This window comes from Podarcis bocagei, assembly GCF_964188305.1.
Source record: "Podarcis bocagei genome assembly, chromosome: 8".
Lineage (NCBI taxonomy): Eukaryota > Metazoa > Chordata > Lepidosauria > Squamata > Lacertidae > Podarcis > Podarcis bocagei.
The window spans coordinates 69,270,734-69,413,249 of record NC_138133.1 but is presented as its reverse complement, the minus strand read 5'-3'; the positions used below and the strand labels follow the sequence as shown (position 1 = coordinate 69,413,249).

Genomic DNA, 142,516 nt, shown 5'->3' with positions numbered 1-142,516 from the left:
CGAGATTTTTTTCATCAAACAAGTGTGCCTTTGCCCAAAAAAGGTTGGGAAACACTGCTATAGATGTCTACTCAGAAGCATGGGTGTAGCCTGGATTTATGTTAGGTGGGGACGAGACTCCCTTCCGTTCTCATCCTCTGGCTCTATTGCTCACTCAGGTTGCCACTTGTGTCATTAGAATGCGCCACAACATCATCCAAGTGATGTCAGCGAGCATGTCAATTTCAAATATTCTGATTATTTCTACTTTTGGTTAAGTATTTTTGCTTACTTGATTGGGGGGGGGGGGAGAGACACTACACACCCTCTACACCCATGCACAAAGTAAATCTCCATGAAGTTGAAAGGCAACCACCTAATTCTGATGAATTCAGAGAGGCATGATCCTTTCAATGGCTTCATATTTCATCAAGCACCTTTCTTTGGTGAGTGCTATTCTGTTCCCAGGACAGCCTTTGCCAAACTGGTGGTCTTTCGATGTGTTTGGACTACAGCTCCCATCAGTCAGCACACCTGAGGACAGTGGTTTACTCCACAGAGCTTCAGTTCTCAGCACACTTAACAAACTACCATGTCCAGTATTCTTTGGAGGACGGTGAAGCCATGACTTTTAAAGTGGAATAAGAGTATTTTAAATGCATGGCGTGGATGTGACCTTAGATTTCAGAACCCTAAGGTAAATATTATGAATTAAATCTCCCATGGCTAAGGCAAAATTTGGGTGCAGATCAAGGCCAACGTAAGTGACTGCAATTTCTGGTGCATCTTATTATAGCCAAGATATCTTTTGAGTTCTCACAGGTGTCACATTATCTCACATTATTTTTTCCCAGTCTGCAATTCACTGTTTGTTTGTTTGTTTTCAGCATGTTATTGATGATGATTTCCCACCACCAACAGAAAAGAATAGCGTGGAATCACTTAACAATAATGCAGTTAATTAAGTTGTTTGATTTGGGCACAACTAACAGCCAGTTCAATAAAGTTGTTTTTGCAGAATCTGAACTGCAGTAGAATGGAAACGGCACGGCTTGTAGCAGATACAGGGCAGAATGGGAAATGATGTCTTTAGAAATCCGTATCAAGGATTACTTTGTGTTGCAATTTTATGTAGAGGCTGCATTTAAATTATATCTGATTACATCACATATGGTTGTGAGGGCACAAGTAGTGGTGATAAGTCACTGTAACTCCAAGCTAGCTTCAGCAAAAATAGCCAACTGTTCTTTAAGCCTTCTAGCTTCCTTGGGATCAACTATCTGCTCTGAACCTTGGTCTTTGCCCTGGGCTTAGCTCTGTTACATTGTTACCTGCAAAAATTGCTTGTATTTGTATATGTGCCATGCTATTTGCTATGAACCATTAGGCAAACCCTTTGGTGTGAGCCACAACAGCTCCTCCACATACTTCAGACACTTCTCAATTATCGTCTGACAGCGTGAGGAGGATAATTCATGGTAACATCGATACCATGTTTTCTGGTCCCATTGTCTGCTGTGTGTGTGCTACTACTCTTATCAGCAGAAGTGCATATATGTTAATTATCAATCTGTACGCTAATGATCATAGCTAGAATCCTGGCAGATTTATCAAGATTTTGGAACAATAAAATAAGTATAAATGTTTAACCAGCAAGTGAAACATTAACCATTTGATGGACGATAACTTTCGTTGCCACTTTTGGCCAAATTCCAGAACATGGGTGCCTTGAGAACAGTTTGTTTCAGTGGGATTTAAGTGTCCGCAAGTGTGCAATGGACTACTGCATTTTCTAAAGACTGTTTTAATCCTCCCCTTTTAAAAAATTGGGGCAAGAGTTAAAAAGCAAATGTTTTCTTTTACCAAACTCCTGGTTTTGTGCCTTAGGCCTGTCTCATACCCTTTGTTTTGTCTTCTGAGGCCAATGTCCACCTTAGCCAATGGTGATATATTATAATAGAGTAAAGATAAAAGTTTTCTGTTTCTGGAGATAGGCAGCTCCTGCTTTACTTTGGAGCACAATGCTGGCCCAACATTTCATCAATGAAAGCAGATTTTAATTTTTGCTTTCTTGGAGGAGTGCTACACTCACCATTTTCCTTCTTCCCCCTCCTCAACACACAAATACGAGAGATGGAGAGATAACTTCAGCTGGATATAAGAGGCAGAAGAGATTCAGTTAGTAAGCCAGTCTAGGGAACTTCTACTAATTTATTAATTCTTTTTGGATTTGCTCACTAAACTCCTCTCCTAGTCAGGTTTTTCCAAGTGACCAGACTGTCCATAGGCCTGGACTGAGTCTGAAACAGACCATCTAGAAACCCTCTGAAAAGCTTCACTGGTTGGCAACTTGATTCTGCAGACAATACAAAATACTCTGGCAGAAGGAACTGAGAAGACCATCCTGTTGATTGCAAAGCATATTGTGAGGAACCCTTTTATTATTGATGTTCAGTCCTTGCCAGAGCTTCCCCAAGAGGAGTTTTTGGAGCTCAAATATGATTCAAATTGCCAAAGATGAGATCAACCAATTCACTCTGGTAAAGTTTTGGTTGAAATATCTCCCCGTATACTCCAGAACAGGAGAGTAGGCTCTGGACATCATTATGCCATTTTCCTCCATATCCCTTTGCGAAACTGGTTTTTCTGCTATTCTGGCTATTCAAACAAAGCAGTGCAACAGACTGGGTATTAAAAGTGACCTAAGATTTCTTTAGTGATGCCCAGCATCCAAAATCTTGTGACAAGCACGCAACATCAATGCTCACATTCAAAATGACTGAAGTAGACTCTTAGAATGTTTAAATTCAATGTAGATTTTTTGAAGATCTGAATAAACTATATATATTTAAAATTATAAATACATTGATTCATTTTGATCATTAAGCAAGTCACAATATCATTAAAAGTCACAATATTTCAAACCTGTTGAAAATCCAAATAAAATAATTAGAGGGGCCAGGTTTGAAAGGGGACGTGGGAATTTTACATCAGTTGAAATGGGTTTAAAAGATCAAGAAACACTGGCCTGATGTATGGGACAAGATTTCAGCATCCTTTCTTGTCTTGTAAGAATCAGTGGAGGAAGTGCACTCCATTGACTTGAACAAGACAAGGGTAAAACAATTTGCTAGTGGCATCAGAAATCCCAAGAGGCCTCAAGCAGGTACTATGTGACCATAGGTTGTGTTATGTCTTCAACCTTGGAGGTAAAGAAAAACACCACAATCCTATACATGACAATAGGACTTACTCCCAGGTGGGTATAGAATTGCATCTAAAAATGCTTATCCCTTCCTGCAAGTGTAATGCAGAAGCTCTAGGAGACATGATGCTATTTTTGGTGGAGAATTGTCTGCATTAGTTCATTGACCATGCTACCCACTAGATGACTGGCTATAGTTGGCAAATAGCTACTTACTGCTTTTTAACTGGGGACGTGTGAGGAGAGGAAGTTCAAGGACAGGACATTGCACACAGGGAGCCCTAGGTCCAATCCCTGGCTTCTCCAGTTTAAAACAATCAGATAATAAGAAATGGGGGGCAATTCTGCCTGAGCTCTTGCCAGTCAGAGTACATAATACTGGGCTGGGTGGACAAATAGCCTGGCCTCATATAAGGCTCCTATGGTCCTAACTTAGGCACACCTCCAAACTGAACAGTTCCTATGCTACATTTTAGGAGCCTTGGAGAAGTGTTGCAGGAGTCATCCATCACTCTGCCCTCCCCAGCAACTACCTTAAAGATAGTTTACTGCGTGGAAAAATATATTTAAGATATTGCTAGAATTTCTCTCTCTTGATGAAGCTGGCATGTTGTGCAGTAAAGAAAATAAGGATTTTTTAAAATATTGGAAGAAATGGTGGAGATAAGACAAGAGGTAAAATTTACTTATAGTATATTTATTAAGTTTGTTAGTCACTTTATCTTGCCTAAGGCAGCCCAAAAGCAACACACAGCCAACCGAAAGATTGCTGGCCCTTTCTAGTGGGAGCCAGAATCAAAATGGCAGTCAGTGAATGAATGGTGCTATTTCTTGGGGGAATCAGTATTTCCCATAAATTCAACAATGTGCACTGGGACCCAGGAAACCACCAAATGGAAAAGAGTACACACACAAAAAGAAACTCACAGCATAGCAGAATTAAGGAATTCTTTCTTCAAAAAATTAAGGAAACAGGAAACCCCAAGTCGATTCAAGGAAGTGGTGAATTTGAAGAGTGTCCACGGTTTTTCAACCACTGATGCTCTCTGGAGGCAATGAGCCTCATTTCCAACATATTTCAAAAGTATATTCTTGCCTTAGGTGCTTTTGCTATACCAGAACAAGAAACATGCATGAAATCCCTGTCTCTGAGGAAGGCATATGGTTGGGCACTCTTTAAAAAGGCTGTATACGCTTCCAACAATTAAAGCACATCTCCCACTTCACTGCAAGACTCCTGTGAACTGTAGTTTAACCCAACAGAGCTACAACACCCAGCACCACCCTTAACAAACTACACTTCCCAGAATTATTGTACGTGGGAAATGCACTTTAAATGTATGGTGTACATGCAGTACAGATAAACTAGAGCTTTCTAGCACCAGCTTACAGCCTGCCTCTTCCTTTGCTTTGCTAGAAAATACAAGATCCCGTAACAGAAGCACTTTCCCTGGCAAATACGTCTCAATTCCCTGCAACAAAGAACCACTGTGTGTTTCTCATGCAAAACAAACAAACAAGAGAAAAGTCTGGAAAGCCTTAAGCGAAATATCATTTTGATGCTACCTACCTACTGCCAAGCAAACTGTTTTGAGAAATTCAGCCTTAGCGATCTGGTCCCAAATCTGCCACAAACAAACACACACTTCCAAATAATTTGTTTAGGATTGAAGTGTAAATCGAGGAATCTGTGATCATTACGTTCCCAAGGATCATCTAGTTCAACCCCCTGCAATGCAGGAATCTCAACTAAAGCATCCAAGACAGATGCCCATCCAAACTCTGCTTGAAAACCTCCAAGGAAGAAGAGTCCACCACCTTCCGAGGGAGTCTGTTTGTTCCACTGTCAAACAGCTCTTATTGTAAGGTGGCTCTTCCTGGTGTTTAGTTGGAATCTCCTTTCTTGTAACTTGAACCCGTTGGTTAGGGTCCTGCGCTGCAGAGCAGGAAAAAACAAGCTTTCTCCATCCTCTATGTGACAGCCCTTAAGATATTTGAATATGGCTATTATATCTCCTCTCTACCAGGCTAAACATACCCTGTTCCCTCAACTGTTCATCATAAGGCTTGGAAATAGCTATGAAATACAACTTCTTATGTTAGGATTTAAGGTGCAGCTATTTATAGACACGTGTTGGATCCAGCCCTTAAATAGGTGACAGAACCTTGTCTTCCATAGGATGGTGGGCATACTTGGATGGATCAAGACGTTGCCTGCTATCTGATACTCACTTAACTGGGAGCAAACACCATTGAGCTTCATGGGACTTATTTCTAAGTAGACATATATAGGATTACACTGCAAGTTAGTTGCATTTAGGCCTCATTGAAATCAATGTGAAAAACTATTCAGGACTTAACAAGACCCACTGGGAACTAACCACAACTCATTTGCAGTGCAGTCTTATGCATGTTTACTCAGAATATGTACCCCATATTTCTGGAATTTGTGACTACTTTGGTTTTCAAGAGATACCATCCCCATTCACTGGTAGAAGAGAACACATTAAGTGCATTTATCTACCCAATCCCCAAAGATGGTCACTGTTCAGTGCTATATAAGTTTTTTAAAGCCTAACCAATCACTGAAGAACAGTTTGCATAAAACAAAGTCAGTTGGGACAATGAGTTGGATTCAAATACGGCCCTCCATTCACAGAAAAGCCGCTTCCATGAACAAAAGGAGCTTGAGACCAATAAACAGGAGGTTTTGCTTATCTATTCCCCTTGCAACTCATACCACCTACCATACTTTTCCAGGCCCGCTACAACCCTCTGGAGGTTTTTGGAATATGCAAAAAGGGTGAGTCAAAACCTGAGAGCGGAATTCTACTTATGGAATTCTGAATCCAATGCAACACCTACAAGGTATTGACATTGTATCTGTTCATGAGATATCTACTAATATTGGTGCACATACTATGAACACCTTGGAGGCAAGCTATTTCTGTGTGCTCTTTTACCTTGAGATAATTTGTGGGTCATAGTATTCTTTCTGTATTTGTTGACCATTCAGAAAAAGTAGATTCTTTTGTAAATGCTGGACTGCAAAAAAATAAAATTTAAAAAATCATCAACATGCCCATTCATTGGTGGTTGATTGATCAGTAGCGTAATACTGATCTTTCAACATCAGAAAATCCAGATGTTGCTTATAATAGTATGGATATGATAGGGCTATAGAACATGGAAGAAACCTTTGTCCCACTTGATTTATGGTCAATATTGTCATACACAAACAGTCAGGGTCATTTCACTAGATAATTTCTTCCTTCTGAGTTTTCACACTGGCACAGATGAGATTTCCAAAACACACATTGATTACCGGTATATTGACAGGCAAAGGTTATGTAACGTCCCCACAATTTATTTCTGTTTTTCCATATATTGGAAGTCCCAAGTACACAGAGATTCCCTGCAGATCTCACTATACTTTCAGTTGGCTTATGACTGGTGTTTGCTCCCCCCCCCAAACACCCAATAAACTGTGGTATGATAATCCATCATTTTTGACACAACTCGTAATCATTTTCACTGCAACAAGCAGTGCTTGGGGTAAAGATTTTATCTGACAATTCTTCTCAAACAGCCAATTAAAAGTGCTGATAAGGCCCACTATTTCATGTCCAATCTTTCTTGCAAACTGATGCATCTTCATCCTAATCTTCTCTAAAAGCTTGTTTGTCATAAACCAATAAACACTGCCTTCCTCAAAATGTCACCACCATCAATGGAAAGTATACAATTCCTTCACAGTCTGGAAATGTGTATATACAATATCCAATTCAGTAGTTGTATAAACCACGCTTTATTATTATTTTACATTTTTATCCCACACTTCCTCCAATGAGGCTACATAATTCTTCTCCCTCACCCATTTTCCCCCACAACCCTGTGATGTAGATAAAGTGTGAGATTATGACTAGTCCATAATCATCAAATGATCATGACAGAATGGTGTTTTGAACCTGGGTCTCTGGGTTTTAGTCCAGTGTTTGAACCACTACACCTCCTGTAAGCCTCCCACTTTGAATACAGTGGTACCTAGAAATACAGTGGCTAGGTCGGGATAGCATGGGGATGAGGGACCAACTCCCTTCTCTTGCGGGGGCCCAATTAGTGCCATTGCCTTCCGTTAAGAGTTTGGGTGTAATCCTTGACGCCTCCCTTTCCATGGAGGCGCAAGTCACAGCAACAGCCAAGGCGACATTTTTCCACCTTCGCCGCATCAAGCAGTTGGTCCCTTACCTTTCCCGCCCCGACCTGGCCACAGTGATCCATGCGACAGTCATCTCCAGGCTTGACTACTGTAACTCGCTCTACGCGGGGCTGCCCTTGAAGCTGTCCCAGAAACTCCAGCGGGTACAGAATGCTGCAGCGAGGCTCCTCACAGCGTCTCTGCCATGGGAGCATATTCATCCAGTGCTTTTCAAGCTGCACTGGCTCCCGGTGGAGTACAGGGTCAGATTTAAGGTGCTGCTTTTGACCTTTAAAGCCCTTCACGGCCTAGGACCCTCGTACCTACGGGACCGCCTCGCCTGGTATGCCCCACGGAGAGCCTCAAGGTCCATAAATAACAACACCCTAGTGGTCCCAGGCCCTAAGGAAGTTAGATTGGCTTCAACCAGAGCCAGGGCCTTTTCAGCACTGGCCCCAACTTGGTGGAACGCTCTGTCTCATGAGACCAGGGCCCTGCAGGATCTGATCTCTTTCCGCAGGGCCTGTAAGACAGAGTTGTTCCGCCTGGCCTTTGGATTGGAGCCAATTTGATTCCCTCCGCCCCCTTTTTCTTTTTTCTTTTCCTTCTCCTGCAATGAGGCTCCATTTTAATATTTTAATGTTCCATTATTTTAATGTTGTATTTTATTTTTGTTTTTAAGTTGTAATCACTCATCTTGTTTTTATTATTGCTTGTAAGCCGCTCTGAGCCTGGCCTTGGCTGGGGAGGGCGGGGTATAAATAAAAAATTATTATTATTATTATTACCTCAGGTTGAGAACTTAATTCGTTCTGTACTAAGTGTATTTCCCCCTTTCTTTTAAAAATGTATTCTATATATTAATTCAACAAAACCTATCACCATGCAAAGCTGAACAATGCTAATTTTCTTACCAAGCTTACTTTTGTAATGTCAAACAAAAAAATGTTGCTTAGTTTCTAGTGCTATTATGTCACCAGAACTTAGCTTGGAAAGTTACCTGCACCATGCTTGACATCATATGTGACTTTACTATATAACCAGAATTTAGCTTGCTGCTTTGTTGTTCAATTAAACATACATTGCAACATTAAATAATGAATCATGAGGTAGAACGTTTGCAGAACAAATAGGCAATTTCTTTATTGTGTGTAGATTTCACTAAGGGTGGCTTGTTGAAATCAACTGTTTGAACTTCCTCTTTTGCCCTGTTTCCTTTTCTCTTACTGTTCCATTGTGGACTTTGCTACGGATAGCACTTAAGACTTTTGCATTTTCTGAGATTGTTGGCAAAAGTTACATGGCCTGCATTATGTGATCTCTCATTAGTGTGATTTGAAAAACAGCTCACATCACTATTACTTGAATCTTGACACAAGATGAACAGTAACCAGATGCTAAATTCTTTCTCAAGAGTTCTCCTCCAGAATTGATTTACTAACAAGTTTAGGACAGCATTCTTTCCCTCCAGTTTCCAGGACTATGCCATCCCCATCACATCGGAAAAAACATGAAACTTGCATGTTAAGAATATACATTTCACAAAGCTGAAGCATTTTTGTTTTTAAAACACCTCACTTTTACCTTCACAAAGGCTTCCTTCGACCTGAAAATGTACCACAGAAGCAATACCAAAGACATGATAGAAAGGAATACTGTACTGTATACACCTTTTTTGTGCGGTCAGCACCTTACAGTGGCCTCTCTGCTTTTTTCCAAGATGGCTCCACGGCTGAAATTGAACGTGAAACCGACAGTTAGGCTTGTGGGGGCGGGGGACGACGACACGTGTGTCCCTAATAAAATAAAATTAAAAAAGCACTAGAAAATCGACCAAAGGAACCCGAAACAAGATCTACCCTCTGTGTGGCCTTGAATGACGGAGAGGCCGAGGGCTGGGAACCGGAAAGGCGATTCGAATTGTGGGCATGTGTCTGTGTGGGAGCGGGGGGGGGGGAGGGCGTTACTTCGGCCCGCTCCGTCTGAAGAGATCTGTTGGAGCGGTGGGCTTGCCTGTTGGCGTGTCTCACCCCCCTTGTCCCCACTCACCCGCCCACCCCGGTCGAGAAAAGGCTGCATAGATGGGGGAAGGAGCAGCGGCCGGGCGCGCGCGCGCCGCCCTCCTCTTCCTCAGTCCCTTATGAGGATGTGGGGCAGAGGAACGGAAGCGTCGGGGTGGCGCGCAGCCTCACCCTGCGCTGCTCCCAACAGCCGAGCCGCTGGCTGCGCGCCGCCAAGGAGAGAGGCGCGGCTCTCCCGCATGCGCGAGCGAACATGCTCTGCAGTAGTGGGAGGGCGGCAAGGCGGCGCGCGTGCCCGTCGTCGGAAGGAGAGGGAGGGGGGACGCAGGGTGTAACAGCGGGGCTAAGGCGTGTCCGCTGCCGCCGCGCGGAGGCAGGAAGGGCAGCCGGGCGCGCGCTTGAGGCGGTTGTTGCAGCCACCGGGTTGGTAAGGCTGAGAGAGAGACTGACTGAGGGGAGACGGGGCGGGGGAAGGAGGGGAGGGAAAGTGTAGGCGCAAGCGCGTGCTCGCGCGCGGTTGCCATGGCGCCGCTTGACGTCACGGGCTCTGTGTTGCCCGTGCGTTGCGACGCGGTGATTGGCGGAGACCCCGTGTGTGGCGCTGGGAGAGCGAGAGCGAGGCTGCAGCGGAGCGAGCCGCGATATAGGCACAGTCCGCGCCGGTCACCCGCCTAGAGACTCCCGTCCCGTCGAGCCCGCAGGTAACGGCCTCGCTAGGCTTCGCCTCGCCGCCTCCCCCCCCCCCGCACCTTCCCCTTCCTTTCCGGGTAGGCGCTCCGGCGGTGGGACCCGCTGCGGTTCAGGGGCGGCGGCGGCAGAAGAGACGGGTGGGGGGGTGGGGTGCGGCGGCGGCTGAAAGGGGAAGAGGAGCGGGCGAGGCGGCGGCAGCAGCGGCGGGTTAGCGGCCCCCTTCTTCTCCGCACAGAAGGGCGGCTCCTCCTTGCCGCGGTGCTGGGCGACACCCACTGCCGCGGCCTGGTGGAGGGGAAGCCATTCATTCCCTCCCTGCGGCGGCGGCGGGTGTCTCTCCTCCTCTCCCCCCCCATCTCTGCGCGCGCTTCAGACCCCCCCCCCACAGGTGCGGCGGCCGCCCCACCTGCTTCCCGCGCCTCGCCCTGCGAAAGGGGGCGAGAATGGAGGGCAGAGGAGGAGGGCTGAGCTGGGCGGCGGCGCCCCTTTCTCTGCCTCGGCTACGGCAGGTGAAGGTCCGGGGCGGTGTCCCTTGGCTACTCGGACGGGGGGGGGAGCTGATTCCCCCCCCCCATTCTTGGGAGGCGAGCGCCTCTACCTGTGAGGCAGAAATGATGAAGGGGAAGGGTCGCCGCCGACCTCCAGCCTCCCTTCTCTCTCCGCCACCCATATTCATATTATCTTTGTTGGGGTGGGAGCTGCTGCTGCTGCTGCTCCTCGAAATGCGGGGTGCCATGTGAGCGAGGGAAGGAGGAAGGAGGGGCGCCATGTTGGGGAGTAGGATGGCTTCCTTCCCTCTCTCTCCTTTCTCTCCCCCCCCCTCCCCATTCGCTCTCGCTCCTTTCCCTTCTTCCATCTCTCCGCCTCCCTCCCTTCCCGCGGCGGCCTTCTCTCTCTCTCTCGGCGGGCGGCTGGTTAGGGTGTGGCCTCCTGCCGGGAGCGGCACATCCAGCCGGTGCGATCTGCCGCCGCATCGGAGGGGGCCGCCTTGAAAAGGAGCGGCGGGCGGGCGATCGAGGCGGAGGAAGGGAGCGGGAGAGGAGGAAGCGAAGAAAGAAAAGGCGAGGGGGCGAGTGTGGGCTGCGGCCGCGGAGGCTCCCTCGGGGCGGGGACGGCGGCGCCGCAGGGCGAGGGGAGAGGCGGCGGCAGCAGCAGCGGAGGGGCAGGTGGGCGGGCGTGTCTCTTCTTCCTTCCCTCGGCGAGGCGCCGCCTGGGCTTCCCCTTTTTTCCTCCTTCTCCGGCCTGGGTCTGGGCGGAGGAGATGCAGCAATCTCCCCTCCCGGCGCGGGGCGGAGGTGGAGGGGGATCAGCGCGCACACAAGTGGGCTGGGCTCTGACTCGGATCCGCCATGACAAAGAGCCCAGACAAGGCGCTTCATGTCTCGGAGCCGGGCGGTTGCGGCGCTGGGAGGGGCGGCGGCGGCAGCCTGGCCTGACTTGTCCTCGTCCCTCGCCCCGCCATCCCTTTCGCCCACACCTTTCGCTTTTTGTACCCGCCCCAGCCATGTTTCTAAGCCGTGCCAGCTGCAGCGGCATACTCTCGGCCGCCTGTGCCAGGGAGTGCACCCAGCAGCACCATTTTAGACAGCCGAGTCCTACCTACACTGTGTACAGGAAATCACCACACGAATCTTTCCTTTCGAGTCAAAAAGCAAGGTTCCTTCTCCTCCGCAGTCTTCCCAGATGCCACCAGGTTTGCAAGGGGAGAGGTTGGGTTGCTAAGCAGCTAACGTTCCCTGGCTTTATTTCCATATATTAAATTGCCATTCCTGAGTAGCGTCATAGTTGCATTAAATTGCCATTCCTGAGTAGCAAAATGGTTCTTGACCAAGATGTTTCTCGGTCTTTATGAGGGTAAGGTCACCAAAGTAGACAACATAGTGCAAAACCTTCACGCCTCGGCTGCTTCAATAAAGTAGCTTGACAGTTGCAGCTTGGCATCCTGATTCTAAACTAAGTTCTGTTATAGTAAGTGACTTGCATCATGACCTTAACAGATGCACTTTGAATTAAGTTTCATTGATTAAGCTACGCAAGAGTTATTTGCTTCCAACCCTAATATTGATTGAGCTGTGTAGTAGCTAAATTCATTTGCTTTTGGGCCCAATGGCCCTGATACTAATCAGGATTTTTTTAACCATGTACAAGAATGTAGTTTGAGAAAAGAGGGTACGGAGGTATACTTGAGTAACTTTTGAGAAAGTAAGGAATGGCTCTCACAACACATTGTGGTGAAATTCCTAAGATTGCAAACCTTCCAAAGGGTTTGGTGTTTCTCAAAATAGCAATGTGCTGATAGTAGCCCCTTCAAACAAAAGGCTAAGATCATCTAGGGGACAGATAGCAGAGGCATCTGAGGGAATAGTTCACATTCCATGCTTGAAAGGTTTTATTTTTTTAAGATTGCAGAGGCCATATCCTTCCCAAGATTTCATGAATTTAATAGAAATGAAGATTGATTTGACCCATATCTCAACAATAATATACAACAGGCATGTCCAACCAGTAGTTTGCGATCTACTGGTAGATCCCCAGCTGATCCTGGTAGATCGCGGGGCTCTTATCAATCGTGGGATTAAATAAAGTTTATCAAAAGTTAACAAATAAAAGCTGAAGAACTCTAGACAATCCTACCCCAAAAACGCTCAGCAGCTCTGGGCAATCCACCCACTCCATGAACGCTCCTCCAATGACAATGGGTAGATCACTGCCAGTTTTTTTATACTGGGAGTAGATCGCAGTCTCTTGGGAGTTGGACGTGCCTGATATAGAACTTTGGAATGGGCCATTGAAATCAGTGGTTTTTGCATCCAATAAATGTGTGTCAGTTGCAATGTGCTCTTTACATTGCTAAGAGATAGCTGAGTTGCAAATGATTTTGCCTGATAGATGTCTAAATAATTATTTGATATTTTTCATTCTCCAGAGAAATCAGCATGGATAAAAACGAGCTGGTGCAGAAGGCCAAACTGGCTGAGCAGGCTGAGAGATATGATGACATGGCAGCCTGCATGAAGTCTGTGACTGAGCAAGGAGCAGAATTGTCAAATGAGGAGAGGAATCTTCTCTCTGTCGCTTACAAAAATGTTGTAGGAGCACGTAGGTCATCTTGGAGGGTTGTGTCAAGCATTGAACAAAAGACGGAAGGTGCTGAGAAAAAGCAGCAAATGGCCCGAGAATACAGAGAGAAAATTGAGACTGAACTAAGGGACATCTGCAATGATGTGCTGGTGAGAATTAAGGCTCTAACTACTTCCCCCCCACCCTAAGTAAACACTTCAAGGGCAGATAACCCTCTAGTAACACTCAGTATTGTTTAATCAAAGTATAAAGCTGTTTATATAAAAAGCTTCTAAATATCTTCCCCTGCCACCTATAGAAAACGAAACAGTGGTCTTAACTTGCTTCTTCCTAAAACTTTGCAGCTGGATGCTTGTAGCAAAACACTTGTGACACAATCTGCCCTATTGACACTTTCCATTAAGTTGTCACATAGATCCCACTTACCAGTTAGAAACTGGGAGGAGTAAAGGACTTTTCAGCCTAGTTTAATTAAAATAAGTGTGCTTTCTTCATAACCTAGAGGGTGCTGTGTGTGCTTTCTATGAGAAGTTGTAATTCTCACTATAGAAATCAGGCCCCTCCCTGAATAAGATGATGTAATGTTAGCTATGACTCACCCATGCAGAACACTCTGCAAGAGGGAGGAGGAGGTAGCAACAGTGCTATGGGCCTACCTTAAGCAAAGCCATAGCAACTTCAAAGCAAGCTGATTCTATACTTGTGCTGTTGGCAACAATTTTTTTTACCTCATAAAATCTTTTAAATGAAGAAAACACAGTTGTGTACTCCCCCCCCCCTTGGTAGCATTACTATTTTATTGATGTGCCACTCAACTAATTGTTAGTATTTGTTTTTGCTAAAGATGAAGACAATTTCATTTCAACAAGAACTTGAGAAAAAAATACTTTGATGCACTGAGTCAAGTCATATGAGCATAATTGCTATGGTTTTTCCATCTATTTTGTAAAACCAGCTGTACAAATACCTTGGTGAGTTCAAAGGCCATCATGTATAGTTGAGCTCAAATTTTAGATACACTTACTTGAAGGTCATTCGTTTAGCTTGGATTCTTGCCATATAAAAGCACTGAGGAAAGTAGAGGGATAATCAGATGCATGTTGTATATGAAATGCAGTTTTTGCTGATAACTACCTTCATTTCAGACTAGTCAAACACCATTCTGTCTGAAGCATGGGTGTGGGAAAGGAGCCCATACCTTATCTGTCACATCTTTCATTAATTTTTTTAAATATATGTATTATGTGTAAGAGACGTGATAAATCAGATGTTTAAGTCCATTAATTTCATCAGATAAAAATCTGATACTTACCTGACATTCTCAGTTGACATTGACCCCTTACAATATCAAATAGTTGGCTCCATTATCTTCACAGTGTGTTTAACTAGGTTTTTCCCATCCAGAAAAGTTTCAAAGAACTCTGGTTAATGTTAGCAATATTTTCTTTAAAGCCCATATCCAATGCATGTCTGAATTCTTTTTTAAAAGCCTCATTGCATTTGTTACTGAAAGCTAAATATTTAAATCACTTGGTTTCAATTTCTGTCTATATTGGATAAAAGACCCGTTTGATTTATACTAGTTGACGCCTGTACTTCAGGAGATTAAATCTGTAGCTCTATTTGTAAAACTTGAAAAAGTACTCATTTGGAGCTTTATATGTTGCTATGGTAAAGGGAAATACTCTATAAAATTAGGAAACCTAGAAAAGTACCTTGTAACACAATGCTAAAAAATTCCTTGCTCCCTCGTGTTCTCTAATAGCATACTAAAAAGAATCTCAAGCCAGAGGAGCTCCTATATTTTAAGAGACTGGTGGACTAGTGGAGCCTTTCTAATGATGGAACGGAGGCAGGATTTGCCTTTACCTGAGTGGTGTGTCCAAATCAGACCTTTCTATTATATTCCTGTAGGTGGGAGCACTGGCTGTTGGATAGAAACTGTTAGGTATTGGGGGAAGATAAAAAGTGATACATAAAAACTTACTGGGTTAGAAAGCTACATTTCAATCTGGGTGGCTAGCATGGTGGCATCCAGATGCTGCTAAACTACAACTCCCATCATCCCTGACCATTGGGTATGCTGGCTGAGGTGGAGTGGAGTTGGGAGTTCAACTTCCAGAGGTTGTAACGTTGGCTACCCCTCATCTAGAATATTGCAACCCATTTACTTCCTCATTGACAAAGTAGCTTTTTCTGGTTTCTTTATTGGACTTAACATGACAAACAGAAGCCAGGAACGGGCTTTTTAATATAGTGCAAACTTTGGGCTTGGAAAATTGAGAGGGGGGAAGAGAGTTTTAGCCCTTTTCCTCCAAGCCGTTGTGCATTCTCTACCATTCCCCACTGAGCCCTTTGCTCAGAAGTATTTTCCAAGCCTAGTTCTGCTCTCTCTTCATCCAAGTCAAGCACAATTTCTAGGCTCAGAGTAAGGTGTAAAAGTCTTGTCAAGCTTCAGTGTTTTGTTTTGTGTTTAAAGGATAAGGTGTCAACATACTGCCCCTTTCTATAGGAATGGGGGACAGACAGGCAGTGTTGTCTCCAAGCATGGCACATTACTTTCTCATAAATGAATTACTGTCACCTAAAGGGAAAAATAAAATGTGCAGTCAAGTACATTGAGTGATGTGGATGAAGTCTGCTCCTCGTGTGTGTGTTTTAAATTTGTTGTATTAATATCCTGCTGTTTCTGCAATACATACTTTTGGCTTAAACAGTTGGACCATATCATGTGCCCTAATGCTATTATCTGGTCCAGGGTTTCCTCCTCCTTGCCCTAGCTTGCAGCCTGTTTGCAGTAGCAAAAATTCATACCCCATGTGTAAGCAGGCAGCTCTTATGCATGCCCATAGAGAAGCAGGTAATATTTGGGCAGCCTCTGACTTGTGTGAATGTTTCATTCCCTTTGGAAATGGGAAGAGCGGAAAATCCCTTGTGCATGCATGGAACATAGCACTTGGGATCTCATCCTTGTATCACCCATGTTCAGAAGAGAAGCCATGTGATTGCAGAAATGGTACTTTGCCTGTGTTTGAAGTTGCATTTTTATTATTTAAATTTTGCTCTGTAAATTTTTCTTTGTAAACTTCTCTTGGATCCGCTGGGTACTGGGTAGTTTAGAAGTTAAATAAAGTTTGTGACAGTTGCACGTATGGGCCTTGCACGCTGGCACTAGCGCAGGGGTTCAGTTTTCCACCGACCACCTTTGTCATAGCAAGGGCAGTGAGGCACTTGAACCTTTTTCTCTTATTTGGACACAGGGAGAGCAGGGATCATCCTTGCAGTTATACAGAGTTTGGGTGGTTCAGTGCAAGAATAGGAAAGGCGCCCCCTCCCCAAGTCTTACCTCTATGCTAGCCAGGACCAAAGTAATTAAGTCCTTATTTTCTCTCGACTTTATAAATTTGGAGCTGAGCAGAGGGCTGTCTTGCTCAGGGTAATTGCATTCCATTGACATCATGGAAATAAGCCCCCTTGTGTTTAAATGAAGCACAAATGGGGTGCCTTTATGGGGGCAAGATCTTGGTGGCCACGAATTTTGACCTGGCTATCAAGGCACAGCTATAAAATGCAAATTTCACTAAAATCCTCCTGAAGAGATGGCAGAGGAAAGTAGTTGGGTAGATGGATTTTCCACACTGGGTGATTTAATCAATTTTAAATTGACATAAAATCTAATTTCTATTTTGATTCCTGAGCAAGCATAAATAATGTGTTTTACCTGTTATGGCAACCTATCAGTTTGCAGTGGAAATAAACCTTTATACCTACTATATTGGCCAATAATTCAGAACCTTTGGCCCTGTAGGCCACATTGCTTTGGATTATAAATTGTAAGTATACTTAGGAATTGGAGCTGGTTGTGCAAGAATGGGTTTCTGTTGGGCTGGGTTGGTGTATTTGAAAGGACATTTTTAGTTTCTATATCCTGCCCAGTGAAATAATAAGTTTTAATATCTTTCTGAACTCGCTTGTGGAGCAGGGGCTGATAATTACTGGGCAGAAGTGTTTTGGTCATGAGATGGAATGTGTTCAGGTTCAGTGGTTTAGGAACCAGAAGTAGTTATAATTTACCAGGATAAATTTGTGGTCTACAGAGACATACTGTACCTGTAATTCTGTATTCATTAATCTTTTACATAGCAAAGTAGGCTCAAATCTGGTGTGTGTATTAAAGTATTGGATGGTATTTAAATAGATACATTTTATTCTAAATCTGCATATTTCACTTACTAAAATATATTTTAGTTATATAGGAAACTTTAATTCTGCTATTTATAAAATAAATCCCAGGTCTCTTCACTTTTTAAAAAAATACAAGCAGCATAAAAGCAAACAAAATGACAACCTGAAATACAGCTTTTTAAGTTTATTTTTTATATATATCCATCTGAGAATAGTTATTTTCTGGGATTGTGAGAACAAGCAAGTGCATTCAAATGAAATATTAAATGTAGGTTTTTCACCATGCTTGCTTCCCCCCCCCCCTTCATATATATTGGGGTTTTAGATGAACTACTAATTGGATAGAAGACTATAGTAGTAAAGCATGTTAGTATGCATGTATTCTTCTGTTAAGTGAAACATAAGCCTGTTGAAATAAAATTGCCTCAGTTTCATACTTGGCCAACTTAATATGTCTTTTTCTGGGTAATGTTTTAATAGGTTTGGGTCAGGATTCTAAACCCAAACTTCAAAATGGTTCTTTTTGGATAAAGGAATGTTTTTACTGTTCACTGGTAGGTTTGTTCTATTCATCAATTAAAATGTATCCAAAAAATTCTATACTTATTTTAGGTGAGAACAAATTGCCTGCCTGTGTTGCTTTCATCTCTTGGGAAGGGTTGAGATCTAGCCACTTAGCTTTGAGTACCATTGTGCCAGGTTGCTTAAGTTGAGGTCAGGTTCTTTCCTTGAAAGTCATAAAGTCTATAAGGTTTAGACTCTCTGCATGGAGCCACTTTGGAATTTCTTGCACCTGCCCTTATGCTTATACTTTTGTTGCTTGCAGGCTACTTACTATTTGCAAGGGAATTCATGTGAGTGAGTACTAAGGCAGTGGTGGGGAACCGCTAGCCTCAGACCTAATTAGACCCATGGGGCCATTTCCCCCAAACTCTGCCCATCTGCCAAACACCTGAGTGTCTCGGATCAGGTGCACTTCTTGCGGGGGTTCCCATTGGGAATTCCATGGTGCCTCCAGTGTGGCTGCTCTCAAGTGTTCATCTGCTGATAAGCACTGAGAGGAGCTTCTTTGAAGATGCAGTACCAATCAGCTGAGAGCAAGCTCCTGTCAGCACCATTGATTGGTGCTGACAGCACACCTTCAAAGGGGCTACTCACAGCACCCATCAGCTGGTTGGCACCAAGCAGAGGAGCTCTTTTGATGACTTGTCAGCTCACTGGTGCTGTTAGCACACCTTCAAAGGAGCTGACTCTTGGTGCCGATCAGCTGATAAGCGTTAAGAGGGAGTCCCTTTGAAGTAGTCACCTGATGTCATAATGATGTCAGATTTGGCCGAGGGGGGGGGGAGAGAGATGCCAAGTGTAATTTATACTAAAACTAATGTACCAAGGCATTTGGGCTTTTTTTTATTTGAGGCACACTGGTGTGGCTGTTGACACAGAGAATTAGTGCTAGAAACAGCTTAAAAATCTTTTGGTAAGCTGCAATTTTGCCAAACTGTATGATAACTATAGATTCTGTTTCTTGATATACTACAGGTGTGCTGCCTTATATAGACGGTCTGTAAAATTAGTTATTCAAATCCCAATACACTTGGATTTTTTTTATTTTTTTTCACACTACTGGCGTTTCTTGTAATATAACATGTAATTGCTAGCATGGTAAACCCGTATTGTGAACCAGAGAAAAAAATTGCTTTTTGAAAAATATAGCAGGTTTTTTACTAAGAGAAGATTTTCCTGACTACTAAAGGCAGTTAGTTTTACGTAAAATAAAGTGATTTTGCATGGGTTCCAGACTGCACAGATATGCTACATCTCTTTAGAATGCTCCTCATTTTGTGAGTATATTCATACTCCTCAATTCATGCTCCTCATTTTGTTGGCAGTAGGAAAGCATTACCTTGGCTATAGAAGGAATATTCTGTATCAGTTATTGATTGAGAAGTAATTGGCTGACACTCAATATTTTGTGATGGCCTTGCAGTTTCAAAACAACATACAAACTGGAATAAAATGCCAAAAAAAAAAAAATAATCGTCTGCTGTGGCAGGATGTGACTACAGGCTATGTGGCAACTACTGTAGGTTCTAGCATTAGTTTTGTATAGTTCTGAGAAAAACATGTTCAGACATAATTGTGGCATTACCATGAGCTTTTGATGTGCTCGGTACACTTGTAAAGCCCAGCGTAACTGCAGAGGCAAGCCACCTGCGATTTAGCACAATGAATAGGAGCTGCTTCTTATGCCAAGGTTTAGAAGGCAGCAAGATGTGTCTAGAAAAGGTCAGTGGCTCTTGCCAAAACAAAGTGGTGAGCTCTCAAACATGTTTATGAACTCTTAACTGCACATTTATAGGAACTGTAGATAACCATAGATGTTATACTTTCCCATCTGTTAACTTCCTGGCAGAAAAAAATTGTAAACGCTTCTGTTTATCTCATTCAAAACTAATTCAGGTCAAGTGGAGCCCCCTCTTTTTCAGCATATGAAGAAATTAAAATATTTCAGCCAATTTACTGAATTATTGTTTTGGTGTATTTGGAAGGAGCAATAGCCTTTAAAGAACAAACCCATGCATTTTTATTTTGGGCTGTATTGCTGTTAATGAGCATCTGATCTCTTGTGGGACAAGTGAACTGTTCCACTTTGTCAGAAGGGAAATAGAACATTAATACTGCAATTCACCAATAGTATAATTAACTGAAATCCCCAGGTAACTTCTCTTAATGCATTATCAGCATCTGCATTTGGGAAACTGAATTCTGAATAGATTTTCATGTAGCTCCCATCATTCTAACAGGCCAGTTAGTTTGGATACCCCTTACAGAAAGTTAGCTTGTTAGAAAAGGCTGTTTTCAACTGTATCTACAGTATATAGAGCTCTAGACTTGTAGCCCTATGATGAGCTACTGAGCTACAGTATCTCAAATTTTGAATACCCATCTAAAGTCAAGGATGCAACATAGTACATTGTGATTGGGCAACACTTCTGTCTCTCTGCCTTTATGTTCTGTCTTTTCAGAATCCAGACCACTTAGTTATTGAGGGGAAACCATGAAGTCACTGACTGCAGTGACTGAGGAGTTATTTATGGTGTAGTTAGCATGAAGTTTAGGAGCTGAGAGTTCACACCTGCTACAACACTAAAGAGACTAGGGTGTAAAAGCTTAGGGCTGTGAACCAAGATCCTTGGCTGTTCTAAAATTCCAAGTGTGCCAACAGATTGGATGTCAGGGGTAGACTGCCCCTAGAAAGGCACTCCATTTCTCCATTATACTGATGTGCCACCTTTTAAAAGATGTGAAAGGGAGATGGTTCACTTCTGTAGTTGTCATGTTTCCATGATTTTAGACTTCTTGGTGAGCTGGTCTGTAGTTCTTAAAACAAACGTGTATAGTGGTACCTCGGGTTACAGACGCTTCAGGTTACAGACTCCGCTAACCAAGAAATAGTACCTTGGGTTAAGAACTTTGTTTCAGGATGAGAACAGAAATCGTGCTCCGGCAGCGGGAGGCCCCATTAGCTAAAATGGTGCTTCAGGTTAAGAACGGACCTCCGGAATGAATTAAGTTCTTAACCAAAGGTACCACTGTATAAGGAGAAAACTGCTATAAAGCCTTTACAGTGGTACCTCTGGTTACGAACTTAATTTGTTCCGGAGGTCCGTTCTTAAACTGCAACTGTTCTTATCCTGAGGTGGGGTATCCCGTTGCACGCGCCTACAGCACACAATTTGTTTGCATCCTGGGACAAAGTTGGCAACCAGGAGCAGCTACTTCTGGGTTAGTGGAGCTCGTAACCTAACCTGATGCATTCATAACCAGAAGCATTCATAACCAGAGGTACTACTGTATTTCTAGAAGGGAAATACCATGTTGCAGACATACACTCTTTCATAGTTTGTTTCAGACCTAAGTTGGAGAATACTGGAAAATTACTGAGCTGCTGTCATAAATAAAAAGGCCAGGATTCAGTCTGGCTTATTTGACAATCGTGAACAACCTATGCTGCTTGCTTCTTGGAAATGTGGCTCATCAGCTGAATCCACCCTGCAAGTGCATGTGTGCTTGCGTAGACTCATAAGAATGTAACTTAGGCAAGAGCTGAGTATCTGGCAAGAGGAATTTCAAGCATGCAGGTCTAGGAGAGGGAGAGAAATACCCCTCCCAATCCTACCACTTGCCTCTGCAACTGCTCTCCTTAGCTGCTATGCCTCAGCCAGGGTTTGAGGCATGTTCACCTGTCATGTTAAAGGAAGCTGGCTCAAGAAGGGGTCGTAGAATAAAAGTGACATGCAAGCAAGAGGAGGGTTAATGTGTGCACAGCCAAGCTCCTTCCTTTACAAATGCTGCTGCTGTTTCATATATTAGTAACAAACATGGATGGGAATTTGATGCCTGCTGTGTAGTTCTTAGTCTTGTCTTGTGGCTAGGCAAAAAAACTGGTGTGACACTTTATTTGCAGTGGCAGCAAGCAGCATGGAGTGCTGTCCTCTAGTAGTTGGTGCTGATCCACTTAAATCTAGAAGCTCATCTACATAACAACTTCATGAGTTGTGATGCTGTGACTAGGGTAACTAGGAAAAGCCTGTAGAACTGCTGTTGCTGATAATAATAGAGAGCGTACCTGTGCAATGCTTTGTCAGTGGTATGCATGCTGGGTTTCATTGTCAGTTCAATTACATAGCCCAGACTTTTCTGTCACTTTTACCTTTTGCTTGTTACTGATACAGAACTAATTGCATCATTTATGTCATCTGTCCCTACTGAACACTTCCACTTTATTCTGCTACGTTCTGGTGTTAGAGAACCATGCAGTCAAAAATAGGTTGAATATATAATTATATTAAATTGGCTTAAATCAGAAACCCGAATGAATGTGAATCACAAGTGGTGTGGTATTTTGCATTTTGCATCATCCACAGCTTTACTTAACTGAACAATTGTTTGATTGCTTTTGGTACCCACTTATGAATTTGGCACAAGTTGTCAGAACACGGTTGCATGTATATTGAGTGGTTTGCTATTCTGCTTTTTCATATCCTTGCTTTCAAATTTCTCTGTTTCATTAGGCTTGCTTGATTTTTGTCTAATGTCACTTGCTCTTCAAGTCGCTGAAGAGGTTTTATTTTTAAGGCCACATATTTTATAAGATGTCGCATACACAGTTAACCCTAGCTTCTCATCTGTGTAGTATTGAAGTAGTATCTAATAATAGGGACCATGGTCATCCTGGCAAATTACAAATACAGCTGGCTAAGAACAAAAGTTGCAATTACTTGTCTTGGGAGGGAATGCAAGTTGAATAGGATTAGATTGCCTCACCTTAAAAGTGTGGCTGTCTCTTGAATGGAAGGTTGGTGATCGTATTAAAAGGATTAATGGGTGTTACCAGACCAGACTTCATATAGAGAAACAGCTTGATTATCTGCTCCTCCTGCACCAGCAGCAGTTTCCCTTTCAGCAGTTTCTCCTGTTACAGCCCCTCAAACAGTTTGGAAGTTCCTCAGAGTAACTACTGAAATAAGCTCCTGGTTTAAGTGAAAATGCATTGGATTGCAGTTAGTAATAACTACACATCACATAATTTAGGATTGGACAGCCTCCTCTTACAACCACTGCATTATTCTGCCTTAATTAAATAAAGTAGTACAGAAGTGTGAGAGAGGGTATTCTCTGTGGCAGCCCCTAAGCTTTGTAATTCCCTCCCCACAGAGGTGTATCTTGTCACCTTTATAGTGTAGTTCAGTGTTTCCCAAACGTTTTTGGGCAACGGCACACCTGTTTACTGAAAAAAAATCTCGCGGCACACCACCATTAAAGCCCCGCCCCGTGACGTCAGCGCGCAGCGTCACGCCGGGAGGGACGCACAAAAGTGAAAGTTTTTCCCCTCCCCCTTGCCGGGGAACCTCCAAGCTTTGGGCAGGCAGGCAGGCAGAGCTGGGAAGGGGGTTTCCAGGGGACACGGCAGCTCCTCGAAAGGCTTCTCTCAGCTGCGCTCAATCCTCCTCGGAGAGGATTTCCCCTCCGGTCCCATGCCTTCGTTTGGGGCATCGCTCCGGCTGCTCCCTCTCCCGCCGCGCAGGAGCGATGCCTCTCTCTGGCTCTCCCTCCGCGCAGGCTGAGGGAGGGAGGGAGGTGCGCGTGTGACCCGTCTCTGCTGGGAGACCAAACCCAGCGAGGCAGAGTCGCACGGAGGCGCCCAGGCAGCGCTGCCGGCTGCGAGGAGGAGCGCCAGGCAGCAGCAGGAGGCGCGGCCTCTCCTCGCCGCCGCCGCCCCGCCTCTCGCCGCCCAACTCGCCCGCCTCCCTCCAGGCATCTCGCGGCACACCAGCCGATGTCTCACGGCACACTCGTGTGCCGCGGAACACCGGTTGGGAAACACTGGTGTAGTTCTCCTTATATGCTGAAGATAAACCTCTTTTACACCTGAAGTGTACATATTAGGATCTAGCCTATTCTCTTGATTATAGTTAATTGTAACTGGTTTTAATTTTGTGGTTTTAAATTGCACCTCACCCCGGGACCTCATGGTGAATTTTAAGTTTCATATCTTAAGGGGAAATGCTCCTGGCGTCACATGTTAAAAGCTGGCAATATGCATACTAGTTTTGACTCTTGATAGGCACTCATGAGATCTTAACTCAGTTCAGTTAAGGTAAAACATCTTCAAACATCATTATTGCAGTTTGTCATTGATGCTATAGTAACAAATTTAAATGTGAATTAGGTGAATATTTTAGTGCTTCCCGAATTTTTATCTTGGCTAGTAGGGCATTTCAAGGCCTTCTCAGGAACAAATAGCTATCTACTTTTCCATGAGCAGCTCTCATGTGATTGGGCACTTAAATATTAGCCATTCATGTGGGAACCAGTTGTGGAAAAGTAAATTAGGGCAGTCTTAAAGGACCCCCAAGTGGCTTCCTTCAGGGGGTGAAATTTTCCTTATCCCAAACAGTAGGATTGAGAGGAGACTTGGAGAAGTAGCCCATGGGCTATCACCAGGTTATGAGTACAGTGGTACCTCGGGTTACATACGCTTCAGGTTACAGACTCCGCTAACCCAGAAATAGTACCTTGGGTTAAGAACTTTGCTTCAGGATGAGAACAGAAATCATGCTCCGGCGGCAGCTGGAGGCCCCATTAGTTAAAGCGGTGCTTCAGGTTAAGAACAGTTTCAGGTTAAGAACGGACCTCCAGAACGAATTAAGTACTTTACCCGAGGTACCACTGTAGAATAAAGCATTGCATGCACATGTGCAATAATACTTAGTCTTCTTGATTCTTTAACACAAAGGGAGTGGTGGGCTTTTTCTTGTGTACTAACCCAGTTGGGTAAAAGCTTTTTAGGCCCACCAAAATGCATAATACCATGATTCTCCTTTCAGAATACTTTCAGATTCTCTAGTGCAGTGATAAACTGTTAAAGAATGTAGTAAATGCTGGTCATCTGTGGCATTAAAATCAGTTGAAGCCAAGGTCCTCCTTACGTGCACATCTGGCTGACACTAGCAGCTAAAGCAGCAGCATAGGATCAGACTGGCATGAGTTGCTGCCCATTCTGTTACTTCAAAAACTTGTGAAAGATAGACTTCCGCTTGTCTGTAGAGCTTGGGGTGTGGCACAACACCTGTGTAAAAACCTACTTTACTTCCTTATCTCCAGAGTAAGAATTGCCTCTGGGCAATCCAGCAGGGAAGCATTACAGATAAGATTTCATTTTTTTAGATTTAGGTGCATATGGTTGACCAGATAGTAAAAAGACAACTGGGGGCTAGTAATTTTTTTGGGCTTATTATCAATGATACAGTAATAGACCATTTACAGTGGCTTGATTTCTGATATTACCACTAGTGGGGAAACTTCAATGGCCACAGGCCAACCGGTGTGTACAATTTTCTAGTTGTCAATGTGTATAGCCTTCTGATTATTCTTTGTTTTCAATTGCAGTCTCTGTTGGAAAAGTTCTTGATTCCTAATGCTTCGCAAGCGGAAAGCAAAGTTTTCTATTTGAAAATGAAAGGCGACTACTACCGTTATTTGGCTGAAGTTGCTGCTGGTGATGACAAGAAAGGTACAGTGTGTTGGCTTCTTAGTGTCAAAAGTTCCCATGAAATTTTCCAACAGTCTGGTATTTACTGCTGGAATGTTACACGTCAATAAAGGAAACAAGTTTTGAGTGTTGCAGTATTGTAATATTTTAAAGATGTTGATCTAAAGAATTGACTTTCAGAGTGACACGTGAGTAAACATAATCAGCAGTTTAAAAGTAAGTGACTATTAATGTTAATCAACAGGGTCTCAAAATACGTGCATTGGCCATTTTTGCTATTGTATGCATTCATGGCTGACTGCAGGAGAGCTCTTTTGACATTCTCTGTGTCCTCTGCCCAATAAGTATACTCTAGCGTTAAAGTAGATGTTGCAAGGTGGAATTGTAGAATTGAAGTTCTTAGCAGTAGTGAAAAAATGCAGCATTAGTAGTTTACTCAAAGTGTGTCAGAACAGTTGGCATCTAATATTTCATGGCTGTCTGCTGTTGGTGTTTAGCATGGTTGTCCCCTCCTGAAGGGACACGGTAGGGTCAGCTACAGGCTCTACTGCTCACTTATTGAGGATCTGCAAGCCAGTCTTAGGAATGAGCAGTGATGAACAACTCTCCAGCAAGGGTGAGGAAACACAGCTACAAAGTGGCTCATTATTAAAGACCAGGTGTTAGGAGGGTGGGGTCTGGTGAGAAGGCAGGATAAGAGGCAAGCTGGTCAGGAGAGTCAGAGAGGTACAACACAGAGAAGGGAAAGACCTAATGTTGAGCTGGAATGAACAAAGCTAGAGCACTGTTATCAGTGCAGGGAGGAAGCTATAACTGAGAATGACTGGAAGTAGAAAGAAGAGCATATCAGAAGATTCTGGCAGAAGGCCAAATTAGAGGATAATAGGTAAATAAGCCATGCTTGGGAACCTCTGGTTGGAAGCAGGAGCGAGATACTACACTGGGGTTGGGGGAACTGCCCCATATGGAAGGAATACTCCAGTGCATTGAGGTGGGCAGGTGAGGATTCCAGACTCAGCCAAGTTAGTAAAAAAAAAGCCTCTTACAAAACCCTTAACTGAATGGGAGCGAAGGTCACTTCCCCCTTGGGTACCAGGCAAAGGAGCTCCCTGCTATAAGCCAGAATTTAAGCAGGTGCACACAAATACATCTGAGTCATGGGTGTAATAAACCATTGGATTTCAGTTTCTCCATTTCTGCAGGGATGAAACATTGGGAGTTTGAGGTGCCATTCTTGGCTCAGCCAATAGCACATGCTTAGAAAGTAAAGAATAGCCTATGCAACACCTTTTTTTAAAAAAATAATAATTCTTGTTTATGGTGTGACAAAAAGTGTACAGTGGTACCTTGGTTTAAGAACAGCTTAGTTTATGAACAACAGATAAAGAAAGCTGCAAACCCAGAAGTAGCTGTTTTGGTTTGTGAACTTTGCCTTGGAATAAGAACATGTTTCACTTCCTGTTGAGTGTGTTCCATTTGTAATTTGAGTCCCTCTCTGCTATGGGAAAGCACGCCTTGGTTTAAGAATGCTTTGGTTTAAGAACGGACTTGCAGAATGGATTACGTTCGTCAACCAAGGTACCACTGTACTCTTAATACTACTGTAGGTAATTGTCCTTTAAAATAAAAATCTGCACTGTTGCTATTTTGTTCTGATACCTTTTATGGCATAATGTTCAGGCATTTCTAGATTTCCACAAGTAATGTTGTTACTCAAATAAAGATTTTGAATTTTGAAAACCACTATTCTCTGCATGCTGCATGTAAAAGTGAGAGACTTTTAATTGCAGTCTTAATGTGTTGGAAATTTTAACCAGTCAATCCCTTACTCAATGACAGAATGCCTTATACTTAAAACATCCCTGAAAGGTTGCCAATCAAATCCTCACCTGAAAACCTCAAATTTTCCAAAACTAATACAGTGGTGCCTCGCAAGACGAAATTAATTCGTTCCGCAAGTTTTTTCTTCTTGTGAGTTTTTCGTCTTGCGAAGCACGGTTTCCCATAGGAATGCATTGAAAATCAATTAATGCGTTCCTATGGAAACCGCTTGCCAGGCTGGCGGTGCGGAGAAGGGCTTTTCTCCGCACCGCAAGCCTTCAGGACAGGTACGGGAACAGAGGGGAAGGGGTGCAGCACTTCTCCTCTGTTCCCGGGGCTTGCGGTGGGAGGAGGGTTTTTCCTCCCCACCGCCAACATTCAGAACAGCATTCTGAATGTTGGCGGTGGGAAGGAAAACCCTCCTCCCACCGCAAGTCTTCAGGACAGCCATCCGAAGGCTGGCGTGGGGAGAAGGGCTTTCCGCCCCACCGCCAGCCTTCGGAGCAGCCTTCCGAAGACTGGCGTGGGGAGAAGGGCTTTCCGCCCCACCGCCAGCCTTCGGAGGAGCCTTCCGAAGGCTGGCGTGGGGAGAAGGGCTTTTCTCCCCACCGCCAGCCTTCGGAGGAGCCTTCCGAAGGCTGGCGCGGGGAGAAGGGCTTTCCGCCCCACCGCCAGCCTTCGGAGGAGCCTTCCGAAGGCTGGCGCGGGGAGAAGGGCTTTCCGCCCCACCGCCAGCCTTCGGAGGAGCCTTCCGAAGGCTGGCGCGGGGAGAAGGGCTTTCCGCCCCACCGCCAGCCTTCGGAGGAGGTCCGAGGACAGTGGGGAAGAAGCGCTGCACTTCCCCGCTGTCCCGGAGATTTCCCTATGGGCTTTCGTCTTGCAAAGGAAGCCCATAGGGAAATTCGTTTTGCAAAGCGCCTCCAAAACGGAAAACCCTTTCGTCTAGCGGGTTTTCTGTCTTGCGAGGCGTTCGTCTTGCGGGGCACGACTGTATGCAGCTTGTTTACTGAGCTACCATAATAGATGTATGGAAAGCTTTCAAACTATCCTTTATCTCCCTGTAGCTTTTTTAAAATTTGAAGACTGTATCACCACTCCTCAGCTCTAGTTGTCTTCCATTTAGGATAGTTGTCTTCAATTTAGGATAAAAACACCCAGGATTACCCTTTGTATCCTCACTACAGCTGGCTTCTGAATCTCTTCAAGTTTTGTAAAATGTGTGGAGTTGAAAAGTAGGTACTTCAAAGTAAACCAGTCTAGTACAATCTTAGGTTCCCTCAAAGGTGTTCGGAAGCTTTTACTTCCTTTTTGATTAACCACAGCTTGCAGTGTCATTGAACCCAGACAAACTTGGTAACTTAATGCTTGTAATGTTCACTCCCTTATTCTAGTCATTCATTTAAAAAACTCCACTGGATGCTTCCTTACAGCAGTGGCCTCTGTAGTAATAAACAGATTTCGCTATTGTGTAAAAACCTGGTGCAGTTTCTAATGGCTTTTTATCTAGCTATCGGCTAAACTTGCTCTTGTATCAGAAAACAGGTAGTCTGGTGGATTATAAAGCAGTGATAACTTTGTAGTACAGGTGAAAACCATTTTAGGCGCGTCTAGTTGACATGTAATCACTGATGCGTGGGTTCTTTTGGACCCAGGAGAGGGCGGGGGGGCACTTATACAAGCTCTGTCGATACGCACATTACGCCAGAAATAGAAACACCATGTGAAATGGTTGCTGTCTGTATTCATTTTTCTTCTAGGTCAGGGGTGGCCAACTCCCAAGAGACTGCGATCTACTCACAGACTTAGTTCAGGACAAAGTTGTTGAGCTTTTTTTAGGGAGGAAAGCCCCGTTTTAAAGGTTCAGGGCGATGTTGACCTTTTTTGGGGGGAGCCTGTGATCTACCACAGGCGTCCAGCAATCTACCTGCTGGACATGGTGGTTGCACTGCATATTTGTAACAGTCACTTTCCCATAAAAAAACCTGCAAATCTCTAGCTCATAGAATCAATCCAGGCTGCTTATTTCCTCCCTGACTGTCTCATAGACTCTCAGTCCTATGCTCCAGCTAAGATAGTTATTGCTACACCTATTACATGAGCATAAGGAGCTGGGATCCTGGGTCAAAAGCACAATTGCAGTGGAGAAAAGAAGCAGCATTGCAACAGTCCCAGTGGCTCCCACAGAGTGCCTAATAACTGCCATTCACCAATCCCAGTGATTGCCTCCACAGTTTTTTAGTATTTAATTATGTAGAATACTTATCCTACTTTATAGCTCCAAGAAGCTCTCAAAACAGCTTACAAAAAATCACATTCAAGTCATGTTTGGTGTAAAGAACAGAAATTGAATGATGTCTGTATGGTGCCAGGATCATGCCAGTAGCATTTTCTGGCCTTTGCCTCGCTACCCTTTGCTGTTTCCCTCTGTGAGCCTGGCAAAAAGCCTACTGTTTGGACTGTCAAGAGAACTGAACTGAGCAGACCTCTGAAGTTGACTGATTCCAGATACAGGGTGTTGCCCTCTTAATTACTGAGCTATGGAATTAGTTTTGCTGGAGATTATTTTCCAGGCTGTGTGCTTATGCCATGTATGGGAGGAGTATGTAAGATAAGCCAGTGATTTCAGATTAAATGATTTGATTATGTCTCTGTGCCAAACAGTACAGTACAGTATTGTCCATGCATGAGTTGTCTCAATCATAGGTTGAGCAAATTCCAGCTACTTAGCCCCTTTTCTTTGCCTTGGAGGACCTTGGTAGGCTCTTCTGCCTACTAAGGCAGAGGTCAAAGGGTAGAAATGAAATCTTTTGCTTTCAGGACAGCACACTGCTATCCTTTAGACAGAGCTGCATATGGCTCCATTTGTAGTTGAATTGTTCCAGTGCATATCTTCTGGCTCTTTTTTTGCCTGGAATAATATGTCTTAGTTCTCATTGAAGTGGTAAGCTTCTTCCAGGCTGTGCCATGGTGGAATATTTCTCAGTCCAACAAATAGGAAACTAACATGTCAAAAAGGGAAGGGTTTAGCAGGCAGGCATGTCCAAAGTCCATTTCGGGGGCCTAATCTGGCCCGCCAATTGGTTTAATCCGACCCCTGTGGCAGTTTATTTCCTGGGGTAAAAGCCTAAAAAACCCTCAACAACTTCAATCCTAAAAGAAGCTCAACAATTCCAACCCTTAAAAAAGGCCAACAACTTTGGTTCGCCCCCATGGCCCTTCAAATCTGGCCCTTTTCTCTGACTTAATATTTATGTCTAGACATCCTTTTATTCACAAGGAGTACTCAAAAACAAACGAAAGTGCTCTGTTGCCAATTATGTGCCCCATTCTCTCTAAAACAGGGCAAAGAAATGTAGTTACAGATATTTGGGGTCTCTGTTCCCTTGCCAGGGATTATATACTCCTGGTATTGTGTCCTGATTTGGTTACAGAGTAAGTTGGCATCTCATTCTCTTTCGTGGCAGATGTGGCAGGGCAGCTGTCATGGGCTCTACACTTACTCTTTTGAGGGAATTGACCACTTTGCTGCTGCCAAGACATGTAGGAGATCCAAATAAACTGGGCACGTGTATGGTTACCTCCCAACACTGTCCACTCTCTTATACTTTCATAGCTAAATCTAGTGTTGTAGATGCAATAAACAGCTTACAATGATATAATGTCAGGTTCTGCTGACTAAAGGGGATTGAGGGCAATCTTATGCTCCAGCTAAGCATAATTCAAGGGTAGAGTTTCCAATATATATATATATATATATATATTCTAAGGCCTCTGTGTATGGATGTTCCTCCTTCAGAAATGCTGTTACATGCTTTCACTGATGATGTTTTCATCATAATTCATAAGATCTCCAAAAAGGGATAGCTTAGTTGCTCTTCTTTGTACCTGTTCCACTTCTAAGTCCTCTGAATTGGTGGCAGGAAAGTCTGCACATTATTTGAATTGACCCCAGTGCTTTTGTACAGCATACCAATTATATCTGCCACTTCTGGAAACACCTCACTGTATTTCCCCAAAGTAAACTTGCCCTTTTTGCAAAAAGGAGTCATGAACGAAACAGTAATACTAATAGCAAGATTATGCATTTAGAATTCTCTGTAGCTAAGGCATTCAACTTTTTGCAAAACGACTATTACTCTAGTTCATGAGGTTGGTCTGTCATTCCCAAATTAAACTTTGCTCAGCGCTCTCTTTATTTCTGCTAGTATCAGTTGGGGTTTGTGCACTTTCAGGAAATGAAAGAAAATACCCATCATTCTGGTTTTTGTTCTGAGTATTGCAGGTTTTTGTAATGCCGTGAGTGGTTCTCCCAATGCTTTTGGTTTCTTTGCTTTAAATGATAAGGGCAGGTTTGGAGATTAGTGCTGGGTGTAGGCAGGAAGGGAAGTATCACTTCTGTGAGCAGCAAACAGAGACTGTTCTGAATGTTTGCAGTATTAGTATTTGAATTAATAGCATTGGTAATAGCATCTTCTTAGGGCCTCTTAAATAAAGGTGGTTGTATATATAGGTAGTCCATTCCAACTATGCCCAGGATCAATTGTAGATAAATATGTAGCAAATGTGGCACATTTTTAGTGTCTAGTCCACATACATCTTCTGTTGCCTGTGGCAGAAGGCTATTGCCGCTTTAGTTTTCTGTACAAAGAGAGTTTCACTTTTTAAAATTTATCCTTTGTTTCCCCACCATTATGCCATCCTCTGAAATACTGAATTACTATTGCCAGCTCTCTCTGACTTAGGCTAGATATGCCTGTTTTGAAAAGGGGTGTTTAAACGCCTTACTAACCTTGCTGCAGGTTATCCAAACACATTCTCATATCAGTGGGCATCTTTCTTTAGCTAATGGGCAGAAGCATTAGCACTTCTTGTGGTTTGGATGCTATCTTCCTCTTGATGAATTACAGTATAGTGTTCCACTTCTTTGCAGTAGTGTGGTTGTCATTCAAATCCTCTTCAGCAGTACTGTTGCCGGCCAATTTACCTTTATGTACTTCAGTGTTACAGGTCACATTTGTCTTAAATTTTGTAAACTAAATGCAATGCTTAACATTATCCATGTTGCTTAAAAACATTGCTGTTGTGAAGGCAAGAACCAGCTACTAGGAGATCTTTTACTAGTCAGAATTTGTGGGAGAGTGGGATTTTTAGCATTCTACAGTTTGGCTAGCATTGTTGTTACTCTGAAATCTGCTCATCAGTCAGTTGGATAGCTAGCATAGCTCTTTCTGGCCAAGATTTGAACCTGAAAACTGTGATATGCTAGAAATCTTAATTGAATCTAGAGTGTATAGAAAGACAAAACCCCATCAAATTGGCCTTTAATTTGTTTGTATAACAGTGCAATCCTGGGAGTAAACCACACTGAATTCAGTGGAATTTACTTCTGAGTATTCATGGCCAGGACTGAGTAGACATGGTTAGGATTGAGTATAAGGTTTTATAGAACAGGGTCTACTGGATACCTGGATTCAGTACACATGGGCATATACTTCCTTATTTCTAATTATTCTTTATGGATTTTATTAACAGCTTCAAAAATGCTACCTTCTGAAACTGTACAATTCTTGTCCTATATATTAAGGCATCTAGTCTATGTTTGTTTTAACATACTCCAAAGTGCAATTGCTAACTTTGTGTTTACTTCTTTGGTTTTAAAGGGATAGTGGAGCAGTCGCAACAGGCATATCAGGAAGCTTTCGAAATCAGCAAAAAAGAGATGCAGCCAACACATCCTATCAGATTAGGTCTGGCTCTAAACTTCTCCGTGTTCTATTATGAGATCCTGAATTCTCCGGAGAAAGCCTGTTCCCTTGCAAAGACTGTGAGTTAATAGTCTAATTACTGCACTAAATAAAATATTTTTGCCAGTGTTGCATGTACAAATGTACTTTTTCCCTTTCTTACATAGGCTTTTGATGAAGCCATTGCTGAACTTGATACGTTAAGCGAAGAATCATACAAAGACAGCACACTAATAATGCAGTTACTGAGAGACAATTTGACAGTAAGTACTTGTACAGCTTTTATTAAGCCAAGTTATGTACAAACAAGCAGAAAACAATCTTGTGGGTCTCCTAAATCACCAGGTAGCCAAGGGTTAAATAAAAAAATCTAATTATGGAATGAAATGCATAATACGAATGCTTTGCTCAGTTGTGCGGCTCTTGGAAAGAGTGCCTTTTTAAAGATGAGGAATAGCTTTCTTGGAGATTATCCTGATGAGTGCTTTCTTATTCACACTACTGATGCTTTAATCGGTAACACATGACTGCATTTTTCTTAAACAGTTGTGGACATCGGATACCCAAGGAGATGAAGCTGAAGCAGGAGAAGGAGGGGAGAATTAACCAGCCTTCCAATTTTTGTCTGCCTCATTCTAAAATTTACACAGTAGACCATTTGTCATCCATGCTGTCCCACAAATAGTTTTTGTTTACGATTTATGACAGGTTTATGTTACTTCTATTTGGATTTCTATATTTCCCATGTGGTTTTATGTTTAATATTAGGGGAATAGAGCCAGTTAACATTTGGGGAATTTTTGTTCATCCAAGGTGGCCAATATAGGGATGTGGAATTTTTATAAAAGTTTTACATGTTTGGCATAGTACTCTTGGTACTTTGTGGCTTCCCACAAAAGCCAATGTTAAACAGCTTTCCTATGTTGAGCAAAGAAAAAACTGCTTGCATATTGGTCTGTCACAGTGGTAAAAAAGGGATGATTGGTTGCAACCACGCAGGTATAGAGAATGTGGGTACTTCAAAGGTGGAACACATAGCCGAGGAAAATTAATGTCCCATGGATATTACATGTCAATCATGTGAATCTGTGGAATCTACAGTCCAAGTATACATCTCTGATTGCATCTGAAAAGTGTTCCTTAAGGTGGTTTGCTAACCCAATGAACTTTCTCTAGGGAAGGGCAGAAACGGTTCACATTCCATTACTTGTAAAGTTACCTGCTGTTGCTTTCATTATTTTTGCTACACAATTTATTTGTATTTAAATGGTTTAGGCAACCTAAGAACAAATGTACAAGTAAAGATGCAGTAAAAATGAAATGCTTGATATCCATAATTACACTGTATATCGAGCACAGCAGTAAAACAAAAACCCATGTATTTAACTTTTTTAGGGTTTTGCTTTTGTGATTTTTTTTTGATACTTTGCCTAACATGCATGTGCTGTAAAAATAGTTAACAGGGAAATAACTTGAGATGATGGCTAGCTTTGTTTAATGTCTCCTGAAAATTTTCATGAACAATCTAAGCATAACTGTTAAGAACATGTGTATTAAGTTGATGTAAGTGGAATAAAAGTTTTATGAATGGACTTTTCAACTACCTTCTCTGTAGCTTTCCTGTACATCTGGACTCCTTTTCAAAATATCTTGCTGTATTAGAATCCATAGTGTAAGATTATTTCTGAAGTTGTCTGTATCCAGTGTCTCCCCCCTCCAAAAAAAAAAAAAAATCTAATGTCCCACATGCCTGAGAGGCTGCTGCCTTCTAAATTGTTTTGCTGGCACATGTTGAGGGAGATAGAGAGACAAAGTTAAATACAGTGTAGAGTGTGCAACTTTTCATTGCCACACACATGCACTGTGCTTTGTATGCATTAGCCACCATGCTAAATGTAGATCTCTTTGCATGCCTTAGCAACCCACATGCCTTACACTGGGGAAAGGAGCACAGATTGCCACATTTATGAGGCTTGGAAGTAAATGAGTCAAGAGTGAATCCAAGAATACAGAAGCAAGCAACAACCAGACAAACTGGCCCATGCACATTCCTTCCATTGGGTGTGCATTTTTCTGGGCAATCGCTGATTAGCATAATTCTTAAAATAGTTCCTTTTTAGCGACTACAATTATTTGAACAATAAACTCATAAGAAGTATAGAGTACTGACCTGAAATGCAATAGGATTTAATAGGTATTAAATAGATGAAACAGCTGTCCGCTTCCCCTTTTCCTTGGAGCCACCCAGAAGGGCATGAAGCATATTGAGAAGGAGACAGAATATAGCCATTTCCATCTGTAAGGCAGCAGTGGCCAGCTTTGACTAGGGAGTGAGGTAGCCTCTTTTCACCTTTTCCTGAGCAAATTAGCTTGAAAATGCTAGCCCTGTTCTCCAAGCAGTTGCCATCCAATCCAAATCAGTGCACGAATACACTGCTTTTCTCCAGCCAGCAGTATCTCTTTCAGTTTTTTGGTTGTAGGGCCATCAGCTAGTTGGCTGAAAGTAGCATACTGCCCTGGCAACTGTCAGCACTGCCTCTTAAGCAACTGTGTTTGACTAGGGCTTGCCCAGTGCCAAGATTTGCATGCACACTGTGCCATTCCTTACCCACAATACATGCTTCCCCATGGGAAATGAGAGATCACAATCTATAGTGACCTCTCATTCCCCCTTGGGTGGTTTCCTGTGAGATGAGAAGAGCAAAATGCATGTGCAAAGCCTATCTATTTGCCAAATTAGCAATAGTGATAAGTGTCGTTCCCCTCACCCCCCGGAATTGTCATGTTTCTTTGTAATTAGAAATTGCTCTGGCACTGAATATTATAGAATAAGAGAGGCACTAAATGTGTCACCTTTGTCAACATTTTTTGAATTTTGCACATCTGATTGTGATTGGAGATGCCATTAAACCCCTAGGCAATATGTTCTGCACCTCCACTGTTAGAATGCCTAACCTCTAACCCAAATACTTCCAGCTGCAATTTGAGCCTGTTCACATTTAAACTGTAAGAGAGCAAGCAGCAAAGGTTAATTCTGGACGGAAGCCGCTCAAGGGTCAAAGATTTGATAACCTGGCTGGAGGTGAACTCTCCAGAGTTGCCAGTTCTGACACTGCTTTTGGAAAGAGAATGGGGTCTATTGTACTCCCTCTTTTCTTTTTTTCTTTTTTGCCTGCAAGCCTTAAAAGAAGTAACTCCCACCCCTTTGCTTTTTACCTCTCCCTACCCATGTCATCCTTTCCTAGTGATACTAGATGGGAAAGCGATAAGTTAGAGGAATTTACCTCCATGCCCATCTGCCACCTTGGTCCTTGATACCTTTTTATAATCTTTCAGGTGTAAGGCCCAATAATGTTGCTGTCTGTTTTCTCCTTGGTACAAATCCCTCCTATGAGCTCACTTCAGATCCAGTGAAGGAAGGGTGTAGTACTCATTCTTTTGCCACTTCTGAAGCCAAGATCCACAATCCACAACTTCCTAGTTTGCGGTAAGGCCATTGGGCTAGCTGTTCAAGATGTGCCTCCAGGTCTGCTCTGAAGGTCTGGGAGAATCAGGTCACACTTAAGGCTCAAGGATTCACTGTTTCTAGCCTGAGCAAATGAGATTTTGCTTTCTATCGCCTAGTCAAGTGGACTGGCTTAGCTGCTTGAAAGTTAAGATTAAGGAGAGTAGGCTTTCCACTCTGAAGTTTTCAACATGATTGTGAACAGACTCTCTTCATGATTATGGGAGTGACTGGTCACTGACCTTGTGCATCTTTGAACACCTGCATCAAGAACCAAAGACCAGCAGTGCTTTTTTCTGGGGGGACGCATACCCCTAAACATTTTGTGAATCTTTGTACTTTTGTCCATTTACTGTTATTTATTTTTCCCAATTTGAACTATAAAATGGTGATTTTCTTGAATCAAAATTGAGAGTACTCCTAAATATTTTTTTTGGGGGGGGGGGAGCACTGGAGACCAGCAACCAATTCCACCAGTTCAATGGTAAGAAAAAAATGTTCTTTCTCCTCTGGGTCTTGTGCAAGGTGAGGTAATTTGAGATGGAGATGATTGTAACGGCTTGATGCTAGCCGCAGAGATAGTACTTCCCCAGTTTTACAGAGCTTGGTGTCAACAAATGCTGGCCTCTTCTTCCCGGAGTTGACCTGTTACTCATCCAAATCCATCATAGCTACAGCTGCATGCCTGGAAATTGAACAGCAACTGGTGGAAACAGGCTTGTTTCTCTGCAGTGCTCCAGATCGTTTTGACCCTCTGTCATGCCTCCACAAACAGGATTTATGAGACCATGCGGAAAGATTTCCCACAATGGAACAAAAGAAATGTGTCTCCTTCCTTGGTCTCAAAGGTTCCGACACACTGCTCTTGGCTCAGCCCTGAGCAACATCCTGAAGGATACTTCCAAAAAGTCTTTGGGCTGTATTCAACTTAAGTTCTACTCAGACCCTTTGATGAACCTAAGTTAGTCATAACCATTAATATAAATGGGTCTACTCTTGAGTAGAGCTAACATTGTATGCATCTAATCTGAATTTTCACATTTATCCCTTCCTCCTCACTGGCAAATATAGTATGTTTCTGCAAAGGAATCTGTTGGCATAAAGTCTCAGGCACCACCTTTAAGGAACCTGAAGTGTCTCAAATACTTTGTAGAGAGAAAATGACATGTAGACACAGGGCTTGCTGCGCACTTTAAAAGGGGAAATAATTACATACTTTAAAAGAGTAAAATCGTGCTTCAAGAAGGAGGGGCAAGCAAGACACACTTGCAGGCCACTTGTAAAATCAGCTGAACAAAGGCCCAAAGGTGATCTGCTACACTTTTGGAGTCGGGAGAGGGTGGAGATGGGGAATGGTGTGGTGAGCATTCTATTGTTGGCTTAAGGAAAGGCTTACCTTTGAGTGTATCTCAGAAACATTTTTGTAAACTTAACAGTGATGCTTCATTTGTAGCAGAGCCTACAAGCTCAAGGAAAATCTGATCAAATGTGCAAGTGTCTGTCAAAGAAAAAACACATTACTTCCAACTTAAGACGTTACAGCATGCATCTAGGTCAAATAGTCTCAAGGGAGTGAAAATCACATGGGTGCACATCTTGGATGCGGGTAAGTATACATTTTAAGAAGGGTGATGGCATATTTTTTTTAACCCAGTTAGAACAGTACAGCTACCTTTCAAACAAAGTGTTTTGTATAGTAAGCCCACGATTTATGCACATTTAATTCAGCTTTACATACTTGGCAGAAAAAAAATAAAAAAGAGCAGAAAGAGAATGAGCGTCGGGGAGGGGGGGAATACTTGGGCAATCCCACCTGCCGTTGCACCAAGTGTGTTTTTAGCTAAATGGAATTTTGGCTTTTAGGCACGATCCCTGGAACTTAACCCTGCATAAGTTGCAGTCTTGCTGTATAAAAGGCAATGGGATAGGTCCTGCATGTTAAGTAGCCTCTGCGGCCAAGAAAAGTTCCCATGATAGGTTTGACTATGTGGCATTTACTCTGTGCTCTTGGCCGGAAGAGCTGATAAAAGGCAGGTTGTGGCCCTATGTTTGCTTAGTCCCTTCTGTACTGCCTCATGTGGCATTTCGTGATCATGCAAGTAGGAATAAGTTTGCATGTAAATCCAGATTAGCGGTAGCAGACTGCATTGTGGGGGGGTGCCGCTCCCCTAACCTCCAGCTGATCATGGCGCTGCTGCTTACTGAGAGTAGAGGGGGAGGGACAAGGCAAAAGAAGGTCAACACGGTTCAAATGCATTTGTGAAGCCAATATAACATTCCCATTGGTGCATTTGCATAGCGCCAACCTGTCACGTCCCCCATCTACCCATAAGCAACAGCAATGCAACCAGCCAGAGGTCAGCTGAGCGCGGCCACCCCACAATACCATCCGCTGCTGATCTGATGCTACTTTGTACAGGATTCCTGTTCTTAGGGCCTTTCAAAGCTGCGTTTGTTACGCAGCAGTTTTCCAGTTACAGTAATTTCTCTTTAATGAGAGCTCTAAATGCCGTTTACGATGTCAAATCCTGGGGAAATACAGTATTTCCGGGCAAGCAGCAATAGTTTTGCAACTGCAAAAATGCATTTGCTTGCCAGCTGTCCCATCCACTGCAGTGGCCTGCTATTTAGGCACCTATGACTTGGCAAGTGTTGAGTGATACAATCTGCCCACCATACTGTTTATAAACATTTACATTTCATAAACTTTACAAAAAAGACTGCTACCTTGTACCAACGTCCTTGCAATCTATTTATACCATTTTCTCTCCTCCCACCCCCACCCCCCAGCAGTGAAACAGCCATTTGCCGCCAGCAAGGCACGTTTCCAACTCCCTTACACGGGAGGAATATAAAATGCTAACAAAATGTGAAATCTCCAAGCCAATTACTCATAATTTCCCCCTTGGTTTTGCACTCTGGTTTGATCATCGTAAGGAGATGGGGGAAGAAAATATGGTGACCTAATTGGCCTTGTTAAGAGGCTAATAAAAGATGTAAGGAAACAGGATGGAGTTGAGCGTAACAGTCCTGGGGTTGGCGCAGTTACACCAAAGCTAGTGGCCAAGGAAGGGGGATCATCTGAAAAGGCTTTACACCTGCTCTTGGCTCCCCTGTTGCATCTTCTTCCATCACTACGCAACGGTGGGAGAAGCTTCATGTGCCAAGATTTCTCTACCGAACATAGAAAATCACACCTGTCCTGGCCACAGTGGGTTTCGACACCAAGGGTGGCCCAGTTGTGAAGTAGGCTTCAGGTTCCAGCTGTGGCAATTAATTTGGAGCTCATTTTAAGAAGCAGCAGATTTTGGACAAGCCTGGGCTGCCAGCATCATTCATACTATCTAGACTGATGTGAATTTCCTGTGTTGCTGTTTGAAAGTCATTTCGGACAAGACAAAGGCAGAATGCTGGACTAGATGGGTCCCAGGCTTGATTCATGTGGATGGAAGTCTACTTGTGGCTTTTTCCTTGCACATATCTCGTCTTTGATACACATGCAATCTATCTTTGCCATTACATTGTCAGATCTGGATGCCACAGTCACTGCCATGTCTTTAAAAGAGATGAGGCAATCCTACTCTTAGGTCAGTTCACATAAGCACTCTGCATGTGTGCTTCTCCATCTGCCCCCAGTCCAGATTACTTCATTAATGTGACAAGCCATCTGCAGATGTCCAGGGAATTACTTTAATGTGGGGGCAAGGGCTATTAAAAAGTGCAATAACCTATCTATAGTCTGCTGTAGAGAAAGGACAGTATCATCTACTCTTGCATTTCTGAAGTGGTTCTAAGCATTCTTCACAAGTAATGCTTTGAAAATGGGGAGGTTGAGATGTAGTTTAATTTTCTTGTTCCTAATATAATGTTAAGGGGCATTTTAAATCTGTTGTTGGCTGTCTCGGGAGGGTTGAAAATATAAATCTCTAACTTCAGCTTGTATCCCCCATGCAGCTTCATACAACCCAGTTTACCCTTACTGCTCTCACAGACCATTGGATGAAAGAAATGGTACTGTATTTGCAACAAGCCCTGCTTGGAGCTAATGTTTAGGGAAAACTAAGGCTGCAGTTCTACCAGAGAGTGAGCCCCAATTAAAATGAGACTTACTTCTGAGTAGACATGTACAGGATTGCATTTTTACTCCACTGAAAGTCTGCATAATTGTTTGGTTCAAAAGGCAAATATTCACTTCTATATTCATACTGAAAATAGTAGCTGGTGTTCAGTTCCTTCCAGCAATTAAGAGTTACATAATTGTCCCTCAATAGCTCTGAGCAATACTATGTTTTGTTATTTCCATCAAGCCTCACAAATGTTTCATTAGGTAATTTGACAAGGCTTGTACAGTCCTTATATGCACGCTGGAAACTATTAGCCATAAGTGAAGCTGGATTTGAGAGGGAAGGAGTGGAAGAAATCTGCTTTTGCGTGGTTAGGTTATTGTGAATTCCATGGCATCCATTAATCTTCTGACAGATTCTGAGAATTTGAAGTGGGTACCTCCACCCTAAGAGCTAGTCTATATAAACAGTAGCTCACACAGGAAAAGCTATTCCTGGTCTGTACCACTTTAGACTGCTGTGGGAATCACATGATTGAATGCTCCCTCCCTATTAAAAGCATACCTGCACATGGAAAGTTTGCGTGTCAGGCAATAAGAATTCTACCGTCTTCTTTCTGACATGCTGGTTGTCTGTGCGTAGGGAGATTTTGAGTGGAGCATTCAAGTGAGCGAAATAAAACTCCCTCCTGGAGTGGTATAATCTAGGAACAATTCAGGGCACCTACTGGGTGGGGAAAGGCTTTGTCCCATTCCACAGTATGTCCACTCTTTTGCTGAAAGAAATGAAACTGCTCGCCTCCTGCAGTCCAAAGTGGTGAGGTCTATTCTACCTCCAGGAAGCCAGGAAAATAATAAGCAAACCACGGCTGATACTTGCAGCTCATGGTGATCTAGAAGCCCCTCATTCTGCCCAAACCATGAACAATGATCTCATGAGAATAAACCAATTCTCCATCTGTATCCAGATCAAGGCTCCCACAGCTTGAAATGAGAATTTAAATACATTTTCTGCTTTGACCCTACAATCCAGATAGGAACAGTTTTCTCTCTGCCTGTGTCCATCAATTTAAAATTCCAAATTTGCTTTGTGCGTGCATTCACATGCACACATCCAGCAGCACTCTACTGGTCTGAGAGACCCCACTCTGCAAAACTCCGCCACAACTATTAAGGAAAATTGGCAGCCTTTTGCCAAAAGGCTCAGACTACTCCATCCACAACATCACACCAGCAAAATTCCTGACAGTGGTTGATCATACACAGTACCATTGAAATCAATGAACACAATAAGTCTGACTTAACTCAATCGTTTCAATTGACCTTGAGTATGACTTGGATACCACTCAGTAGGCAAGATGGGCAGTATCCGCCTAGAGTGGCAAAGCAGCGTGAAAAGTTCAGTACAAATTCTTGCATAAATATGGGAAGGTTGGCGCAAAGTAAGCGGTGTCAAAAGCACACATACCTCTGTGCCTTCTGCACAGAACATGCTTGGTGTGAAGACATCCTGGAATTGGCAACCATGCCCTGCTGGACCAGACCAAAGACCTACCAAGGCCAATCTCCTGTTTCCCAGAGTGGTCCACCTGATGCCAAAGGAATGCCTACAAGAGCCTACACTAGTTCAAAAGCATTCTCAGCATCTGGTTAACTGTAAAGCCCTCTTAGGCTTAAAGCTCTAATTGTTTCTTCCTCCTCCCAGCCACATGGCTTTCTGCGTAAAATCCCACACATAGCCACACACCCAAAGTGATTTGCCCTCAAATCTATGAGGGGGCAGGCTTACGCTGCCTTTCATAGATAGCGTATTTGCTTTTTGCTGTGCTCTACTTGGATATGTGTAAGCAGATATTGCAAAGGTCTCTTATCTCAAGGAAACGGGTCATCTGATTGTGTAGCTCAAATCCACATGGCCAAGTGGAAACTGGACTGGTTCTTGTGAGGAAAGAGGTTTTGTAACAGAATTCGCAAGAACCCTGAACACTTCAGGAGGCAAAACAATGGCATAAAGTGGATTGTGAATGGTAAGGATGAAAATATAAGCAAAGTATTTATTTAGTAGGTGTGTCCTACAAGCACCCACCACGCACATACAATGTCACCCCTCTCCTTTTTATCCCAACTCCTAGCGTAGAGATCAGTGCTATTTTTCTAGAAAAAGGGGAATTCACCATGGAATTCACCATGAATGCCTCCCTTGTTCTCTTATAATGGCAATGGCGTCCACTTGAGAGGTGCCAGAACTGAGTTCCGGTGAGTTCCGGATGGAAAAAAAGTCCTGGTTGGTGTGCAGTTGCACCCATCCCTTTTCAGACTTCCTAAATGAAAAGGCCTCCATGAGTCATGTTTGAACTAAATCCAGCATGCTACTGCTAACACTTTTATGTAAGTTACCTCCTTTGAAAGAAGCAAGAGAGGGATATGTCCTTGACAGTTGCAGCTAATTGTTAGAACAATTTCACCCAAAATTCTGGCTAGCACCCAAGAGCTATTACAATTACCATTGCTTAGCCTGTTCCTGATACTAAGAGAGCTTTCAGATTCGGGAAGCAAATTGCGGTCTCTCTTCGTTTATTCTACAGCCTTTACACCTTTTTGCAGCTTCCCACACATAATTTTAAAAAAGTTAGGAAAAGAAACCTTCCAGATTTATTGAACATGTTTTCTGTACCCCCTCCCCCTGACAAAAAAGGAAAAGCTGCTCTCTTTTTTTGCCCTTTTTTTTTTTGGCTTTGCATGTCACACCCAAACTCCAGTGCTAAATTACAGCTGTTAGAAAGGAATCTTTGTTATTCAGCTTTGCCCCCATACTGTGCCTGAACTATTAGCATTTCCATTTCTGTACCCTGACGTGTGCCATGCCGCAGTCTGCAGCCTCCCCACTCCCAAATTTTCAAAGGCACCGCACAGCTTTGGGCTCATGGCTTCCATTAAAGAAAATCAGCAGGAGACAGAAAAATAAAATTCCAGGCTCCTCCGCCCCTCACTGCCTACAAGAAGCCCACGGGGAAATAACAGGAAATTCTCCTGTTAGAGATGCCCTGACACTCTTTCACTGCTGAGTCAGATACTTGATTCCCTTTCCACTAAGATGCTCCTATCTTCTGCCATGACCACCAGAAAAGGGACATAATACTAAGAAGGGCCCAAGTGACTCTCAGAGGGTTGTAGCTGATGCCGGTCCTTCTCAGAGCAGACCCACTAAAACTAATGACCATCGTGACCTTGGGTTCATTCATTTCAATGGGTCTACTCTGAGTAGGACCAGCATTGGCTAGTCCCAACTCTAGGCCACATGCACACCACACATTTAAAGTGTGTGTGCAAACCCTAATTATTATTTTTTAAATCATGGGAACTGTAGCTTATCCCTCAGAGCTACAATTCCCAGCACTGTTAGCAAACTAAAGCTCCCAGGGTTTTTTTATTTGGGAGGGCTGCTTTAAATGTATGGTGTGTACAGCTCTCATCTCCTTCCCCCCGGCAATCAAGTTAGAACCCCAAATCTGTTTTTTAATGGAGGGTTTCCTTGTCCTTTACTTGCACCTTATCTGCCCCCCACCCTGGTCCCTTTAGGCTGAGGTCTAGTCTGAGGCCACACAACACTGAAAGTTGGTTTGAGTGGACTCTACGACTTCAGGCTGCAGTTGTGTGTGAGGTTATATTTTTGAACGCTTCCCCATATATAAGCTCTCTCAACAAGCAGAAATCTGCCACATCAAGGAGGAAGTCTCTGGCCCAGCCCTCTCCTCAGGGTGCTGCTTGTTGTTTAAACTGACAGGAAGTTGTTAGGTTTTTTAAGAGAGCCCTCAGAAATTGCATTTGCAGCCCCACCCACAATCTGAAGTGGTGCAGTTAGAGCCTTAGGAACCTGCGGTGTGTTTTTGCCCCACATGAGCAAGCAATCTGGCTCCACCACTGCCTTTTCATTTCATTTCATTTCATTTTTAACTTCTCCAATCACTCGATTCTGAGGCCCTGGCTCTCCGAGCCAAATGATAGTTTAATTGCACTCGATTGCACCCACTCATTTTACCACCACCGTCTGGAGCAGAGTGCCAGCACACATTTTAGTGGTGGAGAAGAACGAATACCACTATGCGTTAACATGCTTTAAAAATTTCAGAACCCTTTTTTTAGGAGAGGACTGTGTTCTCAGAATGCGGTCAGTGGAGGTGGGAACAATACTCACATTTTTCAGAAAGAGACAGCCACCATTAGGGCAGCTCTTCACTGAGGAAAATAAACAAGAGGACCCAAAACCACCTAAACCCTCCAAGTGTCTATTAAATAAGACACCCCTATTTTCATCAGAGAAATATTGGAGGGTATGCATGACAAGGCTGGCTGAACATATTTTGAAGGGACATAAGGCAATTACCATCTGAAGCAGAGGCAGGGAGATCTTACGCCATTAATTCCAGAGTTTGGAGAAGGTAGGGGGAAGCTCTGGCCCTCCAGTTGCTGCTGAACTGTTGGGTCCCATCAGCCCCAGCAATTCCAGCTGGTGGCTAGAATGGATGGGAGTTGGAGGAAAAACCTGGTCCACACCTGGTCTAAAGTTACCTCGCTGCACAACCAACCCAACTGTGACATCTGCACAGAAAGCTAAATTCCAGAAATGTGTTGGCAAAAGCTTCCGTTCCTCACTGACAAGAGGAAAGCACTCACTGTATGTTCTCACTGGTACTATTTTTATTTGATGGCCATATCTTTAAAAGAAGAGGTGAGGTCATAGAAATGAGTGATGAAGCTAAATGGCCGTGGTCAAAAGTGTGTGTGTGTGTGACATTTATTTATTTGTTTTTACAGACTGATCAGCCAAAAGCTATCGAAGCAGTGTGCCATAAGGTAAAGCACGAAAGATACAGACACTCAGAATTGTAAAACTACTTGTACAATTACATAGTCAACATTCCATAAAATAACTGGGTCATGCTTCAGGAAAAGCCTGAAACAAAAACTTATTTAGCAGCTGCCTAAATATCAAGATATGAGGTGCTTGTCTCATTTGTGCTGGCGACTGATTCCAGAGCGCTGGAGCCCTCTGTTTTTAGAAAGACCAGACAATACCTACAGGAGATTCCCTCTCCCAACTTTATGCCACATGCAGCAGTACTACATTATAGCTTACAGCTATATTTTTTCATGAGGCTATGGGTTAGGGAGCTGATCCTCTCTGGTGCTCCCGTTCCATTACTCGCTTGTGCTTCTCTATCCAATCAGCATCTTCTTTTCCTCCCCTCAAGTCATGCATACTCCCACCTGAAGCTGAGTGACCAGCATCTCAGGAAGGATGTGATGGTTGGTGACATCCTGTCAGCTCTATAGCCATGCTTTCGCATCAAAACCAGCAGCAATAATCTTCAGCCTCAGTCGCTGTGCATCTATTGCCTTCATCATTCATATATATGTGTAGATATGTATGCTGGATGGTTTACAATCTTATTTTAAAAATTAAAAATGCAATCATTTTTTTTTAATAGTATAAATCAAAGCAGCACAAAATATCTCATTCTAAAAGCCAGAATAAGGACCAGCAGTATACACTCACTATAAAAACCAGCAAGAGGGAAAGAAATTCATGCAAGAATTGATAAAAGCGCACACACAAATATTTGTTATAAAAAGTAAAAGGGCTGGTGTATACAAAGACACACAACCCAGCAAAAAACCCAGTGGAGCTGCTCTTTAATTCTGAATTAAATGTCAGTCTGACCCTGCTCCAGGGTCACAGTCACAACTTGTGACCCACCAAGCCAAACATGGTCCCGCTATGGTCCTCTAGGGGTTGATGTTTTGGGGTTTTTTTGCCTGCCAGGAATTGCAATAGTGGGTCCCATCAAACATCTAGCAAGCTAGAATATTTGACTGTCAGGCTGTATTGGGCTTGATGGATCACAAGTTATTTCAGCACAACAACTTGCCTGCCTAATATTTTTTTTGTGAGAGAGTTTTCCCTTTTGGCAGATACATCTGCGGAATGCCTAAACTGCTTTAAATTCTCCTAGGTCTATCTGTCTATAACACTCGCTTCTTGCATTTCCTCCAAAGGAGGCTCAAAGAGGCCTGGGTGAGGTTTTTGTTTATCTTCACAGCAAACTTGTGAGGCAGGGCGGACTGAGCTACAGGGGTGTGCTGAAAATCGCCAAGGAAGTTTCATAGTGAAGATTTTGTACCCTCATTTCCTTGAGTGGAAATCTGTCCATTACACCCAGAAGAGGTTCAGGAGGTAGTAATGAGAGCTGTTGGAAGAGGATGTTAAGGATGTGGACTACTACTAATGTATAATTTTTTAAAAGCCAAAAAAGTTCCTACATATCTACTTCAGTCTAAGGCACAGATGCAGAACCTGGCTACTGAACTGGTTTGCACGTCTCTTCCCTCACTTGCTGGGCACAACATCCAATGAAGGTTTGCATGTGTGAAAATACCACAGGCAGAATTGCTTTTCAGAAGAGTCATTTCAATTCACACATTTGGCTGTGAATCATCAGTTTATGTGAAACTGAATGGTACAAGTGAACCCGCACTTTGAGTGTCAAGGTGCCCACTGGAATCGCTAAGCACAAGACTGACACTCTGTTGGGTGACAGCCACATAATTGCTGGTTACGATGAGATACACAGTCATACCTCATGTTATGTCCGCTTCATGTTATGTTCTTTCAGGTTACATCCCGTGGCGACCCAGAAGTACCGAAAAGGGTTACTTCTAGGTTTCGCCGCTCACGCATGCGCAGAAGCGCAAAATGATGTCACACGCTTATGCAGAAGCGATGAATCACAACCCACATGTGCGTAGACACACCTCTGTGGGTTGCGCTCATTTCATGTTGCGAATGGGCCTCCGGAACGGATCCCGTTCACAACCAGAGGTACCACTGTATAGGGACTAGGGATAGAATAATCTGTCAGTTTTGGTTATCTCAGTTTCTTCTTCTTCCAATCTTAAATTCAGCTCTCCACCTTTCTGCAGCAATTTGCAATTTTTGATCTATAATGAAATGAAAAAGGTACTTAAATGTACATTTTCCAAAAAACCAGAGGCCTTTCTCTTGGGCATTGTCGGCCAATTGGTGACAAAGAAAGATAGAAATTTCTTTATGTATGCCACAACAGCAGCAAGAATACTCATCGCAAAGCATTGGAAGACACAAGATTTACCTACTCTGGAAGAATGGCAGATGAAAGTGATGGACTATATGACACTGGCTGAGATGACAGGCAGAATCCGTGACCAACGTAAAGAGATGGTGGAAGAAGAATGGAAAAAATTTAAGAGCTATCTTAAGGACTACTACAAACTCAACGAATGTTAAAATGTTGTGGTTGCTAGAAGTAACAGGGTACAGGGATACAAGGTTAGATGATAAAGGAGGACTAAGATGACAGAGATTAGAAAGTAACAACTGGGAGTTGCTAGTTCAAATATGGATACTGGGATGCAGAGAGGGGGGGTATGGGGAAGTCCAAGAAAAGAGGTTTATGAAAATATCTTTGAAAGTATTTTGTATGTTTGTTTTGTTTTGTGTTTGTTTGTTCTTTTTAAAAAATGCTGTAAAACCAATAAAAATTTATTAAAAAAAAAAAAAATTTGCAATTTTTAAAAAATCCAAATTAAATTGATTGGCAATGAGAATTTCTCCAAGTAAACACATGTGTGTATGCAGTTTTGACCAAAGTACACATTTTTGCAAGAAATTTCCCCTAACATAATGTGCTTTTGTATGCTATTTTCACTAAAATACTCGTTTTTACGCACACTTTCCGCTAATATGTGCATTTTTGTAAACACTGGTTGGTTGGTGAAGTGCATCGCAAAATTCAGATAAGAGCAAAGTTCAAACGATGGCTGCGTTTCAGCTCTCACATTGTTTCAGAAACCACAAACTTGATAAATTTGCCTTTAAATGTGAACCGAATCGAATTTCTCACCCATCACTAATTGGGACTAACAGGGTTGTATCAAATGCTGCCACTGTGCAATTCTGCTTGCTCAGTGGGGCTTCCCTTTTCTCCCCCTCCCCAAGTGTTATGGGGGGCTTCTGGAACAGGTGGGGGGGCACAGAGAACAGGGGAGGAGAGGGAGGGGATTCCTGTTGTCTGAGCAGAATGCCTCTTGCATTGCACTGCATACAACCCAACGTGCAACTGCAGTTGCTCTCTAGTTCACTTAGAAAAATTTCCCACTTAACAACCTAACTCACAATCCTTTCCTAGCCATAACCTCCTTTTGTTATATAACTAAAGTTTTTTTAAAAAAAGAAAGAAAGAAATGAATACATGTTAATGATTTATTTGTTTTACATTTGCACACTGCCCACATAACTCAGGTCTCTGGACAGTTTACAGACAGTTAAAAATACAAAAACCCAATCCAAAATTTAAGCAATTAAAAACCCCCACTAAAGCCAATTAAATTGGGAAACAATTACCACACAGCAGAAGAGGGGGAGGAGGGATATTAGCTTTGCATAGCCAAACAGCAATGCTATTATCTCATCAGCATAGCACAGGCTGAGGCAGAATTATAAATAGCAGCAGCAGTAATGCTTGGGAGTTGCAACTTGGCAGTGCCGCTGCCGGCCACTTCGCTCTGGCTCTTGTTCAAGGAGCTGTAAAAAAGGGCTGGGATCACACCAGCCAGCCGGCCGGCCAGCCAGCCAGCAACGGAAAATATCCATCAGTTCATTGATTCTCTTGCTCCTGTCGCATGGGATGCAGACTGGCGAGCATCACACCTAAAACGAACAATCCGATTGACTGGGGATCAGCTAATATATTTGTTCTATTGCATTGCTTTCTAAAGAAAGCATAAGGAAGATGGGGACAGGGAACACAAACTGCCAAGGGCAAGAGCAGGAGTGGGGAACCTGTAGCCTTCCAGATGCAGTTGAACTCCAACTCCCATCAGCCCCAGCCAGCAGAGACATTTGTTGTGGGTGATGGGATTCGAAGTCCAAAGACGTCTGAGAGGCCACAGGTCCCCCACCTCTGGGTTAGATAAATCTGTCTGCAGATCCATGAAAGGACTCCCTGGGCAGAATGAGACCTTTTACCATCAGCTGGCCTCTCAGTCTATCTGCAGCTCCTATCCTATCCTGGAGGCAAGAGCCAGAAACCAAAGCTGGGCCGCCAATGTACTTTGTACATTGTTCCATTTTGTCTGCACTTTGATTCTTGTAAGCTGGTTTCAAACTGAAAAGGGAGGGGATCAACATAAGAAGGGCCCATGTACCCTAAACAATACATACAGGAGGCGAAAGGTATATATCATTGTCAAATTGATTAGTCCCTAAAGCTCCATCTCATTTGCCCAAAGTTATTGAACTCTTTTTTCCCAAAATCTCCAACAAAAAAGAATTTTTTTGAGCTTTTTTTAAGGAAAATTGCCAAGAAATCAACACTTCCAATATGGGCTTCCACTTTCGATATGGGCTTTCCTAAACATTTTAACCAGTTAAAGGAATTTCCGCCCAGACACTGTTTTCAACAGATGAATCCCAGATATATCTGCGAAATTCCAGACGTATGGTAGCCTAGACCATGGGTAGGCAAACTAAGGCCCGGGGGCCGGATCCGTCCCAATCGCCTTTTAAATCTGGCCCACAGACGGTCCAGGAATCAGCGTGTTTTTACATAAGTAGAATGTGTTCTTTTATTTAAAATGCATCTCTGGGTTATTTTGGGGGCATAGGAATTCGTTCATTTTTTTTTCTTCTTCAAAATATAGTCCGGCCCCACACAAGGTCTGAAGGACAGTGGACCGGCCCCCTGCTGAAAAGTTTGCTGACCCCTGCCCTAGACTCTATTCCTGCGCTAGTGTGTCAGGAATAAGACTGCAGAGATTCCTATTCAGCCATGAAGCTCACTGGGTAACCTTGGGCCGGTCACATTCTCTCAGCCTAACCTACCTCACAAGGCTGTTGCAAGAATATGATGTGTGTGTACTGGGGGGAGAGAGAGCAGAACCTTGTATGTGGCCTCAAGCTCTTTCAGTGAAAGATACAAATGTAATAAATAAATGCTGGCTTTTTGTAATGGCAGACCCTGCAAGTGTCCCTATTTTCGAGGGACAGTCCCAGATTCACAGACATAGGCGCCGACTCCATGGGGCCTGAGGGGGCCCGAGCCCCCTCAAAAATTCGTTTGGGGGGGCAGAGCCCCCCCAATAATCTCGGGCGCCCCTCCAGCAGAGCGCCATCGCCGCCCCTCCCCCAGCCCAAAATGCACAGGGTCGGGCTGCATGCCTCCTGCCCTCCCTCCCGAGCAAAAGCTCCACCCAATTTCCTTCGGAGCTGATTAATAGGCGCAGCACGCTCTCCCCTATTCGCTCACGAGGAGGCGGCGCCACTTTATTTGCATATTCATGAGCTTATTTATTATTCATGAGCTTTCATTTATTATTCATTATTTATTATTCATGGGCTCCCCCAATATTTTTTATAAGTCGGCGCCCCTGTTCACAGAAGTCATCTTAGTTTAATATTTTATTATGTTTTTATAGATAGCTGGACCATAAACAAGGCTGATCACCAAAGAATTGATGCTTTAGAATTTTGGTGCTGGAGGAGACTCTTGAGAGTCCCATGGACTACAAGAAGAACAAACCTCTCCTTTCTGAAGGAAATCAGCCCTGAGTGCTCACTGGAAGGACAGATCCTGAAGCTGAGGCTCCAATACTTTGGCCACCTCATGAGAAGAGAAGACTCCCTGGAAAAGACCCTGATGTTGGGAAAGATGGAGGGCACAAGGAGAAGGGGAAGACAGAGGACGAGATGGTTGGACAGTGTTCTCGAAGCTACCAGCATGAGTTTGACCAAGCTGCAGGAGGCAGTGGATGCCAGGAGTGCCTGGCATGCTCTGGTCCATGGGGTCACAAAGAGTCGGACACGACTAAACAACTAAACAACAACAACAACATGTTTTTATACAGTGGTACCTCTGAATGTGAACAGGATCTGTTCTGAAGCCCCGTTCGCATCCTGAAGCGAACGCAACCCGCGTCTGCGCGTCTGCAGGTTGCGATCTGCCGCTTCCGGGCATGCGTGTGATGTCATTTTGAGTGTCTGCGCATGTGCAAACGGTGAAACCTGGAAGTAACACGTTCCGTTACTTCCGGGTCGCCGCGGAGCGTAACCTGAAAACGCTCAACCTGAAGCATATTTAACCTGAGGTATGACTGTACATGTTGGAAGCTGCTCAAAGTGGCTGGGGCAACCCAGTCAGATAGTGAGAGAGAGAGAGAGAGAGAGAGAGAGAGAGAGAGAGAGAGAGAGAGGAGTAGGAGTAGTAGTAATAAAATTATTTATTGCTATTATTATTATTATTGAATAGGATGCCCCTATTTTCATTGGAGAAATGTTGGAAGGTATGTCATATTTGGTTTATTTCTGTGTATATAATAAAAATGCCAGGATGCCGTCGTGTAGCTCCCATTGGAGGATTTGTGGTGCTGCATCACAGTCCTGGATTTGCACGAAGCCAGGGGAGAAAAAGCAAAGGCAGGTTAAACAGCAGCAGAGACTAAGACATTGAATTGAGAAGGAGGGACCGATGAGAGGGGAAAGTGGTGGTTTAAAACTATGGCAGAGTAAAGCAGGGGTGGGGGAAATTGAGAGGAAAATAGCTGTTTTAAACAACAGCAGAGGTCTGAGTAAAGCAGCACACATATCAGTCTGTTTCCTTAGCTGCAGAGGAAAGGGTGTGTCACTCTCCAAACTTTGAAAGCTCACCCATTCAAATACTCAAGAGAGATCTGCCGACTATTGCCTAACCATTAGCTCCAGTTGAGAAAGCATCTACCAACCAACCTAGACCATTCATCAGTAGTTTGCATAACGAAATGAATAGTTTGCCAGCAGCCGTAACAGGATCTAGATGGGGCGGTGCAGAGCCCTACATGGAAGCGCAGGGAAAGAGGCAGCGCATCAAACAACAAAGCGCCCCCACTTTTATTGCTAAATTCAGGCTAAGTGATCCTGTGAGGTTAGGCTAACAATAGCTGTCCCCAAGTCACCCTGAGTTTTTCATGGCACTACAGTTCATGAGGGATGTGGGTGGTGCCGTGGGTTAAACCACAGAGCCTAGGACTTGCCGATCAAAAGGTCAGCGGTTCGAATCCCCGCAGCGGGGTGAGCTCCCGTTGCTCGGTCCCTGCTCCTGCCAACCTAGCAGTTCAAATGCATGTCAAAGTGCAAGTAGATAAATAGGTACCGCTCCGGCAGGAAGGTAAATGGCGTGTCCGTGCGCTGCTCTGGTTTGCCAGAAGTGGCTTAGTCATGCTGGCCACATGACCCGGAAGCTGTAAACCAACTACCTCGGCCAATAAAGCGAGATGAGCGCCGCAACCCCAGAGTCGGCCACGACTGGACCTAATGGTCAGGGTTCCCTTTACCTTTACTTTTTACAGTTCATGAATGCTAGGAGCTTGTGTTTGTCTGCTGCAAATCTTTGGTGTTTTGTGGCAGAGCAGGGATTTTAACTCAGAATTCTCTACTCCAAATCCAGCATTCTGGCTATTCCACACACCGGTTGCCACATGTTTCCTTGCTTGATTCAATAGGATGGTCCAGACTAAAAGCCTGTTTTTACTGTCACTTGTAAAAATGTTAAAGATTCCCTGCTGGAAGGGAAAGGGACAACAAGATACACTCTTCAGAATGTCACAGTTAGATAAGCAGTAGGCAAGAGGTTAAAATCTAAGGTGTTCTTTATGGGAGCCACCTGTATAAATGCATTAAGAAAACAAGCTGTTGGATGTTTTTATGATGGACTTTGGCCCCTAGAATGAAGAGCCCTGCTATTGCTTTGATCAGAGGCCTAAATAAATCTGGCTGATATATTATTTTACAAGTTATTACAAATTATTTTTCTCTGATAAGCACTTGAGATGTTCACCCAGTCTACTTATTTACCGTATTTCTCGCTCTATAAGACGCACCAGACCACAAGACGCACCTAGTTTTTGGAGGAGGAAAACAAGAAAAAAAATATTCTGAATCTCAGAAGCCAGAACAGCAAGAGGGATCTCCGCGCAGTGAAAGCAGCAATCCCTCTTGCTGTTCTGGCTTCTGGGATAGCTGCGCAGCCTGCATTCGCTCCATAAGACGCACACACATTTCCCCTTACTTTTTAGGAGGGAAAAAGTGAGTCTTATAGAGCAAAAAATACGGTATTTATTTTTATTTCATAAAAATATTCCACGAGTGTAAAAACCTCGAAGCGTCTAACAGAGGGAATGAAACAATAAAATTAGCAGTAAAAACAGTTAAAAGCAACGATTTAAAACATTTTTTTAAAAAATCAGCAGTAAACTAAAAACGAATTAAAACACACACCAGCATTCTACGTATCTGGGGAGGATTGTCTAAACAAAAATGTTTTTAGCAGGTACTGAAAACAGTACAGCAAAGGCACCTGCTTTCTGTCATTAGGCAGGGAGTTCCAAAGGTTACATGCTGCCACACAAAAAGATTGCTTTGTCTCAAATGCAGAATGGGTATTATGTGGCTCCTGTAATGGTCTGTCATACTCTTGCAAAAATAAAAAATAAAAATTGGAAGATGGTGTCCCAGATTTTGGCTTCAAAATTTTGCCAGGTATGCCCCCAGAGAATGCTTTTTCCTAGGTCACACACATACTCCAAATCTCTGAAAATGATGGAAGTAGGAAGAGGGGCCCCTCTGCTGATCTGAAGATTTTGCTTTGTCTCTGCACTGGATGTACATCTTTTTACTTGTAAAAGTGTGGAGTCCTGCAATTCAGGGGGTGAGGGGGAAACCCTACAGCTATCAAGACATTTTTGAAGACTTGCCCCAGTTCCTTTCTGGTCTGTATGGTGTGCCCTGCAGAAGAAAATTGCACAGGTACAGTATTTCTTCAAGCCAATGCAGAAAAGGCAGCCAACCCAGTGACTTAATGGCTCTAAATAGCCTTTGGCTTGAAATGCAGTAGTTAACTTTGGCAGCTAGTCAAGAAAAACATAGCCCAATAAGAAGAATATTTTAGCAGGCTGCCTAGGGAGAGGGTTTTTCCAAAATGCAAGCAGAACGCTCTGGTTTCATCAACAGGAGGAAAGAGGACTGCCTGTCGATATGTACAGTGCAGAGCAGTCGATAAAAAAAAACATGGAGAAGGTTCCTAATCAATTTTTTAAACAAAATAAATTACAGGGGACGTCACACAAAGAGCAGAGCATGATTCTAGAGGCCCACTCGTCTCTGCACCCAAATGTATGGGAAATGTAATGTTTCTACAGAAGTGCTTAATGTTCAAGGCATTACTCGGTGAATTATGCAGTCCTCACAGATCCCCCTGTGGGACTGGCAACAAGAGAACAGTCTGAGAATTCGAGGAATGACAACATTTTATTTTGCTGCTTTTCTTCTTTGTGTTCATCAGCTCTGAACTAGAGGGCTGCTCTCTGGTGGCCAAGTGAGGGATGTGCAACGTTAACCGTGGGGCTGTGCGCTGGGGAAGGAGGCTTGGTTTTTAACTTCCTCTTAGCCTCACCACAGAAAGCTAAAGGTCTGCAAGCAGCCAGAGACTGGGTTTGTTACCTCGTATAAAATGCCTTCTTTTGCAGATCCTAGCGCAGTGCCCCTTTCCGCTCTTAGAATCCTCCTTTCAGCCTCCTCGTTCCTCCACAAACCCTCCAATGTGGACAGCTGAATGCAAAATAGGTCAGGGCTCCTGCACCTTTCGTTGTTTTCTTCATAACTATTAAAGGTGCAGAAGCCCCTGTCATCTTTTTCACTTGACCCCCTACCTGGAAATACACGTGGCTCTGTCATCGTTATCACTATGTTTTAAAAGAAAACCACCTTTTTGACATTTCTATTTCAGCCCGAATGTTACTAACTGCGGTGCTACAGGTTAATTGGTACAATTCGTTTCCAAGGATTGTTGTCATAATTAAACACATCCTGCATTTTTAAACATGCTTTTGGTAAATCTGCAACCCCAATAAAGAAGAAACGCTAGAACTTGTTTCATTCTCAAAGGCCCCTTATATGTTAATTTAACATGCTGGAATAGCACTAATTATTACAGCCTCCTGAATGTGTGGACCATATTCAATGTGAATGCTCGTTCAGTGTCATGTGCGAACAGGTCTTTTATCTCCTCCTTTCTGAGGATCCTGGTATATCTGCCCCACTTCTACATGATTCTTCCTACCCAGGGGTGCCAACTTAAATAAAATATTGGGGGGCCACACCCCACATAATCTCTCACAAAACACAGCATGCACACACCATTTGAATGGCAATGCCCATCAACTTTTGGGGCCCCTCAAATATTTTATTGGGGCCCCAAAAAGACCTCAGCCCCTAGGAGTTGGCTCCTATGTTCCTACCCCTCTCTTAGGGCTAGCCTTACCACTAGGTAGAGTTTGGATTTGGATTTGATATCCCGCTTTATCACTACCCGAAGGAGTCTCAAAGCGGCTAACATTCTCCTTTCCCTTCCTCCCCCACAACAAACACTCTGTGAGGTGAGTGGGGCTGAGAGACTTCAGAGAAGTGTGACTGGCCCAAGGTCACCCAGCAGCTGCATGTGGAGGAGCGGAGACACGAACCCGGTTCCCCAGATTACATGACTACCGCTCAGATTACATGACTACAAAAGGCAGCTCTCTGAGGGGGCAGGTGGTGAGGGAAGACGTGTCGAATGACACTGCCCACTCCATATCTCCAAAGCTAGGCTGCTGCTCTGACGTATTGTGGAGGATGCTGTCCTGTTGCCAGGATTTTAAGGAAGGTCCTATCTGCACTATGCGTACATTTAATGCAGTGACATACCAGTCATGGCTTCCCCCAATGAATCCTGGGAACTGTAGTTTGCTAAGGGGTGATGGGAGTTGTTAAGAGACCTCAATTCCCTTTCAGTGAGCTACAATTCCCAGAGTTCCATGGGAAGAGGGATTTCTCGTTAAACCACTCTGGGAATTGTTGCTGTCCGAGTGAGGCATCATAGGCCAGACACAAAAGGAAAAGGGAATGGGGAGGGAAGCAAGCATTCTGGCTATGCACCCAGCATACATTCCCCCTCTTCAAAGCATTCCAAGAACTGTCATTTACCCTTCACAGAGCTACAGTTCCCAGCATGATTAAACTACAGTTCACATGGTAGACTCTGCTTTAAACGTATGGTATAAGCAGCTGACGAGTAAAGTCCTTTGGGCATTAGAGAAGCAAATTCCCTGCAGCGGCTGCTTCTCTAGCCAGCGCATTGGGCTAGGCTGGTTTTTCCCTTGTCTACTATGTTCTCGGTGGGAGGCAGGGGGGCAGTTTAAGAGGTGCATGACTCACTTGCCTGCTTAACTTTTTCACCATGACACTTTGTCAGCTGAAACTCCCTGGGGGTTCATAGAGTGCATTGCAGTAATCCACTCTAGGTGGGTTAACACTGAACTGAAAGTTTCATCTTGAAACCACCATAACCCCCTACAAAAAAAGCCCCAGGATTTTGGGGACCAAAGGGAGGGGGGAAATGTTGAATATTTCATAGGGAAGAGGTAGAAAAACCTGAGAAACATACAGGGGTGTTATTGAGGCAGCTTTTCTTTTAAAGGGTCGCTTGGCGGCTGCTCCGAGCAGCGACAGCCATACTTATCAGCAGTCCAGCCATGTTCTCCCCCAAAGCCTTGTGTACAGTGACACTCCTCATCCATTCCTGATTTAAAGGCTGTAAAGTTGTGCAAGCAGAAGGTTTCACTAACTGAGTAATTCCAAGCCAATTCAGCATGATGCTGCAATGCTGTAGTTTCTGTAATGTTGCATCACTGTAATAAAATTTCAGGTGCTGATGCAACATTGCAAGGCTATACTGTACATGATGCATACATGAAATGTGAACACATGAAGTGCTGTCTCATTCTGTCGGTCCATCTAACCTAGTCCTGCCTGCTCCAGTTGGCTCCGTTGTCCATTTTTTGGGCAGCGGTCCTTCCCAGTCCCGCTTCCTGAAATTCCTTAGCTAGAGATGTGACGGACTGAACTGGAGACCATCTGAATGCCAAGCATACATTTAAACTGCAGAAGAGCAAATCTGTTTGCTGATAACCATGAAGATTTTCCCAGCAAACCATCAAGCCCTACAGCAAACATCTACATGTTTAAGCCTGGGAATTCTCCCTTCCATATTGAGATTTCCTTCCTTCTGTTGACATCCTTCCCTCTTCTGATGAAGCAACAGACATTAGCACACCATCTACACACAAGCAGCCAATAGGCTGCAGCTACAGGGCAAGGCATTTCTTAAATCGGTGGTGGTAGGAAACTCACAGCCCCACAGGCCTGATTAGGCTACACTGGCTCCCAGTATGTTTCTGAGCACAGTTCAAAGTGTTGGTGCTGACCTTTAAAGCCCTAAACGGCCTCGGTCCAGTATACTTAAAGGAGTGTCTCCACCTCCATCCTTCTGCCCGGACACTGAGGTCCAGCGCCGAGGGCCTTCTGGTGGTTCTCTTGCTACGAGAAGCCGAGTTCCAGGGAACCAGGCAAAGGGCCTTCTCGGTAGTGGCACCCACCCTGTGGAACGCCCTCACACCAGATGTCAAAGAGAAAAATAGCAACCAAACTTTTAGAAGACATCTGAAGGCAGCCCTGTTTAGGGAAGCTTTTAATGTTTAATAGGTTATTGTATTTTAGTGTTCTGTTGGAAGCCGCCCAGAGTGGCTGGGGAAACCCAGCCAGATGGGCGGGGTATAAATAATAAATTATTATTATTATTATTATTAGGCTTCCCAGGCCTCCTCATTTGGCCCTCAAGACAATTTTGGCAAAGCCATGCCTACCTGCCCTACTTCTGACATTAATATGGTGTCACCTGACATCATATATGCCACCATATACTCTCAGTGGCAGGGGTGCCAACTTGAATAAAATACTGTATTGTGGGGGCTACATAATCGATCACATGATCCAGTGCCCATCAACTTTGTGGGGCCTCCACCCCCCCAAAATATTTTATTGTGGGAGCCAAAGCTTCCATGGCCCTAGGAGTTGGCTCCTATGATCAGTGGTGCCAGCAAAACACTGTGTCTGATTCGAAGCCTGGCAGACAAAACCAAGTTATCTGACATCAGGAGATTGGCAGGGGCGGGGGGGGGGGCTCGCCAGCCTGACTCAGTTCCCCAGTCCTGTCTTAAATTAAGTGTAGAGAAAAAGTTGAAAAGAATACTGAGGTCCTCTTGTAGCTTGTGATTGGTGTGCACCCTTCTTCCCCAGACAGGGACTTCCTTCAGGGGAGCAGTGGCATTTGTTTACCTCAGATCTTTGCCATGACACACCTGTCACTGTTCACCTTCCAAAATTTAATGCTACTTTGCTACTTCTGTGATCGCAGTGTGTGGGGGCGGAGGGGAACCCACTTTGTTCTAACATAACATGGAAGCTGGCTCCTTTCTTTAAAAAAAAAAAAAAAGAACGCCTGGACACGTCAGTGACTGTCGCCGCTTGCCGGCTCACTTTTCAAAGACTGGCTTTAAAGTACTCTCACAAATCGAAAGAGCTATGTCTTTTAAATGAGAAAGTACAAACTGAACCAAAAAAGGAATGATCAAAACCTTTTGTCCTCACAGCCTGCTGGCAGCTTCTAGAGGGATGTGGTGTCAGCCTAGCGTACCCAGCAGAACACTTGTTCATTGCAGGAAAACTTCATGGAAATATTGTTTGCATTCCGTTGCAAAAGGAGTTTCTTCGATAGAAATGGTTTGTTGGGGTCAGCTATGAGATAAAACCTCTGGTATGGTGCCCTCTGGTGGGTCCTCTCCTATGTCAGTCAGCGGACATGAATGCACACACCACGTGGGCCTTCTTTCCAGCAAGCAGCCACAGTAGCAGCCCCATCAGTACTGTGGCATTTTGGAGTTACCTTTCAATTTCCCACAATGCCCTGGAGTGACGCTACATTGGGGAAAGACTCCAGAACATTGTAGGAAAGGTAAATAGTGCCGTACTCCTCAGAGTGTCGCAAAAAAGGGCCCCCATCAGCAACGGGCCTAGGCAGCTGCCCAGAAATGCCTATTGCGGTTTCTGATCTTGATGTGGAATTGCAGGTAAGCGAACTTTCTCTTAATCTAACCTCCGGTCAGTGTGGGAAGACAGGAGATCGCCTAATCTGACAAGGCAGTGGATGAGACACCAGCCACCTTAGCACCAGAGCAGAGGGCTAACATTTCAGATTTAAAAGTATAGTGGACAATGAGTAAGGAAAAATAAAAATGAAACGTTGGTTGCTGTGCCAGCATTTGCCTCTGCCACCTCCAAATGGGATGTAGATCCTGAAATGTTGCCCAGAAAGGATTGTGACTTTGAGCTGATGAACATGAGCAAACACGTCAAATGACCAAGCTATTGTTATCAGCTGCGGGCAACAAGGAATTTGGTGACGTACACCTGCTGAAGTATTATTTATTTACTGAGTTTATATCTCGCCTTTCCTCCTTCGAGGAGCCCAGGGAGGCAAATAGATACACAAGTTAAAAAGTTTTGTATTCACACAGTTAATATCATGGCTAGTTTACCCTTTCCTTTTGTCCAGACGGGAGATATACTTCATTACTTTCTTACACTTGGTTCCTGTGGAATTATTGCCTTTTCTTTGTTCTATGCTCCATTATAAACCAACTTGTTTGCTTCCAACCTGACTGTTTAGACGTTATGCAAAGTGGGAATTGTCTTATTTGCTGCAAAAGGACTTTCTTGCATCCTTTCCCAGCTCAGCTGAAGAACTGGAAAAATACACACCCATATATTTCATCACAAGGGCAAAGAGTGATTTTCCCATCTCCGAAAAAGAAAGAAAGAATTCACACTATGTCCTTTGTTTCATAATATTCCTTCTTTAAAATTTACTTGGAGTTTGTACTGCCAAAGAGTATCACAGAACTATATGTCCAAACTGAGTAAAACATGGAGTGCTATCAAGAGCGCACTATATCAGTCTGAAGAAATTGGCACTCCCTTGTGAAAGCTACGTGTTCCTTTCTTATCTTGCTGGTACAGATCTCAGGCTTTTTAGTTTTCACAATGACATTTAAGTACATGTCACAGCCCTGTGGATAGTTTAGAAACAGGGTGGGGAAAACAGGGCAAGAAGGATTCTGATGTACTGGAGTTCAAGAACAAGACAATTTTGCCACACATGAACACCAGAATTTGCTGTTGCTAAAGTATAACAGTATGTGGAATTCTTAAATAACAAAACTTATTTTTGAAGACAGGGGACAGAGAATCTACCATACCCAGTTCGCAGGACTCCAGGTGGTTTACAGTATGCTTCAAAAAAATTACCATGTTTGTCCACCAACTTATGATACCACCATCCTTTTCATTGGACAGACAGCCCTCCCTAGGTACTGACTGCCAGACCCAAACTAAAAAGTCTGGCAATGCTTCCACAAGATGCTCAACTCTGGCAAGCCTCTAAGGTTTCCATAACTGCGGGGTGCTCCCAATAATACTTCTCTGTGTATCCTCAACATTTGGGCAGCTCCCGGGTGGCACGGTGAGATGTCTGGGCCACAGGTGAGGAAGCTAGCCATTTTAGCATATTAGGCATTTAATGCTTTATAGAATACCGCCAGCACACTGATCAGACAAAGACAGAGAACAAGAACAGAAAAGAACAGCACAAAACCCATGTGCTTGTAGCAGCCAAACTCTAGGGCCACATTCTGCACTAAAGGTAAAGGGACCCCTGACCATAAGATCCAGTCATGGCCGACTCTGGGGTTGCGGCACTCATCTCGCTTTATTGGCCAAGGGAGCCGGCGTACAGCTTCCGGGTCATGTGGCCAGCATGACTACGCCGCTTCTGGCGAACCAGAGCAGCGCACGGAAACGCCGTTTACCTTCCTGTCGGAGCGGCACCTATTTATCTATTTGCACTTTGACGTGCTTTTGAGCTGCTAGGTTGGCAGGAGCAGGGACCGAGCAATGGGAGCTCACCCCGTCGAGGGGATTCGAACCGCCAACCTTCTGATCAGCAAGTCCTAGGCTCTGTGGTTTAACCCACAGCGCCACCCACGTCCCTCACATTCTGCACTAGCTGCAGCTTTTAAACCAGGGGTTGCCAATGTGATACCTGGAAGCAGCAGTGTGCCTGCTGGAACTTTCTATGGTGCCTGCAAATTGTTGCTGGCATCTGCCTCAAGAGATAATGGAGAAGTGCGGTTTTGGAGGCAAGATCAAGCTGTTGGACAGTTGCAGCACCTGCTGTGGCTGTAGATACCAATGTGGGAGAGACATGTTTTGTTGCAGCTGGGGCAGAGGAAGGCATCTGGTTGTGCTGCTGCAGATGCACCGTGGCGTTTCTTATCTCTGCGCTCTTCCCAGCAGTCATTTCTCCTCTGTTCACTCCTATGGGTACACAACTTGACTGCCAGTCTCTAGGCACTTCAGTTGTCTGCAAGGGATTCCCACACGGTAGGGTTGATGTTGCCAGCCTTTACATTATGTTTGCAGACATATTTGCAGCTTACAGTTGGTCTGCCAATTGACCAGGTACCTGAAGACAGCTCCCCATAGAGCAGGGGTCAGCAGCCTTTTTCAGCCGTGGGCCAGTCCACCGTCCCTCAGACCATGTGGTAGGCTGGACTATTTTGGGGGGGGGGGGGAATGAACGAATTCCTATGCCCTACAAATAACCCAGAGATGCATTTTAAATAAAAGGGCACATTCTACTCATGTAAAAACACACTGATTCCCAGACCGTCTGTGGGCCGGATTGAGAAGGCGATTGGGCCGCATCCGGCCCCCGGGCCTTAGGTTGCCTACCCCTGCCATAGAGCATGTCTTTGGGGATCCTGCCATCTTCCATTCTGTGGACATGATCATGCCAGCGTAAACGTCACTGAGACAGGCTTCTGTAAATCTCCCCTCAAAAATCTGTAGTGAACAAGAGACTGTTTATTCTTGCTGTTCAGCTCCTCTTTGCACTGGCTCAGCCTCTCCTACACTGAATATGTCCCCTTAAACATGCCCACATTTCATTGGTTGCCAGGATCAGACACCCTTCCACCTCTTCTGAACAGAGTAGAAATGCAAAGAGCGTCTCTCTACAAATGATGGTGACTGCTGTAGTTGCTTTTTCCTGCATCAATTGGGGCTGGGGATGCTCACAGCATTTTGTGCTCATCTCTTTTTCTGTTCTTGTAGATATGGCCGCCATTTTGTTCATACCCCATGGCAGCCATTTTGTGGCTGCCACCCATTATGCCTTCTCAAAAACCCAAATTTGTCCACTGGTCCAAAGAGGTTTGCCACCTCTTATCTAAACATTCATGAAGGGCAGCACAATGTAGGAGTTCCCAGGACATAAGGTAGATAAGCTCTCCATAAATTTCCTAGCTTTCGTCCAGGGTCTCAATATGGCATTCTTTGTACTATGAACACATAAACTTATTTTAAATCAAAATGATCTGAAATGTTCTTCAGTTAAATTGCTACCCACATAACACAATTATACATTTTGAGAGAAAGGGAGAATAAAATCTAAACTCCTACCCTTTAAATATGCTTCATTTTAGGTGCAGAAATGTGAGATAACTAAGCCAAGCAACACTGTCATGCTGCCTGCATGAACTGCACAAAATGTTCAGATCTATTACTTCTTTTCTTCTCCCCCTTCCTGACTAGTGGGATCCTCATGTGCTTGCTGTAGATCTGTGACAAAAGTCTAATAGAAAAGCGAAGATAAAGCCTGGACTTTTCAAGGTGAGACAAAACGACTCATGACCCACATCTTCAGAACCGCAGTTAATGGCGATAATGAACACTCCGTGGGACAGCAAGCATTTGAAACTGGATCAATTGCTAAGCAAACTGAACAGCCTAGCAAAAGGAAGAAAATGTGAGCATAATACTGCAGAATCTTCAATAGCACAAAAGAAATCCACACGCTTTGACAGCAACCAAACAAGTTTCTGGATAATGAAATTGAACATTTGCAGATCTTATCAGTGCAGAAAATGGATTATTGGGTGCAGTGGGAAGGGGGCCTCTTCAGATTTTAATTAACTAAACAATTTGATTTGATTTGAAAAGCCTTATTGAAAATGGACATGAAGGTAGATAATAAAACAAGGTTTCAATATTTATTTGCTAGGTTCAAATAGGCTGCTCGCTACCCTCAGTTTGTTGCAGCCCTGCTACAAACACTAAGATCATAAAATTGTAGAGTTGGAAGAGACCCTGAGGGTCATCTTGTTCAACCCCCTGCAATGCTGGACTACACATACACACACACGTTTGCAAAATGTGTACTTCGGATCTAACTTAGATGTGAGGGAGGGCTACTCTTATTACTAAATGGAACTTATGGGTGAAGGGGAGTAAAACTCATCTCCATCCTGCCTTACCTCCCTGTGCTGCACAGCTTTGATTACCTCCCACTCCCCACAAGCTTGGCTCTGGTGCCAGAAATGAATTGGTTTTGGGGGTAGGGAGTCTTCAATAAGCAGAGCTATGGGGAGATGTGGGGAGATAAGGCACGGGATCTACAAGCATATGTTTAGCAAGCACGAGTCCATCTGTTTGGGCTCTCAAAAGCAGGGCCAGATGAAGGCCTTTAGAATATATATATATATATATATATATATATGCTTTCGTAGATTTTCACGGGTACAGGAATGCAGGTTTTGGTGTCTTCGGGTGTCTTCCCGTGTAAGAGTTGGGGTGTCTAGGCGACGTTTCGACGAGGTCTCACTCGTCATCTTCAGGCTGGTGCCTGAAGATGACGAGTGAGACCTCGTCGAAACGTCGCCTAGACACCCCAACTCTTACACGGGAAGACACCCGAAGACACCAAAACCTGCATATATATATATATATATATATATATATATATATATATATATATATGCAGGTTTTGGTGTCTTCGGGTATCTTCCCGTGTAAGAGTTGGGGTGTCTAGGCGACGTTTCGACGAGGTCTCACTCGTCATCTTCAGGCTGGTGCTTTCGGCTTCTTGTTACTAGAACAGAGCAGGATCTCAGTGTTTGAGTTCCTATAAATACTGTTGAGGGGTGTGGTGTATAGCCTCCAACGTTCTGGGCAGAGAGGAAGTTCCCAGGTTATTGTGCCTTTTCTTCTTTTGTTCATTAATTACTTGAGGGATATCTTGAGTGATTACTTGAGTGATATTCTGAGTACCACTTAGGAGGGTCATTAGGTGTGGATTAGTTGCTAAAGCTTTCGTGTCTTGACCTCTTGAGCTAGTGAAGAGTTTTTCTGAGAAGATGGCTGTACTGCACTTAGTTGTGCTCTGGCTTGGCTACGTGTATAGGGGCGAGCTGTGGTTTTGTGCCCTGTGCCAGCCAGATCTGTGTAGGGATTGCAGGGGGGTGCAGCATCCGGAGGTGCCACTATGGTTTGGCTACTGGATGGTGTCTGTATAAATAAATATATATAAATAAATATATATATATATATATATAATTCAAAATATAAACAATAATAAACCATAAAATAAAAAAAATCTTTCAAAATGAAACAATACCTACAGCAGGGTGGAAAATAATGTTGATGTTGTATACTTCCACTTTATATTTCAAATGCTGAGTTTGCAGTTTCTGCCAAGTTTTACTAAAGATTACTTAATCACTTCACTGAGTAGCGGGTTTGCAGCCGTGGTGAGCCACGGATCACAGTTCCACCAGACTGGCCACTACTCGTTATTGGCAACCCATTTAGTGCGGTAAGTGCCCTTCTCTATACTATAATTAGCGTGATGGTTAATTCAGCTCTGGATTAACTATGAAAGTCCCACTGTGCCTAGCGTTCATAACTGGGTCTAGTGCATGGTGGTGAAAGCAGCAAAAAGAGCCTGCTTTGCTGCTTCCTTCATGTATTTGAGTAATCACCCAGCAGAGCTCTTCAAAGTGGTGTATAGGCTATTCACACCTGTCTTAGTGGACAAATCTTAGAACACCTCAGAGACCTTCTGTGAGTAGCTTGCTGGACACTTTGAGGACAAAGTTGCTTGTCTCCATAGTAAGCTGGATGCCGCAACTGATGCAGTTCCAACTGAAGACTCCAATACTCCAACAAGCCATGCTTTGTTGGCATCAGTTGCAGTTTTTGCAACCTGCTGACGATGAGTGGGTGCCCTTCTTGACTGGGTTACCTGGTTGACACCAGAGGTGGTGAATATGTCTTTGCATGGGGTGATGGTGGCAGGGGCATGTGCCTGCCACTTATAAATACCTCCACTTACAGACTATTCAAGGAACCACAGAAACCTGCTTGTGTTTATTGTTGAAAGTGTCTTGCATTCCAGTGCTAGTTCTTGTTTCTGCTGGACCTTGATTTTTCCTGCTAGACTAGACTTCCTGCTTTGACCTTACTTGCACCCTAGGGTTACAGCTTCCGTCTGCAGTTCAGAGTTTGCAAAGACTTCTCCACAGCACCACCTAACTTTGTTCTATTAAAGACCACTGAAAACAAAAACAAAAAACCCTTCATTTTTCTTCTGTTAATTTTCTGTGGCATGAATTGCTAGTTGCCATGGTGAAGAGTTATCATCATTAGAGGAGAAAGTGTGATCTGCGATTTGCTAAGATGTAAAAAAAAAAAAACCCTTGGAAATTCTGCTGCTATATCAGACAGAATCCGGATGAATAAAATCATAAACCATAACTGGTTATTTTGCTTGACGAAGCCAAATGAAAGAGAAATCCTTGCTTTCAGCATGCTACTGTAGAACTTCAGAGACACAAGCCAATTTAATGTGTCATCACTGCATTGCTTCCTCTTGCCACTGACTCCAGATGGAGCCCAAGAGGGCCTGAGGGAAGATACAAGTGGGTGAGGCAGAGCACAAGGAGAGTTAGGGGGAGAATGTGCGTCTCTGGAAAACCTTTCAATTATTTAGGGGTGAGGAACCTGTGGCCTTCCAAATGTTGGGACTCTCTCCCTTCAGCCACCATGGACAATGGTCAGGGATGGTGAGAGTCGGGAGTCAAAAAGCATCTGCTGGGCTTCCAGCTCCAGGCCCGTGGCCTAGTTCCTGCACTTTATTGCAATTAAGCCAAAGTACATGTAATTAAAATCACCACATATTCTTCTCCTGCCTTCTCAGCTTCTATTTCCCCACTCCCTCTCTTGTTTCCCTGTGTCTGTTTTACAGACTGTAAGCCCCTCAGGGAAGAGACCTGCCACACCTGTTCTTTGTAAAGTGCCGTGTATAATACTTTATAATAATATACTGGATCAACCCTTTTTGCTTACTATGAAGTACCTACTAACACGCTCCCCACTTCTCCAAGTGGCGAGATGTTGCAGAGGAAGCTAAATATCCTTTGGAAGCAGTGTATGGCACATTTGCAGTATTTGGGCTTATTTACAGGAATATAAACTGAGCAGAGGTGGAGACGAACTGTAGAAGGCCCTGCACTCCCCAGAAAAAATGCAGGATGGCACAATGAGGATGCAATGGAGGTAACAAAGTATGCCTTCTTTGCACCACAACTTAAGAATATTGACAAACTGGGACGTGTGCAGAGGAGGGTCTGGAAATCAAGCCTTATGAGGAACTGTTGAGGGAGTTGGGTATGTTTAGCCTGGATTATAGGCAATTGAGTTATGGTAGCCATCTTCAAATATTTAAAGGGCTGTCACATGGAAGATGGAACAAGTTTTCTCCTGCTACAGAGGGTAAGACTACTGCTTGGACTACTGCAATGTGCTCTACGTGGGGCTACCTTTGAAGGTGACCTGGAAACTACAACTAATCCAGAATGTGGCAGCCAGACTGGTGACTGGGAGCGGCCGCCGAGACCATATAACACCGGTCTTGAAAGACCTACATTGGCTCCCAGTACGTTTCCGAGCACAATTCAAAGTGTTGGTGCTGACCTTTAAAGCCCTAAACGGCCTCGGTCCAGTATACCTGAAGGAGCGTCTCCACCCCCATCATTCTGCCCGGACGCTGAGGTCCAGCGCCGAGGGCCTTCTGGCGGTTCCCTCATTGCGAGAAGCAAAGCTACAGGGAACCAGGCAGAGGGCCTTCTCGGTAGTGGCGCCCGCCCTGTGGAACGCCCTTCCAGCAGATGTCAAAACGATAAACAACTACCTGACATTCAGAAGACATCTTAAGGCAGCCCTGTTCAGGGAAGTTTTTAACGTGTGATATTTTACTGTATTTTTGGTTTTTATGGAAGCCGCCCAGAGTGGCTGGGGAGGCCCAGCCAGATGGGCGGGGTATAAATAATAAATTATTATTATTATTAAGACCCAAGCCAATAGTGTTAAGTTACAAGAAAGGAGATGCTGAACTTTATGACAGTCCATAGCTGTCAGCTTTCAGATTTGAAAATAAGGGATCAGCAGCCTCACCTGTCCCGGAGACAGTCTATGGTATATCGTAACAATCTGGGATAGCAGCGGGAAGCAGTGGGAAACGGCACTGAAATAAGGGAATTTCCTGCAAAAGGAAGGTTGGCAGCAATGTGGCAGTCAGAGCTGTTTGAGAGTGGAATGGACTCCCTCAAGAGGTTGTGGAGATTTTAAAGAAAAGGTTGTACGGCAGCCTGCCATGGATGTTTTAGCTGAGATTCCTGCGTTGAAAGAGATTGGACTAGGTGATCCTTGGGGTCACTTCCCAATTTACAATTCTATTTCCCACAATGATTCAGTGAGAAGAAGAAACAGAAGTAACTGGCAAACAGGACTGATGACTTCAGCAGTTTCTTCAGGATCAGTGCTCACTAATTTAAATAGTAACAAGAGGCAGAAGGCAAAGTTCAAGCCAGAGGAGGAAAAGGCGAATGAGGCTTCCTGATGCAAGAGAAATGACAGAAGGATGGAGGAAAAGCAAGCTCAGAGGATGGAAGTTCTTCACATGATACAGAAATAATGTTTGACAAGTGGGAGGCAACACAAATCTCATTAACACCACAAACACAGGTTCATATTGTTGCATTTATTTATTTATTTAAAACATTTAACTCCCTCCATTTAAAAAAAAATAAATCAAGGCACCTGAAAAATAAAGGAATATACAAACAGTATAAAAAATACAAAAAGTTAATTTAAAAAAAAACCACTGAAAAGTACCATTGTTGAAAAGAAAGAGGTGGAAGCCCAGCAGATGAAAACAATGAGAATAGCAGTTTAACACAGCAAGTCTTCAGTGAAGATTCTCAACCATTAAAAGCCAAAAGCCATGCTGGAAAGGAAAGTTTCTGCATTGCCAAAGAAGAACATAAGGAAAGGGGTGAAGTGGACTTTTCTAGGCAGGGTGTTCCTAGCACTGCTTTCTTTGTCCCTCATCCCAGTCAGACGTGAATTTTGGGCTTTCCGTGTTAATACATCTGGAATAACAAAATAACTCCTAGTTCACAAGTCGAGCAGGCTGTCTTGAAAGGCTGGTTGCCTCTCACAAAAGGTTTTTAAACAGAGGCTGGACAGTCACCTAGCATGAATACTGGCATAGTGGGTCCCCTGTATTGGCAGGGGGTTGGAATAAATGACCTCTGAGGTTCCTTCCAACTTGATAGTTTTAAATGGGATTTACTGCTTGTGTACTCTGCCAAGCTGCCTTGCAGGTTCTGTTGTTGGGACAGGAAGAGCAGAATAGACACACAGTATTTTAATAATGAAGGAATTGGGCCTTTAGTGCTGTGGCATCTACCCTTTAGAATTCCCTCCCGTTTAACATTAGACAGGCAGTGGAGCTCTTTCTCAGCCTGCATATGCATAGGAATTGTTTTCAGATGTTGTAATTGTTTTATTGTTTATGTGTTTGCTATCCTGGGCTTTTGTGGGAAGAAAGGTGGGGTACAAACTAATAATAATAATAAAATAATAATAATAATAATAATAATAATATAATAATAATAATAATAATAATAATAATAATAATAATAATAATAATAATAAATAATTAAACAAGCATTTAAATAAATGTTTTGTGGCAGCAAACTTGCTTAGGCCCCTCAGCCTGCTCCTAGTTGAAGGTGGAGGTAAAGGGGGAGGTGGGACATGTAAAAAATGCTGCGTTTCCCTTCATACCTCAAAAGTCTTCCCTCTGCTTTGGGGGGATCTGCTTCTGCTCGATTGCCTCCTGTTTTGGCACCCAGCAACCAGAAGCAGCATGCCCACTTTATTCACAACCTCCACCTTGCCCATAAGCATGCGCTACAAGGGTGGGCAGGAATTCTCCTGCTCTTTACAAGAGCCATGCAAATCTGAAAGTTTGTATCTCCCTAGATGAGCCTGCCTGGGCTTTGAGATCTTCTGGGCGAGACTCTCTCTCGGTCCAGTCACCTTCACATGCACACTTGTTAAGGATATGAGAAAGGGCCTTCTTGGCTACTGCTCCCAGACTGTGGAACTCCTCTCCACAAGAGGCTAGGCTGGACCCCTCTGTTTTTCTTTCACTAGCTGACGACTATTTTATTTAGGACAGGCCTATGGCCACTAAGAGGCTATCGTGGCAGAATATTCTGACTGTGGGTGATGTACATTTCCTTTTTGGTTTATTTTTAGATGGTTTTAGGTGTTTGAATCAGTGTTGTTTTAATAGAGATCTGATTTGTGTGTGCTTTTAAATATTTATACTGATCGGTGTGATTTTAGCTTTAATACATCTAGTTTATAATTTCACGTTTTTTAATTCATGTTGTGAGCTATCCTGGGTCTTGTCCTGGGAGAAAGGCAGGATATGAAATAAATAAATAAATAAGCGGTAACTCATCTCTTTTAAGAAAGTAGAATTATGCTGAAGCTAAACAGATCAAGGTTTGGTCAGCGGCTAGATGGGAGCTCTCTGTTTACTGTACCATATTGAATTCTTGGGATACAAATGTAATGAATTAGCAGGTGTTCATCCAGTGTCTCATCCAGCCATAATGTCAGGATCCCATCACAAGCATCTGTCGGTGATGGTAAACTTCAGATACACAGAATTTCCTACTTCAGGGCAGAAAGATTTGGAGCTTATATTGGGGGTGAGGGGCAGAAACAACCACAGACCTGCCCTGTTCAACCCCCAGCAAGCAGGAATATGCACCTGTCCCATATGGAGATTGAAACTGCATGAACAGTTTTTTATTCTGAATTTTAACTGCTGCAAAGTCATTTTGGTAGCCAACCTTAGCTGAAAAGCTTAACTATGACAGCAACAAGGACAAATGATCTACATTTTAATGGTGGAAACAATGTCAGAGTCTAAACTATTGAGAGTAAGATTCCCCCCTCGAGTTTACTTTTTTACCAGCAGCACAGTAAACAACCACGTTCTTCCCTCTCCCTACCAACTAAAATAAAAAAATTCCTTCCAGTAGCACCTTAAAGACCAACTAAGTTAGTTCTTGGTATGAGCTTTCGTGTGCATGCACACTTCTTCAGACCAACACGGCTACCTATCTACTACCTACCAACTAAACAATTCTTTGTTAAAAAAAACACACACGCCCATCTCTGCGCATGCGTTCATGAAACCTGACTGTCATGCGCCCGTCTGAAGCGTTCTTTACGAAAACGCTTGCTATTCGTAGACCTGTAATAGCCTGCCACTCCCCTTGCGCATGCGTTTTGTACAAAGGTTAATGGCCTGCTTTTTAACCGCAAGGAAGCCAGCAGCGCATGCGCTCCTTCTTTCCTCCTTACCGCTGCCCTCCCCACCGCCACAATAGTCCTGTGATCTAGCCGCCTATTCTCTCGTGCGTCTTCCAACTGCCCATGCGCAACCTACTGCCCAACCCCGGGCACCTTTTCGTAAGCCATGGCGTCAGACGCAACCGCCACGCGCTTCTGCTCCGCCCCTTTCGTCCTTCCCTTTTTCTCCCTTTTGTGGCGGCGCGTGCGCGCCGAGCCCTTTCAGTGCGTGGCGAGCTGTATGGTAGAGGCGGCTGGGGGCGGGGCTTGTATATATAGTGCGCGGCCGGGGCGGCGGCCTCCCCCTTGTCCCCCGGCCGCTGAAGGTGCTGTTGTGCGTAGTGTGTGTGCTCCGGCCTTCCCCGGGCACACCAGCTCCGCCGCACCATTTATTACTAAAAGAAAAAAAACCTTTAAAAATCCAAAAAAATCTTAAAAGCCCGAAAAAACCATTAAAAAAAACCCCCCTCGACTACCACCCGCCCCTATCTGAAACCGGCCGGTTTGGTATAAAATAACCCGGTGAAGCGAAGCGACGTCCCAGACCCGGCGCAGCCGAGAGGAGACCCGCCCAAGCCACTACCAAGAGCAGCAGGAAGAAGAAAAAGAGCCGCCGCCGCTTCCAGGAGCAGCAGCAGCAACAACCCGCTCCTCCTCCTCCTCCCGCCGGCAGCAACGAGCGCTCGAGCGGCCCGCCAACCGTCGCCAACCGCCTCCGCGGAGCCGTTGAGTTTCGAACCCGGCGGCCCGTCGCGGCCTCCTCGGCGCTCGCGAGTCTGCCCTGCCTCCTCGCCCCCCCTCCCCGTCCCCCCGCCAGCATGAACCCCAGCGCCCCCAGCTACCCGATGGCCTCGCTCTACGTGGGGGACCTGCACCCCGATGTCACCGAGGCCATGCTCTACGAGAAGTTCAGCCCCGCCGGGCCCATCCTCTCCATCCGCGTCTGCAGGGACATGATCACCCGGCGCTCCCTGGGCTACGCCTATGTCAACTTCCAGCAGCCCGCCGACGGTGAGGAATGGGGAGAAGCGGGGCGGACGGGACGGGACGGGGCAGAGAAGCTGCCGTAGCTGGTCGGGCGATTGATTCCCTTCTCTTATTTTACCCCCCCCCCCCACATTTCGAGGAGCGGGCACATGGGGAAGGAGCGGGTGGGACGGGGACACGTGCGGGGAGGCATTTCCAGGGACTTTGCGGGCGGAATTTGCCCGGTCTTGGGGGTGGGGGCTTGGGGGAGGCTGCCCTCCCGGCCTCCGGCTTCCTGTTCCCGGAGCCATATTCTCGCACCCCCACGAGGGCCGCCGCGCATTCCTCCTCTTCCGCTTCTCCCCGCCTCCTCCACGCGAGTCATCCCCGGAGCATCCATTTTACGGATTAAAGGCGGCCCCTCGGAGAGTCCTGGGCCTGCCTCGCGGCGGCGCTTCCCACCAAGTCTTTTCTCTCAGAGCCCCATTCTCCCCGACCCCGCAAGGACTCGCCCTCCTTCACGTGAAATTATCGAACATTTCTGTCCAGAGGGGGAAATAACTGAGGGGGGTGGTGAGAGAAACACTCGTGTGAGGCCAGCTTTTGCCGCTGCTAGACCCCGCCGCGTTGTGGAGGAGCCGGGAGAGGCCTCGTGGCGGGGAGGAGCCCCCGCGGCACCCGAGCGGGAGGGAGAAAAGGAGGCCTCGTCATCGGCTGGGCCTGCTTTTTTGCCACGGGGCCTCCTTCCGCGAAAAGGCATCTCGGAACCGGCCCTAGTTTCTCGGATCACGAGGCAGGGCCCTTAAGTTGGCGCGTGGGGGGGGGGGGGAGCAGCGACCAGGGCGGGCCTGTCGCCTCGCTTCCGCCGGCTCAATGAGGAAGTCCGAGATGAGAGGCGCCTTGAAGGAAATGCCTGGATAATTAGGGCCTTAAATGGCGACGGAGGAACGGGCGCAAGTGGGTCGTGTGCCCGCGCGAAATAAAACTAGGGCAAGCCACGCTTAATTAGAAGTTTCTGAATTGGGCTACTTGATGCCCTGGGTCGCGGGTACTAATTTATCAACCTTGCATGTAATGAAAAATCCATCAAATTGGTGTATGGGGGGGGGAGTCGATTGTCCACAGACGGGACAGGAAGTTGCAACACCTATCCCTCTTGCTGGCAAACGGAGTTTTAAGAGGCCAATATTGTTGACCATTGCTGGTTGATGAGGGGAAGGTGAGCATTTGCCCAGTCAAGACACCAGAAACGGGAAGGGAGTGGGGTCTTTAAGACGCTCTTTCCAAAGCCTATCTGCTAGTCTTACCTTAAGGCTGACACTTTGAGAGCAGGTGGCCTGGGGTGATGCGTAGAGAAGATTTATTTTTTAATATACCTTTGATGACTTGAACTAGTTTAGTTTCTATTAAATGTCAGATGGTTGTGATAATTTTTTTGGACACATTGGTCCTACACCAAATAGTGTCTGTCTTGACAGCCTATTGCCAAGTTGCATTAGAGCTCTTATCTTTAAGTGAGAAAAATGGGAGAGTGCGTACTTTGGTCCTAAGTTTACACACTTGACAAGAGTAAGCCAATTCACATACATGCATCTAAACTGTGACCAGGAGTGAGCTTACCTGTAGGTATTTTTCTCTAAAGTATTTTGCTATTTTTTTCTATCAGCTTCAAAATAATTTGTCCTTTCTTCTTCTGGGTGATCCATTCAACCAGAGTTCTAGTAAACTCAGTGTAAGAAGTATTCTACTGAGATGGAGCAGCATGTTTTCTCTTTGTGTAGACTCTAGTAAAAAAATGACATTTGTAAATTCTTCAAGTGATGTGAAGAAGCATGTTTTCAATTACCAATATTTCTGAGTTCACAGAAAACTTGTTTAAGCAAAATAAACCTCCTTTGGAGGGGAGAGCTCTTCAACAATTGTCACTTTATTCCAATATAAATGCTAGAAGGAACAAGAATAGGACACTGTCTAATAATTTGAATAAGCATTCCGGGGGGGGGGTTACACTTTTATAGTGACTACACACTTAAAGCAGTGTTGCAAACAGGATCACAAGGAATAGCCACCCATGCTTTGCTCTTTGCTGAATTCTAGCTCCTTATCCCTTCATTACGGGATGTAGGCATGGAAAGGGGCTGTGCTACAGCAGTGCTGTGCTGAGCTGGCAGTTCTCACAGTGCAATCTGTGCCTAGAGAGAGCAAGCAGAGCTGTTGTCTCAGCGCTGCTTTGTACAAAACAGAGATGACAGCCTTGGCTGGCTCAGTGTCCTAAGGTGTACAGAAAGCTTTGCAGAGCCATTACCTTTGCATCCCTCTCCCTACCAGTGGAATAGCCAACTGTCAGAGACTGGCTATTTTTTCTAGTAGGTTGTTAGCTGGGGCTTGCTATCTGAGTTGAAGATTCTGCCTCTTTACAGAGCAATAAACTTAGGCAGAAATGCAACTGTTAACTGGGAGTCTCCACTCAAGCTTTTTCAATCTGCACAGGTATTAGGTGGCACTGCTTGCTAACTGAATTCATAGCTTGGGTAGTTTGCCATTCAGATGCTTACCTAGAGACAGTTGATTTACAGGATCATATCCAGGAATCATGACATAGGATTTGTGATTTAACTGCTTGCAGTAATTGTGGAAGGTCAGGAAATACAGGGAAAAGGTTGTAACAGCATGGACTTCTACAGATAGCTGCTCTTTAAATCTTAGCACAGCCAGTTCCTAAGGCTGCCAAAAGCTCCTGGTAATGCTTGAATGAGCTGCTGGGCAGAAAAGCAGCTTGGGAGTATGAGAAATGGTGGGTCTTCTCCAGTTGTTTCATTGCTCTGAGCAGGGACATGGGTGGGTAGGGAAGAAAGGTGCCACTTGGTTCATAGAGCCTAGCCAGACATACCGTATTTTTCGCTCTATAGGACGCAATTTTTCCCCTTCAAAAATGAAGGGGAAATGTGTGTGCGTCCTATGGAGCGAAGACGCCATAGCCCTGCGACCCTCTCCCGGCTGGAGAGGTGACGCGCGGCTATGGCAGGAACCTCTACAGCCCCGTGTCACCTCTCCAGCCAGGAGAGCGCGCGCACGCGGCCAAAGCAGCCCCCCGCGACCCTCTCCCGGCTGGAGAGGTGACGCACGGCTATGGCAGGAGCCTCTACAGCCCCACGTCACCTCTCCAGCCGGGAGAGCGCGCGCGGGGCTAAAGAAGCACCCCGCGACCCTCTCCTGGCTGGAGAGGTGTCGCGCGGCTTTAGAGGCTCCTGCCATAGCCGCGCGTCACCTCTCCAGCCGGGAGAGAGCACGCGGGGCTAAAGAAGCACCCCGCGACCCTCTCCCGGCTGGAGAGGTGTCGCGCGGCTTTAGAGGCTCCTGCCATAGCCGCGCGTCACCTCTCCAGCCGGGAGAGCGCGCGGGGGGCTAAAGCAGCCCCCCGCAACCTTCTCCTGGCTGGAGAGGTGACGCGCGGCTATGGCAGGAGCCTCTTCGCTGCGCCTTTCCGCTGCTCCCTGACCTGCTCTTTGGGGCTGGTAGTGGGCTCCCCCCCCCCCGCCAGCCCCAAAGAGCAGGTCGAAAGGAACCTGAAGCCTGGAGAGCGAGAGGGGTCAGTGCACACCGACCCCTTTCGCTCTCCAGGCTTCCAAGGTAGCTGCCTAAATGGCACCTTGTTTTAGAGCGGGAAAACGAGGGGGAAAGTTCTCCCCCTCTCTGTGCAGCGCCTCGTGCCGCTTCACTGAAGGGGCACTGGGCAGAGAGGGGGAGATTTTTTTTTTCTTGTTCTCCCCCCTCTAAAACAAAGTGCGTCCTATTGCCCGGTGCGTCCTATGGTGCGAAAAATATGGTTGTTTTCCTGTTCAAGTGACAGTTTGCCCCTTCCTTGCCAGGTTAATTTCTGAGTTTGGGGGGGGGGGTCAATGCATGCATCTGATACATAACCCTATTGCTTGTTGGCAATCCTCATGCCATTAACAGACTTGGGAAGTAGCATTATACTGAATAGGACCATAGGGTGGTGCTGTCTACATTGACTAGCAGCAACTCACGCTGGGGCCATTCCCAGTTATAGCTGGGGCTTGAACCTGGGAATTTCTGTTTTCTATGGCTTTTCATCATAGTACTCTGTCTCAGGAACATTCTCATGGATAAGTCGAAATGTTGAGCTTCCACTCTGAAAAGTGCAGTATCATTTGGGATTGGGAGAAGTAACACACTTGAGGGTTGAGGATTTCTCTGCTAACATCATTTTGGGACCATGCAACAGAACTGCAGAAAGCCTAGAGGCACAAGAATAGAAAAAGAGGTTTGATGGCAGTGTGTATGGGACTGTGCTAAAATAGTGCTGAAATTCACATTGGTTTGAAATACATTTAAAAGTGAATGCTTGCGGGAGAGAGGTTCTATTGTACAACCAAAAATCCTTGCACTAGCAAAACTGCTTTACTGAATATTGCCCATTGTCTTCTCCTTGGAATGCTTACCCTGGGTCCAATTTTTACTCCGTCCATTGGAATTGCACTGCCTTTCCTGAACATCACAAATTAGAACAGTGTTTGATTTTGGTGGTGATCCAGAAGCCAAGATAATGTACTGTATATTGTAAGTGGGTGCAAAGACATTAACAATTAATTTTCTTAGTGATATCTGTGTGATATTTGTGTCGCCTTAAAGATTTAAATAATTTAACACTTTCTAACTTCTTTTGCAGCTGAGAGAGCCTTAGATACTATGAATTTCGATGTCATTAAAGGCAAGCCAGTGCGTATCATGTGGTCTCAGCGTGATCCATCTCTACGTAAGAGTGGTGTCGGAAACATCTTCATTAAAAACTTGGATAAGTCAATTGATAATAAAGCTTTGTATGATACATTTTCTGCTTTTGGAAACATCCTCTCTTGTAAGGTGAGTTGAAAGGAAAAAACCTAGAATAGTGATTCAGCCTTGAAATTAGCATAATTACATTCCAGTCATCTGACGTATCCTAATCATTTTCATAGGTTGTATGTGATGAAAATGGATCCAAAGGCTATGGGTTTGTACACTTCGAGACACAAGAAGCTGCAGAAAGAGCTATTGAAAAAATGAATGGAATGCTGCTTAATGATCGTAAAGTGTGAGTTTCCTTATCGCTTAAAAAAATTTTTTTTTAAAGCCGAAATGGATTTAGAAGAGAGATTTTATCAATTATAGTTTCTTGCTTCTAGTGTTGGTTCAGTAATTGGAAATATATGTTCAGAAAACAAAAGGGAGGGAATTATTTCATTCATTGCACAGGAATTGTGAGAGCGACAGTATGTCACAATTGGGGGCAGTCATAGCACATTGCCATGTTTTTTCTGGCTGGGGAAGCACAGCAGAGTAGTATGGCTGCCCCATTCTGAACAATCTGTCTTCCATGACAGATAAGGGAGGCTGGGAGTAGCTTACGCTGCTGTTTCCCTTACCGGGGGAATATTGCAGTGTGCTATGGCAGCAGCTCGCTTGCCAGGAGCTGACACAGGGTATGGGTAAGCACCAGGCTTTGACTATATAAAGTACCTCCTTAATGGAAAGAAAATAATGCCCTGAATCTTGTCAACTTTAAGCAACTTTTCACCTTGCTTTTTTAACTAGGTTTGTTGGAAGGTTTAAATCTCGTAAAGAACGTGAAGCAGAGCTTGGAGCTCGTGCCAAGGAGTTCACTAATGTTTACATCAAGAATTTTGGAGAGGACATGGATGATGAGAGACTTAAGGAACTCTTTGGCAAGTTTGGTAATGTCATTTCCTTTCCATGTATTTGAAAATGATTTAGGACCTGGTGTGATCATAGTGCTTGCACCCAACTGCAGCTTGCCTACCTCAACTCCTGATAATAACCTGCTTTATACAGAGTTGGGCTATTACGGTATTAACCTTTTAGCTGTAGATGGCAGGAAATGAGACAGACACCATCTGCAACCACTTGTTTGTGCCCTTCTGGAGTGCAGATTCCTGCCATTGATTTCAACCTATATGTGTTAGGTTGGCAGCACTATTGAACCAACCAGAGCTTCCACTTAAGGATTTGAAACCAAGGTTCCAAACTGGCTTCAGATCCTTGGAAATCTGAAGGTCTTGGCAATGTAACATGTAAGCTCTGATAAGGCCAAAAACAATAGTTTGCTCTCAAGAAGAGAAGTATTAAGGGGAATATGTGTGATAACACAGCTGCTTGTTTGTTGTCATCTTAACAATTGGTAAGTTGAATAAAACAAGAAAAAACATTCCATTCTTCTACACTGAAAATAGCCAAGTGATTTAATGCAGGGCAGAATAAAATCTCTAGTGTGTGTACTTTAATCTAGCACAATACCAAAAGCAAGTTTACTGTTGGGTTAGTAATAATTGTAAATTACAATCTGTTAAGTCCATGATTGCAATGTTAATTTTCTTCAAGGAGTTAATATTGTAGTATGTCCAAGAAATCAAGGCATTCATTATACAATGAGATCAACAAGGCCAACCAGAGTCTGACATGGCCATGTAATTTGTCAGACTACTAATTTATAACTAGTTGGGAAATTAGTCTCCCAAATGGGTTGCCTTGGCTACAGTTGTCAGTTTATAAATATTCTAAGTTATAAAGTGTTGTCTGCTGAAAACAAGCCTTTTTAGAGAATTAATTTGAATCGTTGGTCATTTGTGCTGTATTTTATTATTTAAAGCTTTTATTATACACTGCCATGATACCTTTTAATAATGTGGTATATTAAGATTATTATAAAGAAAATGTAAAATAAAATTTTTGTACTTTTTAGGGCCTGCCTTAAGTGTGAAAGTTATGACTGATGAGAGTGGGAAATCCAAAGGCTTTGGCTTTGTCAGTTTTGAAAGACATGAGGATGCTCAGAAAGTAAGTCTATACATTTTATAAGAATTTGTCAAGTGTTGTGAGTGGTCACTAATTAACTAAAACGAATGGTTTTGGACACTTATTTAGTGTAACCTGATCTAAAACAGAAGGTGCCTAATTTTAATTTTTATATATCTTTATATTAAATGATTCTCTTATAGATAGTAGGTTTTCTAAAATAGGTCTAATAGTGATCCAAGGAATATTAATCTGTCCTCTAAATCAAGCGAGGGAGCCTTTGGCCCATGGACTAAATTTGGTTTGCCAAGTTTCCTCATTTGACCGAACAGACCTTTCCCAAACTGCCCATCTACCCCACACCTGATGTCAAATGTGATGTCAGGTGTAGGATAGGTAGAGACTGAGCTGGATCCAGTGATTGGAAAGCAGGACCGAACTCCCTTTGTTTCTCTGGAACCTGCTGATTCCCCTGAACCTAACAAAAAGCTGGATGGAACTCCATGTGCATCAGCAGGTCCGACCAATCTACTCACTCATTTGGGTCAAATTTGGGCATTATGACATCAGATGATAGATAAATAGTCCCGCCCACTTGTCAGAGTTGGCTAACAGGGTGAGTGAGGTGCAGATCTGGCCTACTGGACCAAAACATCTCCCCAGTCCTGCTGTAAAATCTGTTGCCAAGTTTACTTCTTCATATAGTGTTCTTACAGTGTGTTATTCCCTCTCATGTGCTAGGAAAATAGAAGCACACTGCCTCAGTCTGTACATTCCATCCACCTAGTTTGTGTGTTTTTAGTTTCCTTGGTTTTTTTACTTGCTCTAGCTTTTTGATTGGGGAACCTGACTTAATGCTATGTGGAATCAACTATGACAAACAAGTTAAAGTACCTTTTTTATTTGTGAAGGCTGTAGATGAGATGAACGGAAAGGAACTCAATGGAAAACAAATATATGTTGGTCGAGCTCAGAAAAAAGTAGAAAGACAAACAGAGCTAAAGCGCAAATTTGAACAAATGAAGCAGGACAGGATCACCAGATACCAGGTAGGATGTTAACTGAATATTTGGGGGAGGAAAGGTTTATTGGTGTGGGGGGTGGTTCTTGTTTTTATTAAGCATTTTGTGGTTTTTATATGCTATTTTATGTTGTGAACTGCCCTGAAATCTACAGGTGAGGAGTGGTATACAAATTAAATAAATAAATAAATAAATAAATATTTTCACTGGGTTATATGTTCTGCATACTGATCACTTCACCTCCTCAATATTTCAGGGTGTAAACCTTTATGTGAAAAACCTCGATGATGGAATTGATGATGAGCGCCTACGCAAAGAATTTTCACCATTTGGTACTATCACTAGTGCAAAGGTAAATGGCATTTTAATCGGCTTTTAGAGTGACTTGTAGGGAGAGCAACTATCAAGAATTGTTTTTAGTGGTACTTTAAAATTACAAGCTCATTGCATCTACTTGAAAGTAGATGCAATACAGTAGGTACAGTAAATTCTATATATACATACAGATTTGTCTGCAGCAGAACAAAAGCTACGCTGTTAGACTTTCAAAAGCTGTTGATCGGCATTTATTTTAAAACTTCAGAGAAATGAATGTAGAGCCAGGTTTCACTGTTGTGAACAAAAAGGCACATTCTGTCTACAGGAGGCTTTTGATTATTCCACTGTGGAAAAGTGGAAAGTGGGTTTTGTTGATTCTTCCCTCCTCTCTCAGCACCATATCCTACACCTTAACCCTCCAAAGCGGGGGATTTTGAGGGGGATGGGGGAATCTGCAAAAGTTCCCTTAATTCTGCTGAGAGAGCCATCCCCTGAATGAAAATCCCTAGGTATGCTTCTGGCAGCAAAAAGAAACCTAACACATGATTAATTAGTTAGATTATGTTCAGTCACAAGCTGCAATAGAATATAATGAAATAACATTGTTCAGTGTTCTCTACGTTGCATTTTTACGGTTGCATTTTTATTTTATTTTTACAGGTTATGATGGAAGGGGGCCGCAGTAAAGGATTTGGGTTTGTCTGCTTTTCTTCACCAGAAGAAGCAACCAAAGCAGTCACAGAAATGAATGGCAGAATTGTGGCCACCAAACCACTTTATGTAGCCTTAGCCCAACGTAAAGAAGAACGCCAAGCTCACCTCACCAACCAGTACATGCAGAGAATGGCAAGTGTGAGAGCAGTGCCGAATCCAGTCATCAACCCGTACCAGCCAGCGCCTCCTTCAGGTTATGTCATGGCAGCTATTCCACAGGTATGACTTACACTGTGTTCCCTATTACATTTACTCTTATATTTGAGTACAAACGCATACGTTTGCAGTGGACTTACTAGACACATGGTGTGTATTAAATGAGCTTTGAGTGTAAAGATTGAGAAAGCCCAGATTCTTCTTCTATAATAAAGAATAATGAGGCATTTTAATTTGAATGGAATAACTGTTAATTTCCTAATGCATTTTTTTCTGGTACAGCAAAGCACTGAAGCTGACGAATGAAACAAATACATTATTATTTTTTGACAGATGCAAAACCGTGCTGCATACTATCCTACTAGCCAAATTGCTCAGCTCAGACAAAGTCCTCGCTGGACTACTCAGGGTGCCAGACCTCATCGTGAGTGACTTGCTTTTCTTAAGGATTGGGGGGGGGGAGGTTTGGATTTGACCAAAGCTTGATTTGTGTTGGTTCAGAAATGCATACTTACCGTGAATTAATTTCAAATGCAGCTTTCCAGAACATGCCAAGTGCCATCCGCCCAGCAGCTCCCAGACCACCATTCAGTACCATGAGGCCAGCTTCATCACAGGTTCCACGAGTAATGTCAACACAGCGTGTTGGTGAGTTCTGTAGATCAGTTAATTTAAGTATACTGGCTTGATTTGGCATGCTATTAATTGTCTGAAAATTGAAATGTAATGTGTTTTTAAAAGAGTGTCTTAAGCTAGACTGTGAAAGGAGGTCTGCCGAAACAGTTTGAATAGAATATGCTGCTTGGCCTGAAAACAGTCTTTTTTTCCAGCAAACACATCAACACAGACAATGGGTCCACGTCCAGCTGCTGCTGCCGCTGCTGCTACTCCAGCCGTACGCACGGTTCCTCAGTACAAGTATGCAGCAGGTGTTCGCAATCCTCAGCAACACCTTAATACACAACCTCAGGTTGCTATGCAGCAGGTAAGCGTAACAGTTACAGCAGCTTTTTTGTATGGGGTCAGTTATATTAATAACCTGAGCGCTTGCAGAGTTGGACATGCCCAAGCCTATTGAAAACAATAGGGTTAGGTGGACTTGTATGGGGTTAGAAATAATTTTTCTGAGTGACATTCATGCGAATGTAACTTGGAACGTACTACGCAAATGATGTACTCCATTTTAATCCTGTTAAATCTTTTCAAATTCTAGCCTGCTGTCCATGTCCAAGGTCAAGAACCTTTGACTGCTTCCATGTTGGCTTCTGCCCCTCCACAGGAACAAAAGCAGATGTTGGGTAAGTCCGTATTTGGTGGAGAGGTGGGGCTCATGTGGTAAGAGTTGGGGTGTCCGTGCATGGGGGAGGACAGATAGCAGCAGCACCATTTGGCATGTCTTCCTGAGAAGCCCAAAAAGTTAGGGCTGAGTCCAGTGACCCATGAGGGCTGGGGAAGTAGCTGCTGCTGCTTCCTCCAAATAGTTGTGCAGTAGCACACACAGTGATAGGTGGGCTATTCAGCAGTTCCTATTTTTCCACTTCTGCACAAGCAGAAATCATCTTTGGTTACAGTTTTGTTTTTCTTATGTATTTATCCCAGTGTAAGTGTGCTTTTGAATCCAACCCTGCAGGGCCAGGATTTCTAGAAATGTGGCTCCCACTGGGATTGCTTAGGAGAAGTGGGTCCACTACTGAGGGCCCAGTTAACTCTGAAGGGAAGTTGTGCAGAGAAAAGAGGGTATGGGAGTGGGAGAAAGAATAAATCTGAAGAGTTTAGAAGCTGGGTGAGTGAACTCCCTGAGTGTGTTAGGGTGGAAGAAGGTATAATTGGAGAAAGGGATGTGATTTCATAACCTTACAAATTGTTGAGTTGATAATGGGCATCTACTATTAGGATCTGTGTTTTAACCATAAATGTCTGCTTGGCTAATTATTATAGTTTTCCAGTTCTAGTAACTTAGTTGGGTTTATTCTTTTAAAAAAACTTCTGCCATTCTGCTAAAGGGGTAAAAAAATACTGAAATGTAGATGGCTAACGTATTCATTTTGAGGCATGTTAAAAGGAAATCTATTTGGAATAGTATTAAGAGGCAAATATAAACCTTGCAAACTTGTCAACTGTTTTCTAGGAGAACGTCTTTTCCCTCTTATTCACGCCATGCACCCTACTCTGGCGGGTAAAATCACTGGTATGTTGTTAGAGATTGACAATTCTGAACTTCTCCATATGCTTGAGTCTCCTGAATCTCTCCGTTCGAAGGTAGGTAGATTCTTTTGTCAACGGTATTTTTTTCCTTTAAGTGCAGCTTATCTTGTAAACTAGCTTGCCTTTACAGTAATGTTAATAACATTGTTTTTATCTTAACTAGGTTGATGAAGCTGTAGCCGTACTGCAAGCCCACCAAGCTAAGGAAGCTGCTCAAAAAGCAGTTAACAATCCAGCGGGTGTTCCAAGTGTCTAATGTAAGTATTCTGGAGAAATGGCTTCAAATGCAGGTATAGATGCACCTGTGTGTGTGAAATCATCTGTGACAGTCGTAGGGACTGGTAACTTAGCAAATGGAAAAGATGTTAGCTGAAATTTTGCCCTTGTGCAGCGTTATTGACTATAGGTTGGGTGATATCCATACCGAGTGTAAACCACTAAAATCCATGAACCTTAAGTCTGTTGATTTCAGCGGGCCTCGAGTATGACATTTTGGCAATTATCCTGGTGACACCTCACACCATACTGTACAAAAAATCAGGACCGTGGAAGTTACCTAGCATGCAAAAAAGAAGTAAAGGAATTTATTTCCGTTATTTTTCATATCTTTGTCCAAGTAACTTTGGTGCAAAAATGCAATTCTAATGCATGATGTCTGTGGGCTGACACAGTTTTATCAGTTCCCTCTTGATAAAAAGATTAAGCAAGCTCATGGCATGTACCATATTACACCTGATCCTGGTCAGAGTATGCTGTTTGGTTTTAGTAATATTTAATATAATACAAATCTGTTTTTCTAAAGGAAATATATTTCAGTATTAATATTTTAATTCTTTTGGTTACAGAAGATCCGGGACTACGCATTATAATTTCGCTTCGCCGAAGAAAAATATCTAAACATGGAAAAACTACTAAATATTGAGAAAAACATTGCAAAATATAAAATAAATAAAAAAAGGAAAGGAAACTTTGAAGCTTATGTACACAACAAATGCCAGGACTAGCAAAACTGTTGGTCCTAGATTACCTATTGATTTAAAATACAAAAAAATAGCAAAAGTTAAAAAAACAAATTAATGTTTTATAAACCCAGGAAAAGAATTTTCAGCACAGTACAAAAATTTAAAGCATTCCTTTCTTTAATTTTGTAATTTACTGTGGAAAATGCTCAGAATATCACTACTGTTGTAGTTAACAGTAGAAATTGATAGCTGAGCAAAGAACCATAATTTGGATTATAAGATTCTTGCTTTAATAAAAATTCCTTAAACACTGATCTAATTGCGAGTTTATTTCTACACTTCTAATGAGATGTCAACAATAGAGTTTGGATGTAGATACACAGCAAATTCAGTTGTGGATGAGATTAACCTACATTGAGCTACCTGTTAATGGGGTATCTGTAAGAACGAAAATGGATGAACAACTGGATTCATCTCTTGTAGCTTAAAATTCTTGGCAGCATTTTCTAGAGCTAAATATACAAAGTTTTTTTATTGTAGTGAAATTTAAATAGAAATAATGTGTTTCTATGTATCTTTCTGTTGAGCTGGGGGCAAAATGAAGTTAATTAAATATGAATAGGCTTGGATTAAGCTTGGAAATCAAAATACATAACTTTAATGGTACAAAGGCCCAACAAAAAGGAGCAGAGTAGATTTGGGGAGTAGGCGGACAAGATACAGTGGTGCCCCGCAAGACGGAAAACCCGCTAGACGAAAGGGTTTTCCGTTTTTGAGCTGCTTCGCAAGACGAATTTCCCTATGGGCTTGCTTCGCAAGACGAAAACGTCTTGCGAGTGTTCCGATTTTTTTTCGCTTCCCCCCCCCCCTTTTCTAAGCCGCTAATAGCCTTTTAGCCACTAAGCCTTTAATAGCCGCTAAGCCGCTAATAGGGTTGCTTCGCAAGACGAAAAAACCGCTAGACGAAGAGACTCGCGGAACAGATTATTTTCGTCTTGCGAGGCACCACTGTATGTTAAAAATCAGTAATGGAGTGAATAGAACCGTGCTTGCGTTTTGTTGCAAATCAACATGGTCCAGCTGTCATATATTACTATTAGGTATGCAGTTTACATGTATGCTTCAGGACCCACATGCAATCCTGACACTCAGTTCTAGGGATCTTTTGATAGAGAACGACACACTCCAGTGTTCATCACCTATAAAATTAACAGGCAGCAGAAATTAGAAGGGAATAAAGCTTATTGTCTCAAAAGGGAAGTAGCACATTTACTAAAAAATATTAAGCAATAAAGCAGCACACTAAATATAGTCTGATCTTAGCAGATATTAACCAGTACAAGTAATTGTTAGAAACATTCCTAGGAACACATGAGAAAAAACAATGTGGTCAGGGAAAGGGAGTGGAATTGAATGGGGTGGAAGGAGGTTTGGCTGAAGGGCAGAAAGTGGTATTGCAAGAGAAAAATGGATGCTGATGAGAACTGGTTGCTTTTTAAAAAGAATTAAAAAGAAAGTTTGCGGAGTAAGGTGTTGGCATATATGGCAGGCATGGCCAAACATGGCCCTCCAGGGGACTACAATTCCCATCATCCCTGACCACTGGTCCAGTTGTAGTCCCAAAGCAGCTGGAGGGCCAATTTTGGCCGTGCCTGGCATATGGAGTTAAAATGCTGGCAATTCTGAATCACTGCTAGGAAGCTTGGAGGTTTCTCTGCCCTTCGCTTGCAGGTATATCTCTACAATGCAAGCTGAGTTGCAACCCAACTCTTGTAAAATAAGAAAGGTCTGGTTAGTAGGCTTTGGGGAAAGTTTTTAGCTGAAAATCAAAGGCTTTGGGGCAATGGTTGAAAGTAATGAGGATAGGGAGATCTGAGATTTTGAGGTGAGAGAACAGGAATGAATGAGCACAACAAGGAAAAGAAAATGAGTCTCCAAGAAAGGATCTCTGATTGAGTTTCAGACAAGTTGCGGATGTTGGACAGCTGGATCTGAGAGCAAGTGTAATACAATAAGCCTGTAACTTGCATACATTCAGCTTTATGCGCTTCTCCCAAAAATAAAAAGGGTGTGGGGGGGGGGACCTTTGTTCCAATGGTGGGTGGGACTGCCAGCGTGTTTTGACCATGTGCAATTTTGGCTTTAGGTGCGATCCCTGCAACATAACCCTTGCATAACTTAGGGGCTTACTGTACCTTATTCTGCAAGGCTGGGGTTGAGTGTGTTGGAGGTGAGAGTAACCTATTGAAAGGGGAGGCGCTTACAGGGAAGTTCATTGGTGCAGATGATATATTTTGATATCTGAAACTAGTGCTTATCTGTTAGTCGTTTTAAAAAACCCAACCCTGATAACAGAGGATGAGGAAGGAGTGATGTTTGGTGACCCTATTATGTGCTGTTCCTGAAGGAGTGTGACACAAAGGATTTCCAAGGGGGGGAGAGAGACAGGATTCATTTGGCTCCTTGACATAAAAGTGAGGTCCGGCACATGACTGACCTCTACAGACATTACTTTAGTTGTTACCACATGCCAGGATCGTTTTTCTGACCCACCACCTCAATTTTCAAGGTTCAGGAGTGAGTTCCATTGCTGAAATAGCCAGTGTGACACCGTCCATGCCTAAGAGGGAGATATCAATAGGTTTGAGAGGGAGGCCCCAAGGCTTGCAGATTAATAGGGGACCCTGCCAAAAAAAGAGCCCAGTGACGGCTGGAGCATGTGTGTTGGGCGTGGTGAGGAATGATCAAATACAAAAGGGCTGCTCATTTCAGCAGCACAGTATGTAGTTAGCAGATTGAGAAGAAAATATATAACACTGAAACCTAAAATGGACTTCTAAGTGTTTACAGGGATAAAAACCATTTACACAAACATTACAGTATAAATGTCCATAATTAAAATACACAGGATAAGTGCATACTCTTAGAATTCTAGACAGTAGGCATGGACATTTTATCCTTCAACAATGGCTAACAATGCCATCAATGCAGACCACGTTTGTTAGGAAGCAATCCCCATTGAGCTCAAATGAACTTAAATCCCAGGTATGTGCACATAAAATATATAGATTTTGAACTGGAGAGGGGGAGCATCTCAAAATGACCTTCGAGATTAAAATCAACTGTAAGGGAAAGGATTATCTGAGGTTCCATTGTACTGTAATATACCATTCGTCCTGTAGTGAGTGATCACCAAAGAATAAAAAAGTTTTTGCAACACTATCTTCTATACAACCTGTTAGAACATGTACCTTATAACTTCAAGTTTGGTCCATTTTGCTGTAGGGTTCTATCCTGCGTCTTTTCCCCCTGTGTATATATTGACATCTGAATGAGTACAATTACTGTTTAGAGCAAGCTCAGGATCAGGATTCCATTTGGGCACAGGCTACCGTTAGAGAACTGTAGGGAGTAGAATGGTTGCAGTTAAACCCTGGGTTTTTGGCTTGTGCTGCTGTAAAAGCCAATCCCAGTTAGAGGCGAATGCCCCCCACTTCCCAGTGCCATGCAAATAAAATAAGGCTGCTTTTCTGGTGAACATTCAATGTTTTCTAGATCAGTTTGCAGGGCTCGGGTAAACCATGGATATGAGATCGTTTCCTAGCTCAAGAGTAGCTGACTCAGGAGTATTCTTGTAAGTCATTTGTATGTCAAGGAACAAGGGTGCTGATCAAGCCTTCAGAATAATTCCTTGGAATTAGTCACATGAACAAACACACAATGTAGTGCAAATTTGAAGGTCCCAGGGTTGGCACGCAGGGCCTTGTACGAGAGTCTATCTGCCACTGGGTGGTGCTATCCCAGAAATTTCCATATAGGTATATTTGGGATTTTAAAAAAATAACTGCTGCTTTGTCACCTGTATGCTTCTACACTTGAGATGTGCTTTTTAATTTATAGCGCAGAACTATCCCGAGCTGTCAGGAAGATCCTTGACAAGATCTACCTACACATGAAACCCTTGCTCAATTTTGAATCTGTCTGAGCTGAGCTCATTTCATATTCTTGCACTATTGTATGACATGGGCGGTTTGCACTATGCAATGGTATCTGTGGTTTTCCTTTCTCCTTTGTTTTCTTCCATCACCAAGGTGTGAGAATGCTGAGCTGAGAAAGAATTATGTAGCCTTGCTTGTTGCAAGTAGAAATCAGACTTTGAGGCCAATGGATATGGTTTGGCAGGGAGTTCAGATAAGAAAATGTGCCAAGACTTGGCCCTTGGGCTGGCTGGGAGCCGTGCATAATTTGCAGGGCAGATTGCTCGATCCAAAGAATGGACTATAAGGAAAATAGCCAGCGATAGTATTCAGCAAATGATTGTGTAAGCAATAGTAGAACAGTTCATGCAATGTTGGAATAGGCAAAGCTCTGGCAGCTCTCATGCTTCCCCTTGCACATGATTTTCAGAAATGCAATAATATATTTTGGATTTAGGCTATGCACACACTATATATTTAAGGTGCATTTTTTGCCTCTAAAAATTCTGATCATTGTCGTTTGCAGGGAACTTGCAATTCTGTGAGGCGAAAACTAAGACGCCCAGAATTCATTGAGGGAAATGTGTGTATACACAGCCTTAGTTTCCCTTTTGTCATACAACACTTAATTTAAAAAAAAATTAAATATTTTTTTAAAAATAAGTCCCTCTGTGATTCAAAGACACTGACATATAGAAAGGCTCCTCTGGATCCAACCCAGAGTGCTTTAAATCCAGTATATAAATCCTGCTAATAAATAGAAGTGACTAACAGTGTTTCTCTTCAGAAATACTTCTTTCTCCAATTATACTTTAGTTAGGATTTTGAAACAGGAGAGGATGGACTTACAATGTAAAGGTGGGGAAATTTTCTTAAGGTTTTAAGTTTAAGGCTGACAGGAGGGGGGGGGACAACAGAGGGGGATGTTTGAAGAACTAAGACACATTTTTTAAGATAATAGTTTTGAATTCTACTTGGAGGTCCAGCAAACCATAATTTGCTTTGCGACTTTTAAAAAAATATGTCCTATTCATGTCCCATTATCTCTGCAGTCACATACAGTATATGGGTTCTTGGCTTGCACCCTAGTGTAGATGCTGTTTATTGGCACATCGCATTGCAAAAGCAATGAATGCACATTAAGATGAATGATAGAACCATAGAATTTTAGAGTTGGAAGGGACCTGAGGATAATCTAGTCCAGCACCCTGCAAGGCAGGAATATGCAGCTGCCCCATACAGAGATCGAACTCTCAACCTTTGCATTATCAGCACCATGCTGTAACTAACAAGATGCATCTTCAGTTGCTGTGCATTCAGTGAGGCTTCTGATTCAACTCTCAAGTCCTTCACCACTCAAGGTGGTGTTGCCCTTTCTACTTTAAAGAATCTTTTGCACGAGGGAGAAACTGGGTTCAGAAGTCCGCGCAAGGACATGCAATTCTCCATGCGCAACCCCCTTCTTACTAAACTCCTAGTCAAGGAAGCGAGAGAACATGTAACCTTACATCAGCAACCTGCAAACCTGGCAGCATGTGAGTCCATGCTCAGGGGCAGGTCTTCTAAAATAGAGATTTGTTGCATATAACAGGGGTTCCTCCATCTATCCCTGTCCTTTCCTCTGGTTTGGTACCTAGTATGGCAAGGCAGTATGCCCACGTTACAGAGTTATGTTGATGTATCAGCCTCACTTTCATTTAAAAAAATATTTTTAATTGTTTTCTGTTACAACAGCAAACACCAACAAACGGAACATTTGTGTTCTCGCATTCACAATATCAAATCAAGACAACCTTGCATTAAGGTTTTCTCCTTGTCTATGAATGTCTTGTTTTTTACACAGAGCTTGTGAAAAATCTGCTGCAGCTCCCCTCACTGCTGCTTGTGTGTAACAGTCAGCATTTTCTTTTCTGGGTGTTATCCTGCTTGCTCAGCGGTTCTCTTCTGTCTCGTGTCTTACTAACGTACATTTCATTCCTAAGTAAAAACTTGTGCCTGAGTTTGCTTATTTCCTCCTTCCTCCCAATCCATTTTCCTTTGCCATCTAACACTGTAGCCCTGAGGGTAGGCTCTTTTTTAAAAAAATATATCTGTAAGCCACTTTGGGAACCATTTTTAGTGGGATACATCTTTAAATAAATAAAAATAAAAAATAAAAAAATAAAAAAATTATTTTGACTATGGCAGACCAACACGGCTACCTATCTACTACTTTAAATAAATAGATTTTTCTAAGGCTCGTATTAGCCCAGCTGGAAGAGAGCTTGACCCACTTACTAGTATGTGCACTTACACCAATTATGCTTGCTTTACTAGTCGTCCAGTCCTTTGACCACGGTGCATAATTTTTAAGAGATATGCTAGAGTTAAACTATACCTGGAAGTTTCATTTGCATATAGTGGAGGCCGGTCCACTGGGGGCAAGTGGGGCACTGCCCCACCAACCTCAGTCTGGATTCAGCCAGCCTGCCATCTTACTTACAACCAATGGGGGGGTCTGCTTGTCATTGGCTCTGGCTCCACCCACTATTGGTCTTCCAACTTTCTGCCCTAACACTGCCATTGGGCACACCAGCCCACAACTACATGCATAATTTGGAATCTCTTCTCCCTAATCCCAGATATTCTGGATTAATCCTTGTTCTTTGTAAAACAGCCCTTTGTCTACACACTCAGAGGCAGTGAGAGGTTCTGTTTCCCACCTCCTTGCCCACTCTCCACAAATTGTGAAATGGTTTCAGATAATTGAAAGCTGCGCTGAAAATATACTAGCATTAGTCTCTCGGTCTCATTTTACAACCTGCTGGGCATTTCTTCCATGTACTAAAGGGATGGGGAAATGTAGCCGACTCAAATTAAACCGGCTGAACAATGATAATTTAAGAACTCTGTTCAAAAATAGAGAGCTGCATCAGTCTGAAGGATGTCATTGTAATTAGAGAACAACACACTCTAACTCTGTTACAGTGGTACACTGCAGCAAAAAGACAAGAGTAACAAAATCTACCTGAAATTCTGCACCAAGAAGGTTTCATTCAAAAACCAAAACAAATTATGCATATTTCTCATATAGAATCATAGAATGGGAAGGGATCATAGCGTTGGAAGGGACCACAAGCACCTTCTAGTCTAGCCTTAATTTACATTGTTTGTTTGTAAAGTATTTATGTACCACCATATAATAAAATATCAGGGTGGTTGGTGTTCAACGATAAAGTGTAAAGCACCATAAAAAATAATGCAATGTAGCTTTTTTCATTCAGATAGCTGCACTATCTGGTCCAATTGGACCTTGGAAGTTAGAAATCCTGCTGAGTCTCTAATTATGGCAGTTTCACCAGGAATTCCTCATAAACTTGGAAGCCTACCTGCTGAGCCTCTTGAGTTTTGTACCCAATGCTGCATGACTGCATGGAACTGCAGAATATACACAGACCTAAGATGAGGAATTAACTAAGGTTGTGTATGTGCTGCTATTTCAGTGTGCTCTCACTGAAGGGGTCTGAAGCCATGTGGCAGAGTTGGGTACTATGAGGCTCTGTGAGAGGCAACCCCCCTCCCCAGCCCTTGTGCTGCCTTCCCAATGGCAGGGAAGGAGGTAGAAAGGCTCTGGCAGAGTGCTAGAGCCCTCCCACCCCATTCCCAAAGCTGGAAAAGCACTAACTAGGCTTTGGAAAGGAGGCAGAAGACCTCTAGGACCCTGTCAGAGCCCTTACACCTCCTTCCCAAAGCTGTGCACTTCCTGGGCTTTGAGATGGTGCTGCCTCAGCTCAGTGCATGTGCACCAGTCGCCCAGCCTTATGTCCACCTCTGGGTTAGCCGCAATGCATAGTTTCTTGAGAAACACTGCTGTTTGATGTGTCCCTCCTCAAACCAGCTTCCATCTGATGTGAAAATGTCAGTTCGGCTGAGGTGTGTACATTTGAGGTAGCCACTGTGCATGTGTAGATCACAGCTGCATGAACAGAAGTTGCTTTGGAGGTGGGTTCAGGTGTGGGGAAAGCAAATTGGTAATATGCACCAGGCGAAGACATTCCCAACCCCTCTCTGGTGTGTACAGCAACATGCAAATGCCACTTGAAACTTGAGTGGAGGGAAATGACCTTGCTGTGTTTCAAACCGCTAATGTGCACATAGCCTAACAAGTAAAGAAGGAGACATCTCATATGCTTCCAGGCTGAATGTAGTTTAAAATTCAGAAAGAAATACAGAATTTTAGAGGAAGGAAAATTTTCAATACTTACAAAGTGAGAGCAAAAAAAAGCATGTCCTAACAATGCCTGTGTGATTGGGATTGTACCCCACTGTGCATCAAATAGAGATCAAACCCGGACAGGCAATGAGGGTGTGTACAACGTCCAACAACTCACTCTCTATATATACATATATCACAAAACTGCATGGCCTGCTTGGACAAGTAATGGAATGTGGTTAAGCAAGGGGGGGGGGAGAAGTGTCTTACATCCTCATCACAAACAATGGCATAAGCTATATTCACAAAGTCTCAGGGATGCCACTCCTGCAACCACAATCCATGTTTCATTTAACAAATATTATGGACATGTACTGCAGCTGGTGAAGGGTTCAATGGTTGTGTTTTACAGGCCTTTAACAGCCACCTTACACAGAAATTAAAATGGTCACTTCATCCACTATGGATGCTCAGGGCGACAACAGCATGTTCAGGACAGCAGACAGAAGAATAAATGGTGGAAGAACATCAATTCAAGGGGGGGGGATTAAAGCAACAGAAATGTATGCAGGGAAGTGGTTTATTAGGCCAAATGCATGTTGACAAAACTCTTCAGGGGCACATCGTGAAACAAAATGGTAGACAGAAGAAGGATCAATATCCAGCTGAAAACAGGATACAGAAAGTACACTGGTGTCACGTCTGTCTACAATTTTGTCTCATGCTTCCCCTGAAGAAGTCCTTTCTCAAGATGTGTTGGGCATAGTAAACCACCTCCCTGTGTACCAGAGTCTCAACTCTTTTTTTGTTCCCTTGCTGAATTTCCGTCATGCAGCTTTTTAAGACCCAGGAACAAAAGGTGATAGCCTTACTATCTCTATATAATCTAAATGAGCCTAGGAATGTAAGAAGCTGCCTTATACTGACAGCACAGACTGTTATTGGTCCTTGCACCTCATTACTAGTTTCTCAGAAGTCAAGGTTGACCCAAGACATTTTACTGCCCAAGGGAAACTTTGCTGTGGGACTCCAACTCTCATCAAGTCTGCCTGGTCAGGGATGATGAAACTTATATTCTAAAATATCTGGAGGGTCACAGGTTCCATTCCCAAGGCTGGAATGTTAGATGAGAGAGAAGAGCAATTTTCAGCATAAAATCCCCACTCAGCCATGAAGCTCTCTAGGTGTCCTTTGAAAAATAAAATTCCCCCAGGACTTTATTATGAAGTTAAAATAACAGTTCAGTAAGAAAATGAAATGGTAATTCCCCCCTTTATTTTATCTCATATTTTTCTCTGCTTGTCCTTGTGCCAGTCACTGAGTGCTTTCAGACAACTTGCTTACTGCGCATTCATCCTTGTGTGCAGATCAGATGATGTTGGCTGTTTAATGACCATTCATGCTGATTTGGTTGCGGGGTCAACAGATGATGTTGCATCAAAACAAGCGCTAATCCACATTTCCCAGTGCAATTTCGCATTGCTTTCATTGCAAAAAAAAGTCCAATTTTGGTGGTGCAGGTTTGTTGTGCAAGACCTCCTCCCAACCCAATTTGTGTGTCCTGAATTTGCTGGTATCTGATTGAATTCCACCCAGAAATAGGGACAGTCTTGAAGCACCCACTGTTTCTCAACTGGACCTGCCGCAGACACAAGGCTGCTGGTGTGAGTATAAAATGGAGGGGGCAGAACCACAGCGCCATGCCTTGAGCAGGTTCTGTCCACGCATGGGACTCCTGCATTGAACTAGATGATACTCAGTGTCCCTTCCAATTCTAAAATTCTATGATTCTATGAGGAACTCACAGGGCTGGATTAAGACCTTTAGAGGCCCATAGCACTTAAAAGATTTTGGTGCTCCCATGTAGATCTAAATTCAAATATAAACAATAATAAACTATAAAATATTGTCTTCTGCAATTACTTTATAAAGTTCAGCACGACTTAATCTTGTTTTTGCTGCACTGAACCTATGACACACATATTGTGGGAGCCTTTTTCTGTGGAACCTGTTCAGCTGTACCACATGGTCTGTGGAAATTTTCCAGCATAAATTTTCCCCTTCCCTTGATGCTCGAAGCACGTGCTTCATTATTTTGCTTAATGCTGTGGTTCCCAACGTGGGGCACACACACCACAGGGGAGCAATTTGATTTTTAAGGGGGGCAATTCAAGAATTGAGTTATTAACAGTTAATGGCCTTTTAGGCTTCCTCCACGTGAATAATTCACTTTTTAAATAATAAAAATTACAGTTTATGTCACCGGGGGGGGGGGGCATCAGGATTTTAGAGATGCTTAGGTGGGGCATGGCCACAAAAAGGTTGGGAACCACTGGCTTAATGGCTAACGCAGCCCTGGCACCTTGGAGGAAAGGCAGGATATAAATGTACTAAATGGGTAAAAAGGATACCGGTAGATTAGCAAATTCTTTTGTGGGAGGCTTCATACAATGAGGCAGTGCTGGATTTATGTGTAAGCTAAACAAGCTACAGCTTAAGGCCCCACTCTCTTGGGGGCCCCCAAAAAATTTAAAGGAAAAAAATGGATGTACATTTCCAAAATATAAGATAAAAAAACCAATAAAATAAAACCTACATACAGCAACAGTGTTTTGTGTTGTGTAGGCGCCTATGATGTAATGGTCCCCGCCTGCTAGCCTGCTCCCTAAAATATTCAACACAAAAAACAGTGACAATTTGTTGTTGACAAAGGACAGCTGGGCATAGAAAGGGTCCGTTACCTTCAGTAGCTTAAGGTAAAGGTAAAGGGACCCCTGACCATTAGGTCCAGTCGCGGATGACTCTGGGGTTGCGGCGCTCATCTTGCTTTACTGGCCGAGGGAGCCGGCGTACAGCTTCCGGGTCATGTGGCCAGCATGACTAAGCAGCTTCTGGCGAACCAGAGCAGCGCACGGAAACGCTGTTTACCTTCCCGCTGGAGTGGTACCTATTTATCTACTTGCACTTTGACATGCTTTCAAATTGCTAGGTTGGCAGGAGCTGGGACCAAGCAACGGGAGCTCATCGTCGTGGGAATTCAAACCGCCGACCTTCTGATAAGCAAGTAGCTTAGGGCTACTGACCTTCTGATCAGTAGCTTAGGGCCTCATCAAACCTAAATCCGGCCCTGCAACGAGGGGGGCATCGCTTGCTCAGGCTATTCTCCCCCCCAAAAAAATTCAATATACACCGTGTACTGTAGTACCTTATCTGCCACATGGTGGGAAATACACCTTTTGGATAGTGGTGAGGGCTCCCTACCCGGTTTGTCTTTCTCAAGGAGCGAAGCCAAGCCAGCCAAGAGATTTCCCTGGCGCGGCCGCCCCACGACCTCCACCTGCTGCTGCTGCTGTTGCTACGCCTCGCCTGGCCTGCTGCTGCTCCCCGCCCTCCGGAGGGAGGAGACAGCCGCGTCCCGGCTCCGCCATCACGTGGGGAAAACAAATGCTCCCGCGGCCGCCCTGCCCCATTAGCACAGCCTGGCCAGGCACGCGGCGGGGTCTGGGCTGGCGAGGCGGCGCGCGCGCCTGCTCTCCGCCTCCACCATGAAGATGCACTTCAGCATCCCTCTCTCCGAAGAGCTGCTGGAGAAGTTTGGCGGCCGCTATGTGGTGAAGTAGCCAGGAGGAAGCGGGAGGGAGGGAGGGGTGGAGGGCGGATGGGCGACCGTAGTAGCCGCGCTGGCGGCGAGGAAGGCGGGTTAGAGAGAGGCGCGCGCTTGTGTGTGTGTGTGGAAGTAGCGAGGCGGCGGAGACCCGCCGCGTCTGCACCACACGCTGCAAGAGCCACTTTGCCCGCAAGTTGGCAGGAGCCGCGCCTTTTTTTTTGCGCGCTGAAGGGACGCTGACGCGGGTTAAGAACCGCCTTGCATCATTCGCCTTTCCCTCCTGTGCTGCTTGTTGTGGGGCGCGGTGGGGAGGGTCTGAGAGGGGGAGATGGAAGGGGGGGGGTTCCACAGGGAAGGAGAGCGTGGATTTGGCTTCCCGTTGCAAGCAATTGGTTGAGGGATCCGTCCGCGTCGTGTGGTGCTGAGCTTGGGGGATGCTTTATGCGCAGCTGAGGTGGGGGAAATGGGGCGTGTGTGTACGCGAGGGGAGGAGGCGGAGGGTTGTGGGGGGTGGGTGGGATGCACAGCCTCTGTGTGAAAGGAATGAGGAGGTTGGGAGTGGGGAGTGATTGCCAGAGGCAAATAACTTGCAAGGAGGGTGGGCTTTGCGGGAGTCACGATTTGGGGAGGGTCTGTGCCTGGATGGCACAGATTTGTACTGATGCGCCAGGAAAGAGGATCATTTGAGAGAGTAGAATGTCGTTGGCAGGTGGTTTCACGGGATTGGGGGAAGTGTGTGTGTGTGTAAGAAAGAGAAGGAGGGGGGCTCAGACTATACAACGGCCAAAAGAAGGGAAATATAAAATGCTGCTGTGCCCTGCTTCTCAAGTAAACTGCGAAGATTCTCACCCTATATTTGAAGAAATTACGGTTGCCCTTGTTCATTTGTGTTAAGCACCCCATTGCAATACCCGAAATGATCAAATGATCTGGAGCGGCCAGTCTTTTAAAATAAGAAATATCTGGCAAGCCTAGGGTAGGCAGAGAGCTGCATATACTCCCTTTAATGTGCTCTCAAAGTGCATTATTTCCCCAAAAGAATCCTGGGAGCTGTAGTTGGTTGATGTTGCTGGGGATTGCAGCTCTGTTAAGGGGTTCTTTGGGGGACGCAATGTACTTTAAATGTACTTGGGGAAGGCATGGGAATGAATAGCAGTGTGATGGGAATTGTGAGTTGATTGTAGGGTGAGGAGGCATGGTGGGTGTGCCGTCATATAGGAGGATGCCCTGGTCTGGGGAATTTGCAGGATCTGCATGAGAAGAATTGTGGGGCTCTATGCAAGAAAGTTTGAAATGCAGATAATAGGAAGTGATAAATTCCTCTAACTCTCCCAAGAGGATTTATTTAGAGAATCTGTGTATTTTCAGCTGTACTCTGTGTATCTCGAAGGCTTCCTTTTCTGCAAGGTGCGTTACAGTCAGTTGCACCACTGGAATGAACAGGTAAGATGTTCCGGTTCACTGGTTACCTTCACCTTTCGCTTATAGCTTCTCCTTTTTCATGTTCTGCCAGAAAACATTTCGGAGGATATGTCTTACATGGAAGTGGGGTACATTCTACAGCAGGGGAAGGTCAGACTCCAGCCCTTGTTGAATCTACTTTGTATTTTACTAGAGTCCTGAGATCTGCCAGCTGGAGCAAGGTACAAATGATTTGCACTTAGAACGAAATAATATGGTGCCTCTCAGCTACTGCTGAGTACAGAGGTTTTTTTCTGAGTTCCAGAACTGAGATTCACTCAGTTTTCCCACGTAAAAATCAATCCCTGGTTATTCCAAGTTTTGTTCATTTCTGCAGTCTTTATTTTTTTTAAGTGTTCATTTTGTTATTGCTATAGCTATGCAATTGGGAGTCAGAAATCATTGTGGTCTATCACAAATCACCCAGATATCTTCCAGTAGATCATGACCTGCCTTCCGCCCATCCCTGTTATCTGACATTCATTGATTTGTGAGTGGGGAGTGTCACCTAAATTTAGGAACGTATGGGTCTAATGTTTAGGTTCGATAGGTAGCTATGTAAATGCTCCCTTTATCCACAGCGCTTGATATCCATCAGAATTTTTACACGAATGAGATTATCTGCATGCTAGCAGTTTCCTTTCAAATGAAACTTTGTGTGTAATTACATTTCTGCTCTCCCTTCATGCACTTGGGGAACATTCCCCAAGAATATTCTCAGAATTAGAAATAGATAACTAGTTTGGCCTTTCCAAGTACAAAGGTCAAGGACAGTAAATATTAGGCAGTATGCAGCCAATACTTCTTAAGATCAAATAATACCAGCACATGTGCAGTGCTAATTGCTCCAATGAAAAGGTGGGTGGTGGGCAGGAGTTATAAATATAAATGTGCATGGAAGAGCTTTGCTGCAGAGGGGGAAATTCCCTATCCCCAAAATGGTTTAAAAATTGAGCGATTATGGGAGGAGAGATAGAAACAGAAAATACAATGATTAGTCTCAACTAAGTGTCCATAACAGTTGCACAACCACATTACACACCAAATATCAGTGCTGGTGCTAGTTGAGGAAGGAGGAATGTTTGTATTCAGTGTCAAAACTCAGGGCCCAGACAAGGTAAATTCATAGCGTCAGTACGCATTGCGTATCTGCTTTGTAGCCTTAAGTGATTGGATACTATTTTCCCCTGGGAACTGTAGTTCTGTAATAGGGACAAGGGATTTCTGATTTGCAGCAGCTTGTCCGAACTACAGTTCCCAGGATTCTTAAAGGAGAATCTGTGACAGTTATACAGGTAGGAAACCTACAGTGATTTTTTGTAATTGGATATGTCCTCTGTGTTCTAGTAGTTTATTTTGTAATTCACTGGCAAAGTTGAATTTTAGAAGGCTAGTTATCACTTTTAGGGTTTAGATAAGTGAGGTATATGCAAGAATAAACTACCTTACTGTAGTTTATATGAGAGGGTATAGATATGTAATGGGCATTGTCCTTTGTGTGTGTTTCATTTTAATAACTTCTTTTCACACAAATAGCTACAGAAATATGTTCCAAAATATAGCTCTATTTAGTTGCTTTATTACTCTCTGTCATTGTTTTAAAGGGTCTTGCTAATCATTTCTGCCATTGTTAATTTTAATTATTTTGGGTCATTGGGTCGAATCCAAAGTAGCGCTAAGAGATCCTCCTTCTGTGCCCCTCAACCTGTTCTGGGGGTTCCCCAAAGCCTCTGGAGCAGATTTGGAAAGGGTGTGGGGTGCATGTGGGAATGGGAGAGGATGAGAAACTACTATTGCACAAGTGTAAATCCTTGCGCTGACGGGATGCATTAGTTGAATACTGCCCATAGCCTTTATTGCAATCGAGATGACTTGTCTGGGCTATATCCCCAAAGGTGGCATATACATAATTTTCATAATAAATATCTGAGGCTGGAACAGTATGGACATATTTGTTACCGGTAATTTATAGCTAAAGCAAAACATTTACAGTCGCACCTCAGAAGTCGAACACCTTGTGAGTTGAACATTTTGGCTCCCGAACGCCGCAAACCCAGAAGTTCTGGTTTGCGAATGTTCTTTGGAACCCAAACGATTGGCTGCAAGAGCTTTCTGCAACTTGATTTCTGAACGTTTTGGAAGTCGAACAAACTTCCGGAACGGATTCCATTCAACTTCCAAGGTATGTCTGTAATTTAAGATAATAGGCAGCATCCTACTTCAACTGACTAAATATTGGCAGAGCTTAGGGACATGGTGGTTTTTAATAGAATGTAAGGATAGAGAGGAAAGTTCCACTTAGATTAGATCCATAGAAATTAATGGACCTAATCATAGCCATTAACTTCATTTAGTATACTCTTGAGTAGAACTTACATTGGATGCATCACAATATGTCCAGTGTTTCGACCAGAGTGACTTCAATGATATAACATGGACTGAACTGTGGTGGATCTCTCAGGCTTAATGTCAGGGTGGCGGGTATATGTTTCAGGGCGAGTCAAAGTAAAAAGGCAAGGCATGTAGAGTTGAAGTACAGTGGTACCTCGGGTTACATACGCTTCAGGTTACATACGCTTCAGGTTACAGACTCTGCTAACCCAGAAATAGTACCTCGGGTTAAGCACTTTGCTTCAGGATGAGAACAGAAATCATGGCACGGTGGCAGCAGGAGGCCCCATTAGCTAAAGTGGTGCTTCAGGTTAAGAACAGTTTCAGGTTAAGAACGGACCTCCGGAATGAATTAAGTACTTAACCTGAGGTACCAGTGTAAAGTTTATTTTTTCTCCCATTTCTCTCTGCTGATTTTTTGCTTACTTAAGGCTTAAAGTTCATTCTTTTAATCCCAACTGGCATTAGTGAATATCCAAAAGCTATGAAAGGAGAACTGAGTAATATTGAGAAGAACAGGTTTCTCTCATTTTTCAGGTGCCTTTAACAGGTGGGAACACCTTGTAACCAACAATATGAAATAAATAATGTCAAATACCTTCCCTGGGCATGACAGACAATGGCCTCTCAGTGTTTATCTGTCAGAAAATTCAGATTGTGTTAGCCACCAGCACCCAGCTTCAGTGTTCTTGTCAGAAAGATGCTATCACTGATACAGATTCTTAGCGTACCCTCATCAGAAAGATCCAGGTAACCATATTGCATAATGTCCACGAACATTATTACAACAGCCTTCTTCCATTTGAACCATGTGAGGCATGCTGCTGTAATACTCTGCCTCTAGTAACAGCTTCCAGAGTGGCCCTCTATACACTGGTTGCAAAAACAAACAAAAAAATCAGGAAAAAGGAGTTAGATACAATCACTATAAATTATAGTGATTTGGAGGTTTAATTTGAAATCAAGCTGGATTTGCGTTCCTTGGTGTTTCTGGCAACCTCTCTTGCATCATGGATGTTGGGTCATATTATGATCTGTATTGTTTTAATTGGTACGGTTGCTAAGGGGTTGTCATGGCCTTTGGCTAGAACAGTAAACTGGTATTGATTGATTGAAATGGAGAACCATAACAGTGAATCACTAGTAAGTGTATGGTAATGTGGAACACCAGGCATAAGTTACAAGTTTACTAAAATTAGTAGTCCCTGACAAGTTTTACATGCAACAGCTCATTATTAAACCACCCTGTAAGAGTTGGATGTATTCTGAACTGAAAGGAAGAAAGAAAACATGAAATGCATCTGATTATCCTGGAGATTTCCATTAAAAGGGTTCAGTAAAAATCGTACATATATCATGATAAAAAGAGGAATGCGTAAGAACATGAGTTGTCGATTCTCCCTCTCCAGATTCACAGAATACATTACAGCCCCTTGTATTTCAAGAATATAAGAATTGCTTTGTTCTTCCAGTCCAGCAAGTCTGTCGTTCTTGTCTCTAACAAGTAAAGTGCTCTATCCAGTTGCCCTGTCTTTTCAGTTAAGGCGGATCTTTGGGAAAGGTGTGCCTGCGTTCCCTCCAAAATTCTACCTCGCAATGACGAAGTCAATGGCTGATGAAAGGAGAGCTCAACTTGAACAATATCTACAGAACGGTACAGCAAATCCTTAATACACACACACACACACACACACACACACACACACGTCAATAGTGGTTCATGACACATGGTGCAAATGTAAATTTTATACATGATTTCATTGGATCATAAACTGTTAGATGGTATCTCATCTGTTCTCATGGGCTGAGCATGTTTATTTAGCCCCAAACTATTTATTACAGATGCTGCTCTATCTTGTTCTATAAAACCTCCACTAAATAAAGGCTGCACAGTATTGTTATTTCCTCATATTAGCCAATGGCCTTCAGGCCAACTTTCCAAAAGCACCACCACTACAATTCAAATCCTCACCCATTATAGTCATCAGTTAAGTAAGGATTCAGGAAAACAGATTTAATTTATGTATTGGGTTTTTTATGTTTAGATCCCATCTTTTTCTCCAAGGAGCTCAAGGTGGCATAAATGAAAGGGTGAGGAGAAAATGTGGTCATCTAAAGCATCACTGTGTATATTGATTTATAAGACTTCTCATCAGTAGTTTATGAAATGTGATGATCATTACTCCTGAAAGCCACTCTACACAATGCTTTCTGGATCCTCCAATGTGCTATTAAAAAAAATCCACATTCAGTTATACAAACTTAATAATTATTTTCTACCATGTTTGTCTTGAATATGCATGTACTTTCTTCTATATTGTTAGTTTCCCTTTCAGTCATAAAATGACGGAAAGCTTACATATATAGATAATCCTTTAAGCTGTCAGTCCTGATTTTTGTCCTTTTGTTTTTCAGTGTCAATTGATCCTAGTATTACGAACAGCGATGTCTTTATTAGTTTCTTTAGGAAACTGCAGCAGGTAAACTCTAGTCTTTCACAGAAAACCTATTGGAAAAAGTGCTTGCCTTGTGCTCTCTGCACCTTATTCTGTCTTAAAACGAACTGAAAAATCAGCTTGTTTTTAGAAAGTAACAAATGGGCCCTGGGACAAAATACCATAGTGTGAACTTCTCTTTGATAGGATGCCATGACCATATCCAGGGGACTCCGTTCCATTCGTCCTTCCCTCTGAGTTTTCCTTCATCTCCTTCCCCCTTCCAACAATTGGCCACCATTCCATGCCCAATGAGCATGCTCAGTTCTCTTTGCAATGTTTTGGCTCCACCCCCTTCCCCTTAGGGCCCACCCCCCACTTTCTTTCTTTTTTTGTACTTCTGCAAACCTTAAGGGTTCCCTCAAGGCTGCTCCTGCCTCCTCCTCATGCTTGGATGGTGGTGTTTTGGCCTGGACTTGGAGTTTGATATTAGTGTGCAGGATAAATAGATCCTTACTGCTTAACTTTGCCTACTTTGCTGCATTAGCTACCAAGTTGGCAATAGTTGCAATTTGATATAAGCTGATCTGTTTAAAAGCTAATGCTATTCTCATGCCCTTAATGTTTTTAGGTTTGTTTGTTTTTTAAGTGTGGCAAAAGGGTTTGCTTTACTTACTTACTTACTTACTTACTTACTTACTTACTTACGGTCACTAGATGATTCCCAGAATACTCTCTGAGCACTTTTTTTAAAAAGAAAGCATGCTCCTTGGGACTTGGCTTCAAGAAAATAGCTTTGGGTTATGTCGGGACAAGAAACGATAAATGTGTTGATGTGAAAATGTCAACATCTCTTTATCTTGTAATGGTGGCGACAGCTGCAGTCTGGCACGTACTTCCAGAATGTTGCAACTTGAACTTCTAGCCTCTCTGCCTATATTCTCCTTAGTAGAAACAGTGTAAATACAGTGTATGATCATGGAGGTGCAGTGTCCTAAGGCCTTGCAAGGTTGGAATGATGATAGCAGAGTTTAGTTTCAGTAATTTTATCAATGTGGGATGTGGGTGGCGCTGTGGGTTAAACCACAGAGCCTGAGCTCCCGTTGCTCAGTCCCTGCTCCTGCCAACCTAGCAGTTCGAAAGCACGGCAAAGTGCAAGTAGATAAATAGGTACCGCTCTGGTGGGAAGGTAAATGGCGTTTCCGTGCGCTGCTCTGGTTCGCCAGAAGTGGCATAGTCCTGGCCACATGACCTGGAAGCTGTACGCCGGCTCCCTCAGCCAATAAAGCGAGATGAGTGACACAACCCCAGAGTCGGTCACGACTGGACCTAATGGTCAGGAGTCCCTTTACCTTTAATTTTATCAATATTTTCTGGCCTTCAGTTAAAATCATACCATTTAAGTAACACAGACAGCAAGGACATTTAAATGATGTGACAAGAGTTCGTTTTATTAGTATGGCATAAGCTTTCGTGGACTAGAGCCCACTTCAATCAGATGCATGAAGTGTTATATTCAGGGCAGCTCCAGATCACCTACTTATTAAGTATTGATCTTGGTTTGCTTCTACAAAACTTAAAATTCAGTCCAGTCTTCATTCAGCGTTCATTCCGATTTGCTTGCAAGCTGTCCTTGTGTCTTCTGGTTAATAATTTTTTCATTCCGTACATTCAATGCATTTCCCTGTCACTTTCCAAACTGCAAAAAGCCAGGTGGTGGTTGTTTTTTAACTGCATTTGTTGCATAACAGAGAACTGCAGCCCTCCAGATGTCATTGGGAATACAATACCAACTATATCCCTAACCGTAGGTCATGTTGGCCAGGACTGATGGGATTTGGAGTCAAATAACATCTGGAGATCCATAGTTCCTCATTCCTGCTCTAAGGGGACAGTCATTTAATCTCCTTTAAGTGTACAAACCCAAAGTTTTGGTATGCACTTGAATTGATGACATAAGTGATAGCATAAGTCCACTAAGATTTAATTAAATGTAGTAGGAGATGAAAACAGTGTCCTTGCCTCGTTCATGTCCAAACAGATAGAATCAAATTTCATTATTGGTTTCAGCTTAGCAGTTTTGTACTGGAGCACCACCCTCCAACACACTTTAATATTCTGTAGGAGAGGGCACATTTCAGGCCTGCAGCAGTGTACCCATGTTGTATATGGTTTCCAAATAAAGTAACTCTCAGGTTTTTACTACTTTCCAGTGGCGTAGCTTGGGTTGTCAGCACCCGGGGCAAGGCAAGTAATTTGCACCCCCTAACCCCCAGATGTTGCGCCCGGTGCGGCCGGCCCCCCCTGCACCCCCCACGCTACGCCACTGCTACTTTCATTTCTCTGTGTAGTTCATGAACATCACAAATGCCAGGTTGTACTTTACTCAAGCTGTTTGCATGCCCAACCCGGAGCTTTTGTCCAGGAATGTGATCCATGCATGAGAAGAGCCATGCAATAGAATGCCTAGCTAGCATTCCTTCCACCAAATGCCTGTGGGCTAGCGGGTGCTGCATTATTATTATGCCAAACACATAGCCTAAATCTCAATATGTCATTTTTTTTCAATAGGAGAGATGATTTATGGGAAGGATCATAAATTATGTGTGAACAGCAAGTGTCCATTGTATTTCACTATGTACTTGTAAGTACATTTATGAAACAGCAATTGAAGGCTAAGTAAACATTTTCCAAGCATGAAAGATTCTAAGCAAATAGCTTTTAATAGAGATGTTCTGATACTCAGTGCTGTTTTCTTGCAACACATTTTATAGAGGATCTAGGGCCTTTCTGCAATGGCCTGTAAACAAGAGGAGCTGTAAAACAGCTGAGCAAACCTTTTCCTCCCCTCTAAAATTTCTACTGGTACAGCATGACCCAAGAACATCCTCTAATTTATATGTTTTAAGTTGCTGCATAAATGTAGTGGCGATATTTAGCACATGATTTCCCTCCTAGGATTCTTCAGTATTAACACTTGCATGAAAAATCCTTGTAAGTGAGACTGTACAGTAGAAGTGACTATTGGTGTGAATTTGATGGTATAGTGGAAGGGCGAAACAGGAATACAGTGGTACCTCGCAAGACGAATGCCTCGCAAGACGAAAAACGCGCAAGACGAAAGAGTTTTCTGTTTTTTGAGTCGTTCCGCAAGGCGAATTTCCCTATGGGCTTGCTTCGCAAGACGAAACGTCTTGCGAGTTCTTGCGAGTTTGTTTCCTTTTTCTTAAAGCCGCTAAGCCGTTAATAGCCGCTAAGCCGCTAATAGCCGTGCTTCGCAAGACGAAAAAACCGCAAGACGAAGAGACTCACGGAACGGATTAATTCCGTCTTGCGAGGCACCACTGTATACTGTGATATTCTAAGCACAGAGCTTGGTGAAGAGGTTTGCTGGTGAAATGGGCTGTGAACATGGCAACACAGATTCAAGCATTCCTCATTTCATGTGCCCACTCTGTATGGGTTGAGGACATCTTTGGCAGTGAAACAGGGCTCTCTTCCTTCAACATCTCCAAGACCGTAGAATGGTGAGGTACTTAGAATCATAGAGTCACAGAATTGTGCTGTTGGAATGAACCATGAGGGTCATCTAGCCCAACGTCCTGCAACATAGGACTCTTTTGCCCAGTGTGGGACTCAAACCCACAACCCAGAGATTAAGAGTCTCATGTTCTATAGACACATGCATTGGATTGAATTCATGGCATTTTGCATTCAAAACGTGCTCTACCACTGAGCTACAGCCCATTCCTCATGAGCAGAGCAAACTCAGGGAGATAAGCAGTGGATGGTAGAAGACTCGGACCCCATTTTTGTTAGAAATTGGACACCATTGTCACAGTTCTGAGTCTAAGCATCAACTGAATCTGCTGTCATCATTTCTGGTTTAACACCAAGTGCACTTTGCCACAGGTTAATTCAAGTTCTGCCCACAATGGGGAGAAGGGGAAAATGAATAATCCAGCAGTAACTGGCTTGGAGATTAACCCTCTTAACACTTGCAAAAAAGTAAGGTTCGTTTTTAGCAGTGTGCTAAATGCTTTTTTAGTGGATGCGTGAGGGTCGTGATGATGCCACCTTGTTGGCTAGACCTGAATAGGACTAGCATTAGATACAACCCTTTGGTACAGACTAAGGCTGTAATCCAAAGCACATCTTGTAGAAAGTAAACTACTTTGAAAGCAATGAGATAGGTGAAGGAGAAGCTGCCACCTTTCACTCCTTAATGCTCATAATTCGTTCTAAAAATAGTTGTTACTTCTTCTCATCATGAAGAGAGATAAGAAGTTTGTGTGTGTGTGTTTGTAACTAAATGCCTAGGGTCCACAACTATATTTTATTGCAGCGCTGTCGCTTGATTTAAGGTATAACTTTAATCAATTAGTTATAATTAATCAAATCTGCATAAACTTGTATATGAGCAGCTGCAATTCAGAAGAAAATAGTGTTTTTCAGATGGTTGCATTGCTGTGTCACAGCGGACCATAACACAAGAGATATTCCCTCTGCTCTCAGAAGGGCTTGGAACTATAAGCATTTAGATTAAAAATAAACAGTTTAATTGGTGCACTTCTTTAATTGATAAAAAAAATCAATTTTACATAATTAATCAACTAAGTGCTGCAGACTTCAACATCTGCTTTTTTAATCTTACCAAAGCCAGTTGCCCATTTTTACTATTTTGGGGATCAAAAACAGGGATAGAAAACATGTTGCCCTTCAGATATTTTGGACTACAACTCCCTTCAGCCCTGACCACTGACCATTCATTTCTGACCTAGTTTGCTTAACGATTCACCGTTGTTTTTTTCCTGAAGTGAAGAAGCTGAAATCTTCGCTTTCAGATGCAAGGACCACATATATAGGAACTCCAATCCCATGTTTTCATGTCTTGCAGGATACATTTAAAATCCAAACCCAACAATCTTTTCTGGATGTTTATCTTGCTGATGGACGGTATCTCAGAATTGATATTCAGACATCAGATACTGCTGAAAGAGTGCTAGAGGCAAGTAATTTTTAAATGTTCTTTACAGTATCTCATATGAACCAATTCACAAGCATGTTAAGCAATACGTTGCTGTTGTGTCTGTCCAGATATCTCAAGCAAAGTACTAGCTTAAAAAGACACTTATTTCTTGGTGGCCAAGCCCAAACAAAATGGAGCAATTTGGACTGAACCAGGGATTTCTGGCAGAAAGAACCAGTAGATAGAATCAGTGAGGCAGATATGTAAGAGCCTTTTAAAACTCATTTTTCATGATGAACGGTTATGAAGAATGTGAAAATTTGCAATATTTCTGTTTCATTTCTGTAATGGGATGATTAGCTGCTTGTGCGTAAAATCGTGCTCCCTCAGAGTTTGTGCGACTCCACAAACCTCTGTGTGTGACAGAGCTCCACAAACATGTCTGCTCTTAGTCACTCGTAGAGTCTGACAGTGGCTGTCTGCGGAAGCGTTTCCAGCAAAGAAGCTCCTTAACGGAAACGCGTCTCCTGGACTCACGGCGTGACAGTTTCCGGCGAGGTGTGGGTCTCCCTATGGGAGACTCAGATACCTCCCCACTGTTCTCGCTGGAAGCGTCTCTGAGCCCTCCCTCCTGCTCGCATTCCCTCAGAGATCCACTCCTCCCCCTGCTGGTTCCTGCCTCAGCTGTTGAGTCTCTTTCTTCCTCCCTGAGACCCTCCACCGCCTGATGCTCCGAAGGCAGTTCCCTGACATCCACCTCCCCTCCAGGGCCCCCCTCACCCCCTCCCATTTCCTCTTCCCTGGGAGGTGAAGGGTTAAAACCCCGAAAAGAATCTTCTTCATCTTCAGACGTCTCGAACAATTCCCTCCATTGATCGCCGTCCTGGCTCGCTGAATCCTCCTCCTCTTCGGAATCTGTGAACCCCTCCAACTCCTCTTCCTCGTCGGTGGTGGCAAAGTATTTCCTTCGGAACCTCGCTACAGGCTGAGGTTTGCGTGGGAACCTCTGATGAAAAGTTTCTATTAAAAATTCGTCATTGACATCCTCTGCCCTAACCCAGGTGTTTTCCGACTCCGGTTCCCCTTCCCACATTACCAAATACTCAACTTGATCTCCCTTCCACCTGGAATCGAGGATCTCCGCTACATGGTAGCTGTGTTCCTTCTCCTCCATTGCTGGTCCCCTAGTGACCCTCCCTTCACTGTCCCCTTTATACGGTGACAGCAATGACCTGTGGAAAACTGGGTGCAGCTTCATGTGGTTCGGTAACCGGAGTCTGAAAGCCACTGGGTTGACCTGCTGCATGACTTCAAATGGTCCCAGCCTTTTGGGTCTTAACTTCTTACAACCCCCTTTGAATGGCAACCCTTGGGTTGACAGCCACACCTGGTCCCCCACCCTGATGCTTTCACCTTCCCTTCTGTTTTTGTCTGCCTGCCTCTTATATTCCTCCTTAGCCCTGTTTAAGTTGAGTTGGAGCTGGCGATGGATCGCTTCCATTTCTTCAACGAACTGTTCTGCAGCTGGAACGCTCCAGTTCTCCCCTTCCCCCCCTGGGAAGGCTCGGGGATGGCACCCGTGATTAGCCAAAAAGGGGCTCATCCCCGTGGACACGTTCTCTGCATTGTTGTAGGCAAATTCTGCCAACGCCAGCTTCTCCACCCAATCATTCTCTCTGTCATTCACATAACACCTCAAATATTGCTGGAGGACACCATTAGCTCTTTCCGCCTGCCCGTTGGTTTCTGGATGACGGGCCGTTGAGAAATTAACCTCAACATGCAGTAAGCTCATGAGCTTCCTCCAGAACCTGGAAGTAAATTGTTTCCCTCGGTCTGAAACCACCCTCAAGGGGGCGCCATGCAACCTAAACACATTTTCTACAAACAATTTGGCTGTTTCTTCTGCTGTGACCGCATGTGAGCAGGCTATAAAGTGGGCCATTTTAGTTAACAGGTCTACCACAACCATGATGGCTGTTTTCCCTCTAGACCTTGGCAGATCAGTCATAAAATCTATGGCCACTGCTTCCCACGGTCTTTCAGGTGTGGGTAGTGGTTCTAATAAACCTGCCGGTGCCCGCCTCTCCCCCTTGGCTCGTTGGCATTGTTCACACCCTCTCACATACTCCCGCACATCTTCCCTGACCTTGGGCCACCAAAATTCCCTGGTAACCAGCCACATGGTTTTGTGTTGCCCAAAATGCCCTGCTGTGGGGCTATCGTGCAGTTGCTTGAGTACCTTCTCCCTCAATTCCCCTTCGGGTATATATAACGCTCCCTTGTAGTACAATGCCCCGTTTCTCTCCTCAAAACCCCCGGGTTTGTCTCCCTCCCTCCTGAGACCCCTGAGTTTGTCCTGGGCGTATTCATCATGCACCGTGCCCTCTACCAACTCCCTTTGCCCCACCAATGCCGCCCCACACACCCAGCGGTCCTCTGGAATGACATGGGTCTCTTCGGGTGCCCCCTCCCCCTCCAAATATTCAGGTTTGCGTGAGAGAGCGTCCGCCCTAACGTTCTCTGGGCCTGGCACGTAACAAATCTCAAAGTTAAATTTGGAGAACTCCTGGGCCCATCTCAACTGCCGTTGGTTGAGCACTCGCGCAGTTCTCCAATACTCTAGATTCTTATGGTCCGTGCACACTTGCACCTTGTGTTGTGCACCAATTAGCAGGTGCCTCCATTTCTGGAAAGCCTCATGAATAGCAAGAAGTTCCCGGTCGTACACCGTGTAGTTCCTCTCGGATTTGTTCAGCTTTCGCGAAAAGAAGGCACACGGTCGCCACTCTGACTCCTCCTTCCCCGACTGCAGAAGAAGCACCGCCCCTATGGCTCTGTCAGATGCGTCTGTTTCGACCCTCAGCTTCTTTTGTAAGTCCACATGCAGAAGTTGTTCTTCCGAGGCGAAGGCCCTCTTCAGTTCCTCAAACGCTCGCTCCGCCTCCGCCGTCCATACAAACTTCTTTTTACTGCTGAGACAGTCCGTAATGGGCGCCGTCAGGTGGGCGAAGTTTCGGATGAACTTACGATAAAAGTTTCCAAACCCTAGGAACCTCTGCACATCCTTCTTGGTTTTGGGTGTTTTCCAGTCCAGCACTGCCTGCACCTTACCGGGATCCATGGCCAATCCCTTGTCTGACAGGCGGTACCCCAGGAATTCCACCTCCTTGGTATGAAACTGACACTTCTCCAGTTTCACCCACAGCCTGTTGGCTTGCAGCCTGCTCAACACTTCTCTGACGTCTCTCACATGTTGCTCCTCATTCTCCGAATACACCAACACATCATCTAGGAAGGCAACGCAATTCTTGTAGAGCAAAGGACCCAGTACGTGGTTCATAAAAGATTGAAAGCACGCTGAGCCTGCTTGTAATCCAAAAGGCATAACGAGATATTCAAATGCCCCCAAAGGGGTAAACATGGTGGTTTTCCATTCATCCCCTTTCCTTATACGTATCAGGTTGTACGCCCCCCTTAGATCCAGCTTTGTAAAAATCTTTCCCTTCCTCACCCTGGTCAAAATATCATCAATCCTGGGCATAGGGAAAGTCACTGGTTCAGTCACTGCATTTAACCTCCTAAAATCACATACAAGTCTCGGCTTGTCCGTGTGCTTTTTATCCACAAAAAACACTGGGCTACCCCCCGCTGCTTTGGACTCTCTGATGAAGCCCCTCTTCAGGTTCTTGTCAATAAATTCTCGCAACTCCTGCATTTCTCTGTCTGACATGGCATACAACTTGCCCACAGGAAGCTGTGCTCCAGGGAGTAGATTGATCTGGCAATCAAAGGGCCTATGAGGGGGTAGTTGATCAGCTTCCTTCTCGCTGAACACGTCGCTGAGATCTGCATACTGTGGTGGTACCTTCACCTTCTCCATTACTTCTGTCCCTGCTAGGGTGGCTTGGGCCCCTGCTGAACCCTTTTCCCCTTTGCAGTGTTCTAAGCAATGTGCTGAACCAAAGGAAACCACTCTTTGATGCCAGCCCACCAGCGGATCATGTAGCGCTAGCCAGCTCATTCCCAAAATAATGGGAGCGCCTCCCAAGGTGGCCACATTAAACGCTATTAGTTCTGTGTGCCTTGCCACCCTCATTATCATTGGGACGGTCTGCAAGCTGACTCCTCCTCCCAACAACTCCCTGCCATCGATCGTGGTCACCTGCAGGGGGTTGCTTAAAGGGATCGTCTGTATCTGGTGTTCAGCAGCAAACTCCTTGCTCATAAAATTGCAGGAGCTGCCTGAGTCCAACAGCGCCTTTATTTTTAGGGGGTGTCCATTTTGCAGCTCTAGCGACACATCAATAACTAGAGCAGGTTGAGGAGCTTCTGGCACGGGCACTTTCACTGCTCTTTGGCCTGGCTGCAGTGCCCCGACTGTGGCAACCAGGCGTTGGCTTTTACCTGCTCCGTTTCTCCCTGCTCTCCTCCCTCAACAGCTCCCACCATCCCTTGCCATTCCTTCCTCTGGGGGCAGACTCTGGCAAAGTGGCCTGGCTGTTGGCAGAGATAGCATTTCCGGGCGCCTTTTCCCTCCTTCTTAACCCCCTCACTGGGGTTTGAAAATGCGCGCGCGCGCGCTGTTCCGATTTCCATCGGCTCTGCCGGCGGGAAAGCTGGCTCAGGAATGTCTGGAATGCGGAACTCCTTCCAACGTTCCCCTCTCCCTTCCCGCCTCTCCAAGGCTCTTGCCTCCTGACGCGCTCCTATGGTCAGCGCAGATTTGGTCAGCTGATCCATAGACACCGCCCTGGGGCTCCGGGACAGCTCGTCTTTCACAGCCGAAGAAAGACCTTCTTCAAATAGCATCTGAATAGGTGCCGCCGATAAATCCCAACCCAGTCTGTGAATCAGCATGGTAAACTCAGTCCAGTACTCACGGACAGATCGGCTTCCCTGCTTGCAAGCCATTAGCTGTCTGCGCACCACCCCTTCCTCAATATCGCTGGAAAACATGATATCCATTGCTCTAAAGAACTTCATCGTGTCCTTTAGGACGTCATTGTGCGTTGCCATTAGGGGTCGAACCCAGTCCCGCGCCCCTTTCTCAAGATGCCCAATTACGAAAGCAACTCGCGATTCCTCATCAGGGAACTCATCGAACTGCACATTAATGGCATATTGCATCTCTGTCCTAAAGGCATGGTAATCCTTGGGGTCCCCCCCAAACTTCTGCACCAATCCTGGTACCTTTCTGGGGAACTGAGTGGCTCTCCCCTTCTTGTCTGCATCCTGAGCCCTTCTCTCCTCAAGCCTCGCCGTCTGCAGCGCAAGTTGGACTTCCAACGCTCGGTACCTTTCTTCCAAGCTTGGACCAGCGCCAACTCCTGCTCCTCCGGTTCCGGCTGGTTCGCTCATGATGCTTTCTCCTGCACAGGCAGCGTACAGAGACTGTCAGACTGCTGTAATGGGATGATTAGCTGCTTGTGCGTAAAATCGTGCTCCCTCAGAGTTTGTGCGACTCCACAAACCTCTGTGTGTGACAGAGCTCCACAAACATGTCTGCTCTTAGTCACTCGTAGAGTCTGACAGTGGCTGTCTGCGGAAGCGTTTCCAGCAAAGAAGCTCCTTAACGGAAACGCGTCTCCTGGACTCACGGCGTGACAGTTTCCGGCGAGGTGTGGGTCTCCCTATGGGAGACTCAGATACCTCCCCACTGTTCTCGCTGGAAGCGTCTCTGAGCCCTCCCTCCTGCTCGCATTCCCTCAGAGATCCACTCCTCCCCCTGCTGGTTCCTGCCTCAGCTGTTGAGTCTCTTTCTTCCTCCCTGAGACCCTCCACCGCCTGATGCTCCGATGGCAGTTCCCTGACAATTTCTCTAAACCTCTGTGGGGAAACAGAAACAGATTTATTTGTTGCATTTTTCTTATCTACCCTGATACAAAAGCCATTTCAAAATATTGTCTTAAACAACGTGACTCATTCGTATTCTTAATGGGAAAGTACCTCTCTTCTCTCCCCACCCCCCTTCCAGGTTGTATCGTACAAGATTGAGCTTTCAAGAGAATTAATAGGCTATTTCAGCTTGTTCCTTATTCAAGATCACAACAATGGGGAGCTGTCTGGTAAGAGGTGCATTGTTTGGTATACTAGACATTGCATTCACATTCCTTTCTATTTGTGCAATGTGGGAAAGCTTTATGGGTGACGGCTATGTAGAAGCAACGTTCTGGCTGAACTCTGGTTTTTCCTCTTTGTTTTTGGTTGACTTTAAAACCTAAAGCAAAACCTATATGTTGCATGGAGAGAAACCTTTTATCGTATCATAAAAATGCAAGAACTTTTGGTTTGCTTTTGCTGGAAAAATATCCCATTTATTTCTCTCCTTTTTAAGTTGGAAAAGGCTGGGGTTACTTCACAAGTTGTGTGTTTCGCAAGCACATATTAAAATGCATTGCATGAAGGAGACAAATATGTGCTTTAAAAGATGTATATTTAAAAAGTCAACTTTTTCCAAAAATTACCTTCCCCCTTTCTTCCCCCTCACCTCTAGTATTGAAAAAACTGGCAGAATTTGAACTTCCCTATGTGAGTCTTCAGAGCATGAAAGAATCGCCTTGTAAGATTGGGATCAGAAAGTGGTAAGCAAGAATGATGAAGAAGCAGATTTAGCAAGATGCATTAAAATGTATATATATGTTGGAGGAAGGGCAGAAATACAGTATTTCAGTAGTAGCTCTCATTGTAGATATTTCACTGGATCAGTGGCTTTGTTTTGTTTAAACTTTCCATTTCCCTCTCCCTGTTGGACAGGTACATGGACCCATCCCTTGATAAAATGCTTATGAATTGCAGAACTTCAGTGAACTTACTTTATATACAGGTACGCAGGTGGGACTGTGGGTAAAACCTGAGCGCCTAGGGCTTGCCGATCGCATGGTCGGCGGTTCGAATCCCCGCGGCGGGGTGAGCTCCCGTCTTTCGGTCCCAGCTCCTGCCCACCTAGCAGTTCGAAAGCACCCTTAAGTGCAAGTAGATAAATAGGTACCGCTTTATAGCGGGAAGGTAAACGGCATTTCCGTGTGCTGCTCTGGTGCCGGCTCGCCAGAGCAGCTTCGTCACGCTGGCCACGTGACCCGGAAGTGTCCTCAGACAGCACTGGCCCCCGGCCTCTTAAGTGAGATGGGCGCACAACCCTAGAGTCGGACACGACTGGCCCGTATGGGCAGGGGTACCTTTACCTTTACCTAAGGTTTTTTCATGTGCAGGTGAGTTCCTTCTAGAAAAGCACTACTCCTGAAATACTATTATGAAAAGAAACTGACTTCTTGTTGTGTTTAAAAGTAGGCTTTCATGAACAAGCAGAGCTTCTTAACTCCCATCCATCAATGCTACCTGATGTATAATAACAAATAGGTGTTCCCAAAGAGTAGGCTGGCCCAACTAGATGTAAGAGTGATAGATCTGGGTTTAAAACACATCACAGGGGGTTGTTCATAGCAAAAGGTCTGTAAATATTCCTCATAGATTACTTCCTCGTGGGTTCTTTCTCTCCTTCCCAGGCATTAGGATATTATTGAAACTGACGTGAGCCTGGCTGGGAGGAAATGTAGGAATTTAAGAAACTTCCTTATACCAAGCCATGTAGCTCAGTATGTCCAGCACTGACTGGCAGCTGCTCTACAGTTTTTCAGGCAGGAATTCATCCTAGCCCTGCCTAGAGAACACTGGATTGAACCTATGACCTTTGGCATGCAAAACGTGTGCTCTACCACTGAGCTACAGCCCATTGCTCATGAGGAGAGCAACCTCAAGGAGATGGGCAGTGGGTGGCGGAAGACTCGAACCACTCATCACCTGTGTGTACCCCATTTGTTGTTTAAAACCGTACAGTTGTCACAGATCTGAGTTTAAGCATCAGCTGAATCTGCTGCCATCATCTATGGTGTAACCCCAAGTGAACTTTGCCACAGGTCACTTCAAGTTCTGCCCATAATGTGGGGAAGGGAGGAAATTGGTAATCCAGCAGTAACTGGTTTAGAGATTAGCACTCTAATACTTGCCCCCCCCCAAAAAAAAGGTAAGGGTTTTTAGCACCATCCTAAATGCTTGCTTAATAGTTGTGTGAGAGTCGTGATATGCCACCATGTTGGGTTGAAATTAAATAAATTGGTGCTTGGCTCCCTCTTATTGCAATGCATGTTACAGCTGGGTTTTATATATATATATATATCACAGTTCTATCATGAGAGCTATTTGAGCTGCAGTAATGCAGACAGTTGAACTAGCAACTGGGTAGCTGCTTGCAGCCTAGTAGTACCTGGTGGGCATGGTGGGACTCTAGGGTTGCAGGATGCTATTGCCACGATTTCTTTGCAAAGTCATGTTGATTGTGCTGTTTCAGAGAACTGTTCTCCACCATTCTTGTACCCCTTCTGCCATGTCAGAGGGACCTGATCCCACATGGATCAGCAGGACTGGCAATTTGAGGAGCTCATTGGTCTGGTGGTTTGGCTGCTGGACTCTTAAGTCAGGGAGAACAATGCATCGGGGACTTTAATTCATACCTTTTTTCTCTTTTTAAGGTTCTGCAGGAAATGGAGAAGAACTGGATCAAGCCTACAGACGGACAGATGCAGAAGCTTCAAATGCTGCAGAAAGCACCTAACAAAATGAAGGTAACACAGTGTTCTAACCTTTTCAGGGTGCATGCTGTGGTGCAAAGACACCAGAGAGAGCATCTGCTTATAAAGGCTTGCTGTGTTCTTCAGCTCTGCCAGGGATTTTTTTATTTTATTCTGTAAGCAGAAGAATCTTCTATCCTCTCCTTGTGTCCCATCCCACCCCAGTTTGCTCAAGCTGGACCCTAACAGAGTGGTTTGTCAGGGGTCTCAGGGAGAGATGAGGATGGGAAACACTCTTTCTGTTAATCCAAGCCCAGCTGCACAAAAAATTAGTCCCCATTTCACAAAATTTGTCCAGGTGTGTTAGATTCTGCTGACGCTGTTCGTGAAAATTAGCTGAGGCCCATCTAAAGTTTGGATGAGCATTAACTTCCTATGCATATTACAGATCATGTGCTAGGAGGGAAGGAAGATGAGCTGTCTTGCCTGCATCAAAGCTATTTCAAAGGTTGCTCTCTGGCAAACCCAGACTGGCTTTTTCCTTTAAGCTCTTCCTGCAGCGCCAGGAGATGAAATGTGAGATTAGCCTAGAGAGGGGAAAGAGCAGACTAGAGACTCAGACCCCTTCTCCCTTCCCTTCTGATCTTTCAACCCCAGCATACTCTATATTGGCACCTCCAGCTCTGCCTCCATAGAATGCCTGCTGCGGTATTTAATTATTTCATGGGTGAAAATGCAGTTTGTTATAAGCATACAAAGAGAGGCAACAGAGAAATAATAAGTCAGTTTTGCGGAATTTCCTGTAGCATTTGTACAATGACAAACTTCTAGACATGCAAAGCGGGAGTATAGCCTGCAGATCACTTGCTACAATATTAAAACAACTCCTATAGAGTGCTCCAGATTTAAATGGATGAGGCCTGGAGACTTGTTGCAATCAACACTGCTCATGTGGAATTTTTCTCACACAAGTGGGCTTCCCCTTCCTCCTCTTCTCCCTGTGCACCTCAAAATGCGCTCTGGGGGATCTTCCAACCCGCTGGAGCAGATTTTGAGGGTGCACAGCTGGCTACAAAAGTTCCATAGTGCTAGCAGAACAGCAGTGTTGAGTTTTGCCTTTCTTATCAAGTTCCAGTTTCTTTAAGCTACTCTTGTGCCCGAAGACTTTGGAAAGGGATTACTGGTAAAAGTTAATAATGTCGGGTATTCCATCTGCACTGCCATACACATTTTTTTCCAGTGTGTTAATCATCCCCACCTGACATTGACATGTATATTCTCAAATGAGCACTGGTATAATTCCTGCATTGATTTTATATGTGAGACGTGGCCCGCAGTATGTTTGAGGGGGCGGGGGCCTAACAACAGAGTCCTTGGCTTTCGGTCCCTTGCTGAAGTTGCTAGCCCTCAGTACCTTCCTGCATCATGTGGTACAGTATATAACCCACTGTTGTCCTCCAGTTTCTGTTTCTCTTGCACAGTTTTTAGAGCTGGCTCAGGAGGTCCAGCACTACGGATACATTAAGCTCGCTCCTTGCTCCTGTGACTATCCTGAAGCAGGCTGTACTGCTGCTATTCATGTGGGAAATAATGAGATTAGCTGCTGCATAAAGTTGCCTAGCAACCAGATCAAAGAGGTCAGCTTCAAGATCAACAGGGTGAGGTGCTGGCAGGTCACATTTCTAGTAAGTACCTTGTGAGCAACTTCACTACTTAACCACATTGTTTAATGCTAACTTTCTTGTACTGGATTTCCTTTAAACTTGAGTCTCATGACATGAGGAGAAAAAATCCCTAAATGAGAGGCCCTGCCTTGTAAGCAATAACACGAATTCTTAGTTTAGATTGCCTTTATGCACCTTTCTTGCTGCACATACACATGTTAGGAAGAAGTTGTTCATTGTTAACATTCCGTGTTCCAAATATCATCAACGGTAGACTAAGTTGATACTTCTGCAGTCTTGCCTCACCTCAGATTCCTCTAAGCACTCTCCTCTGACCTAGGAGAAAGTGATAGCTGCATATAGAAAACAAGGGATGAAAGTTCTGCTGAGAGTGAACCCATTGAAGTTAGTGGGCATTTCTAACTTGCATACAACAATTTTAGTGGGTCTTCTCTAAAAAAACAACAACATTGGAGATATCCTCTGAATACTAGTGTAGTTTAGTGACTAGGCATCAGACTGAAGGACCTCTCAACTAATATTACTGCATCGTTGTTTTTTTAACTACCTAGGGATCTGTTACAGGCCAAGGCCTTGACCAATTCCTGGAGCTCAGGTTTGAGTACAACGATTCTGATACCTGGAGATGGATTGCCTTTAACACAAAGCAGGTTTGTATTACATAATACAAACCTAATGTACATAAAAGGAGAAGCCCGAAGAGTGAACAACCATGTACTGTGTGCCTGCTGAAATTGCAGCACCAAAGTTCAGAGGGGATCATTTTTTAGCAGTTAGAGACCACCTTTGAAGGTGCATTTCCCAATGGAGGAAATCCCTAGTCCATCTGATCCCAGTGGTGCTTTCTGCCCAGGGAGCCCTGCTTGCAGTGGATTAATCTGGAGCCCACTTCAAGCTCCTGGCCATTTATTTGTAGCCATATCCATACCTCTCTCACACCTGGCATCACATATGACATCAGGTATGGCAGGTGGGTGTGGTTTGTGGGTAATAATAGCCTTACAGGGCAAATTGGTACTCGTATAAGGCCTAATTAGGTGTGTGGGCCAGAAGTTCCCCACCCCTGACCTAACCCTTGCAGGCAACAGCTCAACAAGGCCTTACCCGGACATCTTCCTCCATTTTGCTAATGTCAGGGGTTGAAGTTGGGACACTATAGATGCAAAGGATGTGCTTTTACAGCTAAGCTGTGTTCATCCCCCTGCTTTCTTCCCCCTAATATTAAATATAAAGGGGGAAAAGTTGCCTTACAGTGGTGCCTCGCAAGACGAAAAGAATTCGTTCCGCGAGTCTTTTCGTCTTGCGATGTTTTTCGTCTTGCGAGGCACGGTCCGTCGCAACTGCGCCTCTTCAAGCGGCTTAAAAAAAAGTGCAAGACGTTTTCGTCTTGCAAAGCAAGCCCATAGGGAAATTTGTCTAGCGAAGCAACGCAAAAACGGAAAACCCTTTCGTCTAGCGAGTTTTTCGTCTTGCGAGGCATTTGTCTTGCGGGGCACCACTGTATATCTGTTACTTATGGATGACAATTCACAAGAGAAAATATCCCCCAGGTGTTACTGTTATATGTTTAGGTTCACATCAGGAAAGGCTTGTTCAGGTTTACTTTCATATGTAAGTCCTGAATAAATTGAATGATATGGCTAGTGGACTGCAATCGGATAGATTAAGCTGGGAGTAAAAAAACATTCGAACTACAGAGCAAGGCTGATGTACTCTGGAAAGCAGCAATTCTGCATACAAAGTATTTTGTTACTTAAAATCTAAATGTAATATTTATCCCACGTCTAGGCATTTCTCCTAAGCAGCTGCTTAAAAAAGATAATATCGGAGCAGCTGATGACAGCAACCAAAGGTGATCAAGTAATGGTGAGCAAAGTTTGACAATCGAGTTTGCCTGACTGTTGATGTGAGGTTCTTGGCTCCATTGCTCCTGCACGGTGGAGGCTGGGTGATTAGACCAACTGGGACATTGCCTCACCAAACTCAGCCAGCCCCTACTGGCCTTACTTACAGCCAATCAGAAAGTGGCTCTGCCTTTTGTTGGCTTGGGCCTGCTGTTGGTCCCCCTGCCTTTTGTCTTGCCAGCCTTGGTGGGCAATACTGGCTCCAGAGATCCTCACTTGACCCACCCTATGGCTGAAATCATATACAGGCTTAAGAGCAAATCCTACTGAGTTCAATGGAACTAGAAAGTACTTCCAAGTAAACATGCATATGGAATCAAGATGCATACTTTCCATTTTGTAAATGGGAGGCCAAGGAACCTAGTGAGAGGGAAAGTTTGCTCAACATTTGAACATCAACCTATAGAACGACACATCCTCTTGGGTAAGGTTTATAAATCATATTCAGGGCAACTTTAGCAATGATTTCTTTTTTCAGTAGGGGTGAGTATTGCCTGGTATCTGTAGATTCTAGGCTCACCACAGAAATTGGTTCATTGCTTAAAGGAAAAGACCAAAAACAAACCCATTGCTTTCATTCACTTCTCCACATATAAATGCCACTGGTGCTTGATATCAATGGAAATCATGTTCACAAGTTCAAAGAGAAATGTGATTAAAATTGCTGATACTATAGTGTATTTGCCAGTGTCTCCCCTGTGTGAATACACTTGAGTTACATGTTGCCTGCCTCTGTGTGTTTATCTTTCTGCCTAGCAATGATCTTTACATTTTATTAATCTTGTTTTAGCAGATTGAACTTCCTGAACCTGGTAAAGCTAAGAAACCAAGCATCCATCCAAGTCAGGTTTGTGAATTAAATGACATAAACTTGGGTGGAGACCTGAGAGGGGCTGGGATGGGAAAGGAGATGACTAGGGTCCCTAATGCAAGTTGCTGTTCTCTCCTCCTAACCTTGCCACACACACACAACCTGTAATAAGGGGATGGTGACGCTGACATGCCTTTCCTGGTGGTTGTGAGGATTACTGAGCTTATTATCAGAAGTGCTTTGTACACGTCATAGTGCTATATAAACAGTCACTATCACTGCGTCATAGAGGCTGCCACTGCTTATGTCAGTGCAATACAATTGCCGCAGTACTATAACTATAATACCCATTGGACAGCCTTCTGCAACCTGGTGCCCTCCAGATGTTTTGGACTATGACTCACGTCTGCCCCAGCCAGTATAGGCTGCCAAAACATCTGCAGGCACTAGGTTGGAGAAAGCAGGATAAAAAATCTTGATAGTTGCTGGCTTTCACAAACCTTTTATTTCCTGTTACGTATCATTAGCATAGCTGCTGGTGATATTTCCCAACACACAGTTAGGTGGTGTTCTACTGATGTGTGTTTCATGCATTATTGACTAGAGGGTTTTTTTGATCTCTTGGTTTAACATATCGTGTATTTGATTCTGTGCAGATATTTCATTCTGGTTTTAAGCCAAGAAAAAAACCGAACGCTAGTAGACCAAATGAGGGTGACTGCGTGTTTGAGAAAATACGCGAAGAAGACTTGTGACCTGCACTTCAGCTGCTGCTGCTGCCTCTGGGGTTTTTTTTAAAATGAGGAATAGCAAACTTATCACAGCAGTTGTCCTCTGTTTAATAGCAGTCTACATTTTCTAACTCCTCATGTGTTTTTGTTCTTGAGGTTTTTTTTAAAAAAACATCAGCTGCTCCTGGGAACCAGAATTTGTTATAATGGGGAAGACTGTAAATATTTTGCACATATATTTCATTTTATTATAAAAAATGTACAGGACCTTTAAAAAAAAATGGGAAACATTGCATATCTTGGATCAAAGTAACACCTTTTAAAGTATTTGACATTAAGCTGTTAATCTTTGGCCTCTGGAATGTTTACCATTGTTCTGTTCCACAGGATACAAACTGTCTCCCCACAGGTCTTCAGCTTAATGATAAATTACACAGTGCCACTGAATTTGTGGTAAGGTCTTCCTATGTACAAAGTACATCATCTTACAATGATCCCTACTTCCCTCCAGTACCTGTTTAAATGCAGACATGTCTTAGATTATCTCCACCCGTTCCTGCCTCCCAACTGTGCACTGACCACTGGAATAATTACCCTCAGGACTGTTAGGAATGCTCCAGTTTTAATTACTCCAACATAATACAATTTTGGTCTCTTTTTGTTGTTGTTAACCTACTATGTTTTGTATGAGTGTTTTTTAAAAAAAAAATATGCAAGGTGGGAGATAACTTGTGGTGAACAACCTGTGATTATGTTAAATATAAGCACTGTGAAATTATTATAAATGTCGTTATTTCTCTCTCCCCCCCCCCCCGCAAAATACACTTCTTACAAAGCTGAAAATACGGTGGACACCAGGTGTCACTACTACAACTCCCATTTGTTGTTGTTTAGTCATTTAGTCGTGTCCGACTCTTTGTGACTCCATGGACCAGAGCACACCAGGCACTCCTGTCTTCCACTGCCTCCCCCAGTTTGGTCAAACTCATGCTGGTAGCTTCGAGAACACTATCCAACCATCTCGTCCTCTATCGTCCCCTTCTCCTTGTGCCCTCCAGCTTTCCCAACAGGGAAACAGGGAGTCTTCTCTTCTCATGTGGTGGCCAAAGTATTGGAGCCTCAGCTTCACGATCTGTCCTTCCAGTGAGCATTCAGGGCTGATTTCCTTAAGAATGGATAAGTTTGATCTTCTTGCAGTCCATGGGACTCTCAAGAGTCTCATCTAGCACCATAATTCAAAAGCATCAATTCTTTGGCGATCAGCCTTCTTTATGGTCCAGCTCTCACTTCCATACATCACTACTGGGAAAACCATAGCTTTAACTATACGGACCTTTGTTGGCAAGGTGATGTCTCACAATGTTATAATGACCAGCAAATCTGGACTGTCCCCTTCATGGATCCCCTTCATGGATCACTGCCTTGTCGTGGCGAAGGGGCTTGAATAACTCAGAGAAGCTATGAGCTATGCCGTGCAGGGCCACCCAAGATGGACAGGTCATAGTGGAGAGTTTTGACCAAACGTGATCCACCTGGAGCAGGAACCGGCAAGCCACTCCAGTATCCCTGCCAAGAAAACTCCATGGACAACTCCCGTAACCCGTGTTTACTGGCACCAGAGTGGGGAAGGCTACATTAGATCATCATTTGTCCCTCCACTGCTCAATAGTTGCCTGAGTTTGGGCTAATCATAGACTCATAGAATTGTGGAGTTGAATAGGACCCAAAGGCATCTAGTCCAATCCCCTGCAACGGAGGCATCTCAGCACATGGCCTGAATGGCTCAGTTTGTTAGTGTGGTGCTGATAATGCCAAGATTGCAGCTTTGATTCCTGTATGGAGCAGCTGCATATTCCTGCATTGCTGGAGGCTGGGCTGGGTGACACTCTGGGTCCCTTCCAACTCTAAAATTATATGATTCTATCCAATTTTTGAAATTGTATTGGCCCCTGCTGAGGCAACATGGTCTTGTGTTAGACAACCGTTGTGGATGCTAGGGGCAGGTGAAACATCCTTTGGGAAGTGCTAGAAGATGTATGGAGTCAGACACTGATCCATCTACACTGGCAAACACTCCTTTTGCAATCCTACCTGGAGATCGAACCTGCAATACAGTGGACGCTCGGGTTGCGAACGTGATCCGTGCAGGATTCATGTTCACAACCCACAGCGGCACGCCTGCACGCGTGGGTTGCGATTTGGCACTTCTGCGCATGCACAAAGTGCGATTTAGCGCTTCTGTGCATGTGCGGCCGCCGAAACCCGGAAGTAACCCGTGCCGGTACTTATGGGTTTTGGCGGTTCATAACCCGAAAAAGAGAAATGCGGGTGGTGCTGTGGGTTAAACCACAGAGCCTAGGACTTGCTGATCAGAAGGTCAGTGGTTCGAATCCCCACGATGGGGTGAGCTCCTGTTGCTCTGTCCCTGCTCCTGCCAACCTAGCAGTTCGAAAGCACGTCAAAGTGCAAGTAGATAAATAGGTACCGCTCTGGCGGGAAGGTCAACGGCGTTTCCGTTCACTGCTCTGGCTCGCCAGAAGCGGCTTAGTCATGCTGGCCACATGACCCGGAAGCTGTATGCCGGCTCCCTTGGCCAATAAAGCGAGATGAGCGCCGCAACCCCAGAGTTGGTCACGACTAGACCTAATGGTCAGTGTCCCTTTACCTTTAACCCGAAAAAACGCAACCTGAAGCGTCTGTAACCCGAGGTATGGCTGTACCTGTGAAGCATGTTATCTATCACCGAGCTAATCTTGCCGCTCACTAGACGGGGGGGGGGGAGTGTTCTTCTGATGCATAACGTTTCTACATCAGCCAGCCCGCGAGGGGCGCTGCTGGACCGATCTCGCTTTGCCCGACGCTCTATAATCTCTGCTCCACGTCATTTCGCTCCCCGAGTCAGGCAGCGCTGAAAACCCAAAGCGGCTATAGTCTCAGCTGCTTTTGCATGCATAGCAATGGTCCGCAATCGACGCTCCAAAAATCCACGTAACCTGCAGAGTGAGAGTCATTGGGAATACAGTACACAGAAACCAATGTGGTACCCAGAATAAGGCAGGCTGGTTAAAGATGCTCGTTTTGTTGATTTTTTATTTTTTATTAAGCATGCCTGCTGCCTCTCTCTGAGTGTGTGTATCTGACACAAACATAGGGCAGAGCAGGGGAATTGGACAGATACGACAGCACTCCTTTTTCCGGGTTAATTTAAAACCATTCTGCGTACAGAAATAAAATGTTCCAGTAACAAACCCCATGGCAGCTGGACAGACTTTAATCCCCAAGAAACCAACTACGCTTCCCTTAAAACACACCCCAGAAATGTGTGTGTGTTTCTTTAACTCCATATGTAAAATAAACTCCAGAAGCCATTGGGGGTTTATTCTCATCAAATTGGCAAATTAACGTGGTGGAAGCGAGCAACCCATTCTGCCTTGGTCAGACCCCACCGGGAATATGTGTCCAGTTCTGGGCACCACAATTTAAGAATATTGACAAGCCAGAACCATAGCTGTCAACTTCCCCCTTTTTAAAGGGGAATTCCCTTATTCCGAATAGGATTCCTCGCAAGAAAAGGGAAAAGACAGCTATGGCCGGAACATGTGCAGAGGAGAGAGAGCAAGATGATAAAGGGTCTGGAAAGCAAGCCTTATGAGTGCCTGAAGAAGCAGTATATGTTTAGCCTGGAAAAGAAGAGACGGAGAGGAGATATGATAGCCATCTCCCAATATCAGGTATCCCCCAAATTCGTCTCTCCAGATGCTTTCAGACTACAATTCCCATCATCCCTGACCACTGGTCCTGTTAGCTAGGGATGATGGGAGTTGTAGTCCCAAAACATGGCCGAGTTTGAGGGTGTGCCTGCCCTATATAGAAAGAACCGTCACAGGAAAAGCTTGTTTTCTCCTGTTCCGACAATGGAAGACGGTGGAGGTTTTTAAGCAGAGATTGGATGGCCACCAAGCGCGGATGCTTTAGCTGAGATTCCTGCCTTGCAAAGGGGGGGTCAGGCTAGATGACCCTCGAGGTCCTTTCCAACTCTACAGTTCTGTTCCTCTTCTTCAAAGCATTGCATCAGAAAGGCTTTTTCCTTCCTTCCAGCGCCAGCATTTGATCCCAAAGCGCTTGCCTCCCCTCCCGAGAGGAGAGTTCCGTGAACTGCAACCGGGAACCGGAAGAGAGAGGCGAGGTCGGGCTCCCTTTCGCGAGGGCGTCTCTACCTCTTTGTCGCAACTGGGGCCTGGTTTCTGGCGGTTGGGCGGAGGCGGCTGCTGCAGCTGACGACGCCCGTCGAGAGCGAGGTAGGGGCGAAGGAGCCGGGGCTGGGGTGAGGCAGCGCCGGCCTTCGCGGTGGGCCGCAGCCGGGGGCGAAGGAAGGAAGCGGTGCTTTGTTGCCCGGCCCTTGAGCGTCGGTGGCCGTGAGGGGAAGGCGGGGAAGAATTGCCACAGAATTGCTGAGGGGCTCCAGCTTGGGTGGGGGGGCGCAAGCGGAGCCGCCGCTGCGGAAGGAGGTATTGTGGGGATGGGGTGTCCCGTGTCATCACTACAGGTGGCGGGCTCGGGGCGTGGCCCAACACTGGCCCCGCCCCCTTTTAAAGTTTGCAGCGACGCGCGGGAATTAAACAGGTGAAGGGCCGGATTTAGGTTTGATGAGGCCCTGAGCTGCTGAAGGTAATGAGGCCTTTTATATGTCCAGCTGTCCTTTGTCAACAACAAATTGTCACTGTTTTTTTGTGTTGAATATATGCTATATGGTCATTTATGGACCTAATAGGTTTCTAAAGCCATTTGTACATAACAAAAGGCTAGCAGGCGGGGCTCATTATTTACATCATAGGAGCCTTTTGTTGTTGTTTAGTCGTGTCCGACTCTTCGTGACCCCAAGGACCAGAGCACGCCAGGCACATCTGTCTTCCACTGCCTCCCGCAGTTTGGTCAAACTCATTCTGGTAGCTTTGAGAACACTGTCCAACCATCTCGTCCTCTGTCGCCCCCTTCTCCTTGTGCCCTCCATCTTTCCCAACATCAGGGTCTTTTCCAGGGAGTCTTCTCTTCTCATGAGGTGGCCAAAGTATTGGAGCTTCAGCTTCACAATCTGTCCTTCCAGTGAGCACTCAGGGCTGATTTCCTTCAGAATGGATAAGTTTGATCTTCTTGCAGTCCATGGGACTCTCAAGAGTCTCCTCCAGCACCATAATTCAAAAGCATCAATTCTTCGGCGATCAGCCTTCTTTATGGTCCATCTCTCACTTCCATACATCACTACTGGGAAAACTACGCAACACAAAACACTGTTGCTTTATGTAGGTCATAGCTGTCAACTTTTCCCTTTTCTTGCGAGGAATCCTATTCAGAATAAGGGAATTTCCCTTTAAAAAGGGAAATGTTGACAGCTATGATGTAGGTTTTATTTTATTTGTTTTTTATCTTATATTTTGGAAATGTACATCCAGTTTTGTTTTGTTTTTTAAAAAATTGGGGGGGCCCAAGAGAGTGGGCCCCTAAGCTTTAGCTTGTTTAGCTTCTACGGGAGAAGCAGGGATAAATTCGCCTTGCAGCTGTAAAAAAAACCCTGAGGCTTATCACAGAATGTTGTTTTGCTTATCACAATGGTCGAGTTGGAAGGGACCACGAGGGTCTTCTAGTCTGACCCCCTTGCTATGCAGGCCTAGGTGCCAACTTGTGGGGCCGAGGTCCCTTCGCCCACCCCACCCCTCACTGCAGTAAAATATTTGAGGGGGTTAACGCCCCCCTCCCCACAAAGTTGAAGGGCATTGCCATTCAAATGGTGTGTCATGTGATTGATTATTCAGGGCAGCCCTGCCCCCCCCCCCAATATTTTATTCAAGTTGGTAATACTTCAGGGTCACTTTCTCTTTCTTTCATCTCCTTTTCCATTACTGTCGCCTTTGAAAAGGCAAATTATATATTTAATATATCTTATTTTGTGCAAGAGCAAGTCTGCACAAATGAAGATGGTTGTTAAAAAAAAAGACAGTAAATGTGCTTTCAGCAACAACTGGTGGGAAAAGGGCAGACTGCATCCTTTCCTTTGGACTGATGTAAACAAAATGAAAGTAGGGGTTTGTGGCAATAGATGGTACTCAGCCAAATGTCACGTCTAAAAAAACCTAGTGATGTGAGGTGAGAATATTCTCCAGAGAGTATTCTCGAGAATGAGAATTTTCTCAAGAATATTCTCTGCTAGAAAATTGTCTGGAGAATATTCTCCACAAACTGTAAATTCTAATGTAAGAAGCAGTTTTACAACCCACATTTAAAAGATCTAGTAAATAATAAGTCAAGCTGTGATATTGCCAGTGTAAGTAATGAATAATGATTTTTTTTTTGATCCAGTTACATTACTGGGCATTGTGTCATTCACCATTGGCAGTTCTGCAATGTGAGCTACAGAAAACTTTTTTTTTTTAGTTTTAAAAATGCTATTTATTTAATTTGATGAACATTTGAATTCATATGTATTTCAACTATACGTAATAGCCTTTTTTCTATTTTGGTGTGACCTTATTCTTAGCAATTCTGTACCCTTGGCCATACAGTGTGATTTTTCTTTTTTACAGAAAGTAGCTTTAATGCTTTGTACACTTAAGTACCTAGGGGCCTATACAATTATGTGTAACAGCATGTGAGGTGGCCTTTATTTAAACAGTTGACGTTTCTATATTTTTATTTAGTGCCAGTAACTGGTTTTTTCAGTGGCATTCAATGGTACAAGGCGCCATTTACCAGAGATTGACATATTGAAATATATTATCAAAAAATGATAACATATTTAATGTTAGGTAAAGGTAAAGGGACCCCTGACCATTAGGTCCAGTCGTGGATGACTCTGGGGTTGCGGCGCTCAAATGGTTTCTTTTTTATATGTATGCATATAGTTTTGTTTCTCAAGCTGTGTTTTAGTCACCAAAACAGTTATTAAGTGTTAGAGCTATCAGAACACAAGATAGCCTATTATTGAATGTACTTGTATTAAACCTTAACATGCCAATTGTATTTTTTGACTTGTCCTATAACATGTACATGTTCTAATGGAAGAATAAAATGTGATTTAACTACTGAGTTTCTTTATACCAAACCTTAACATGACAATTACTGGTGCCCTCACCTTAGAATGCATTAAAATGAATATTCTCCTATTTTAAATGAAAATTCTCTAATCTCATTAATCGAGAATAGTCTCCAAAAGATTATTCTCGAGAATTTAACATTACTTAAAAAAAAAATAATCCACACATTGTGCTTCCACACAGAGTAACATGCAATTTTATATTGGATTTTCTTCCCTTATCAGATTATCTATGGAACAGGAAAATTCAAATTTTGTGCAGGGTGGAGTGTACGTTGCCACCTGGATGAGGAGAATATAATGTAGATACCACTAAAATAAAATATAGACATAAGCAGCTTCAAGTCCTCATTAAAGTAAGCACTCAGTCTGAGCTCAGCACATGTGCAGATTACTAAACTCACTGTTTTCAGAAGCAGAATAATTACATGAGTAAACAGCGTATATTTATTCAACATGAGATCTATATAGAGGCAGTTTGGTGTGTCATCCTATACACACACACACACACGTTAGTGCCTTACTTGGAAAGCAATGGATTTCAGACTCCCTACCATTGTTAAACCCTTTTCCACACTCATTTGTCTAGTGAGGGACTTCAGCGCTTTGTAGAGAGTGTCTAGAGACAAGCCTGGGTTCAGACAATATGCTAAACCAAACCATGTCTTCACTTGTAGCAGTGCAGGAATTTGGGAGGAGTGCAATGGCCTTGATTTCCTCTCTCAGAACACTCATATTTGTGCTAATATGTTGTTTAGATTAGTATAAAATGTATCTCTGATTAGTAGATTATATTTTGCTAGAAATTCTGCGCTTGGAGAAATGTAAAATAACACTACATTTCTATGTGTATTGTCCTCAGTTTAAAACTTGCTGAGGAATACTGAGCTCTGCTTGGTAAGACTCTTCTGTTCTATTACAGGTTTGTACTGGACCACAAAATATGTGATTAGAACGAATGTTAACAACCTTGTGAGTAGACCACATACCTACTGAAGACGAGACTTGATACTTTCTTAATAAGTGAGTATTTAAGATACTATCTTTACTACTTGATCACTTCAGTATCTCAATCTGTAATTCTAGTTTGCGACAAACTTGAGACTGAGCTCTGAAGGGAGAAAAGTTCATCTTCAGCAGGGTGAGCCTGTAAGCATCTAGAAATTAGGACAGTTGTTTTGCAAAGATGTGATGGAGCCAGATTTGGGCTTCTTCAGATTTTGGCTGGGAATTAGGCCAGAAAGCCTGACTGGCTTTGAATGAGCACCCCCAGTTGTGTAGCTCATTAGAGTTCTTAACAGTGGGCTCAGTCATACTGTAGTTTAAAGTGGATAGTAAGCTTTCTGTACCTCCATTAATTCTCCGTTGCTAGCATGACATTCTCCTCTAAAACACTCCCTTCCCAGACTTCCTCCCCCCTCCAGATGTTCTTATACCTTCTACTTTTCAGAGTATCCCTGGTATGAGAAAATCTGGATTGAGGAAGCGGAAAGTGTGGGAAGGCGATAATTTGGAGGAGAATGTCATCTGGACAATGGAGAATCTGTGAAAGTACAGGAAGCTTACCATCCACATTAAATGACAGCATGGGTGAGCCCAACATCACAGACTGGAAATGAAAGCAGCTTTATGTGCTTAGTTTTTGTTCTTCCAGATATAATGGAAGCAGCTGCTACTCTAGAAGGCACTGGTGATCTCTTACGAATTCTGTCTAGTCCCTTTCGTGAAAACTGTTTTGTTTTCAAAGGAGGCTGAATAGACCACAAACCATTTCTATAGATGAATAGCACTTACAGAATAAATATGTTCATTTGACATTTATTTATTTCATAAAATTTATACACTGCTTGATTTGGGGGAAATCCCTCAAAGAAGTTTATCACAAATTATGCAGTAATAGCATCCTTTAGAACTGTACTTTTCACGTCTTTCATTTCAGGGTTTGTTTTCTGTATTTGTAGTAAGCCATAACTATCTAGAAGGGTTTGGATAAACGCTTTTTGTAATTTATCCAGGTATAAAATGCAAAGCAACATGATGCTGGAAACACAGTCAGTTGGAACAATTTCAACTACCATCACTCTGTATTAAATTCAGGCTTTCCATTGCCAAGCTGGTTTTATTGTATAGAGAATTTAACTTTCTGCTGTTGCAGGACATTGATCTTCAGTCAGTGGGTCAGAACCTCCAAGGGGGTGGCAGCTGTTTTTGTTTGTTTGTTTGTTTTAAAAACAGCTTTGTATAGAAGAAGGAATTTTAGATGGTGAAGTATTTCTTATCTCCCTGCCTGATAAGCTGTGCCAACCTCCTTTACACCTGGTTGGTCCTGATAGAAAAGCAAGAACCTGGATATGTGTGTTGAAAAGTTGAAAGTAGACCCCATTTTTCAGGTTCAGTTAAGGATCATAAGCAGGAGTCTGCAGCTTTTGACTGGCCTTGCTCAGAGCCTGTTTTCTTAGAAACAAGCAGGGAGAATGTAGGCTTCAGCTGCTGCTTGACTGTGTTTCTCTGAATGCACCCCCCCCCCCTTATCATTTAGGAAATACAGTGGTACCTCAGGTTAAGTACTTAATTCGTTCCGGAGGTCCGTTCTTAACCTGAAACTGTTCTTAACCTGAAGCACCACTTTAGCTAATGGGCCCTCCTGCTCCTGCTGCGCCACCAAAGCACGATTTCTGTTCTCATCCTGAAGCAAAGTTAAAATAAAAAAATTCCTTCCAGTAGCACCTTAAAGACCAACTAAGTTAGTTCTTGGTATAAGCTTTCGTGTGCATGCACACTTCTTCAGATACATGCACACGAAAGCTCATACCAAGAACTAACTTAGTTGGTCTTTAAGGTGCTACTGGAAGGAATTTTTTTATTTTGACTATGGCAGACCAACACGGCTACCTACCTGTAACTGAAGCAAAGTTCTTAACCCGAGGTACGATTTCTGGGTTACAAGAGTCTGTAACCTGAAGCGTATGTAACCCGAGGTACCACTGCAGAGACAGATGTGTGAGGGCTTCAGCCGCTGCTTGGTAGCAAGACTCACAGCTCCTCTGCTGGGCAACAGCTGTAGAGCCTGCCCACCTCACCTTGCCCCTCTCTCCTGTGTGATACAGAGGCAGGAGTGCACTGAGTGGTGATGCTCAGGACGCTGCCAAGAAGTCCCTATAGCAGGAAAGGGTGGTGGGCTTGCTGGCTTGACCTGGGGCGTGGGGAGCATGGCCAGCTTTTCTCCCAGAAATAGAATAGAATTGTGGAAATAGAATTGCCACAAAGCTGCCAGGTCAACTCCCATCTCTGCAGCTTCCAAATTGGGTGGAAACTTGTTGTCACTCAACATGGTCGCCAGAGGGCAGTGCCACACTGCAGTTGTTGAAGTCTAGCCATAAGACTAGATTGGGGCATCATAACTATGTGGAATAACTGCTAAAATCCCAATGTTTGTGAAACAGCTATTTTTAAAAAGGAAAAAAAGATTGTTGCCATTGTAAGCTTGAAAAGTAAGCATAAAAGAGCAAGGGGTGGGAAGATCCAATTTATAGAATATTAAAAAACAAACACCAACTCTTCACTATATTTGCTTAGAAGAAATAAGCCCAGTTAATTTCAAAGGAACTTGGTTTCATACAAGAGTGCTTAGGATCAGAGTCTTTGGTACAGTCAGAATGATCCAAATATTTATTCAGAATTACTGTGTAAAATATACTGGGATTCTGTTTGGAAAATACTGAGTCTTGAGTATCCAAATCCATATTTCCCTTTCCATAATCCAATTTTTAAGCCTCAAGAAAAATACTTAGATAGTAGAACAACACATTAGCAGTGGAATTAACACATTAAACAGATTCAGTTGTTCACTTGATTCTTATTCTGGTTGTGTAATTACCTCTCACATTTCCACAGCTTCAACCTGTATTTTCCACTTTGGGTTGTGTTTTACTGCTTTTCCTTTACTGATACCCAGTTCAGGATACTTGGTGGCCATGGATGTGGTCCACCAAACACTATTGTTACATAACTTCCATGAATTCCAACAGATTTCTATTCATTTATGAGATTCTGTACCTGTCCTTTGTTATAAGGTTCCAGGGTAGGTTACAACAACAGACTGTACAATTGTAGAACTCCCTTGGAAAAGGAATGGAGGTTGCATAGCATACATCTTTAATGGTTTGCTTTTGTTTCTCTGTCTCTACATTGGGCATTTGATGCACATGAGTTGAATGAAATCTTTGTGTAAATGAAATGTACAGTAGAGATGGTACCATTTAAAGTAAGTCTGAGGGGGCTGATGTATTCAGGGAGGATGGTATTTTAAGCTAAAACACACCACCGCTGCTTATGTGCTGAAGTTCAAATGTAAATAAGGAACGGATAAATGAGAAATGAAATCGCATTAAGAGAGGTTTTATTTATAGCCCGTATAAGAATGTCTCATCTGCATCACTGTCTCTTATCTGAAGACTGCATAATGTATATCCATGTACCCTTCTTCAGTTGGAGAAAACTAGGCTTTTCAAATTTATAATCATTAGCAATATTTGTATATCACCCAGTCATCAATGATCTCTGGGAAGTGAACAGTAAAATATTAAAACATGAAGCAAAAACAGAATAAAAGTTACCACAAAAACTGAAATAGGTAAAATCCGCAATACCCAAGCTATGGCAGATTGAAAAGCAGCAACAAATTTTAAAATTAAAATGCCTGGGAAAATAAAAAGTTGCCAGAAGGGGCATAATATGGGAGCTGGGCAAGCCTCTTTGCGGGGGATCTTTCCTTCCCTCCTGATCACCCTTTATATTCTGAAATTAAGCTGCAGAGGTCAGGGAGATCTCTTCTTAGTAAGGATTTACCAACTGTCTGACATTCATCATAGTGACCTGAACCAACCCTCAGAAGTGAGAGAGTTACTAATCCTTGTAGGGGAGGAAAAGGAGTAAAAGTGTTCTCTGTTCAGAGTGAAATATGAAGCACTATGGATGAAATTCAATGTTGTGCTATTCTGAACGTTCTGTCTGCATAAGCACTGCAGCTTGCCGGGGGGTTCTCCCAATTCCCCCCAAGAGCCAGTTTTGAGGGGAGTGGGGATGGACTTTGTTGCATAAGCAGAAATCCTTATTCAGGGCTTCCGCTGAGGTGACATATAAGTTGAATCCTGCACTATATGTATACAGTACAGTAGTTTGGATCTGACTTCCATGTGACAGTTTTTCTCATTCAGGAAAATAATTGCTTGCTTGAAGTGTTAGCATTGTTTTCACCAGCATAGTCTCACCGTTGGTTTCATTTCATTTCATTTTCAACTACAGGCTTGCTGCATTTCCCAGAAACAGACATGTCCTATGTGTTTGTAAACGATTCTTCACAGACAAATGTGCCTCTGCTGCAGGCTTGCATTGATGGAGATTTTAACTATTCCAAGAGGCTCTTGGAGAGTGGCTTTGACCCAAACATTCGCGACAGCCGTGGCCGAACAGGCCTCCACCTAGCAGCGGCCAGAGGAAACGTAGACATCTGTCAGTTGTTGCATAAATTTGGTGCTGATCTGCTGGCCACTGATTATCAAGGTAACACAGCCCTTCACCTGTGTGGGCATGTGGATACCATTCAATTCCTCGTGTCCAACGGGCTCAAAATAGATATTTGGTAAGTATGCTGGAACCCTGTGTCTTGAATTAAAAAAAAAATACTTGTTGCTTGATAATCTACTGTAATAGGCAGATTGGGCCACACAAAGGAACATACGTGGGATTTCAGACATGTCAGTTTATTCTGCAGCCTTGCCGGAGTAGAAATTCAGCATAGTTCTGGGCTAATGAGGTGCACAAAAAACAAAAGCTGTTTCAGAGCTGACACAGGAGAAGCTGGAAAGGTCTTCAGGTCCATCCATTATTATAGCTTATAATGGATCTGCTTTTCCTCCCCAATGACTGTGTAGCACAAGGAACTGTGATTCTCCCACATTATGAGCAGTGTTAGAAACTCTGTGTTAGATCTATAACACAGATATATAGCGGTGTTAGATATATAAGCTAGGCACCAAATGGCACCCTAAACCCAGGTTACAGTCGACACAACAGAATGTCTATTCACAAGGGGGTTAGACTAGATGACGCTCTGGGTCCCTTCCAAGACTACAATTCTATGATCTCAACTACATTGCTTGACTATTGACTCTTACAACAATTCACTTGTCCCAGTATGCAAGAAGGAGAAACACACATGGTGGAAATGGAAATGGGTATTAACTATGGCCTAAGGCAGAGGTTTATAAACTCTGGTTTGTGAGTTTCATTTGGCTGGCCCTGTGGAAAGGCTGCAGCTAAGTCAAATATATGTGTACCCAGCCCTGCCCTTACTTTATCTGATGTGATGATGGAGGACTAAGATGCCCAGCAAGGGGTCCATGATTTGCATGGCAGTGCAGAAACATAGATCATGCAGCTTTTGCTGTGCATGAGTCAACTGGCTTGATGGAGATGTCATTTGCCAACCTGGCACCCAGATATCTCCATGTAGTCACAATTGGACTAGCGCCAGTAACAAAACATGCCTGGCACCTGGTGAATTTTGAACGCTGGTTATGAGGATGGTTTCCTCAGTACACTGCCTCTTCTTGATGGTTGTTGCCACTGTCATAAGCCCCCTACATAGAAGGTAAAAGGACTATCTGTACTGCATGTTGTGGTGGCACTATGGAAGCAGTATCAGGCAGAGATTATTTCCAGTGCCTTCCATGCGATACTGTCAGATGAGCACTTGTGCACCTGACAAAGGAATAACGTCTATGGTCATAGGTGGTGTTGGTATTCTGATACAGATCCTTAATGTGGAGATGGAGTCATCTCAAAATAATTGGCCTCATTTCACGACTTGCTGGTTTCAGTGTAAAGAAAAAAGTGTTCCCCAGATCTTTTTCATTGCTATTCCAGCATTCACCTTACCTGCTCCCAGAGCTTGTGATTCAGTCTTTTCTCTGAAATACTGCATATTTGCTCTGCCAGGCTCCCAGCATCTGTCAATGCCAGTGCCCGGACAGAAGCACTTAATGTACTGAATAAATAAACACATTTAACAATTGTCCCAGAATGGTTTCTTGTTTGAACTATCTGCTCACATATCCTTATTGTCGGAAAACTGCAGTCAGGCTTAAGTCTGTTGTTTTTATTTTTTTGAGCTATATTTTGACATTTTATCTTATTGACTTGTATTTGGCTAAGAGATCTAGAGACAGCGCAATCTTAGTAAGTTCACCTGTACTTTGCATGAATTCAACAGAAATCATCATAATTAACTTTGGGATAGATCCTCTGATAATGCAACAGGAAGCTCTGAAAAAGAATTGGTGCAAGATATGGTACTGACGTGAGGGACGTGGGTGGCGCTGTGGGTTAAACCACAGAGCCTAGGACTTGCCGATCAGAAGGCTGGCGGTTCAGATCCCCGTGACGGGGTGAGCTCCCACTGCTCGGTCCCTGCTCCTGCCAACCTAGTAGTTCAAAAGCACATCCAAGTGCAAGTAGATACCGCTCCGGCGGTAAGGTAAACGGCGTTTCTGTGTGCTGCTCTGGTTCGCCAGAAGCAGCTTAGTCATGCTGGCCACATGACCCGGAAGCTGTACGCTGGCTCCCTCGGCCAATAAAGTGAGATGAGTGCCGCAACCCCAGAGTCTGTCACAACTGGACAACAAAAATGCAAGAGGAAAGATAATGGGCAGAGAAAAATGTGATCAAATGCAATTATGCAGACTTAAAATAAAATAAAATAAACCTGGATCTTGCAATCCCAAACAATCTCTTAACAGTTGTTTAGGAAAAGTTGCTTTCATTTCCCCTTTTCTCCATCCATTGTCAGTATTAAATTCAAAAGAGTTTTTAATGAATGATAAAATTAAGGAGCTATTTATCTTGTCTACATTGGTGCTCGTTTAGAAAAAAAACTCAGGTAGTAATAAAAACACTGCAGTAATGGGCTACTTGAAGGCCACTTGAAATGCTTTATCCTTGCATGCTTACACCTCTAAAAATTGCTTTCATATGGCAGTTATAACATTGGGAAATTGCTTTCCACCTGTTTCACCTGTCTAAAGTGGAGAGATAGTGTTGATGCTGCATCATCCAGATGACTGCCATGCTGCACCTTTGTGTTATTGGATGGAATCGCATGGTAAATGGTTCTGAAATATTACACATCTCCCTCATAATGCAAGGAATGTCCCTAAAAATTGTGCTATAGAAGTCATAGAATTGTAGCATTGGAAGAGATCCCAGGGGTCATCTAGTCAAACCTCTTGCAATGCAGGAATCTCAACACGCGGTTCCTCATCTAATTTGAAACCATACTTAGCTTTGCAAATGTGGCAACAGTTTTATTGCATCTATCCATGTTTCAAGTAGAAACAGTTCTGTGAGCTCTTTCTCTCTATGCTTAATATAGCAATCACCAAGGTGCTACACCTCTTGTTCTGGCAAAACGAAGAGGTGTAAATAAAGATGTGATCCGGTTGCTAGAATCTTTGGAGGAGCAAGAAGTGAAAGGATTCAACAGAGGAACTCACTCGAAGCTGGAAACAATGCAGACTGCTGAGAGTGAAAGGTATTGCAATAAAAACCAAATCAGTATTGTTTACTGGTTCAGCATAGCTGAATGAGTTCTCATGTTTGGAGCTTGTTCTGCGTATTCAAAAAGGTCAGGGCTTATTGTAAGCGTTTCCATAGAACCTTTACTTTATGTTTGGGCTTTAGTTTCCAAGTTGATCTTTCAGGTTCTTCGAAAGCTGGACTGCCTGTGTCTTATGTGACTCATGAACTTTGGTAGTCAGCCAAAATCACATATGGTTAGTTCTCAATGAGCCTGTACCATCTCGGATCGCCAGAGGAGGCTCACGTGATCTGACTTCTCCTCCATACCAAAAAGCAAAAACCCTAGACATAGAAAACTAGATGTCAGGGAGAAAGGTTCTAGCTTAACTTTCTTTCTGACACATTGGAAAACCACGGGCAGATGGTGATTTTTGTACGGAGGAGCATTCAGTCATGCCCAAACCAGCCTGTAGTGAGTGGCTTCAGCAGTAGAAAGTCTCTGAGGGTCGTTTTGTGTTCTGTGTGACAGACCTGCTTTCAGTGTGTCCATTGTGTGTCTTTCAATGAACGCTGTGTTACTGGAAGGGGAGATATGCTTGTGTAAACACAGGAAGCCTCAGGCACCTGCTGCAGGTTGCAGTTGTCTGACTGGTGCTACACACTTTCCATAGCCTTTCTGTGGTAGGCAAGGGAGCTCTCACTTCCACCATCCCTTCTGTTTTAAGCACTTCCACCATCCCAGCTGCCGGGGGGGGGGGGTTTGAAAATACTATCTGCCTTGGAAATGTATGTGCTTCATATTTAGAGTGAAGCAGCTGGAATATTGATATGTTCAGAAGCTTGGAACAGTTGAAGCTTGGATTCCCAACTACTCTCACCCTTTTCCTCTAGTGTGGAGTCTTATTGGAGGCATTTTAACTCTGAGGATGCGTTCTCCTTGTGTACTTAGCCTTAGCCAGACCCGTAACTAACGGCCAACCACTGTGTTGGTAGCAACATCTAACAAAAATGCAGCCTGCTTTTCTTAGCAGCAGAAACAACATCTGGGATTCACGTCACTTCCCAAGTCCTTCCAAAATAGCTGGTATTCCAGCACTTTCTACCATTTTAGCGCCAGGAGTTTAATTTGGTGGTAATGGAAAATAACACAGGTGGTTTCTCGGTGAGCCTTTTTCTGTTTTCAAAGAAAGAGGCCTAGTTTGTTTTCAGTAGCCATGTGATCTTTCCACTTAAAATGCACCATACCTTTATTTAACCTCTATAGTGGTTGTAGATTAACAGGTTGAGTCTTAATTAGTAAGCATTCCTGTTGTGTGTTAGAGGAGTTGATAACAAGGGTGAAATGGCTTGGATTCTGCAGTAGCAAACACACCAAGGTTCTTTCCAGGGAAGTAAATGTTTAAAAACAAAAGTAGGGAATTGTATTACAAATATCAGGTGCTTTCTGTCTGTTTCTCCTCTCCCTGAGATCCTGCACATGTGTTCTGCCATGGAGCAGTTGTGTAGACTGCATAGTGACAGGAGCAGGCCTATCCCCCTCACTCTATGACCCTTTACCAAATTTTTAGTTTCTAACCTTTTTCCTTTCAGAAGTGTAAAGAAAAACCCACACTCTACCCAGTTACTTGGCAAGCACCTTCCCACCTTCTGGCCAGTGGATAGCCAAATATTCTCATTCAACTTTCTTTAAAATTCAGGAGGTGTAATTAATACCTTTTTTGTGTATCTTTTATGGCTGATTGCAACCACTATTCCTCCTCCCCTGCTGTTCCTTGGGACCATCTTTAGTGGTGATCCCAGCCACTCAGAAATCAGGTCACTGAATGTGATGAGGTTGCAATGGCCTCTCAAACTCCTCCCCCGCCCCCATCCACTTGAGATGACCAAAGATTACTGGGGCCCACTCTTCACAAAATGGTGGCACATGGAGGCAGAGTTTGTCATACTCAGCTGGCGATTATTCATAATGATTTTACTGCCATCTAATCTATCTTTGGAAATTTCTTTGCCACATCATTTTCCTTGTGACAAGGAGTTCCATAACTCAGCTTTCCTCAAATTAAGTACAGGCATTTGCTGTGCAGGCATTGTGACTCAGACTCCACATTTTAGGCAGAATGTGTAGACCTAGAGCATCTAAGTGGAGAAAGCTTTTTCTTTTATATGTTTTCCTTCCCACACCATCGCATGCTTCGTTGCCCATCTCTTGAAAAATCTACTCCCATTCTCTCCACTTGTACATTATTCCCACCCCCAGTTTTTTTCACCCCTCCTCATTGGTCCTGTTACATTCACTTCTTTCTCTTGCAGTGATGTCCCTCAGTTTAATTGCTGAGAGTCTCTTCACACAACCAGTGTTTACGACATTTGGTACAGGGCTGCATCTGTGAAGGGAATATAAAAGATGTCTCCTTTTAACATGCAGCAGGTCTGTGTCAGAGACCAAGGCTCCTTGTGCAGTGTATTGTGTAATAGCATATATTTTGTAAAAACGGTGGTTATGCACTTTTGGTTAAACCATAAACAGAATTCACTCGGTGTGGGTTTTTTGGTGGGAAATACCACTGTAACACTCTTGTAGTTTTGGCAAACGCAGCCAACCAAAGTGTGAAGCAGCCTGGTCATTTTAATCTGGGCTTTCCACATCCAAAACCCAATCTTAGCTCAGTAAGCCCTTGGCATGTTGCTTGCACAGTTAAGTCAATATTAATGTTCTGTGGTTTGGAGTTTTCGCTTGATGCATTAACCTTAATTCACCTGTGCTCCTTTTATAGCGCAATGGAAAGCCACTCGCTTCTCAACCCCAACCTGCAGCAAGGTGAGGGAGTCCTCTCCAGCTTCCGAACCACCTGGCAAGAATTTGTGGAGGACCTTGGCGTCTGGAGGGTGCTGCTTTTGTTGGTGGTCATTGCTTTGCTCTCTCTGGGGATTGCATACTATGTCAGTGGAGTTCTTCCTTTTGTAGAAAACCAGCCCGAACTCCTGCATTAGAGGCGACACAGACAGAGAGTGCCCTTTCCATTCTTTTTATCTTCTCAGTCTGTTTTCTTTGGTGCAGGTGGCAGCGGCTGCATGTATTGTTGTCCTTGACATATATACATATGTTCCTTAGTAGAGAACTCCTTTTGAGCAAGGATGCATTCATTTCGACTAAAGGTAATCCTAAATCAGCTTTCACCAGCTTGGCACCCTCCACATCAGTGCTGGCTGAGGCTGATGGGCATTGATGTCCAAAGCAGCTTGAGGGCACCAGGGTACCATTCACACTATGCGCTGAAGGCACATGGCTTCCCCTATAGAACCCTGGGAACTGGGTTAAAGGTGCTGGAAATTGTAGCTCTGAGGGAGACAAATTATAGTTCCCATGATTCTTTGGGGGAGCCAGTGACTGTGATGGTGGTGTAAGTGTGCTTTAAATGTATGGTGTGGATGCATTAAAGGTTACCGAAGGCTGCCTTAAGCTACCTCTTAATGAGGCTTGGCTTTGAGTAAAATGTCCTTACTAGCAGTCTCTACTGATAACATACAAAGGTATTAAATGCCCCTGAACAGCATGACAAATTGGATAGGATGATGGATATCGGAGCAAGTCATCACTATTTTATTGGACCACATCTATCCTTGTGGGTACTTAATAGTGTTAACTTTCCACCAGAAATATGCATAGCATAATACTGCAAGGGCACTTCTTTCATCTAAGGGTGCTTTTTTGTAAAGTAGGTTCACTTCATAACATCATTTCCTTACATTCTATTTGAAATGTTGTCTTTCTGTTTATTGGTTCAAGGCAATCAGCTAGTTTATTTAGAGTGCACAATATTAATATTAATGACATTAACTTGTTTTGTTGGTTGTGGATGAAAACATCTTCTGACTTTAAATATGTTGAGTGCGGTTTTTTCCCCCTGTTGGGGAAGCCATTTTTTCTCTCAAAAGCACACAAATAATTTTTAATATGGCATTCATTTGCTGTATAATTCGAAGCATATTTGTGTGTGAGATGTTAGTCTGTTACATTCTTGTTAGGAGCTAGAAAGTAATATTTATCTCATTGAAGTTCCATTAGAAGGCAGGAATGTGAAAAGGTTTATAGTACTTTGTTTTTTCAGATAGCACTTAAAAGCTAATGGGATGCCTTCTCTGCTAACATAATAGAGAGCTAACACAACAGAGAGACACTCAAGTGTTTAAACATTTTAATATATGGGATCACCTGGAAGCTGTCTCAGTACTACAGTTTTGAGGTCCATTTACTAATTTATATGAGATTTCATTAATACACTCTTAGGAAAATTGTGTAACTATTTAGTAAGTAGTGCACATATTTTAAAGGCAATTTGGCAACAGTTTTCTACTAAACAGAACGGGGTGTGTGCTCTTACACACACAATTATAAGAGGGAGAATAATGGCTCATTTCTCTGCTTGGTAAGCTACAATCCATGTAAATCCACATGAGTGAACATAAAATAAACATTTTAAAACTCAGAAATGGAAAGAAATACTTGGTGAGTATATTCAGGGATAAGTGCATTCTCTGTGTTGTTGTTTTCTCTGGCAGAAGTCTGAAGACAGTGGTCCCCCCCCCCCGCCCCCTGGCAATGTATAGGCTCTAAATGTTTTCTTGAAGGATTCTTCAGTTAAAGGTAGCATAAATGGTAAGCGCTCTGCACATGCATGCCAGTTTTGGAATCTTCTTGGTGTACTGTACCTGATCTGAAAATGATCCAGCCACAGTTAATTGCTTTTAAAGACTCCATTGAGTTTGAAGAGAAAATTCAGCTTGCATTTAATTCTTTCATGGAAAAACCACTGGATAATTTTTAGATAATATACAACAAATTGGGAAGGCTCCAATACTGGGGTACAAAGTAACTTCTCAGCAGTTAATTTGATGTAGTCATCAGTATTGTTTCACTACAGATTCTCTTTTTATGCTTCTGTAATAAGCTTTAATTGTATTTTAAGCATGATTAGACGCTCTTCATAAATGTGTATAATCCAACTGTGTGCATGTATATTTTCTGTACTGTTTTAGACCATAATAACCATGCAATCTATGTACTGTCTCTGGATCAGTTCTGCACACTGGATGTTTTGAAGTATGTATTGCAGACACAAATATCTGTAGCGTTCCTAACTCTAATAAATAGGTTATTAGAACATGGTTGTTTTGACTTTTTAATGAGGTTTTATTCTTATGGCTTTATTATGTTAATGCAGTTAGAAATGAATATAGCAGCATCCAATCTGGAGGAATCCATAATGCTTCCAGAGAATGTCCTGAATACAGATGAAATGAGACTGCCTGGCTGACACAGTGGGCAAAAAAGAACTTGGATCAAATATACCAGGCAAATCCTAGAGAGGCAATGGATTCTTTTAATGCACCGGTTATGATATTTGAGACCCATATGGAAGTACCAGCAGTGTGAGTAGTCCTCCCCCACCCCACCTTATTTTTCAAGCGAGTGCACTAAGCTGCAAGTAATCTACCCATTGATAGGGAAGGATGGAAAGATGAGTTTATTTGCTACGGTATAACCCTTTTGACATATAATATGAGGCATGTTTTTGTCACAAATGAGGAGATGGACAGTAAGTTTCTCCCATTATTTGTATCAGACTGAGGGACTTCCCTGGGAACCTTTGGCTCTTAAACACATGAGAATTTTTGGTGTTACTTAAATAGAAGTGCAATTTTCTATGCTTCACGGTTGTAAGATTTGGAAAAGAGAGGCTGCCTTCTCAAGCCCTACCTCCAATCTGTAACTGGCATTGGGTAGTATATACCGTATTTGGCTTA

The 142,516-nt window shown here is 43.8% G+C and overlaps 4 protein-coding genes and 3 long non-coding RNA genes across 14 annotated transcripts; 4 read left to right on the top strand and 3 right to left on the bottom strand.

The window, feature by feature from the left end:
- Nucleotides 1–2,875: 2,875 nt before the first annotated feature.
- Nucleotides 2,876–9,830, bottom strand: LOC308593135. Its single transcript, XR_014010770.1, has 3 exons — nt 8,171–9,830; nt 6,148–7,228; nt 2,876–4,809 (listed from the first exon to the last, which is right to left on the bottom strand). It is a non-coding gene; the product is annotated as an uncharacterized lncRNA (long non-coding RNA).
- A 115-nt stretch (nt 9,831–9,945) lies between these two features.
- Nucleotides 9,946–34,580, top strand: YWHAZ (tyrosine 3-monooxygenase/tryptophan 5-monooxygenase activation protein zeta). The gene is made up of 6 exons (XM_081205189.1): nt 9,946–10,104; nt 13,020–13,323; nt 25,313–25,436; nt 32,897–33,060; nt 33,148–33,243; nt 33,527–34,580. Exons 2-6 carry the CDS (start codon nt 13,030–13,032, stop codon nt 33,584–33,586), a joined length of 738 nt encoding a protein of 245 aa, XP_081061315.1. The 5' UTR covers nt 9,946–10,104; nt 13,020–13,029; the 3' UTR covers nt 33,587–34,580.
- Nucleotides 34,581–71,964: 37,384 nt separating this feature from the next.
- Nucleotides 71,965–84,631, top strand: PABPC1 (poly(A) binding protein cytoplasmic 1). Of its 2 annotated transcripts, none has more exons than XM_081204651.1 (15): nt 71,965–72,172; nt 76,818–77,011; nt 77,107–77,222; nt 77,723–77,862; nt 78,888–78,982; nt 79,852–79,989; nt 80,219–80,314; nt 80,941–81,213; nt 81,484–81,574; nt 81,688–81,798; nt 81,981–82,135; nt 82,364–82,448; nt 83,279–83,409; nt 83,519–83,612; nt 84,204–84,631. In XM_081204651.1, exons 1-14 carry the CDS (start codon nt 71,980–71,982, stop codon nt 83,609–83,611), a joined length of 1,911 nt encoding a protein of 636 aa, XP_081060777.1. In that variant the 5' UTR covers nt 71,965–71,979; the 3' UTR covers nt 83,612; nt 84,204–84,631. The 2 variants fall into 2 exon arrangements, with proteins under 2 accessions (XP_081060777.1, XP_081060776.1); XM_081204650.1 differs by having other exon boundaries at nt 84,201–84,631.
- A 703-nt stretch (nt 84,632–85,334) lies between these two features.
- On the bottom strand, nt 85,335–95,833 carry LOC308593177. Of its 2 annotated transcripts, none has more exons than XR_014010816.1 (3): nt 95,692–95,833; nt 87,569–87,719; nt 85,335–85,516 (listed from the first exon to the last, which is right to left on the bottom strand). It is a non-coding gene; the product is annotated as an uncharacterized lncRNA (long non-coding RNA). The 2 variants fall into 2 exon arrangements; XR_014010817.1 differs by having other exon boundaries at nt 95,748–95,833.
- A 113-nt stretch (nt 95,834–95,946) lies between these two features.
- Nucleotides 95,947–121,794, top strand: SNX31 (sorting nexin 31). 3 transcript variants are annotated; one of them, XM_081204866.1, is made up of 14 exons: nt 95,948–96,097; nt 97,462–97,536; nt 101,485–101,599; nt 102,361–102,425; nt 107,278–107,388; nt 113,327–113,417; nt 113,846–113,933; nt 114,106–114,175; nt 115,878–115,970; nt 117,398–117,601; nt 118,153–118,251; nt 119,390–119,467; nt 120,299–120,352; nt 120,973–121,793. In XM_081204866.1, the coding sequence occupies exons 1-14, from the start codon at nt 96,032–96,034 to the stop codon at nt 121,069–121,071; spliced, it is 1,308 nt and encodes a 435-aa protein (XP_081060992.1). In that variant the 5' UTR covers nt 95,948–96,031; the 3' UTR covers nt 121,072–121,793. The 3 variants fall into 3 exon arrangements, with proteins under 3 accessions (XP_081060993.1, XP_081060992.1, XP_081060991.1); XM_081204865.1 differs by having other exon boundaries at nt 95,949–96,097; nt 120,296–120,352; nt 120,973–121,791; XM_081204867.1 differs by lacking the exon at nt 120,299–120,352 and having other exon boundaries at nt 95,947–96,097; nt 120,973–121,794.
- A 3,161-nt stretch (nt 121,795–124,955) lies between these two features.
- Nucleotides 124,956–141,873, top strand: ANKRD46 (ankyrin repeat domain 46). Of its 4 annotated transcripts, none has more exons than XM_081205161.1 (6): nt 124,956–125,345; nt 129,057–129,157; nt 129,585–129,724; nt 133,439–133,775; nt 136,566–136,724; nt 139,486–141,873. In XM_081205161.1, the coding sequence occupies exons 3-6, from the start codon at nt 129,655–129,657 to the stop codon at nt 139,700–139,702; spliced, it is 783 nt and encodes a 260-aa protein (XP_081061287.1). In that variant the 5' UTR covers nt 124,956–125,345; nt 129,057–129,157; nt 129,585–129,654; the 3' UTR covers nt 139,703–141,873. The 4 variants fall into 4 exon arrangements, with proteins under 4 accessions (XP_081061287.1, XP_081061289.1, XP_081061288.1 ...); XM_081205162.1 differs by lacking the exon at nt 124,956–125,345 and adding an exon at nt 125,591–125,715; XM_081205163.1 differs by lacking the exon at nt 129,585–129,724 and having other exon boundaries at nt 124,959–125,345.
- On the bottom strand, nt 127,463–129,049 carry LOC308593232. Its single transcript, XR_014010874.1, has 2 exons — nt 128,145–129,049; nt 127,463–128,043 (listed from the first exon to the last, which is right to left on the bottom strand). It is a non-coding gene; the product is annotated as an uncharacterized lncRNA (long non-coding RNA).
- Nucleotides 141,874–142,516: the final 643 nt, after the last annotated feature.

Coding starts and splice junctions, on each gene's coding strand:
- YWHAZ (XM_081205189.1), top strand. CDS start 13,030: ATGGATAAAAACGAGCTGGTGCAGAAGGCCAAACTGGCTGAGCAGGCT. Junction 33,061..33,147: donor CCTGTTCCCTTGCAAAGACT/GTGAGTTAATAG, acceptor TTTCTTACATAG/GCTTTTGATGAAGCCATTGC. Junction 33,244..33,526: donor TACTGAGAGACAATTTGACA/GTAAGTACTTGT, acceptor TTTCTTAAACAG/TTGTGGACATCGGATACCCA.
- PABPC1 (XM_081204651.1), top strand. CDS start 71,980: ATGAACCCCAGCGCCCCCAGCTACCCGATGGCCTCGCTCTACGTGGGG. Junction 77,012..77,106: donor GAAACATCCTCTCTTGTAAG/GTGAGTTGAAAG, acceptor TCATTTTCATAG/GTTGTATGTGATGAAAATGG. Junction 81,575..81,687: donor TCAGGGTGCCAGACCTCATC/GTGAGTGACTTG, acceptor TTTCAAATGCAG/CTTTCCAGAACATGCCAAGT.
- SNX31 (XM_081204865.1), top strand. CDS start 96,032: ATGAAGATGCACTTCAGCATCCCTCTCTCCGAAGAGCTGCTGGAGAAG. Junction 113,934..114,105: donor AAGATTGGGATCAGAAAGTG/GTAAGCAAGAAT, acceptor CCTGTTGGACAG/GTACATGGACCCATCCCTTG. Junction 117,602..118,152: donor GCTGGCAGGTCACATTTCTA/GTAAGTACCTTG, acceptor TTAACTACCTAG/GGATCTGTTACAGGCCAAGG.
- ANKRD46 (XM_081205161.1), top strand. CDS start 129,655: ATGTCATCTGGACAATGGAGAATCTGTGAAAGTACAGGAAGCTTACCA. Junction 133,776..136,565: donor GGGCTCAAAATAGATATTTG/GTAAGTATGCTG, acceptor TGCTTAATATAG/CAATCACCAAGGTGCTACAC. Junction 136,725..139,485: donor CAGACTGCTGAGAGTGAAAG/GTATTGCAATAA, acceptor CTCCTTTTATAG/CGCAATGGAAAGCCACTCGC.